General features: G+C 45.6%; 2 protein-coding genes across 9 annotated transcripts; one reads left to right on the top strand and one right to left on the bottom strand.

Annotated features, from left to right (window-relative positions):
* Window positions 1-16,219: 16,219 nt before the first annotated feature.
* Window positions 16,220-16,678, bottom strand: LOC146201913 (uncharacterized). The gene has a single exon (XM_084599699.1). It carries the CDS (start codon window positions 16,676-16,678, stop codon window positions 16,220-16,222), a length of 459 nt encoding a protein of 152 aa, XP_084455825.1.
* A 7,444-nt stretch (window positions 16,679-24,122) lies between these two features.
* Window positions 24,123-143,493, top strand: raskol (Ras GTPase-activating protein raskol). Of its 8 annotated transcripts, none has more exons than XM_084587844.1 (24): window positions 24,123-24,500; window positions 29,768-29,919; window positions 33,426-33,540; window positions 42,065-42,124; window positions 58,832-58,944; window positions 59,412-59,639; window positions 60,387-60,700; window positions 70,332-70,608; window positions 74,731-74,796; window positions 74,887-74,983; window positions 75,472-75,614; window positions 81,754-81,872; window positions 81,953-82,104; window positions 83,198-83,273; window positions 89,608-89,698; window positions 89,841-89,975; window positions 93,034-93,155; window positions 94,327-94,411; window positions 100,040-100,160; window positions 110,684-110,786; window positions 112,445-112,514; window positions 116,541-116,579; window positions 137,228-137,421; window positions 138,286-143,493. In XM_084587844.1, exons 1-24 carry the CDS (start codon window positions 24,434-24,436, stop codon window positions 138,533-138,535), a joined length of 3,189 nt encoding a protein of 1,062 aa, XP_084443970.1. In that variant the 5' UTR covers window positions 24,123-24,433; the 3' UTR covers window positions 138,536-143,493. The 8 variants fall into 8 exon arrangements, with proteins under 8 accessions (XP_084443970.1, XP_084443968.1, XP_084443971.1 ...); XM_084587842.1 differs by having other exon boundaries at window positions 110,663-110,786; XM_084587845.1 differs by lacking the exon at window positions 116,541-116,579 and having other exon boundaries at window positions 110,663-110,786.
* Window positions 143,494-144,179: the final 686 nt, after the last annotated feature.

The raw sequence follows: 144,179 nt of genomic DNA, 5'->3' as shown, positions 1-144,179 counted from the left end.
TTTAACTCCCCTATCTGGGTTGAGGCCTACTTTTGCAAGGATTACCCTGCCCGTCTCGGTCGTGCTTAGTCTCTCTAACTGGGAGACTCGCACTGCCTCCGCTAATTCTGCCCACGTGTTATGCACCCGAGTTCGAGAAGTCGTTCGCTCGAGGTACCCATGGGCAGTCCTAGCGACTTCTTGACGCATCTTCGAATCAGGCAGTCTAACTTCTCTTTTTCGCCGGCCTTGATGTCCAGGTAGGGCGTGGCGTAACTGATTCTGCTTATTACGTATGCCTGGATTAGTTTTAGTAAATTTCTCTCCTTGAGGCCTCTTCCTTTAGTGGCGACCCTCCTCAAGAGCCCGAGGGTTTGCCGCGTAACTTTCTAATATTTTCAGGACCTCTCCGTTATGGCCGTGGGATTGAATGACCATCCCCAAAATCTAGATCTGATCTACTTTTGGCACCGGTTTGCCCTCCACCTGAATATGAAACTCCCCGCTATTCTTGCAGCGGAGGTACTTTGGGTTATAAACGAACAACTCAGATTTATTCGGGGAGCACGAAAGTCCCCTTTTAGCCGCGTAATCGACAATGATGTCAGTCGCTGCTTGCAGGCGTTCCTCCGTACTCACATCGCTCCCATGGTTAATCCAGAGGTTAATATTGTCCGCATACATGCTAAAATTTAGCCCCTTGATTTGGTTAAGTTTACCCGGGAGGCCTCTCATTGCCACGTTGAATAGGAAAGGCGATAGCACTGAGCCCTGCGGTGTGCCTTTGCTTCTTAACTCTATCGTAGGAGATTCTAAATTTCGAAATATCATGCAGGCTTTTCTGCCCGATAAAAAGTCTTTTATGTAGTTGTACGTTCCCTCCCCTACTCCGAGCGCTTCGAGCCCTTCGAGGATGGCCTCGTGCCTGACATTGTCGAAGGCCTTGGTGAGGTCTAGGCCCAGGATCCCTTTGGCGTCTCTCGATCGCGAGTCTATGATATCATGCTTTAGTCGGAGCATTACGTCCTGCGTGCACAAGTGTGGTCGGAAACCGATCATTTCGTGCGGTCACAGGTTGTTTTGCTCCATGAAGCACGTTAATCTCGTCTGTATTACGTGCTCCAGCAACTTCCCTACGCATGAGGTTAGGGATATCGGTCTCAAATTTTCCAATTGCGGGGGTTTTCCCGGTTTGGGTATTAATATTATGTTTGCCGTTTTCCACTGATCTGGCAACTGGCTCGTTTCCCAAACTTTTCCAATGAATTCCGCTAGTAGACTAATGGAGTCATCGTCCAGATTCCTTAGCATTTTATTGGTGATCCCATCGGGGCCCGGGGCTGATTTAGTTTTTAGTCTTACAATTTCCGCCCTTACCTCTGCTTCCGTGATGGGGGCGTCAAGCGCCTCATTGGGCGTGCCACCGTAGCTCGGGAGTGGGGAACGCTGGTTGTCTGCAACATACGTTTTTACTAACTTATTCATAAACGCCGCATCGTCGCCTTCAAAGGCATGCCTGACTTTTGCCAATCTTATTCCCGATTGAGTTTTTGAATTTGTTGGGTCCAGCAGATGCCGGAGCATGCCCCACGTTTTGGAGAGATTCATGCCTCCCTCCATTTCGTCGGATCTGCTGAGCCAGTTTTGTTCGCACAATTTGATCGCGTAGCTTCCAATTTCCTTGTTATGCCTCGCGATTCGTCTTCTAAGATTCTTGTTCCACTTTTATTTCTTCAGCCTGCGTTCCATGCTTTGTTTAGCGTTCCACATGTGGAGCAGTCGGCTATCTGCTATACCAGGAGCGTCGTCTCCTACCAGCGTCTTTGTCGCCTCACCAACGTGGCGTTTGAGTGCCTCCGTCTATTCCTCAATGTTCTCAATCCGTTCTAATTGCGCGGTTGCCCTGATTTCTCTAAATTGATCCCATTCTGTAACGGCCGGTTGGCACGCCCTGTGCGTCTTGACGCCCTCTTTGAGGACCGAAACGACAATGAAATGGTCACTGCCAAAATTTTGCTCAGAATTTTGCCAGTCTAAACCCTGTAAGTTTTTTGAAAATGTCAGGTCTGGGGATGTGTCCGCGCATACGCTGTTACCCGTCCTCGTTGGATGATCGGGATCCGTATGGAGGGTGAGACCTAGCTCGTGCGTGTCCTCCCACAGCTGCCTACCTTTGGTGTCCTGTATAGCATAGCCCCATTCTTGATGTCTGGCGTTAAAGTCACCAACGATCAGCAAGGGATTATTCCCGGCCGCCTTGATGGCTTTGCGCATAAGGGCCCTAAATCTAATTTTCTTTTGCTTGGGTGAACTATAAATGTTAAGAATGAATAGACTGGGATCCTTCTTTCGTCCCGTTAATATCTCGAGAAATACGTTCTCGATATCTCTCGAATTCAAATCGTGTTCTATCACCGCTACATTGCGCTTGACAAAGGTCGCCACCGTCGACTTCACGCCTCTATCGCTGTTGAACACCTGGTATCCCATTAGTTTGGCTCCCTTCCCTGTTTCCTGAAGGGCGATTGCGAGGGGGGTCTCAGCTATGAGTGGAAGGTATTGCTGCAGTAGCGCTCTCTTGCGCTGGAAGCCGCGACAGTTCCACTGCCAAATTTGGTTTTCATTTACGCACCTGGCCATTTTGCAGCTGGTTTAGGGTTTGCTAGACATTCTGCTGCCACGTGTTGACGGCTATGAGCTCAGTTCGAACTCTTTGCACTTCCCCTGCAAGTGCCTGTACCTGGTTCTGAATTTGGTTCATGAATTGGGTCATTTGGCTCATGAATGAATTCAATTTTTTGGTCAAGCCTATTTTCGAGTGCTTGGAACGGGTCTGTTTCATTAATTTTGCGCTTCACCGGGGGCGGGCGAGACGCCTCAGTCGCCATTTGCTCGTCCCCTTTCGCCGGTGGCGCCGCTTGTGGCGGGGCGACTGACTGAGCAGGTGGCAGCTGCTTCGCGAGAGTGGGAGGCCCTTGCTTTTCCGTATGCTGTTTCGCATTTTGATTTTGCGTTAGCTTTTTAATCATCCCCTTAAGCTCCTCAATTTCTTTTTTAAGAATTTCGACTTCCTCGTCTTTCTTATCTTTCCCAGGTTCAGCCTGGGAGGCCCCGCTGTTGAAGCTTACATTTTTCCGGTCTCCGCTGGCGTTCCGCTTGGTCCATGGGTTGGCCGCGTCCCTCGAACTCGAGCGTCTCTTGGACCCAGACCTGGAGCGTCCCATGGAGCGAGAACTGGAACGCCCTCGCTGCTGCGGTGGCGTCTCGTTGGCGGTAGATTCCAACTTTGGGAAGGAGTCTTCTCTAACGCGGAAGTCTCCTCCTCCTTCTTGCTTGTCTTTCGGTCGCCCTCTGTTGTCGTCGTGCGCTGGCTTATCCTTGACTTTTCGCTCCCATTGCTTCTTCTTCACCTCGTACGGAGTCCTGTATATTTCCTTACATTTTCGGTCACCAAGCAGGTGGCCCTTGCCGCATAGCTGGCACTTTGCCTCGCACTGGTGACCTTGCAGTGGCCTCTCCATTCCGCAGCTTCTGCACTTGAGGAATTGCTCGGGTCCAGACAGACGTCCGCCCTGTGACCGAGTCTTCCGCAGGCATTGCATACCTCATATTTTTTGCGGTAAAGTTGACACCGCTGCGCCATCGGAGTCAGGTGAACCCATCGTGGTACTTCTCTCTCTTCAAAGAGAATTAGTACAGTTCTGGAATTTTTGCCGAGTCTCCGCACACCCAAAACTGGCGGGTTGTCGTGGATTCTCAGCCTCCCCTTGATGATCTCGTCGGTATAAGTAAGTGGCACGTCATGTACCACGCCCTTGCCGCAATCTTCCGGCGTCGCCACGTAGGCAGTCAATTCGATCTTCTCCCCCTCGAACACGAGGTGGGTTAGGCTCGCGTAGCGTCTCTTCCTTTCGGCGCTTGTAGTTGCCACGAGGATCGAGTGCTGCTTAATATTCGTCGAGATGACGTCCTCCCCGGCCTCGCCCGGGTGGATACCAGCTGCCACGATTATTGCGTCAGCCAAGATTGCGTTGCCAAACTTGAGCAGACGCACGAGGCCGCCACGTGGCCTCAAAATGATCTTCTCGGCGCCATCGGGTAGGCGAGCATGCTGCTTTTCCACCGATTTCGCAGCCATTTTTCTTCCATGCATGCTTCTCAGCAGCTCGCTGCTTCTCAACTTGTTGCACGGTCTTCTCGAGCGGCACATATCTTTTCTTCTTGGTGGTATACCATTGGCCAGGCACTTGAAATTCCTCCGGATCTACCGGCGTTCCTTCGACAATTTCCATTTATTTTTAGCTTTAGTCAGCTTCACGAGGCTAGGAGTGGGTCCCCGACGGGGCCGCCGTGATCCTGCAGGGTGCCGCGAGACGCTAGGCCACGTTAGGCCTAGCTTCAGCACGTAGTCCACCGAACAAAGTCCGAAAAAATCGGAAACAAAGTCCCACCTCGGAAAAACTGGTATTCCTGTGGTCCTCTTGATGCGATCCGTCGATTCGACACAAAATTCAAAAACGCCGAGCCGATGAATTGCCCAAAGTAACCGAAATTGGCGGAGCCCATGAAAGGCACGTCCGCTCGATTCAGAGGATCGGGCCCGATCGCGGGCCGCGGCGCACCACGTAGCCCATGCGGACCAATCGGTGGTGGAGCGGCGCGGGAAAAGAATCGCGGTATTCTGAAAATTATCGAGTGATTCTACTCGCTGCTAGTGTTCCTGTATATGCATATACAGGGACACTACTCGCTGCCGAACAACTCGCTGCCGAACAGCAGCGAGTAGTGTTCCTCCCTAACTTGGTGCTCTTCTCTTCTCTTCTCCTTAACTTGGTGCTACGCTCTTCGGCCCTCCGACGCGAATAGACCCCCCCCCCCCTCTCTACAAAGTCTATTGTTGTCATCGTAACAAAACTAGCAAGAATTTCTAGTGCCCTCTGAAGTTACGTTTATACTCACTGAAAGCTTGCGGCAGTCGCAGCGACGTTTTGCGTTGCGGACTAGGCATACCTGTTCATGATATGGGGTTAAAGAAGTATTGCATTAACGACCTCGTGTGCAGCGCGAAGTGAAATGTATTTTCTGGAACAAATGTTGCACATTTGAAGTGGAAAGAAAAAAAAACTTTATTTGAAGCCGAGCTTGAGCTTCACACATACGTGGGCTCATTGTTTTGTCTTTCGCTGGTGAAAGTAGCACACTCCGTCTGTAAAATCAGAATTCGTGAAAAAGAACGTACTGAATATATATATAAGCCTATTTTTCTGTGGTGAACAATCATGTTACCTTGTGCTTAGGCCAAACTGGAAATGATGTCTCCCCTTAAGACCGTCCGTTGGTGAAAAATTTCAACTGTATTATAGTATTGTTATGCCATTTCCCTGTGCCCATGTACTCTTTTCTTAGTCCCGCTTCAGGTACCCATTGTTTATCATCGTCTAGAGCGAATTAATGTTCTTTTTTTTTTTGTAACCAATTAATTGTACATAGTAAATAAACTTTTTCTAAACACGTACACATAAAGTCCGATAATCTTGAAATGCTGCTTGAATGGACTCCTTGAATGCCGCGAAATGCAGCAACAAAGAAGCAGACGATGCATCGAAAGCTGGCTCTTGATGTGTCTTGCACGACGTACACAGTCCCAATGGCTACTCATTCCTGGGAAATAATGACATATTGCCGCTATCCATTACCGCAAGAAAGTATACCTCTCCATTGTGCGAATGGAATATGGATTCGACAAATGTTTTTCGCCGCATTCAAGAGATGGTTTCACGTGAAGAGGACTGTCAGCGCCATGGAATATTGATATTTGTAGAAATTGAAGTACGTAAAGAGCCTGGAGCGAACTCCAAGACAATGACATACAGTGGTCTCGCGGACTTTGGCGACGAAATGCCAGCACCTGAGTATCTTGCAGACCATGACCTCGTGCTGAGTTTTCCCTCATTCGGAAAACACTGCGCTCAGCCTGTGGGCGTGATCGCGAGCAAAGGTCCCACTGAGGGAAAAATGCCAGCACAGGTCGTTCTGAAGGCAATCCTACTCCTGATAGAGGCCGGGGTTTTCGTAGAGGCAATAGTCCCGGCGGGGCTGCAACAAACAGGGCAATGTGGAAGCAGTTTTTCATTAGCGAGTTTCTTGAGAACACGAATAACTTTTTTATGCATCCTTTGAATGATCAGTGCAATATTTTGTACGTTTTCAGATGTGCCGCACCTTGTCAGATGTGTCAGGAATCGACCACACTCACAGAAGGTTCTGAAAGTCAGGGGCGAGTAAAATGATCCAACTACAAAAACTTATACGTTTTAGACTAGAAGCATCCCGGACCCACTTGACAGTCTATCCAAACAACTTCCGCGCATGTCAACCCTTGCAGCACAGAGAAGATGAAGATGCGCGTGAAGCTCGCTATACAAGTATTCAGCCGAAGTGTTGCCAAAGGCCTTGAATTTTACTCAAAGAACGGCGTTCAGAGCCTCGAGGGCGTAGAAGGAACAATTGACTTTACTTTGCGAATGAACAGCATGTTTGATGCGTTATATCGCAGCCATCCCACGATAGGCATCAGAACCGAGTCAAAATACCTTCACGTGCTCGCATCATTCCTTCATTGGCTGAATACTTAGGAAAAGGATCGTCAGTCTGGTAAAATTACGCCGGCCAGATTTCTATCTCCATCAACAGTCGAAAGCCTGAAGGTGACTCTATTTTCAAATCTAGAGCTCTCAAGGTACTTACTGAACTGCTGCGGTTTTAAGTACGTTTTGATCGCGAAGTTCAACCAGGACGACTTGGAGAGGTTCTTCAAAGTCATGCGCCCCGTATAGGCGGTCAAAATTATCATCCTCCAATGCCGACGTTTTTCCAACTGTACATCATGCTGTGTATATACAGTTTTATGAAGCCTCTGAAATTCCGCAGCCAACTACCAAGTTTACATGTACCAGGATTCACCACGGCTGATTTTGAACGATTTCATATCTCAAACCAAAGCAAAATTGCTGCACTGAAGGCAAAGCTCAATGGCCTCCAAGTGACATCAAGTGTGAAGACTCATTCGACCATGTTTATATCCGCTCTGAGGTCGTTGACTGAATAGTGTACTATGTGACGGGCTTGGCTACTTTTTAAAAAAGTACTCTCATGGGTGATCTCGACGATGAACGATGGAGTGGGGTTTTCGCTTGGCTCGTCAATCCAGCGACACGTTGCAGGAACCGGACTGGACAACTCTTCGGGCACTATAGGGACACTTTATTATATAGATCAAACTGGGAGCTTATATTCGGCCAGAGTGGTATACTGACGCCACTCTTGCCTCATAAACACTTCGCCTCACCGGTGCTCACCACGGCCAGGCCACCAGATCCCGAGTCAAGCAGCCGATCAGTCAAGCCCGCAGCCGAGTCCCGAGTCCCCCTTTCGCGCAAAAACACGTGTTTAAGGCACTTTCTTCACCATAAACAGTAACATGTTTTATCCAGTAAGAAAACGACATTCACGGAGTCAATAAAAAAATTAAAATTCAAACTAGCCAATGGCACGTCAAGCATCTGCGAGGAGATTGCCTCGCCGGCATCGCGTACCTTACACAAAGTCGTACGCACTTTCCCCTCGTAATGATGGCCCTCGAGCGCTCTCAAAATGAGAAGCGACAAAAAAAAAAAAAAAAAAAAAAACAGACACAGCTGTCGCCTTCACCCACGATACACAAAAAGGGTGGGGGATACACTTGAACCCTGGCTGCCGTAAGCAAAGTGGGGAACAAAAGAACCGTTTCCGCGCGCGCTTGTCTGCCAGAGTGCGGAAGCGGCCCTAAACGCCGACGTCGTCCTCCCGCTTCTGCAACCCTTTTCGGCGAACCCTTGGTGCCACCGCTCACAGCGGTCGTGGAACGGAACGACTCAGTCAAATGCGCAAAGCAGCGCACGGCGTCCGAGCGGCGCCCACGGGGCACAGAGCTTTTCGTCCCAAGTCGGCACCCGTCTCTGTCGGTACCCCTTTCTTCCCAACGACCACCGTTCGCACGTACTCCCGGTCCCTTCCGACGAGGTGTGCTTAAACAAACGACTCCCAACTATCTTGGCTACTTCTCCAAAACGGGTCCAAGCAGCGAGCGTACGAGGAAAGCTTCCCATTTAATGGGCCCGCGCCGGCTCCCCTTTACGGCCCTGCATTACACCTCGCCCGATCTCGTCCCTTTGCTGCGGGCTTTAGGCCCAGTCATTTCTCTTTTCTTTTTTTCCAAGCGAGACAACTCGACAAGCGACCAGACGCGTCCGTTCGAAAGCACCAAAAAAGAAGAAGAAGAAGAACGGCTAACAAACAAAGATCAGGGGGAGTGGGTAAGTACAGCTCTGGTGCGCCCTCGTCCCGAGCAGCGGCCCGCCCTGCTGCCCACCAAGAATGTTCGTGCACTTGCTGTCCGCTCAACAGTAATCCCGCTGCGTTAGGGTACATCTCAGAGCCTACTGGGGTACAGGGTATAGAGCATCCTGCATTCGAAATATCACGGCAACTCTTCACGACACTGTACCAATACATATAGAGCAAATCGACGGGTGTAGGGACAAAATTCAACTGAAAAAAATACATCTGACAACATGGCAAGAGAAATAGACCTGGTCCTGAATAATGTCGAACACTGATCACCACAACTCATGCACATGCCATACAGACTATGCGCCAACACAGAGCAAACGATAAAAAATAACAGTCACTCATGCACGCATGCGTTCAAGCGGTCCCAGTCACGCAAGCATCGATATATACCCATGACTAGTAACTTTCATAACTATCATGAAGAGCAACTCGCATCTAAACTACAAAACACAGCTACACACTCCATCTCAAAGTTATTACCACAATGTAAGTCACACTTTGAAAAAGAAAAAAAAAATTGTGAGGGTTTAAGCATGGATTCAAGCTAGTGATAGAGCGAAAGCTGTGAGCGTTGTGGTGATAGCCTCTTTAACACCCGCTTTTCAATCCGCGGTTTTTTAATTATTTTTATTTAACTTAGGTTTTGGGGAAAGAAAGGAGACATACTTTTTAGTGGACGCCACAGAATTGTGCACACCTACACCTAACCATGTCTAGATCATGTTTTCGTATTTTTTTCGTGTATATCCTACATTGGTTTACAAGAAAGGAAGGGCGCAGTATCTCTCAGATTGAGAGAAGGAGGATGGGAGTGGAACCGGCGAGAGAGAGTCCACGTAGTGGAAGGCTACGGGGTAATTTGGCCACCTCTGGACCTTTAACGTGCGCGCACATTGCACAACCCATTTAGGTGAACACCACGAAATCGGGGACACGCACACTTCCTTTGGTCAAGGTCACTTGAAGGTCGAATTTTGTGTCACACGAAGACCTGCTATACCTAGCGTAGTGAGGCTTTCGCTTCCATTTTAAATTTTTTTATAAGAAGGAAAGGCGCAGTATCTGCTAAGGTCACTTGAAGGTGAAAACTTCAAGGTCCGCGATGGCTGCCCGAGGTGTAGCGTATGAAGCTTTCGCTTTAAAAGGCTCAAAACGGAGTCGTTATTACTGTCCTAAGCAGTTCGTATATCCATCACGAACAGTTTCGCACGGGCGTTCCAAAAGTAATTGAAGGATAAACACTGAGACGACACAATATTCCGCACCACTCGCTCCGTTCTGTGCCAGAATAAAGCTTGAACACCATTCGTACATGCCCTCCCAATTCACACTTACTACATCTGCGCGTACTCGAGCCTCTTGTGCCACTTTCGGCACTTGCTGCACGTTCAAGTTTGGCGATAGAAAAATAACTGCGCAGGGCAATTTAACGATTTCCTTCTCATTTGAAGTGTACACGGTCAGTTTGTCCAACAAATTGGCGTGTCCACCAGGTTCAAATAAACGCGTCTCCTGAGAAAATCATCACGCGCGGCGCAATGGCGTCAGCACGGAATAAGCATCCCGGTCGCACCGTGCCGTCTCTGACTGCATGCCAGTTATTTGAGCACTCCGACCGCACAATGCCACAAGTGACACGAACCTCACATCAGCAAGCCATTCAGTGCGTGGCACAGCTACCTTGAACAGCTTAGTTGCTGCTAACCATTGGTGTGGCCGCTTTCCATTACATACGCATTGGGATCACAGAATGATTCGTAATGTGTCGTCAGCTGTGTCGGCGTTTTTTGCTACTTCTCGTTAGGACTAAATGGCGAAAGAACAGCGCGAAACAAACGAGGACGAAGAAACACGCAAACACAGGACGGGCGTTGTCCTGTGTTTCAGCGCCCGTCCTGTGTTTGCGTGTTTCTTCGTCCTCGTTTTTTTTTTTTTTTCGCGCTGTTCTTTCGCCATTTAGCTATGAACCAACCAGCCCATGCTAAAGTCTTGATTCAACGCATTTCTCGATAGGGCTACGGACCTGCCTTTCATTTGACACTCCAGCAGTGATGTCGCTGAAGGTCCCTGTGTTCTCAGCCTCAGCAACAAATCGCCCTGTAAGAGGTTATCGAGAACGATCCGCGATGCTGTTAGAGTGCTTGTCTGACCAAAGTCAAGCCTGTTTCCGCGCACGGTGAGCTTCGAGTGTTCGCGTGGGCCGCATTCGCCTACTGAACCACCATGTGTCTTCATGAGCATGTGCGATTCATTGCATCTCCCATGCTATCATGCGCGGCATCAATCTCTCTCTACCTGACAACGCCCTGAATTTCGTCTCATATGCTAGCGGGACTCATCGCTAGGGATTGCTCTTCCCTTTCTGCCACACTTGCGGTTATCAAGAAGAATAAACGGGGAAGCCCGAAGACTTGTCATCGCAGTCGAAAGACGCACGCTTCCTGCCTCTCCCCAGTTCTTCGAAGTGTTGGTCCTCCCATAAAACAGGCTGCAGGTTAAACCGACGGGTGCGAGTGCTCCGGTTGGGTAAAGCGTCTAATTATAGTGGAAGCAAAATAATGGTAAGTGCGAGAAAGGGGCAGCGTTAAAACGGAAACTGCTGCACACTGCCGGTGATCAACCATCCCCTGTTTGAGGTGTGAATACTAGTCATAAAAGATATACCTCGCTGGCCCGCCAGGTGAGGGGCGTGCGTCGCCGGCCGAGTCGGAATTTCGCCTTCTGCGCTGCTGCCACGGTGAGGCAGCGTGCATAACACGCATACAGTATACATCCTGCGCGCACATGCGCTTTGGTGGCTGTCGAGAATCGAAAAGGTGCATGGCGACTTACCACCAGATTTTTCTAGCTCCCTTTAACCAGATGCCGTGAACGCCTCAATTGCTGTCATTATACTATATCCTGATAATGTCACGACCGGTAAGGTATGATCATGCTGGAGAGATTAAAGAGCGGCAGTTCGAAAACGCTTGACTTTTGGGGACGTCAAGCACCATGCAGTTCCTGCTGGCACAATACATTGATTTTGCCACGAGTCCTATAAACTATGTCAACGCTGACAGGAGGTGATGTTGCAAGCTTTCGAATTCGCCGGCAGGAGAGCAAGAACGTCTACCAAAATTATCGGGATATCAGGCGTTCCACGGTAATCGGGGAGAAAAATCCCGCGTCTCCACGCTAGTTAAAAGACACATAGCGGTAGTCGAGCATGAGGTCAACTCACGAGACATCGAAGCTGTATTAATAGAAATTATCACTGGTCGCAAGGAAGAGGCTAGTCTCTTCATCTTAAATCTGTACAGCACCCCCCAGCAGAGAAAGGTACGTTTCCGCGCCCTCTTCCGCAAAGCGATCAAAACAGCAGGAAGCAATACTCTTATAATTCTAGGAGACTTCAATGCCGCCCACCAAGAATGGGGCTACAATAGACACGACCCCAAGGGTAGGCAACTGTGGGAGGACATACATGAGCTCGGCCTCACCCTGCTGACGGACCCTAGCTGTCCGTCCAGGATGGGAAACAGCGTCTGTGCAGACACCACCCCGGACCTTACCTTAGGAAAAAACACGGGAGACGCAGTCTGGAAAAACACAGCTCAAAATTTTGGCAGCGACCACTTTGTTCTGGCTCTCACCCTCAGCAAGGGCGTCAAAACGCGTCGCCTCAAAAAACCCAAGATCACCGATTGGGACAGGTTTAGGCAAATCAGAGAAAACTGCGAATCGGGAGATGAAATCCAAAACATAGAGCAATGGGCAGAGACGCTTAAGAAACAAGTAGAGAAAGCAACCACGACCCTACGGGAGGACGATGCGCCGGTGACGGTTGACAGCAAACTCCTTCATATGTGGGAAGCAAAATGCGGCATGGAGAGGCGTCTCCGGTCGCAAAGATGGAACAGGAACCTTAGGCGAAGGATAGCAAGATATAACAAAGAGATTGAAGATTACGCAGTAAAACTTTGCGAACAAAACTGGTGTAGTAGGTGTGACGAGATGGAAGGGAACATGAGCCTTGCTAATACGTGGAGCCTACTCAGACACCTACTTGATCCTGACAATTCGAAAACTCAATCGGGCATAAGACTGACGAAAGCCAGACACGCGTTCGAGGGCACGGACGGGGAACTCATGGCGAAACTAATTAACATGTACGTAGGCGACACGCAAACCTTACCCCTGCCGGATTACGAAGGACCCTTAAACGAGGCCCTAGACGCGCCGATCACGGAGGCGGAGGTTCGCGCCGAAATATTAGGCCTAAAAACAAAATCGGCTCCCGGCCCAGACGGAATCACAAACAAGGTTCTCCGAAATTTGGACGATAATTCCATCCGCGCGCTCACCAAGTACATGAGAATCGTATGGGACAGAGGCCGCCTCCCACAACAGTGGAAGACGGCAAACGTAATTTTGATACCGAAGCCAGGCAAACCCCCTAAACTAGAGAACTTACGACCAATCTCTCTAACATCCTGTATAGGGAAATTGATGGAGCGGGTAGTCCAAACGCGACTAACGCGTTTCATGGAGCTTAACGACCTGTGGCCACACGAAATGGTTGGGTTCCGGCCCGGCCTGTGCACACAGGACGTAATGCTCCGCTTGAGACACGATATCATAGAAAGCGAAACCAGGGACGCGAGGGTACTACTAGGTCTAGACCTGACAAAGGCGTTCGATAACGTAAAACACGCGGCAATTCTTTCTGGTCTCCAAGAATTGGGGGTCGGAAAGAAAACGTACGACTACGTAAAAGACTTCCTGTCGGGTAGAACGATAAAGATAAAGTTTCAGGACATTGAATCCTCCACCATCAAACTAGGAAGCAGGGGTACGCCACAGGGTTCGGTGCTGTCCCCGTTCCTCTTTAATGTTGCCATGCGAAACCTCCCGGCAGAACTGAGGAAAGTGGAAAACTTGAAATTCAGTATGTACGCGGACGACGTCAACCTGTGGGCTACCCAGGGGAGTGACGCGAGCATCGAGGAGCGCTTGCAAGCGGCGGCGGACACCGTCGTGTCCTACGCGGCCGAAAGGGGCCTCTCGTGCTCTCCACAAAAATCGGAACTGTTTATATACAACCCGAAGGCGCTCAGGTGTAAACGCCAGATAAACATCAGCGTAACAGTAGACGGCCAAATAGTGCCAAAAGTCGAACAAATTAGGATCTTGGGGCTGTTTCTACAAGCAGATGGGTACAACGATACAACGGTAAAGAAACTGAACGCGTACGCCACGCAAGTCACGGGTCTGTTCAGGAGAATCGCACTAAAGGGTCGGGGCCTTAAGGAACGAAGCCTCCTGAAACTAATGCAGGCTTACATCACTAGCCGCATATGTTACGCCACACCATTCCTAAACATTAGATCAGACGAAAGGCAGAGAATAGACGCACTCATCAGACGATGCGCGAAGAGGGCTCTGGGACTACCCATCTCGACCTCGACTGAACGCCTCCTCGAAATGGGGGTGCACAACAACTGGACGGAACTAGCGGAGGCTGTGCGCATGGCGCAACTAGAAAGATTAAGCAGAACCACCACGGGCAGAACCATCCTCGGCTGGGTGGGACTGCAGTCAGATAGAGGAACAAGCCACAAAGTAGACATTCCACGAGAGTGTCGCGAATATATAATAGTGCCCCCCCTACCTAAAAACATGCACCCTACGTACAACAAGGAGAGGAGACAAAAGAGGGCCGAGACGCTCGCAAAGAAAGCGGGGAAAATGAAGCCGGGGGAGGTCGCCTACGTGGACGCGGCTAGCGGGAAGTCGGGGGCGGCGGTGGCTGTGGTCGTCAACGGCCGCGGCGTGCCCGCCGCCGCCGCGTCCGTTAGAAGCCGAAATGTAGACACGGCTGAAGAAGTTGCAATAGCGCTCGCTTGCGTTGGAACGGAAGCCAGCATAGTTATTAGTGACAGCAAAACAGCTGTCTGGAACTTTGGAAAAGGGAGGGTCTCGACGGAGGCAGCCAAAATTTTAGAGAAAAGAAAACTTGAAAGAAAGATTCGAATTATTTGGACCCCCGCGCACGAGTCCGTCCCCGGCAACGAGGCGGCGCACGAGCTAGCCCGAGCTCTCTACTTCCGGGCAGCCGTAGAGCCGCCTGATTGCGATGGGATGGACGAGAGGCTGCAAACTTATAAGGAAATTTTAGAACACTACAGACTTAGCAGAAGGTCCCTGCCACCACCGGACCGAACGCTAACTAACAAGGAGGCCGTCGCTTGGCGGCGCCTGCAAGCTGGGAATTTCCCAAGTCCCGTCTGGCTTTTCCACACGCAAGTGGAGGAAAAGGCGGACGATAGATGCGAAACCTGCGGAGAAAGGGGTACTCTTGATCACATAATCTGGCAATGCCTTGATTCCCCTGGCGCCAAGGAAAACATAAGCAGTAGAGAAGCCTGGGAACTGCTACTGCGGAGCGAGTCCCCCGCCAACCAGCAGCAAGCTGTCCGCCTGGCGGCTGAAGCCGCGAAGAAACACTGTCACTTCGCATGTCTTTAGTCGCGGAGGCCCCGGCCTCCGTCCCATAGGCCTGCGTGCCGGGGGCGGGGAGTAGGGGGCCTCCTACATCGGTGGAAAAATAAAGTTCGTAACAACAACAACAACCCATAAGTGGCAACCTAGGGGCAGGTGGACAAAATTATCCTAGCTCGTCGACCCTACAAGTACAAGACTTTAGCAGCTCATATTCATATTCATTGGACAACCTTAGAAATTTGGTGACGCCGGAAGTAAGTCAATTTTTTTTTTCATTGTTTATGCACACATGTTTTTTTTTTTTTTTTTTTTTCAAACACTAGCCGGGTTAGAAAACTGAATCCTGACGAACCCAACAAGAAGCAAGAACCAATGGAAAGTAGCAATTATCGAACGTCCGATAGTCTATACGTATGTACGATAGAAAATTGGGTGCCATGAATACTAAACGAACTTCTAGAACATAAATTTGAGTGCTATCTCATACAAACGTTTAACGGAGTAGTTCATGTCGCACGCATAGCTCTTTTATTCTTGCTCTTATTTTATTTCTTGTCTCTCCTTATTATTATAAAGTACGCATCCGCTTTTCCTGCGAGCAAGTTGAGCTTAGTATGGTGCCTCTGCTAGCATGATTTTTATTATTAAAATTACGATTCTATCAAAACCAGAATGATGCCTACCATCTCTAATCCATGCTTTTCTTAGTGTTTTGTGGGTGTCATCAAACGTAAATTTTCCTACTACGTTGCGGTAGTAGACAGTTTTTTTTTTTTTCGTTTTTTTTTTTTGGGGGGGGGGGACGCAGTGGTCCTAATAAGCTAATTTAAAGCAAAACATGTTAGTGGGGAGGAGCTGAACCCTGCGCTTTGCTAAATGTCCTAACCCTTGCATGGCGCTGGTTTTTGTGGAATGTAGGCTGCATATTTCGCGGGAAGGGGGATACGGTGATATATGTGTCGTTAAATAAAAAAGCAAACAAATGAACAAACAACAACTGAATTCACTGGTTAATAAAAAGGGGAGCTCTTTCAAATGCGTCCGTTTCACACAAAGTTCGTTTAGCGACTGCTTCCCAACGAGTCCAACTGCCGCCTTCCCCGTTGTCGTCCCCGCTCCCCGCGTCCTCGCCCCGACCGAAGACCCTTTTCTCCCCAGGCTCCGGCGTCGAGCGGGGCTTTCCAGGAACGTCGAGAGGCGTCCTCCTAGAAGGGGCCAGGAGGTCATAAATTAGACCGCCCGAGTGCCTGAAAGAGCGGGTGCGGTAGTCCAAGCATCCTCCGCGCGGACAAACGTTTTCGCGAACAACGTTCGCAACGCATTCCCGCCCGAAATGGCACAGGCATTTCACAGACACACGCACTCACTGCACAAGCTCTACTGGGTAGAGCATTTGTAGTGGACGACGCAGTGTGGTTCCTCCGGGAAGCCGCACTGTGCACGATCGAATTCGCCCGTCGCGGCCCGGGAAGGTCGTGTCGACTATCGCCATCTTCCAGAGCTGTCTGGGCTGTAGAGTCACCTTGAGCAGCACAATATCGCCTGCCTGTATAGACTCCTGGTTGGGTTCTTTTGATGCAGCTGCGTGGTTTGCAACTGTTTCAAGTACTCGTTCATCTATTGCCACCAGAATCAGCGCAGGAGTCGTCCTCTGCTCGTGAGCATTTGCCGTAGGGTCGCTCCAGTAATGGCATTCAGTTCGATAGCGGAACATCTGGCAGTTGGGTGAGCCTCCTGCCGATAAGAAACGAGGCCGGGCAAAGAGGATGAGGCTCGTTCGCTTCGGTGTGCATAGTGGACGCGAATTGAGGATGGCTTCCATTTCCGCTAGAGTCGTGGTGAGCTGTTCAAAACTGAGACAGCTTCTTCTAAGCACCTTTTTCAAGATTTGCTTGATCAAGCCGACAAGTCGTTCGTAAAAGCCACCTCACCACGGTGCGCTCTCCACTATGAATTTCCACTTGGGTGTTCGCGAAGTAGTTTCTGAATCGCTTCTGATAATGTTCCAAAGGGTAGCCAAATTCTTGCTGGTCTTTTTGAAAGTGAGTGCATTATCGCTGTATACGATATGAGGTATACCCCGACGGGTGATAAATCGAGGGAAAGCCAAAGGGAAAGGCGGTGCTTACATGCACTCACCAATACAAGGTGGAGCGCTCGGGTGACGCCGCAAGTGAACAGAGCGATGTAACACTTGCAACCCCTTGACGCACCATTCTCTGTGATAAGCAAAGGATCGGCGAAGTCAACCCCGGTGACTTGGAACGGGTGGACCTGTGTTATTCTTTCTCGTGGAAGTTGGTTTGGTTTGGTTTGTGGGGTTTAACGTCCCAAAACGACTGAGGCTATGAGAGACGCCGTGGTGGAGGACTCCGGAAATTTCGACCACCTGGGGATCTTTAACGTGCGCTGACATCGCACAGCACACGGACGCCTCTTCGTTTCGCCTCCATCGAAACGCAGCGGCGCGCACAGCTCGTTAGCTGGCTGTGCGAGGTAGCGCTGACATACTATAACGCAATCCTTGACTACCTTCTTTACCAGCTTTCTTGCGCCAATCACCCAGAAGTTTTCTCTCAGTTGAGTCAGAGTATCGCGGATGCCTCATGCAGCACTTGTCGGTGGCACTGTTTAGCAAGGACCTTGGACAAATCGCTGTGCTTGGGCAGAATGATGGGGTGCTTACCGTCGTAATTCAGTTGGCTCTGTTGAAGCCTTCCTTGCACCCTGTCGAGCTGCAAGGACATATTCTTTAGTGGCGAGTCTGATGCCATTCTCCGGCTGTTCCATACGCACTCCACTTCGCTGGCAAATCTAGCGCCGTGCTCATGCAGAATTCAGTATTCTTCTGCCCTCTTCAATTCCTCTGATACCACAGGGCCGGATTCACTTTTCTGGCGTCTTGCTTTCGCGACAAATCGCAGCACCCAGGCGGTCACTCTAGTCAAGCGGGAGAAAGAACTGAAACTTTGTATTTCTGTCAAGGCATCTGTAGTCGGTGAAGCTGCGGCAGCAGCTAGTGCCTTCGTTCTCTTTTTTTTTTTTTTTCTCCAGCTCCGCCTCGGTGAATGTCGGCGCGATTCCGCCTTACGGCCATTGGCATTTGTCCATGCAGATCCATCGTGGGCCCGCCCACCAAAACCCTTTCTTCGCTAGCTTCTGTGCAAGTATGAAGACCGCGGGTAAAGAGATCTGCCGGATTTTCTTTTCCGAGGCAATGTCTTCACGCAATTCTCCGGTCAGTTTCTGAATTTCGACAACTCGGTGGCGTACGAACGGCTGCCAGCGATCCGCGTTCCCATGAATCCAGTGCAATGCAATGGTTGAATCCGTCCACAAATAGACCTTTTGGGGAGGGTCCTATAACTGGTCGAGAATGTAGCGGCCCAGTCGTGCAGCCAGCAGGCATGCCATCAACTCCAGTCTGGCAAGGGTAAGCTCTTAATTGGGGCAACTCTCGATTTGCTTATTAATACTGTCGCAGTACCATCCTCGCCATCTGTCGTCAGGTAAGCAACTGCTCCGTAAGACACTGGACTCAACAAGGTTGATGACTGGGCAAGTTGGTAAGGGTTCATTTTTAACCAGCCAAAGGACGAGACACTGGACTCGCATCTGCAAAAATGTTCAAACTGGCTGTCGCGTCTGTGCCTGCCTTTGCCCATATAGTATCGCGGCACCTTGACCTCGGGAAGGTAAGAGTTGTTGAAATAGCACCTTCGCTCGTACGATAAAAGGGAATAGCCACCCTAGGGGATCGCAAATTCGCGCAGTTGTCTGCAGGACGGATGATTTGGTGGGTGGTTCAGTCGTGGCGATTCGGTTGGTGCAAGGGAAGAAAGTCAACATGTCCGTACTTGGTTCCGAAGTGAGATCTAACAATTTCACACAGCTGTTAGCTGTTAGATGCCCATTTGCGTAACTGCATCGACGGCGCTCCAAAAATTGCGTTTCATTCGTTGTACCGATTCAGTGCGGCCTGTTCGTTTTCGGCTCCCATCAGTATGTCGTCGACATAAAGGCTGCGTTGTAGTCGGCTTGCAGTGATCGGGAACTGCTCCTCTGCGCTTTCTAGGTGATGTTGGAGAGTGGCAGAGAGCAAAAACATACTGGCATTCGTTCCGAATGGGACTCTCTTCATGCGCCATGTCATGATTGTTGGAAGTGGGCCACCTGGCTCAGGCTTCTTTTCGAACCACAAGAAACGCAGGGCGTCTCTCTCTTCCGGTCTCACTGCAGTTTGCAAAACGCCTGTTCGATGTCCGCTACTAGAGCTACCTTGTGCCTGCGGAAGTTTAGCAGCATGCCCACAAGGTCAGCCGTTAAATTTGGTCCACTTTCGAGATTGTCGTTTAGAGATTTTGCTGACCTATCGTGGGATGAGGCGTCGAAAACTACGCGCAGCTTGTGAGCATCGCGGCGCTTTAGGGCAACCTCCTTGTTATCTTCCAAAGCCGTCACAAGTTTCCATGGGAGGGCTACCTCATAACGCCCTTCCTTCATCTACACGGTGACCACAAAAAAAAAAAAAAGCCCCTCTACAACAGCATTTGTTACAGGCTTTTGTTCATTTTCATTTATCGATTCTAAGGTCCAAACTTTTGTGAGTATGTCATGTGTTGCGCCCCTTTTCATGACAGATGTTCTCAGGGCAACCATTTGCATGCAATAGGGTCCTTCGTCCATGCTCTGTACTGATCCTTAAATGGTCCAACCCACAACCGTTTTAACTGCTCTCAGTTTATCGCCAATCTGGGTGGATCGGCCAGTCGTTAGCTCTCAAATGTGATCAGATCCTATGAGAAGCCCAATATCTCCAGGCCCTCCGTCGTTGCCGAAATAGGTGGGCTCATAACCGAGCGTTCTCAGCCTGTCCGTCAATGTCACGGCTGGTTTTGGGATATACTGATCGCAAATGACGTCTGTCTCCAGAACATCTAGTTTGCGTGTTTTCCCCTTTTCCGCTTTGACTTCCACCATTACTCGCCTGTACGCTCTTTCTTCTTGGTGACCGCCAAAGTTTCCGACGGTTAGCACTTCTTTACCAAGAAATTTGCATCCGAGTCTTTTTGATGCTTCATATGTCAGGTACGAGCGTTGGCTTCCGCCGTCGAAAAGGACTCGCAATTGCGCCCAGGCCTTTAGGCCACCGCAATTAGCTGTCGCAGTTTGAAGCAAGACAGTTTTCGCGGGAGCGGATTCTGTTCCTGCTGCAACTTCACTTGTGCGATGGTGAATCGGCTAGTGGCTTCCTTTTTGCGCGCTACCGCATAAGACGGATCACAAATTGTTGTAGCGTGTTTCTTCCCGCACTTATGTATTTTAGGTGCACATTGCAACGCCTTGATCGATGCCCTCTTCGCGTGCGTTTGAAACATCTCCCTGCCGCTTGTGGAAGCCATTTCTTTTCCTCCATGCTTAGTTTGGCATCGCATTCCTCTGACGGATGCTCCTCGGCGTTACAAAAGAAACAACTTTTCTTACTAAGTTATTTATCTCAAAGACCCTAGTACCTTGGCTATCTCCGAAGCGTTGGTTTTTGTTTGTCACTTTTATGCTGTGTGTTGGACGTCGAGCTGCGCATGCCTTGCAAGGTTTCTTGGGAAATGTTATTATTTCAATAAAGCACAGTTGTTAGTTCCAGCTTCCGTGTGTACATCCTCTTCCTTCGTCCTCGTCCCTTGGCTGGTTTTTATTCTCTAAAACTTTCCTTGGTTGCGTTTTGATGAAGGTTGCTGCAGTTGGCAAGGGCTTATGCGATTTCCAAGGTGGCTCCGCTGATCTTTTCTGCTTTCTTTAGAGCTTTTGTTCAAATCCATGCTTTTTAAGGCAGCCCAATTTTCTCGACTCTTGACTTCGATTTTGAGGAAAGAAATGAGTCGCAGTACCTTTGTCATTTGCGTTAGAGCTTTCCAAAGTGTCGTCGGTCGATTCCTCGCTCCCGCCCATATGAGACTAGCAGTATCAATGACATTTACAGCTGTAGTTGAGTAGGATATCCGTTGGAAGTGCTCTGTACAAACGGCATGAGGAGCGTAGTGTAGGAGTCCTTCTTTTGGCCCATAGTATCTCCAAGCCTTTGATGTGTGCAGCCAGGTTGTCATAGAGGCTGCGAAGTCCGCGTACATCGTCTGAAGAGCGAACTGGCTGAACATCAACCAGCTTCTTCATGTGCTCTTAGATAAGGAGCTCTTCTTTTCCAAAGTGTTTCTTGAGGAGCTCTACGACGTCGCTGTAGCAACGCGCCGTCGATAGAAGTCCGGCTAGCGCAGCGGCAGCGTCTCCGGTGACAGATGCCTTCAGGTACGTAGTGGAACTTATCGACAGATGAAAGTTCTTCGTTTTTGTCGACAACTTGTTCGAACCCTTCCCAGAAGGGCTGCCAGTCATGTCCGGTGAATTTGTGAGCTCCAGCTTTGACAGCTTGACCCTACTCTTTGAGGTGATCGTTGTCTGGGCGGCGTTATTCTCCCGCTGAGTCAGTGAGCTTCCAGTCGGGTTTGAGATACAGTGTTGCAGCTGGGCCAAGGCGGTTACGATTCGATCGTTTTATTCAAAAAGTTGTTCTTACTCCGTCTCGGCCTGCTCATCATCCAGTGACTCCTCGAGCTGAGCGTTTAGCTCAGCACGAAGAGACGTTATAGTCGAGCGTGCACGACATTGGCATCGCTCTGCGTTAGCTATTCGAGTCGCTCAAGGCATTCCTTGATAACTTCGGTGACTTGAGTGCGCAGTACCTTTCGTTTTTTGAAGAGGTGATCCATCGTTGAACCAGCTGCGTCGCTGCGGATCACAGAAATTCAGATAACCAGGAGATATGACGATTCCATGCGCGTTGGGTAAACTTCTTGTCCGTTATTAATAATAATAATAATAATAATAATAATAATAATAATAATAATAATAATAATAATAATAATAATAATAATAATAATAATAATAATAATAATAATAATAATACTTTATTCACTTCAAAGAAACAATACAGGACGCGGACGCGCCAAAGCCGCAATTGGGCTTGTAGGGCGCCGTCCGGTAGCAGCAACAACCTCTGTTACCAAATCACAGAATTATTATTTTTTTTTTTGTGGACGAAAACAGCATGAAATAGAGCTGCTCAAGCTCGGCAATAGCACCCCGTAACTGCCTGCGAGTGTTCAAGTTGAAAACGTCATCAGGCAGCTCATTGAATATACATGGGATATAAAATGACCTCACAGACATACCAAAATGAGTTTGTACTGTAGGCACGAAATATCTAGAAATGTTCCGTAGTGGAATAGGTTTAACATTAGGCAACCTAAATTCGGTGTTCCAGAAATATCTAAGTACAGTGATTTGTTTGAAAACAGTGTCAGAGGATGGCAGACCTGAAGAAAGGAATACACTTTGCAGTTTATGGGGTGTTGAATAGATTACACTCTTAGCCATATTCTTGAGAATACGGTTTATCCTATTTTTCCATGTTTCAGAACAGTTAAAGAAACAGCACATGCCATATCTCAGCAAAGAATATCCCAAGGACTGTGCAATTAAACGTCTTATGGCAAACGGCAGGCAGGCCCTTAGAGCATAGAGCAAGCATGCGACGCCTCTAAGCTTCCTACTGAGGTGCGCCATATGTGTGTTCCAGGATAAATCGCTGTCCATGTAAATGCCAAGATATTTCACGGTCGGAACACATGTAATGGGGCAGCAAGAACATGCAGTGCACCTGGAGCTGTGCAAAACAACCGCTGCGTTTTTAGGGATTGGTTTGTGTGCATTGCGAAAGCACACTAGTTGAGTTTTTTGGGGATTTATTTCAATCAAGTTACATTGAAACCAATCATATAGCTTGGTGGCATCCTCTTGAAGTTGTCGGAGTGCGCACGAAAAATCTGCATTAGCTGAGATGAGGAGGGTGTCATCAGCATATTGATAAATCTGTGATGAAGTGATTGCGATGAAAGTCCATACTGAGGCGACTAGCCACGGTTCGCTGATCTAAATTTCTTCTCTTCGCTTTCTTCCCGAGTTTCGGCACCAACTTTTGTCGTTAAATAAGAAAAGCAAACGAGTGAACAAACAACAACTGAATTTACTGGTTAATAAAAAGGGGAGCTCTTTCAAATGCGTCCGTTACACACAAAGTTCGTTTAGCGACTGCTTCCCAACGAGTCCAACTGCCGTCTTCCTCGTTGTCGTCAACACTCCCCGCGTCCTCGCCCCGACCTACCCTTTTCTCCCCACTCGAAGCTCCGGCGTTGAGCGGGGCTTTCCAGGAACGTCAAGTGGCTGGCGCGACCCAGGGGGTCGAGCGGCGTCCTCCTCGAAGGGGCCAGGAGGTTATAAATTAGACCGCCCGAGTGTCCGAAAGAGCGGGGGCGATAGTACAATAATCCTTCGCGCGGACAACCTACGTTCTTTCGCGAACAACGTTCGCAACAATATGAGCTGATCGCATCCGGCATGCGATGCTTGGTGCACTTTGGTTCCACGCTTTCTCTGTATCACAATTTCTTGAGGGTAGCACGTCCTCTCTGTACACTTTGTGGGGTTCGGCAGGCTCCTTCCACGTGTTGTGAAAGCCAAGGTGGAAGTACAATACACTGTACGCATCATCCAGGCTGCATAACATTACGTAGCAACATATTTGGATCTAAAAAAAAAAAAAAAGTTGAAAAACTCAACAGCATCATCCATAAAGCCATCAGAATTGTCATTGGTATATCTGAACGCGCGAGAGTCACATTTCCTGTGACTTTAGTAGAACGGGCCTCCACACAATTTGAATCCTCCACTTGGCTATGGTAATTACCTTGGCCTTCTCTTGCATGGAGGAAGGAAAATTAAGGGACATCGGCTTAGCCGGTATCATAACAAAGCCGGTAGCCGGTAGTCCGACTTTTGAGTGAAAACAGCTTCAATATGCTACAATATGCCATCAATGCGTTTCAAAGCCTCGGAACTGAACGCTTTTACGTCACCGCACTATGGTAGACCGCACGTTCTGAGAGGCTTTGAGCGGAAGTGCTTCCAACCAATCATAGAGCGTTCCAAACTGAACGCAAACTGGCAGTTCAGTAATAGTACGGTACTACTGGTAATACCGCCCCTGTGCAGCGGAGACGGCGGCGACCGCTGCGACGGCGCTGATGCCACGATGCGCTAGTGGCGCTAGTCGACACGGCATCAATCCGAATCCAACACTTTCCACTCTCCATGGCGGATGAGCGATCGTAGCGCCACTTTTCCCTCTACGTAATTGCATGAAACTCTATGGTTATTTAGGTCGTCTTTCTATCTATTTCTCCTTCATTGCACTGTCAGCTTTCTGGTTTTGACCAGTTTCAGGTCTGGCCCCTCTGGCGCTGCCGACGACGCTGCGTGCGGTGCTTTGCAACGGTTGTTCGTTAGCGTGAGGGGCGCAGCTGATCCCGGTGCCGATCCAGTTACGCGATCTGCCGGCTGAATTGCCCAAAATCTTACGTTCACGCAGAAGAGTGCATTCGATCGCGATGTGTACAACCGGGACGAAGTGCATCGCTAGCGAGCGTTGGGTCTGAACGGCTGCGCGAACGCCCGTGTGGAAGGCATGCAGGACTCATCGTTGAGCAGCAAAGATCTTCAGGGCCGTCTTGAAGGATGGCTTTACGTTTGCGGTGCGTATTCAGTGTTCATTAAAATGAGCTGGCATGTCTGTAAGCGTCTACGATTCACCACTTATCTCAGTTCTCAAGGAAATATGCGCTCCTGGGAACATCGCGCTCAGGCGCTCTCGCGTGCAGCAAGATTGGTCAACTTCTTCCGCGAACGCGCGCAGATATGTTCGGAGGCAGAAAGAAAAAAAAAAAAAACAGTTTTGAGGGGTGAACCAGCACTGCATGTTTAAAGGTCGATATAGTGGGGAGTGGAGACAACGGAAAAGCTTTATGCGGACCCAGTTATTTCTGTGGAGCATTCATACGTTCCTTGCGGGAGGCAATGGAGATGAGATCACTGCGCTTAAATTGGGAAGACCGTTGGAAGGCGATTCTTTGCTGTTGTGTTTTAAAACATTGTTGTACCTTGGTGAGCCTATAGGCGTGCTATTTTTTTCTTTACCCTTGTATTTGTTTTCGGCTAACCCTTCAGCCGCGCCCTGTTTTAAGGATTTCGCCACTGAGAATAGCTTCGTTGACGTGCTGTCGTAAATGTTTTGCTTTTACCGATATAGAGGAGCAAGAGGCAACGCCTTACTCAAGATAGCTTTGTTACAAGATACCGGACGACGCTAATCGCGTGTGATAGCTTCGTTCATTTGGCATCTCAAGTGGAAACCTGACCTATGATATAACGGCAGCGAAGTGTTTAATGTTGCTAAGTTGGTCGGCTGGACAAGAACTGGGACATTTCATATCCACTACTTGAAGTGGTTTCAGTGCGTACAAAGTAACTAGCATCGTTTTCTCTGATTTTCTGTCATATTTATCAGTGAAAGTTGGTTCCTTTTATATGTCGGAGATTTGTCGTTTTGCGACCGATCACTGTCGAAGTTATATCACTGAAATGATATAAGAACTATTTAATTGACTCCTTATGCAATCGATGGCTTCTTAGCACATCACTGTCATGACAGATTGCAAATTATATTAGCTTTTCTAATTCATTTTTTGCTCTTTAGCTGTGCTTGAACACTTGTTAGGGTATTCCTTTGCCTTTCAGAGAGAGAGAGAAAAAAAAGGGGAGTGGTCAAAATTGGGAGCATTTCGTTACATGATGTCTCATTGACCATAGTACAGCTTTGACTCATTACAATCTATTTATGATAATCCTGCAATACAACATCAACTGTGCTGGGCTGAGCCAAAGTTCTTGCGTACCCAGCAAGTTTGGAGCTAGCATACAAGAGCTGTTACACTGAAATTTTTTATTCAAACTTTTTTTTTTATTTATTTAAATTTCATCACGTTTTTGGTTGTCTCACATGTTCCTAACATTACAGGCGTTTGTCACTGATAAAGGCATAAGGAGGCTGTCTCCAGCATCTGGGGTGACGGAAATACTTGGTAAATTTTAATGACTATCAGGACTCTGCATTTTCATACAATGGGAGTGATACATATAAGGGTGTGCTCGTTGTGTGCATATTGCACACAACGAGGCAAGAACGAGAAGGGAACGCAAGCGCAGACTCATTTGTTGGAGTGGTAGAGTCTTGATACTTGAAGGGATGCTGTATGACTTTAGTGTATAGCTTTTACTTTTTAGTGTATAGCTTTTACTGTTAGAGAATAATGACCACATGAATAGTTCTTGATTCATTGTTTCACTTTTACTTGTAATTCTTGCATTAAGTATTGGGCTTGTGCTTCCACACATCCACACATGAACATTTGTAAAAAATAGTTGATTTTTATTGTTTACACACGTGGCAATGCTTACTCCTCAGCCTTATTTACTTGCACACTTCACTGTCTTGCGGAGCATGGAACCCCTTTGGCATGGTTTGTGTGAGTAACATAGCTGCAAAGAAACTTCATTTTATTACACAGCTATCCAACGAAATTGGCGTGGCTCATATTAGTCAATGTGTATACTTTATCCTTTACGTCCCCGGTCGATTTGCAGCAATTTATTGTTGCACTTGAAAAAATAAAATGCCATTATTTGCAGATTTTTTTCTGGGAAAGGGAAGCACATTAATGAGGGCATGCAAGAAAAAAGGATAAAAAAAACATAGCTTGGTGATACATGGTTACTCGATTGCATTTGTTGCCTGTGCTGTGCAGGTCTTCCCCTGCAGCTTCCAACATCGTAATTGGAGTAGTGTTGAGAGGGAAAGCCTTGGACACAAAGGAATCGTGCTGTGAACAAAGGTTGTTTCAGGATCTCTTGAAACGCCTTAATCCCTTCACTCAAGGCATAATAGCGCAAGCTACACAGGGACAAGAAAGGATGACCCCCTTCTTGTCCCTGTGTAACTTGCACTGTTCTGCCTTGAGATAAACCAACTGGCCCGCAATGTGTTATTCAAGTTCTTGATCCCTTGCTAACGCCACTGGTTGATCTTTCTTTGCTGCCGAGAATGACGTTTTGTTCAAGGAAGCTATTGCTAATTGCCATGGGACTACTATCAAATGTAAGAATTTAGTACGCAAAGTATGTTAAAGCAGGTGGCTGTGTACTATCAGGACAGAAGTGGGCAAAACACGCAGTCAGATATTTTACTCTGTCGCTTAGTGTTCTGGGACTCGACATGGCACATCTGTTTCGCCTCATATGGGTGCTAATAGAAGTGTCTGCTTTGCTTCCTTTGGACGTGGAGCTAGAAGCAGTCTTTGCAGTGTGTTGACAAACAGGTGTATTCTTGGTAGCACACTGCTGCAGGCTGCCAGTGCTGCTTGGCTTTTCAAGCTGAAAGATTGGCACATCGTTCCAGAAACATTTTTGGACGACCATTTTCTTTTGGCACAAGTGGACATGCCTTCGGCAGTTTCAAAAGCAAAGTGCTAAACCACGAGATATAGCAGTGACACATTTTGGTGTGCGTTTTTGCATCCTGGGGGGGGGGGGGCACTTTTGTCCCCAATAATTCGGCTTGTATTACTTTGGTTCCCATTTCGAATGCACATCATAGTATCAGGACATATAAAATGGCTGCTATTTGTGGCCAAAGTCAGTGTCAAATACCCACCATGATCCGTTTTCTGCATATAGTTCCTATGGCGATAAATGTCTGGAAGTATCTTAAGCTAATGTTACTAAGTTAGTACCTTTAAACTAATGGAGAAGTACTAGAGTTGTGGTTGGGGCTTGTTGGTCTGGTTGCATGGCTAGAGGAAGTAGCGCGAAACGACACGGCCGAACACAGAAGCTGGCTGGACTAACAAAGAGTATGGCTTCCTAGAATGACGTTAACTATGACATAGCTTTTGCGTTTATGTGACAACTTTGCCTGTATTATTCCTTTTCATGTTGTTGGTTGAAACTTCTCTGAGTTATTTTGGTATTGCAGTTCTGACTCACTGACAAGGAGCATGGTTTCCTAGAATGATGTTAACTTTGACATAGCATTTGCGTTTATGTGACAAACTTTTCCAATGCGTTATTGCTTTTGCTTAAGACTTCTTTGTGCTCGTTTGATTGTGTAGTTCTGAATCAGCTTTTGCTCTGTTTATTATTCTTGTTAGAAATTTTTTTGTTTTGATTATCTTTTACCTTTGACTTTACATTACGTTTTTGACGCTTCTGTGGCTCCCACTTTTAATTTTTCCATTTATCACTGTTTTTTAGTTATCGGCTGGTCTTAGTTTCTGCTCACTGGGTCTGCTGCGTTTTGATATCTCGCTGTGTACATGCCAAATGTTTGATAGGGCTACTGATGGATGATGTTTTGATATGAGGATTTCTTTGCTTCCTTTGTTTTTATTGTTTTTAGTGTGTCACGTGGGTCCTGGCTGGCATTTAAAAAGGTGCTCGTTGCTCTCAATTAATTGTTGATAGCTCAGCTTTTGTGTTGATGCTTGTCTTTCTGTACCGCTTCCTGTAGCCATGTTGTCCGGAAGGTTCGCAGTAGGTATCACTTGTTTGAAGGTTAAAAATTTTGTTAAAAGAGCTGTACAAAGAGTTCTTGCATCGTGGGCTGTAGCATTTTTGTCGGGTGATAGAATAAAAGGGTGTTGCTTGGGCTGTCTACTTTCCGTGGAGCACACCTTTTTGAGACCCCACAAAGAGTGTGCTTTTCTGCCACCAGTGACCAAATATTTTCATGGTGTTGCTGGAGAATGAAAGCAGCTTCCTCACCCACGTCGCTGCCCAGAACCCATGCGATTGGACCTATGGCTGTTTTCCATGATGAAAGAACATGCGGAGGTCATGTACTTCGCACTCTACTGAGTGCTCACTGATATAATGTAATGTTGGTGTCATCACCAGCTGCCTTTATTATTAATGTCCTTTGTGGACCTTTGAGGAGAAATAAATGCGGCACCATGCAGAGAGTAATATGGTGGTGTCATTACTGAACCGGTACTGGTAGGCACTGTTTGGCAAACTGGTGTACTCCTGAGAAAGAGGACATCCCGAATTTCATTTGAATAGAACATCTTTTGTTGATCAGAATTTGTTGATCAGAACACTTGATCAGAAAATTACAGCCTAGGAGGCAAAAGTTTTCAAACACCCCTCATGCTGGCTTTTTATTTACTTAATATTTAAAAGGCATAGGAGAGCACAAGGGAATGTGATGTTTTCATTTTTATATCGTATTGTCAATTGAAATGGGGACCTAGTTGTGCAATTAATTTAGATAGAAGATAATCTCACAGTACGAAAAAAAAAAAGGCAACTCCATGCTACCTTTATAATCTAAATGCACAACCTCCACTTGTCGCGGGCAGTGCTCTAACAAATTGGCTATAACTACAGCTGTCTTCCCTGCTATACTTTCATTATATCCGCATTAAACGTAACCGATGCTTTAAAGTGGTTTCCAATGCTGCTCTCAACCACTGCTGTAGACACAAAATGTCCTATTATACCGCTTGAACCACACAGAATGTGATCAAATGGCAAGGGCAGCAGCTGTGCAAGTTCTTGTGCACAATTTTATGTCATCAGAGCTACAAGAACTCTGATTTTCGTTATGCTAATGAGCTGACGGTATCAAACAAGGGTCCTGATATTTCAAGCAGTTTCTTTGAGACCTTTCTTTGTCATAACAGGAATTAGGGCATCTTAAATGTTTTACACCGTAATTGACTGATTCTGCTGAGCACTTATTTCTACCTTATTTTCACTCACTTTGATGTTTATCCGTGCATCAAAACTGACAAGTGAGTTTTTGCGATTCAAAACTATTTGCTCGTCTGATGTGAAGTGGTTGCACTTTCGTATGTTGCGCTTGTATGCCTGCCGACTGAAGCACGAATTTCCATTGGCTATGCAGAGCTGGAAGCAGGGCCAGAACCTAGGGCACCAGCTCTGAAGCGTGCCCGCCACCAGGGGCGCTGTTGGCAGCAGCGGTTTTGCGTGCTGCTTCCCAATAAGAAGACATTTACACATTTCCCAAGTGAAGACATCGCAAGACGTTGCCTACACGTAAGTCCTTGGCCTGTTCCCAGAGAGCGTGCATGGGGGGTGAAGCATTCTTCACAAGGGATTCTGTGTGTACAGAAAGCTTCATTCTTGCAGAAGTCTTGTTCTGTGCTGCTTAGTTTTGAGAGCACCAATGAAAGCATACCTTTTTGCTTGTGTGAATGTCACTTTTTCTGCTTTCCTCAAGATCATTTTTGTCCCTTTTTTTTTGCTTTGAGATTACACTAGATGCAGCACTAGACATACAAGATTCCTAGCCATTACTAGCCAAAGGTAGTGAAACTCTGGCTTCCAATGGCTCTGGTTATTTTTAACAGTTGGTTGGGAGTGGTGTGTAAATGCCCTGTGTTGTACAGTTATTTGGTTCCCATTACATTATGTGTACATTGTGCTTGTTGTATTTAGTTGCTGGTGTTTGTGGAGTGGTTTCCAGTTCCTCAGGTTCCTTTTTTTGTATGTGATGGTACTGCGTCGGGAAGAATTCGAAATTCTTCAACTGATTGAATTATCAGGCTGATTCTAGATAGCGATGGCAGAAGTGAAAACTGCGCTAGCACCATGGTTTACTTTAATCAACAGAAAGCATAGAAATAACTGTAGCTGGACTGATGTTGAAGGCAGATGTGTACATAGAAAAATAGGCAAGGAATGCCTTTCACTCCAGGAAGATTTCCAGATGATTTTTTTTTTCTGTGGAAGCCACGAGCAGGATGCACCTTAGCAGCTTGTACAGTAGGTAGTATTATTGAGTTTGTTATAGCCCATAATTACACTTCAACAGATGGCACACAGAAAAAAAAGGGCGCAACACAGCGCTGTTATGCCACCACTTACTTCAGTCAAGCAAGAAATTTACAGTTGTGGGCAAAAGTGGTACACAACACTCAGCTGGTGGCGGAGTTCGGGAAAACTGCATTGCGACTTCATCTAACAACAGCTATCTGGGATCGACACAATAGTGGCGGTGCATCATTTTATCCACATGCATATGTCACGGTCGCTGTCCCTGTCGCTACCGCTATATGGCATTTTCATGCCGTTTTCCCGAGCTCCGTCATCGGCCGAGTGTTGTATACCACTTTTGCTCACGACTACTTGAAACATTGTAGTTTATTAGCATTGCTTTAGCAAACTCTTAACAAATTATGTTCAACTATGTTGTAATGGCCAGATTAATTCTGAAAGAGTAAGCACAATTTTTCAGTCATCTTCTGCAAATATTCCAAATACGGTAGTTTTTGCTCCAAAGTTTGAACAGGAGGTTTATAACTTTTATCTTTTCCAAATTTCACTTCAGATAAATGTTGTTCGAAGTTTTCTAATAACAGCTCTTTCTTGAACAGATGTAGGGAACAGCCACAAAAGGCTAAATTTTAATATAAAAAGTACCAATATCCATTATCTGAATAAAAGAAGAAAAACGTTTTACAACTTACAACTGCGTAGTGTTAGTGCCATTGCAACAGGTTTGCTTAGCGCATAACTGCCTGTTTGCTTACATTTATGCATTCCATCCAATGAAACGTTCGTAGAAATCTGAGGTTGCAGCGAAGTGAGACTTCTCTAATGGTGTCATTTCTGCGAGTGCACTCCATGCATCCCCCCCTCACGTATTTATCAATATATAGTGTCTCCTTCTTTGTGAGGACTATGGAAGAGTGGTTCGTCACTTCACTCTTTCTTTTCAAGTTAAAAATACCAGAAAATCTTTGTCAGTCATTTTGCTGAGCTGCGTGAGCACTGCTGTGCTATCAAAAGGTGGGGGGCATTTTTTTTTTTTTTTTAATTCATCCGTTCTTGCGGCAGTACTTGCAGCAGTGCGGCAGGCACAGGCCACCTACCATCACTGCTTAACGTTCGCTTTATGCTTGCACAACTTCTCGTTTAAACACCAGGCTGCCTAGCCGATGATATAGCACTTGCTACTAGACTGTGCAATTAAATAAACTGTTGGACCCTGCAGTTGACAAAACGGTCTGGCGTGCTTTTTTTCCGCTAACTTCATTTTTCTTTGCGTTGTTAGCCATGCAACTCAACTTTGAGAATTTCCTTTCTTTTTTTTCTGTAGTGAGGAAACTGTGAATGTCTCACTTTCCCACTGCCCTACAAGCTATGCATACAAGCTGTTCATATAAGCTGCCATCATGGGCCACACTTGGGGCTTGTCATTGCGACAGCCCCAGTCTTAGAGTCACGCGAAATCTCTGTCATGAGGCTTTCAGTAAAAGATGTAGCTAAGCTGCCTGAGAATCCGGTACTATGCAGTTGGCATAGCTACTATTTGACAGTCAGTGTCGCTTTGTGCTCGTAAGATTTCTGAAGAGTGGCCTTTGTGCAGCTCACGGTTAACACTCTCTTTCAGTAAAAGATGTAGCTAAGCTGCCTGAGAATCTGGTACTATGCAGTTGGCATAGCTACTATTTGACAGTCAGTGTCGCTTTGTGCTCATAAGATTTCTGAAGAGTGGCCTTTGTGCAGCTCATTGTTAACACTCTCTTAGCTGCTTTAAAATATGCCAAATCGGAGCTTAGAATGGATAAAGTTGTTGCAGAGGTAGAGATATTGGTAGCTACCATCGTCTGGGACCGTGCAGCATTCTTGGCATTTTGAGAACACTCCTTGTTACTTCTTTCCACCCCTTGGTCGCATTAATTTTTTCAGTAATACTCTCTGCAGTGGCTTTGGCGTTCAACTGCCGGTCCTGACTTGCCAAGTTTTATTCCGGTCTTGGCGACAGCATATTAATGTAGGCAAGAGGGAGAACACCTATGTGCAGTGTGATGTCAGCACACATAAAAGACACACATGTGTTTCTAGATTAGCCTGGAGCGGCATTCCTCGTCTTGCTTCTTGTTAGAGGAGTAGAAATGTCAAACTTTTGTTCTCTGTTCTGTTGTTGTAGATGAGTTCAGGTCAGGTGAGGAGTGCAGTGGGGTCGCTGCTTTGTTTCTTTTAATTTGCGTCAATTCTCATACAAGCCTGCCCTAAAGCTACAATTTAAAAAAAACTATAAAAAGCAGCTGTTATATATTAATCTTTTCATGTCTTGTGTGACCAAAGTGCACCTACGACATCACAGTCATTGTTGGGCAGCTGAAACTGAAACTGCATGAGAAAAAAAATTCAATTATGAATTATTTAGTTGATGCATGTGAATTTCGTGTCGTGATCCATGTACACTTGCCTTGCATACTGTTTCAGAGGAAAAAAGGGTGCATCAAAAATTGTGATGTGTCTACTCTTTCAAATCCCACTACTTTGATTTTAGGATTCTTTCAGCAAAATAAGGAAATCGTCAATATATCTAAAGATCTTAGTGTCGGAAGCATTGTCAAGGCGCAGAGAAATTTCTTAATCAATATGGGATCTCTGACCTTCAAGAGACTGGCAAGTGCCGCCTGAATCAATGGTTCTAAAGTCTTAAGTCTGCCTCTCTGAGCACGTTTAAAAGCCTCTGTTTCTGGCAGGAGCAAGTATTTCACAGTGTTGCCATTCTGGCTGTCTCTCAGGGCCGGCCTTGGGGTCCAGAGTGGGACAGAGTTCTTCCTGAAGAAGATGAGGGTCCACTCTCGGAAACCGGCTCTCTACGTGATGACCGTTTGTTAGGCTGCTGTTCTCCGCCAGGTAATCATGCCTTAATTGCACCATACAGTTGCTTCTGCTCGTGGATTTGACTGTTCTTCGTGTAAGCACTGGGTTTCAGCACCAAAAGGAAATGTGACTGTGTGATAACCTATGAAAAGACTGCTAAGAAAATGAACTTGTGTAGGGTATGCTGCTGGGCTAGTTGGTGGTGGTTGTCAAGCATTATGGTGTCGCAGCACTGGCAGACAAGGACAAAAGGACTAGGGACAGTCCTAGTCCTTTTGTCTTTGTCTGCCAGCGCCGCAACACCATAATACTAAGAAAAGTTTGGTGTATTAAATTTATCATTAACATCCCAGCGCATTAGTAAACCTGTTTTGACATATATGAGAGCTGCTTATGCAATCTTCATCAGAATTTAATACAGTGGCTCCTATATTGCAGGGAAAATATGTTTAAAAATTTAAAGAAATTTTGTTTGGTCAATAAGTGCAAAGCAGTTCATTATACATTGTGGTACCAGGTGCACAGGGTGCTAATATATATATATATATATATTTATATATATATATATATATATTTTTTTTTTGGGGGGGGGGGGGGGGAGGTGGGAGGCTTGCTTTAATGTATGTCTAGTGTAAAAAAAAAATTGGAGACCAAAGATGCCTTTCCCTCAACATTATGTCATAGAAGATATCTTGTGCTGCTGCTATCCTTAAATGAGATATATGTAGGATAAAGCCCCTTTCCATTTTGTCAATAGTAGTCTCCTCTGTCCATTGCCATTTCATCAAAAGAACTTTGCACTTACTTTTATTTGCCCTTTCTTCCAATGGGAAATACACACGGGTTGGTATTTACGTAATGGTGTAAAAACTGAGAGCGTCATTATGTCAAATATGCCGTGTCCTGTTGGTCCTGACTGCTTTATAGTTTATGATTTGTGTGAATTGTAATCATTTTCTTGCTTTTTGTTTTTCATTAGGCAATACTATGCGCCTTCATAGAGCTGATGCAGCTTCTTACTTTACTTGAAGTACCCTTGCTTTGCCTTCGTGTGCTCAGGACCGTTCACATTGTTCTTGTACAGAGCAGAGCATTGCACTGTGGTAGTGCCTTTGTTCGTTTCCTTTGTTATATTTTGTTTGAAGGGCCAGAGTTGTGCCTTAAAAATGCTTGGGCTGGGCAGGACCCTCGCTTCAAAAGTGGGACCCTGTTTATTGTATGAACAATGTATGAAGTTCTGTTGTCATGGATTACAGGCAAAAGCACTTGGGAAAACTGCTAAACCATATGCAGCAATTGGCAAGGCTTGTCTGATAGTTTCTTGTTACTGGACTCGTGAGGTGTGTCATTGAGAAGTGGGGATATTGCAGGCTACCAAGATGGCGGCTTTCTTGGAATTGTGTTGAGCAGCTCGTCTTTGCCACATGCAGACTTGGAAAAGTGGTCCTTGTGAACTTCATAGACAGATTTTTCTTCTCGAACTATCAACTGTTGGCCGGTTGCGACGTGAAAAAAATTGACAACGCTTATGCTATGCTGCGTAATGCGATAAACTCAGTAATAGCTGCTTGTTTCGTGGCGCTTTGCTTCAGGTTCACATGAGCCGCACTATTGCGCTTCGGTCGTGCTCGTGACATCATTATGTAGTGGCATCATGCTGTTCATTTTCATCCATACCACATGATGACAACGGGTGGTGCACTCGTGATTATATAACCAATGTTGGTGTATTATTTTCAAGACTCCAATCAGCGTGTGCCATCTCTGCAAAATAATCGAAAATCTCCCCTAGGAGCTGTGGTCTAGAAGCAGGCAAGTTGTACTGGCAACTTCAAGTCAATCCGGGATTGTTCTGGTGAGCTTCGCAGTGATCTTGGAAGAGGATAAAGCTGTTAACACAAGCAATGTCAATACGGCAAAGAAATCACATTTTCCACTGCTGCACGCAGCTTATTAACACATTTTAGTAACTGATTGGCTAGCCCAACTTATCAACAGCCAGCGTTGTAGTCTTGGATCAGATGAGGTTTCGGTAATTATCTTCGTTGACTTGTGACCCTTTGTCACTCTCCAGAGAGTGCTGACATTCTCATTGGTGGAGTGCATCGTACTCATCATGTTGACCTCACAGCAGTCCTTGCATTGCATCTATAGAATGTTCTTATTGCATGGGCAATAGATGTTACCCATCATGCTCTATATCTTTTTTTTTTTCTCGATTTGCATTTTTGACTTCTTGCGGAAATACATGACTTTTTCTTGCTACCCCACGTGCCAAAGTTTTGTGATTGAGCAAGCAAGTGAAAAGCTGTACAGAGGTGCAAAGGTTGTCCCTAAAAGCTGTGTACCCTTGGTCCAAGTAGTCAAAACAGAGTTTGCTTGCCAAACAGAGTTTGCTTGCAAATGCCAAGCCTTTGTTGACCAGAAACTGCATAATGTACCTGGTGTCCGAGCTGGCCTGCACCTTCCCTGAGCTCATAGTCCCACTAGCACTTCCGATTTTACCCTGCATTTGTTTGGAAGAAATGTGCTGGTTTATCATTGATGCTCACAAGCAGCTACAACACTTTTCCAAAGCTTTCCTTCCAAGCCTGCATTCAGAGGCAAAGAGAAGGCCAAGTAGGTAGTGCTAAGAAACGTAGTCATGGTATTATGCAGGGGTGGGGGGGGGGAAAGACCCTCACCGATGTTTCCTACTTTTTAATATTTTGAATGGAGGTGCAAGCAAGGAACTTTCAGGATGCTCATGTAAATAAAGAGTCCACTCAACTCTATCAATTATCCAGGGTGATTGTCCAAGAGCCATATAGCTTGGTCTCTCCAAAATAAGCAACCATGCATATTTGTGCAGGCACAAACAGCTTTCACTTCTTCAGTTATGAAAAAAAAAAGAAAACGAAGCCTAGTGTTTTCAGGTACCTCCATAAGGTGGTGCTCCCGAGAGCTACGCCTGTCACCTCTTCTAGGTGGACACCTGAGCTTGGCTCTGTGCTGGTGGCAGCTGGTCACGTCAGTAAGTTGTTTAAACTCTGAGAAACAATAACAAAGCGCTGTCAGTGCATTTGAAGTAACAACAGCTTTCAGAAACTGCATTTATAAAATAGGAATGAGGCTCACCTGTGAGCTCCTGTTGATGGATCTGGTTGATTTAGCGAAGGCTTCCTGTCCGATGCAAAATCGAAGCTCTCTGCATCTTCTCTAGACTCTTCATTATCAAAAGTTTCATTGTTACTCGTTCGGCGGCATCACTTTTCTGTTGTCAGCAACACATTTTGCAGAATGTGAACTCATCCTGGTGTTTACGTCGGATGGCTTGTGAGCGTGATGACAAAAGAGTTACAATTTAAGTTAACCAGCTTCAACTATGTATGGCACTTCTGTTTGTTAAGAATTAGCATAGACAATGCATAAAAAGAAGTTTCTACTGAAGCATGCAACAGGCTTGAGTTTCTGCAGAAATTAATGCAAAAATTGGTTACAGAAGAGAAACACTGCAAGCTATCCAGATGTGGAGCATATTGGTGCGTTAATTTTATGCCGAGCAAAAATTGCGGATGATCTTTATGGTATTGATTAGAGTGATGAATTCAATAACCTACCCACATTTAGAAAAATGAAGGCATTACATGTGTTGTAGTAGTCCACATTTTGTTGTCTTTACTAGGAATGCCTGCAGAAATGCGAGTAGTCTTGATAGAACAGTGAAACAGTTTGACTGGAAAATTCTGTCTTCCTAGAAGCAAGGCCAAATTACATACTACGAATGATGACCATTAGCTACTGCATGCATTGCATCTTTCACTTTTCACGATTCAGAATTAGGTTCGAAAGTCAGGTTATACATACACCACAATACTACTGTTTCGTAATTTTATTTTGTTTATTTTTTTTTTTTTTTTACAACACAGAAGCACTATAAAATTCTTCTCTTAGGCTTTTGGGGCGGCTGCATTCTCTTAGCTATATTTTTTTCTAGCTGGCCCCCGTCTACGGCTTTTGTAGAATACATGCTCGACTGTTTCATCGCATTTTTGGCATTATTCTTGCATGGTAAGTTGCGAATGTCACCTCGTGATAGTGCTTCTGCCTCGTATGATAGGCGGGTTCCGGTGCTGTTTGCTGACACCATGCCTGCTCACAGGTGGTGGTCGTTTTATTGCAGCTGTATGTACATTTATGTTGTTGCTGCAGTGCAAGTGCACATTATCCCAAGGTGCGAGATCGAAAGTGTGTCGAGACAGACGGTAGCACTGTGTGAGATGTGCTATTACGGAATTACTCTGAAGCTTTTGTTTCCGGCTTCTGCTTTTATTTTTTATTGCCTGCAGCTTGAAAAATCTAGTTTCTACCTGTATGAGATGAGAACTTTGTGTGATAATAACTGCGGGCGCAAGAACAGCACAGAAGTGTGTGCTAACTGCTGCTTCCTTCCACAAAGCCATCACAGGTTATTTCAGATGCTCTGTGTATGCTTTGTAAGTGCCATGAAGGCTCGCTAATTCCCGAGATGCATGCCTAGCTTAAAAGAAAATAAAGAAGCGGTGGACAGTGATGTATAGCTTTTTCTGTGCTCTGTATTCAGCTGCTACGTTTCCCGGCTGGTATAATTTGTTCTCTTTGCGTCATGAAAAATGTGACCGAGGTTCTTCTGTGATAGCACTCTGTATGTATACTTCACCTCTTCCTTAGTACTGATTTTCTGTGCAGAAAGATACTCTTAATTATGATAAAATTCATGCATAAAAGGGGTAGCTGTTATGTGTTGTTTTAACATATGTAATGTACCTTGAGAAGCCTCATAGAGTAGCATCAGATGCATTGGAATGAACGACGGTGTATAAGCATTCTGAGAGGGTTGAGCTAAAGCTTTGCTAATGCTGACTAACCTCAAATGAGCAGTCTTTCCCTCCCCATCCAACTGCTTCCCCTTGTATCTGGCACGAACAGGAGTTGTAGAAAATGCCATGTTTGCTGCGTCTCATGGGAAACTAGGGGTCTTAACTCTTTCATTAGCAGGGAAAAAGTGGCTGTTTTTCATAGGTTTCTGACAATCGTTTAGAACGCAGCTCTTTGGCGCTCGTTCCTGGGTTTCGCGTCATTGTCGGCATTGTCCCTCGTAACCAGCTCCACTTTCACTACCACCTTCCTTTCTTCCCTTACGGTGCGATTCAGGTGTCCACAGAAACAAGTGTGACCGATACTGCGCTTTTCCATTCCTGTGAACCAGTTATGAAAGGCACGCTTCAGAGCTCAAGTGGAAGACGTTACCACTCATGACAAAGATAATAATTCATGGATAATGCGAGCGCCCACACCAAACTGCAGGGTAACATGTGCAGTAACCGAGAATTCACACACAGAGAAAAGCATCATATTTTGATGTAGTTTGCGTATTAGAGCTTGTTCACCATGGTAAAAAAAAAACCTTTGTTTTTCAAAAAACGTCTTGAATGGCATCGTTTAAGCATTAAGCTCTTTGGTGCCCGTTCATGGGTTTTGCGTTGCCGTCACTGTTGTCCCTCATAACCAGTTGTCTGTAATTGTACATACATGTCTTGCTCGAATTCTTTGCCTCAATCTACCGAAAAGCTAAAACGGCTGATGAGCTGCACTCAGATTTCGCTTTAGGAAGTACCGTAATCTTCACCAATTTTTTTGTTGCAAATTTAATGAGAGATAAAAATAGGTAAAATACATTCTAATGACTGAAATAGAATGCACATTTGAAAATAATATCTTTTAACAGAAATACTTGTTGCAAAAATTCAAAAAAGAAAATTCGGGAAGTACAAGATTAGTTGGATGAGAATAAAAAATTTGAATGTAGAAGATAACTCTTGAAGAAAATCAGTAAAAGGAATTATAGAACATGCAAGATATTTTAAATGTTTATTAAAACTTGCTAGCAAAATCTTAAAATTATAACGCGCATGCATTTTGAGGTAGAAAGTTTTTTGCATACTACCTGTAAAAGGCTAATTTTAGCCTTTGATTTGAAATAAATTTTTCTCACAAAAAAAAATTAAAGCACCTTTTTTTTACTCAAGTAAAGTTTAATAACAGTAACTTAAACCATTCTCTGTATCAACTGATATCGCTTTCGCGAACGGCGGAAAAAATGACAGAAAAAGTATAGCCATTAACATTTGCAACGAACTCTTGATATGAAAATTAGACAAAAGCGCCATGAAATTGAATGAAATACGCACAACTTTTCGTTTACCAAAACCATATTCACAAAGCATTCAATGGCTTTACAGCCGCCGACACGATGCGGATGAATGCGCGAGCTTCGATGATGTACAGACGCGAAAGCGAACCTGCCACTGCGAGTTCATTGAACCGCTGCATTTCGTGGATACTTCACCGCATAGTCCTCCCATTCCCTGCAGTGAAGCATCCCCAAATAGTGGTGGGGTGAGTAAAGTCCGAAAAGTCAAGCAGTCAGTCACATTGCATCCGAAATTTTAGGTGGTCATATACCATAAGCTCTATGAAGCATATCGCGGTACCGTAAAAAAGTCCGACTAATCGAGTGTATTCGAAAAATGAGCAATCAGTATTTTCATTCGCTGACTGTAAATGCATACCTGTTGGCATTCAGGCATGTGGCATTTAGAACTACCGCGGTAAAAAACAGTTTGAAGAAGTCTGCTGCTTTGGCAAACCTTATACTGATGCTCTGCAGCAGCCAGAAGGCCTGCTACGGAGTGCCAATCTAAGGTCGATGCCTGGAGCCACAAAACAAAATTGTTCTTTGCGGTTGTGGAATGAAGCCTCTCCATTTGTTGTTGAGGCACTACAGATGACAAAAATGTCAATCATGACATATCTTCATCGAGTGAACGAGCTCCAAGGAAGAACAAACAAAGGATAGGCAGAAACCGAAACGTACACGCGTGGACCCGCCAACATTCCAGGCTGTTGTTCCCGAGTTTTAATATTGCAATCAAAATCCAAGGTTGTAGCATCATTTTCTGGGTCGCTGCTGATAATAGTATCCAACAACTCTGCACCAGGGGCAACAAATTTGTGTCAGTTTTTTTGCGAGCGAGCACAGTTCCTGAGGTTGATGCTATGTTTGAAACGTTCTACGCCACAGCCTGAACTTCAAAGGCGTTTTAAAATAACCACTTGCGAAAAAAAAATACAAAACAGGCTGAAAACAAAGATAATATAGTACCTAAAATACAAACTAGACGGCGCAGCAAGTCTTTTACATTGCTGGGGGCGTGAAAAGTGAACTTCGAGTTTCTCGATCACCGGTGATCAAATCTTAGTGACAAGGTAACGAAAGGGTTAACAATGTGATTAGTGTATGGGTGTTATTTTGTAAAGCTGGTAAAACACTGCTCGTGCATGACAGTTTACTAGAATTATTCTTTCTTACAGAGATTCTGATTTCAGGACATTTTCATTTTTGAAAAACCGAATAGCAACATACTTTTGTGTTTAGTTTTTCTGTTTTATCATTTTTCTGTCTTTCTTTTTGGTCTTTTAACTTCAACTGTAATTATGGTCCACAAAACAGTCTAGTCGCAACAGTGAGTGTCACTGGGGCTCTATTAAGTTGCAAGCTTTGCTTGCCTCATGAGTGCCGTGTGCAGTAAGTGTGGATAGGAAGGGATGACAAAAATATAACATGATTTTGTATTAGATTTGCGACGCAATTGCTCTTTGCTGCCTGTTTGCATACCAGTTTGCTTCCCATTTAGCATCCATCTGCTTGTCAAGTTGGAGGCTAGTTTCCGTTACGGATTCGAAACAACATACATACCTCTAATTGTATGTTATTAATTGTAAGTATAGGTTTCCGTGGAGAAGTGAGATAAATACTGCGCCTTTCCTTTCCCGAAAACCAAAGCAACTAAAGACGTTTAACACTTTGCCAAACTCTGGGCCTGACTCTCAGTGCTATACCACCTAACAGAACCAAACCATGCCAAACAGTTCTTTTGAACATATTAACATGCCAAACAGTTCTTTCGAACATATTAATCGGTTTTGAAGCAGCGTTAAACCTCGGCTATTTTTTTACATACATAGTTTTTTTGTCTTAACGGTTTCTGCAGTTTCAACAATATTTTATGGATCATTAAGTAAGAAAGTTCATGCTAATATTTTGCATTATGTATCACACTTTACCATGCATTTTTGTTTTATGCTTATAGAAAATGGTTGTATAATGTCACATGCATATAAGTATTAAAGCAATATTTATGCAATGGCAGCCTTTATTGGTTAGCTGTCATCAAATCAACTACTGTTGGAGGTGCTCCGATATTTAATGTCATAAAAGGAGTGGAAATAAGGGCAGTCATAGCAGGAAGAGTAGTGTGAGACACCACACCTGTTATGGTCATCTTTATTTGGACTACTTCTATGTGGTTCTAGTGTAAACAACTGTCTAGGCCAAAATTTTTAGCCGTCTCCGACTGTCATCCATTAAGCTTGATATTCTGTGCAGGCAGAGGTGTTGGAGATTGTGCGGCTTTTATATGTCTGCATCTACTTAGACTATATATCGTCTGAGCATAGCAACCACCTTCAATTACAGAGTTCTGTGCCACTGTGGCGCATCTCAAAGGCTTTCGCCACATCATGCGCTGTCAGCGAAGTAAGTTGCTTCATTTATTTTCTGTGCGATTAGTATCACTTAGCAGTTGCACGTTTTGCATTGGCAGCCTTCAAAATACCAATCTCAGCTTCACTGTCAGGGCAGCTTTCTGCTGTGTTTAGTGTAGAATGCAGGAAAAGTAATAGAAGTTTATGACGGATTCATTGTTATAAAGTGAAGTTCTATGATATAGAATTGTAAATTTCAGGCCTTGTTACATTCGCAGCAATTCAGTTCAATTATTTTATTTTTTCAGACACATGCAAATTCTAGGATTTTGTGCCTGCGTAGAAAGCTACTTAAATGCTATTAGATGACTAGCAGTAGTTAAGAGCAGTTTTGGAGTTTAAAGTCAAAAAAGGAGCTGTGTTAGGTTTCCAGCTGTAGATAGTAGTCATTAAACAAATACAAACCATCTTATGTAACTTATAATGCAGTTTGATTCAGATTTTTTTTCCAGGTGTAAAAAAAGCAGTTGAAATAATATAAATTGATTACTAAGATTTGTGACACAGTGTGAACTTTCATCCGTGACAGATGTCATCCCTTATTTTGTTACAGGCACAGATATCAGTACAAATATTATTACTTGAATATTTTTTGTGTACACCTGAAGAGAAACATTTTTTATAGAACCATGAGGGAGAAAGAGGCTATATTAAACTTCGTTAACTCATACTCTTACATCTCAAAGTAGCGATGGAGTCAATTTCAGATCGCGCAATTAAAAAATATATGCTATGCATTTGCAACCATTGCAAGGTTTTGTGACAGACTTAAACTGGCTCGATCAGAAACTGGGTGACAAGGGATACACATCGCCTCTCACCACTGCTTTGTACTTCACACAAGTCCTTTGTCTCTTAGGTCAGCTATGGCCTGGCAGTCTGAAAGAGGAGACTTGTGGGGTGTTGGATGGAGTGGTGAAATGTCAACCGTCGTCATGTTAATGTGACCTCACAGTTTTTTCTTTTCTGCTTGTTCTAAGTGGGGTTAAACAAGTGCTCGGTATGCGCGGTGTAGTGAGTGTATTTTAGCATGCATGGTCAGTCCACTGAAAATTTTTGTATGCACTTTTTTTTTTTTTCAACTCGAAGCTTCCTTTACCTCGAAATATTTCTCCTGTTTTTATTGCTTGTGGGTAACAAAGGCTAGCCATGTCTAATAAATAACGAACAGGTTTACCTAACAGCCACCATGTCAAGCTATTCCAGGTGATGGCCATGAGGTTTGGCGTAAAAACATGTGCATTTTAGTGCGGGCTTAATAGTAATAAAAGAATGCAACCAAATCTCATGTCACATGTTTGGCTTTTTCAGTTGTCTACAAATTTCAGTGATTTTCTAGGTGTTAGACATCTCAAAGAAATTAAATTTTCTTGGCAGATAAAAGTATCATTAGGTGTCTAAATTGTAGTTAGTGACATACTTTGATAATACAGTGAATGATATTATGCTTGATACCAGGAATATGAAAGACATTTTTAGTGTGCTATCTTCAAAACATTTTAGCAATTAACCCTTTAACCGCCAACCTTGAACTGTACTCGTCATGGCATATCGTACCAAAATCGCCAATGACGAGTTACACACGTCCGGCCCGATATTGCGGTGCTGCCATCTCGAAAGGTGAGTTACAGTCGTCAATTGCATTGGTTGTGATTTTGAACACTAGAGGGTGTTAGTCGACCATAAAAAACGCATTTTGCGCCTTTGGCGCCTAATTGAAGGCTCCAAAGAGTCATTTTACAATGCACATGCACTGTGGAAAAGCCACCCTCGTGAACAGTTTTTTTTTTAAGTTTTAGTGTCGATTTTAACCACAAACCACTGAAGTAATATATTTTCAGAACCATAATTACATGAAAAAAAAATTATGGTCACAAAAAAAAATTGCCGGCTTTGAAATAAATACGCCCTATTTCAGTGCATTCTACCCATTGCTATGGTATGCACTGTGGGAAAGCCACCCTCGTGAACAGTTTTATTTTAGCTTTTAGTGTTAATTTTATCCACAAACCGTAGAAGTAATCATTTTCAGAACCATAATTACAAGGAGAAAATTATGGTCACTTAAAAAAAATTGGTGATTTTGGTACGTTTTTCGGAAAATAAATTGGTGGTTAAAGGGTTAATCGATAAATCCCCATTTCTCTGTTGTTTTTTTTTAATTTTATGAGTGCTACCAAGACTAGAGAACGGTAGTTTATCTTTCATTCAGGCAATACATAACATGTTTTTGATGATAGCACTTTGCCCATCTTAGTTTCATATGAGTTGAGTACCACATTAAGCAGTGAAACAATGTCACATACAGTGTGTAGTACAGTTTTTACGTTTCAGCAATTTGGCTTTTTCAGATAATCATGATTTTGGTTTCCATTTATTCAATCCTGTTTTCACCACAAAAAAAAAAGAAAATCTTGTTAATTGCACTTTCTTGCGAAGGTACTAATTTTAGGATTGGGAGATAGTTAAATCTAATGAACTTATTTGTATTAGCAGCATTGTTGATGCATGTATTAAATAAGGACCAGTTCATAGCAGTGCCTTGACACTGCCTTGAGGTACCTGCTACGAGTTGTGACAGAGATGATTAAATATTACATGCTATCTGGCTTCTGCTTGATTAATAACTTAAATACAGTCGAACCCGGATATATCGAATTTTGGTTATATCGAACTCACGGAATATCCCCTTGAAAATCATATGTAAAAGTATAGGAAAGCCGCGTCATATATCGAACTCAATTTCACCGGTTGTTCGATATATCGAACTCCGCACCACGCACTGGAAAGTGTGTCTTCCCCAAAGACTATCGCATCACCCTCGGCCGTTTGCCGCGTGATGTTTTCAAGACGCGCGGAAGGAATGAGAGGGGACAGTTCGGCGACGACTGGTCTAGGGCAGCGTCGCGCCCATTCCCCAAAAGCGCATCTCCGGTTATCGTTTCTCGCGTGCCAACACGTGACGTTTTCAAGCCATGTGCGTGAATGAACCAGAGAGAACCGGTAGGAACGAGAGGGGAAAAACGTGATAGAGCGAAGCATTCTTTTGTCGAGCTATCTCTCTCCTTCAGCACGCGCTGCGCATGCGCCAAGCCAGCTCAGCCCGTTTTCAGACAGAACGTCGGACGCTTTCTCCAGCGTGTGTTGGGAACCCTCTGCGCGCGGTTGCGGCGACTGATGTGGCTATGGTACCTCTCTCTCTCTCTCTTTTTGCGAGAGTCGTCCATTCTTATCGCTGTGCTGTATGCGCGGCGTAGCGTAAGATATGGCGGCTGCGAACGTTAAAAAGCGGCTTTTATTTTTTTTTTATTTTTATTATTATTATTTTTTTTTTTTCTGCGGGAGGAGTCATTTATCCTTGCATGTATGAATCAACGAAAGCACGCGGTCAGCTGCGATCATGACACCGGCTTTTAGCATTTTTCGCTTCAAACAGCATTTGCAGCTACTTTATCGTGGCAGTAGACCGCCCGTCCCAAGCGCGGCGTGATAAATCGAACCAGGCATGTGCAATCGAGCCATCACGGGCAGTCTGCCAAGTTCGCTCCCCGCCGCAGCAGGAGCTATCAAAAGATAAACACGCCGCGACGTTATCGCTGCGCAGCATCTTGGCACGCTGCCAAGAAATGAGCTGTGGATGAGACGACCGAAACGGAGTGACGCTCGCCATCCACATGCAAGCAAAAACGCTCGCGATTTTGCCGCGTTGTTTTGAGCTGCCGCGCTGGCTCGAGTGGCGATAGGGACGCAGTTCAAACAAGTTGGAAATTTTTCGCTCTGTCGCTGCCGCTCGTCGCTGAGCTCGCTCAATCGCTTGCATGTGAGCAAGCTGGCCTTAACACTTTTTTTTTTTTTTTTTCAAATTCTCGGGTGCAAAAGTGGAGGGTGGGTTTATTATGGCAGTGGGTTGATTACGCGACAAATACCGTATCGTTTTTTCACATCGTAAGTGCCGTCACAAGACATTTCTGTATATCGAATTATCGATATATAAAACTATTTCGCGATCCCTTTCGAGTTCGATATATCCGGGTTCGACTGTACTTAGTCTTGTTTCATTACCACATATGCCACACAGTAGACGTTTATGCATTAGAGTATGATGCTTATGGAAATTAAATGCTTCGTTGAGCCAAGGAAAAAGAAATACTTGAGTATATTCTTTTATTTTTTTATTCAAGTAATGCAGTTTTGGTGTAGCTGATGTCTGCGAACTCGTGCTAAGCTGCTGCATATATATTATGCTTGTCGAGGAATTCTGTTACCTTCAAAAAGAATCATTACTCGTAATAGTTTGGAAAAGCAGAAATGACAATAACTGGCTTGCAGTTATACCGCTGTCACACGGGCATATCGAAGGCCCTCGAACCGACTGCCTATCAACTCGAAGGCCTTCGAAAGCTGCCAGACGGGCGTTTTCAATGACCATTGAGTCTATAGTCTATCGAGTCAGCGGAGCAGCTCAGAACTCTATCGAGATCTCGAAGGCCCTCGAACATCCGCAAGGTTGCTAGCGCTGACCCGAGGAGCGTCACGCACACATGTGCACAGCGCGTTTACGATGCAAAAACGTGAACAAGCATTATTTTATATCTTTAATTTACGCGGTAAAATATTAATATCCATAATAATTTTAAAAAGCATCGCTCTTTTTAAAGCAAATAATTTATGCACTCTCTACCCCTGTAACATGCGCCAACAAGAAATGCAAACACAATGAAAAGCACAGACGTATAAACGCTAGCGAGTTAAAAAAAAAAAAAATCAAAGTTGACTTTTCATAACTAAACACCTGCAGTTACTAAAAAAAAAGGTAACAGTTACATTTTATTTTACATTTATAGAGAGATTTTAGTTCTTTAAGCAAAACCGAAAGCAACGATAGTGGCGCCACAAAAGTTTGTCGCCAAACACCATAACTATTTCAATAGACTTCAAGTTTTGCCGTGTAGCAGCGGCACAACTCCTTCGAGTTCGATCGCGATTGAAAATCTCGAAGGCTATCGGCTCAATCGCCTTTGAAAATGACCGTGTGACTAGGGTATTAGTTGCTTCGTTCTTGTCACTACTTGTGCATAGTGCCACTACTTTACTTTCGTTTTTCATTCTGCTAGGCGAGAAATATGGACCAAATAAAATATAGCGTTAGGGGCAGAAGCAAGAGATTTTAATTAGGGGTGTGCAAAATTGAAATTTTAGAATATGAATCAAATATAAATATGGGGAAAAAATGCCTTTGAGTATAGAATCGAATATTGAATATCTGTTTAGTGATAAAAAAAGAAATTGAAAAACACTGTTCATCTTGTTTATTTCAGAATTCACATGGTATTTGCAAACAAAATTAAAGTAGACTTGCCCTATGGCATCCTACTGAAAAATCCAGTATAAATTTTATACAGGATTCCGTACACCAGTTTTTTGTACAGGAAGGACCCGCATGGAACCAGGTGCAGTGTCACATCGCTGCTGAATACAGTTAACTGTGTTAACTGTCATTAATTGGGCTTTCAATGAACCAGAAAAAATGTCCGAACTGGTTGAAAGCTTAATATATATCGAATGGGCCTGAAAAAACTGCTACAATCCATTTGCATCACAGTAATTTACAAACACCCGCATGACGGATGTCTGCGTTTGAGAAGAAACCAAAGTGAGAACGGCTTTTTTGTTTTTTTAATGGTTTCGTCGAATGCTTCGCTTTGCACACACTGTCCCTTTTCACAAAATTGCCCCGTCGCGTTTTGAGGATGCTTCTCTGCACAGCGTCAAGCATTGCGGTGAACTTGCAGTATGGGGAAACTGTGGTGAACCCGACGCCGCTCCTCATCGCCTTTATGCCGTGTGTCCCCACTTCGACCGCTCTCCTAATCGTTCCTTCCTAGCGTGGAAAACTAACAGAAGCAGTTTTTCTCTCTTCACAAACGAACTCTGGAATTCCTCCCTGACACCCGTCTAACATGCTGAAAGTACTGATCGAAGGAGTATACATTGAAGCCCTCATCGATACGGGTGCCGCTTATTCCGTCAATAATAGCAACTTGTGTTGTCATCTCTGCAAAGTAATAACTCCGTACATCGGTCCCCCTCTCCGTGGAGGCAACGGTACTACCATCGCACCCATAGGGCAGTGCGCGGCGTGCGTTTTCATCGATGACCAGCGGCATCATATTGAGTTTGTGGTGATTCCGTCATGCGTTCATGAACTAATTTTAGGCTGGGACTTTTTATCGTCGGTGTCTGCCCTTATCTCCTGTCGTGACCGCGCTCACAATATTTTCGGTGTGTCCGGTAATTTTCGAATATTGGGGGATTTGGAATAGGTATACATTTGAAATTTCAAGTATTCTCACACCCCTAGTTTTAATGTATGCTTGCCTAATTCCTCTACATTACTTATACCAGAGGACTTTGCCTGTACTGAGCACTTTATTGCTTCTCAAGTTCATGATGGCTCGGTTGACATCTGATTCACTTGGGTTTTGCAAAGAAATTTTTATTAATTTATTACAACTGTGATACAAAACTTAGTGGTCCGAAGCTTTAGTAATACCTTGTTGATAGATCTCTAAAAATGTTGTGAGGGGAAAGTGCATTATATAGGATAACGTTTGAACTAAAACCACCAACAGCAAAATGTGACAGAATCAATCAAGAAAACATTTTATCGACAAACTCTCTATAGAGTCAAGTTTGTACTGTTAGCATTTGCATTATCCAATGCACAAAAGAAGCTTTGCACCTTGTCCTGTCTGGCTACAGCGAGGGTGAAAGCTGCTGCGACTTTTTCATTGTCGCCATCATCTTTATATGCTTTGCCTCATTGCACTCTTGCACTGCAAAGAAGCCACTGCTGTTGTGGCTGTAGCTGCTCTGCTCTTGATGTCTCGTGGTCCTAAGCTTAGCCCGTCTCTAAAGGAAACACCAAATCATGTTCTGTGGGATATCCGCACGTGCTCAAGAATAACTCCAGGGCCCGTATTCTGACTTTGCACCGTTTTCAGAAATGTTATCTTCATGACCTCAAATGATCTGATTGGTGGAAATGCCGGAACCAGAATTAGTAGTGACATCTGGCGCTGATGTTTCTATCTCTTACATGACTTGTGGTCAGGGAGATAATGACACTTCTGAAAATGACATAAACTCGTAATATGGACTCAGGTGGTCTCAGTTGACCCGAAGGCCTCCACTGTGGCGTCCTTCATAGGCCATAGGTAGCTTTGGGATGTCAAGCCCCAAAATTTGCGGTATCATTCTTTAATTATGAACGTGAATGTTCTTTTGAATTGTGTATTCTTACTCTTCATTGATATGCTCGGTGTTTTATGTTGAAAGTCATTGTAATGCCTCAAGTTTTTAATCAAGCTTGGGCTGGAAAAGCCTGTTAACTTTTATTTATTTATTTTTTTTAGAATGATTCTGGCTATCCTTTTACTATGGGGGTATAACAGGGCACCTTTTTTTTGGCTATCTTCTTTTTCTCATTTTTTGTGCCCTGACAGGATTTTATCAGGATTGTGTTAAACATGATTTCTACTTGAAAAAGTTCCTTCTCGGAAATGTAGTTTCTAGCATGAACTGCGGAAAGTGCTATATAGAAAGCAGCGAATACTAGAGATTGATTCTAGCACATTCTCTTAGTTAAATGTTCACAGATGTAAACATCATTTCCCTTGTTATCGGTGGTATGACTTCACGCCGAGATAAATTTTTATCGTACCTGCTAAAAGAAATCCTGCGGAACCCAGGTGCTAGCTTGGTATGTTATTGTCATTGTTGACTGAATTGCGGACTCTAGGAATGCTGTCCTGTTTTAACACATTTTCACATTTTAAGTAGCAGCTCTAACTTATAAAACTTAGCTATAGCGAATGCACAAAGCATTAGTAGGTCTAGTAGGTATGCAAAAATTTCAACATGAATAAAGATGTGCGTGAAGGCATGTTTGCAATGATTTAAAAAGAAAAACAACCGAGGAAAGTGTGATCCAATGAATATCTTTGAAGGAAAGAAGCCAACGGTCGGCGAGGCCAAGGAAAGCGTTGGGGATGGTACTTTAGGTCTTTTTTTTTTTTTTTTTTAATGTTTACTTGGATAATCACAGAAATTAGTAATGTAATCTGTTAAGGGGAAAGATATTTAGACACAAAGTAGAAGAAAAAACAACGTGCCGATGGTGGGATCCGAACCCACGACCTCTTTCCTTCATGTGTTATAACGAGCACCCTCATTTCCCCTTGATTGATCTGCTTGTAGCTTACGGGGGTCTCGGTTCTGGCAGTCTTGAAGCCATAGGTAGCGTAAGAGGGTTCTAGCACAGCTTTCGCCCTCGCTCTTGATCACGTTCTACGTGACGCAGGCGGTAACAAAGGACGTACCACGTCCGCCGCTATGGCTGAGGGTGGCGCTGGTGAACACTCTCAAGGTTTGTATACAGACAACATAAATACCCAAGAAAGTAGCAGGGGGGACAGCGGCCGATGTAGCTCAGTTGGAAGAGCACCGGACGCGTTATTCGGAGGTCGTGGGTTCGGATCCCACCATCGGCACGTTGTTTTTTCTTCTACTTTGTGTCTAATTATCTTTCCCCTTAACAGATTACATTACTAATTTCTGTGATTATCCAAGTAAACATTAAAAAAAAAAAAAAAGACCTAAAGTACCATCCCCAACGCTTTCCTTGGCCTCGCCGACTGTTGGCTTCTTTCCTTCATGTATTATAACGAGCACCCTCATTTTCCCATGAATATCTTTGTGGTGCAAGCTGCCATGTGTAACTTTTTGTATAAATAATAATCTGAAAATAAGGCATCTTTGTCTCACAACAAAATCAGTGATCATGGTTCATTTCATTTTTTAGTATATATATAACCCAAAGAGCACAAATTATTGAAGTTCCTTGGAGAACCTGATTTGTAGCTAATTTTAAATGTGAAAAGGCCTCCTGATTTCATCTGTGCCTAATTTTAAGGCAAATATGAAACACTGAAGTAGTGAAGAATGGCGAGTTCGACGGGTTGGATGTAGTAAAATCTTGTTAATTGTACCCCCATCAATTTGAAAATTTGGATAACTAGAACTAGAAGAACGGTCCTGGCTAACGCCCATGTAAGTTTATGGCATAGGGCACTCATTGATTCAGACATGGGTGAGCTCGCACCAGTTAATTCGGATGGGAATTCGAGTCGAGGTACAGCCCACGAAGTTGGCGATCTTTCAAATGGACCTCCCCAAGCCTGAATTGCAGAGAACAGTGGTGCATATCCACCTTGGGCATGCTCGCTATGGCAGACGCGCCAAAGTGCCGAAACACATGCAGCCCAGCAGCATTGTTTTGATTTCGCCTCCCTCAAATTCACACCATCCCACCGCTACCATCTGGCACGCGCATCGATCAGTCATGCTGTTTCGGGCGCCGCGTTGTGGGCCACCAGTTTTTTAGCTTTATTTTGAAATGGCGTCGTGCCATTCTAGTACCTACGTATATTTCTCTCTCTTGCATCCCTGTGCTTCCTCCACTCTTCAAGTACACTGAACCATTGTTCTTTGAGGACGCTTCATTGCACATTGAGCATGTGCAGTAAATTATCCTAAAAACATGATGGGTCTGTTTGTGAAGAGGCACCACTGCTACTGCATTACACTGCGGAAAAAGCCGCGAAGGCTCTTATGGTTTGGTGCTGTTCTTCAGCACTCCCGGCAGCATGCACAAGGCAAAGAACTTGGCTAAAACACCGAATGTAGTCGTCGCTTAGTTTTTAATTCAGATGTATAGACAACCATATACCGAGCTTTCATTAGACAAAATTTCAGTGATGCAAACTGTTTTTAGCAGTTCTATTTTAGGGCTGTTTGGTGATTCGGACTTTCAGATAATGAGAACATTTTTCCTGGTCCCTCGAACGCCGCATTAAGCGAGATTTTACTACAGGTCATCCTGTAAGCAAAAATTTCAGCGCACATGGATGAAGGACAAAGGACAAAAGATGTCCTCTTAGTGTCTACTCTTATTTTGTCCTTTAAAAAGAAACGGTGAACCCTAGTTGTATCATAAAAGCAAGACTGCAGCTACTGATTCCTAAGTATTAGACTTAACACAAATAAAGTAGACCATGTGTCTTGAGCTAGTGTTTCAATTATACTTCAAAAAGTGTTAGAATGAAAATCTGAAACGCTATTATCAATGTCTCGGGTGTTGAAGAGTCGTTATCGCAGTTAAGTATCTGTAAGCATGTGTTCCAGAAAATGTTCGCGAATCCTAAACATACCAAAGTCATTCCATAAATTTCACTTGTTAATTTTTGATTGTTTGTTAGCATCAAGATTTTATCAGGGCACAGAATTGATTGACAGGCCTGTACTTCCTGGCCCTTCTGTAAAACTGTATCATCTCGGAATTTTCCACCAGGATTTGACCACAAAATCGCCTCGCTTTGCCCGTTTTTCGTTGCCTGTTTCTTAGACTATGCTTTAGTTCCTTGCGACCTTTTGGACCAATTAACCTGCACATTGTGATGCTTATTGAGCTCTCACAGCATGCAGCGCTTGCATACAGCACTTGCAGAGCACTAACAAAGGAGCAGGTGACAAGGGTTAGGAAGGGAAGGAGAAGACTTTTTAAAAACATTTATGAATGCAGGGTGAAGTGGGGTCCAGGAGGAGCAGGGAGGATGAGAATACTGATGTGCATACCACGTGCGAAATTCAGATTACATTGGCTGCTCTCTTTTGAGCAATTTTAATGATTGTCAAGTGGTTTCTGTATTAGTGTTTTGTTTAAGGGCTGCCATTAGCTTACAGAAATATGAACAAAGTCAGCTCAAAAGTTGTTCTTGACAGCTACAGATTTCTACTGGAGCTGTTAGTGAGAATTCTGCTTTTGCTTAGCCACTGCAGCCTTAAGCACTTTACTGTTTCGGTTATGCATTAAAGGAATAACATTGCTAAGCTAACACGTCTGCAAACGCTCGTCTTGGAAACAGATATAGGAAACATTCTGGCATTTTGGTGTTAGTTCACTGCATGTTTGTGTTACATCAGCACGTTAAACTACAATATTCGACACATTCGTACAACATGTTTGCTGGGCTGCATCATATTCCGTTAGGTCTCTGCATGAGAATGTCCAAAGAGAGAGAGAGAGAGAGAGAGAGAGAGAGAGCAGAACTTTTTATTGGAACTAGATGATGGAGCTGTATAGGCTCATTTTCTAGAAAATCATTATGAATTCATTCACTTTGAATTAATCATCGCTTCTCAGCAAGCATCCTGTTGTCATTAATAAACACAGCTGTTAGCGTTAGCTCTTCCATGGAACATATGCTGGCAGTGGTGGATCCTATTAGCTGCGCCAGTTAGTCGTTTTAGTCGTTGCTAGTGGCGCCTTATGTTTTCAGATGCCCTCTTGCATGGTTTATGCGACGTGCGTTTATTGTACTCGAAAAAGCGAAAATTTGTGTCACATTGGTAGAGTTGGCGATTCATCGGTAATCGCCGCACTTCTTCCGTCGTGCGCTCTGTGCGAGCTAGAGTGCTGAGTGTCGAGGCCTTTATTTCGTTTGCGCCGGCACCGTTATCATGTCCTGTATCATGCCTTCTCTCGGGCAACCGATAACGCTGAGAAGTCGAAGCGTGCGGCCGCATTCGCACCTGCCGTTAAACTTTGCGCGGAAGAAGAAAGAAACCAAGAAAAGCGGAGAAAAAGTTGCAGAACAAAAAGTAGGGCAGGCAACCAGTGCACCCCTTCCCATGCTTCCTTCCCCCTCTGTTCTCCCGGCAAAAATGGCGGCGTCTAGCATTGGAAAGTAGATGGAGGTCGCCCGGACCATCTCGTCGGCAGCCGCAGCTGGTTTTCGCTCTAGGGCATTGGGAGTGTAAACGGGATCCCCGAATAACCACTCCGTTGATGGCGCTCGACTGCCTCGCCTCTCCTGAACAAGGTGAAAGCATAACCTAGGGCGGTTTTGTCAGAGGCGTAGCCGCTCACTTCCGCTCGTCGTCTGCCAACGCTCACGCGTTGCATCTGACGGTCGCCTCCGCATGCCAACAAAAACAACGCTCTCCGCTCTTGTGTTATGACATCGTAGCTAATTGTAAATTAGCGAGCGGGGGAGAGCGGACCTATTGTTGGCGACGTTAAGGTACATGGGCTATCGCCGGATAACGCGAGAGACGGTTCGTTGGTGTTTCTGCGTTTTTGTTTTTCCTTCGCGACGATCGCGGGCACGATGAGATTGCGCGACAAAGCCAACGAAGCGCGCTCGCTCGCTCATGACCTCCCTCGACCGACGCGCTCGGTCGGTCGCGCTGCGCCGTTTTCTCTTGCTTCTTTCCTCAAACCGAATATAGACGCCGCCGCCTACTCTGCTGACATCCCGTTTTCCGAGCCAACGCACTGCCGTCGGTTCTCGAAGAGACTCCAGTGTGATGCAGAAAGAAGGCGGGATTGTGTTTTGTGCGTGCGATTGTTGGAGAAAAGCATTATCCTAGGTGTTTAGTTTCAAGAGACCCCGCAACTGTCTAGGCCTGCAGCCACTGGATGGTTTCGTCGCTGCTACCCGCTCATCGCGTCAAGTGGTCTCCATCACGCACGCATTTGGGCCTGTCGCTCCAACGTAGCAATTCTTCTGATGGACGTAGTGAGGTCAGTGAGGTCTCCGCACCCTAACGGCCCTCAGCGGATATCTACCACTGTTCGCAACTGTGCTTTGAACCGGCTGCTAGCGGTTTCCGGACCTGTAAGCAAGTGTAGAAATCATCACCAACGCCTTGCTCGCTGTAGATGAATGCGTGAGTGGAAGATAAGTTTTCTCATTCGTTTTCCTTGACCGCATTTACAACAACATGGCGCAGCGAATTAATATCTTCGACACTAATCGAAGGTTATTTGGTTATTGAAGTTCTTAGTTTCTCTTCTTGTAACTAGTGCTTAGTGTATTTTGTTGTCACACTGTTCCATGCACACTAGCAAACTTTGCTGGACCTTATAAGTATGTCATTTGATTTACACAGCCCTGTTTGTTGCTTTGCTGGTAGTAATGTTGCTAGACTCATAAACTGTAAATGGATTTCATCATGTGAATTGGGATTGGGGGGGGGGGGGGGGGGGGGGGACTGCTTTTGCTTAGATTTTTTTCTTAAAATTTAAATGGCCATATTTACGTCTTGTGTTACCATGGGCCTGCTTTATCATTTTGGAAGGAACATGTAGAGGAAATACTCGTGAAAAGAAGTTTGAAGAGCTGACTTCTTGAGGGGCGCAGCACAAAGTACACTACATTGTTTTATGTGACATGTGACAGCTTGCTGAATCTTAGCAGCTTGTTCAAGTGCTGTAGCATGTCCTTGTGCAGCTGAAAAAATGTCCCAGAGTCAAAGCTGTCATAGTTGTGTGTGCTAGACATTATTTGATTGATTTGGTACATTTTAGGTTTTTGTTACAAATTATCAGTGTGCTACAAAATGTTTTGGAAAGCTTTAATAGAGGTATGATTGAGTATGTATAGTTGAGGGTATGATAAAAACCTATGTAGTAAGGAGGAATCATTGCCTTAAGACGAGCAGCTGTCTCGAGAACAGAAAGTAAAACAGTAAAGTAAAAGCAGCACTGTGCAAATAGTGTAAAGACAGTAGACTATAAGCAAACACCACTGGCACCCATTACTGAAAGAGAACTAATCTTTTTTGGCACTGGTTCAGTGGTCACGTACAGTGCAGTGAATGTTCTTGCATGTTGACAGGGTGCCGAGGTGGACATCTGTGTTAACAAATTTGATTACTGTGTTGTAACTTAGTAGGCGGGGCATCAAAGAGGATTTTCCTGCCAAGGTAGCATGTGCATGGTCTCATTTGGTGTATCCTCGCTTTACATGTTGCTCAGGTAGCAAAATTCATGCAGAGAATCTTTAGCTACATGTTCACTGATTTTAAGGGGAAAGCCTTTAATGGCTCATACAGCATCGGGCGTCCTGTCCCACTATAGCTGTCAATTAAATGATGTTATAAACCAAAATAAATAAATAAATCCTGTCTCCGCCGGGGATCGAACCTCCATTTCTTGGATTCCCAGCCGAGTGCTTTAACCATCTGCGCCACGCCCGGGATCGTGAAACGCGCATCATAATTCTCCTTGTCTACCGTGAGGATGATAGTAGCGATGACAGTGACGCTGCAGCTAGTGATAATGACAATGATGACATTAGCCATGATAATGATGGTGCATTTAGTCGATAATGAGAGTAAACAATATGCACCGTGTGCACCAGCAACGCCCTGCAGTGTAGATTCTACAGTGCTCTCGGAATTTTTTTGTTTCTACTTGTTATTGAAATTGCCCTATTCACTGACAAGGCATTGTCAGAGTTTTATTTTTATGATTTCTTGTATAAATTACCGCAAAAGGCTAGATGATAATAGTTCAGTTTTTACACATCTGACAATACTGCTTTGTGTACCATTGTGAATGCATGTACTTGTCTGGAAGGTTGCCTGAACGAACTTTACAAAGTGGCTGCTGTATGGGGTATGCCGTGTTGTTACAGCTATTGTGCTTTGACCTATATGGCCTCCATTCTCTTCCTTTTTTCTTTGGATTGGAGAAAAATACAGCGGTGTAAACCTGTACCCACAATGTGCTGGTTTTGCTTGTACTTGCTCATATACAGCTGCTACTTATTGCCAATATTTTTGCAGTAAGCATGTCTGTTACCAGAAATAATGCTATTTCTTAAATGTGCACTATAGGAGCATTTCTTGATTGCAGCTCAACCATTTTTCATTGGCAGTGGCCAAACATACTGTTATTATCTGTGCCAGCCAGATTGCTCATTTCACAGTGAAGACCATTTGGATGCCTCGTTTCATTCACTTTTCACAATATAGCACCACTTCTGCAGAGCAGTTGCTTAAGTCATAGTTCAAGATGCTTGCGTTACTGCCTAGTGCTTCTGTAATGCTTACTCGGTGAAAAAAATAAAGAAAAATTGGCTTTGCGCGTTTTCCTCAGCACACCACTGTGTGTCGGGGTGCTCTCTCTCACTGTACATGCTTAGCAGGCACTAAGTCAGTGAATTTCCGGAAAAGTGGAAGGTAACAGGAGAAAGCTTGATTCGCTGAAGCCAGCTGATCTAGTTGATGTTGAAATCGAGGGGGCATTGCAGTGGCTTAGTGGCCTTGGCTCTAAATGTTTGATTCAGTCTTGAAAAACAGTGCTTACGCGAACAATGTAGGGTGGAGACATGACACGTGAAAAATAGTGCTTACACGAGCAGAGTAGAGCGAGGCCCTGATGCCATCCTGTCCCTACTCTACTCTGTGTAAGTGCTATTTTTCCCTGCAGGTATGCACCAACCTGCCCTACTTATCACCTCGTTGAAGTTTTCATGTTGGTTCATAAACAGACGTTACAGCTGTTGTGTCCTTGCTTTGCATCAAGTGTTCTCAAGTCTGCACTTTTTTCTTAGTCAAGGCGGCTAAAAAAAGGGTGTGGAGCTTGATTTGTTTGGCATATTAACAAGTTTGCTGCATCACGGCTCATCAGTGGGGCATGTTTTGTATTAATACTGTGCGGTCACCAATACTGGGTCACGCTGAAGCTGTGGCACGGCTCATATTTTTCAAAAACTCAAAAAGAGCTTACGATATGCACACATACCAGCGTGGTTTTGACATCTGCGGATGGTTCAGAGATGCTGGCTTCACCATGACTCTCTGATGGTTCCCAAGAAGATTTAAGGGTGGCCCACCTTATGGCTCTAAAAGTTGCTGCTGCAGTGCATTTGTTAAAATTCCAGTGAAGTTTTAGTTTGCATATTCTATGATTACAGCGTTGTTCACCTTGGGTTTGTCGATTGTGTAGTCTTTTAAAAAGATGAAGAGCCATTCCATTGATGTAGTAGTGTTTGCTAAGATGCACAGAAAATGTGTCGTTTGAGCAAGCGCGAAATAAAGGGGTGAAGATTTCGATCATCTCTTTATGCTTTCCTTGTTAGGGCATGTGCCAGTCACAAATTCAATACAATGAAAAGAAAAAAAGAAGGGTGGCCTTTGCTGGCAATATATGTTTTTGTTTTTCTGCTCCTGGAACGCCTTACGGAGCTTTTCTTAGTTGAGTGGACTAAAAAGGAATTTCACAAAAAAAAACAATTGTAGCACACGATTTGTTTTACATATTTTCATTCATTGTTCATAGGCATGGGCTGTTTTGCCCCCAATCACCTATAGTAACATTATAGCATCTAAGGCAACCTGTTGCTCATCGTTTTAATCATTTTGATGAGGCAACTTTACATGCTAAAGTGACATGAAGAGAATTGACCAATGGATATCTTATTTTGTTGCACTTTGGCAAGTTGTGTTAACTGTATTAGTCTGTAATCAGTGCAGTCGTCTAGAATGCGACTTTAACTTGGAGAATGAGATAGCATCACCGTTAGACTTGAAAAGAAATACCTTGCCACACTCCCTGGAGTAAGTTTGCGTATTTGGCTCAGCTGTGTGGGATGTCACCAATTGTTAAGACTTGTTGCATTGGGTAGTGCTTCCAGGGAATAAAGAAGTTAATAAATGCCCTCTCCCTGGCCTTATTTCTTAATTTGACCTTTTTTTCTATTGAAGATTAACAGCTGTGTGCACTCGCTCTGCTGTTGTGACACATGTTCTTTTCACTGTTGTCCTAAATCTCATGTGTCCATCGCAGAGGCAGCCCAGGAGCGCAGCAGTGACGAGGTTCGGCAGGGGGGCAGTGCCACCAGCACCCCTGTCCTGGGGGGTCGGGTGCCCGATGCTACTGCCACACCATCACGCATAGTGGTGAGGGGCCTCGGCATTTTCCTGAACTGGCAGAAAACTGAGTGCCTGTCCTAAGGTTTCATATGCTGTTCTGGAGTTCCGTAGCTTGCAGTCGCCCTCGCTCATTGTGTGTACAGAATCCTAGCCTTTATTTTCTGCGAAACAGACAAATTATTGCTTATATGTTACCCTTAAGTAGCCCTTTTCAACAGGAACGGGCAAAGAAAGAAAAAAACAGTAATGGCAAAAAAACTAAAAGGGTCTGTCAAATATTATTGTAACAACAGCAATTAAAATCGGCCTGGCCATTGTTATGTTGCACATTTATTTGAACTTTACAGTATCAAGTAGGTTTATAGACATTGCAGGTGGGCACAGGATTTCTCCAGAACAAATCTAATAGCACGCAGTGAAGCCCTTCATTTCACTTTGGAGCATTTCTGTGATGGTGTCCTCACTCAGTTTCTTTGGGGCCTCTCTCGTTTCAGAGCTTCTTCTCTAAGCGGTCCCTGAAGCAGAACCCTTTGAAACGCACAAAGAGTGTGAGCAAGCTGGAGCGGGCGCGACGGGCTGAGGCGCCTCAACCGCGGCTTCGTGGTTCGCGCTCGCACGAGTCGCTGTTGCAGTCACCTGGTGGCCCCTGGGGCCTGGAGGGGGCCAGGCTGGGTCCTCTGCATCCAAGCCTCCGAAACCACCCCACACAGGGACAGGCCTGGGTAGGCTTCTCTCTCTGCTCCGCCTGTTGTTGTGTCCTTTAGTGAACTGGACTGTCAGCTGTGTTTCATTCCTTTCAGTCTGTGCTTTCTGTCGGTGCTTCATTCCATGGCACATCAGTCTTAACAAGGGTCGATATCTCAAAATGTTTACTGCTAGAACTGAACCCAACTGCAGCGCTGCAACTGCTAATTGGTAATGTTTATATGGTCCATTTAGGTAGGTGTGTCTGAAGTAGCAGAGAAATAAAGCACTACAGAATGCAGAAGATGGAATGGGCACATTTTCCTGCATGTTCTGCTCTACTCGTAGTACTGGATTTCTGTGTTTCAAAAGGATGGCGGTTAATGTTATTGTACCAAAGGTAGTTCTTCCGAAGGGCATCCAGAAGGTCTACATAGAATATGCAGTCCTGCAAAGTAGAGTTCCCCTAAAAAGCATTTGCTAGTGTGGTCAAATAGGAGGTCCAAGCCTGCCATAGTACTTTAATGGTTACGTCATTCAGCTGTTAAACCAAAGTTCGTGTTAGCAAGTCCTGGACATGGCAGCCACATTCCGATGACAAAATTCGAAAGCGCTCCTGTACTTTGTGGTGTCTGCGCTCGGTAAAGGACCCCAGGGTGCTCGAATTGGCCCTTCACTTCTGTGCAGCACCCCTCGTAGCCTATGTGCTTCAGATTTGGGACATTTAAAACTTGGAAGGGATGCTACATGGTTTGCGAGTTGTTTTTGTTCCTTCAATTGTGCAGGGCCCTGCTCCACGGGGTGCTGGCGAACATTGGTTTGAGCTGGCACCCCGAGATGGCCCTGCCTGTGTGTATGCCTGCCGGTCGCGACAGCAGTGCCTGCACTGGTTGGCTCGGTTGCGACAAGCTGCGCAGCCACAGCGGGATGCGGTCCGGCGCACCGAGAACGGTCTCCGCCTTTGGGTTCTCGAGGCCAAGGGCTTGGCACCCAAGAAGCGGTACTACTGTGAGCTGCGTCTGGACGGCACATTGTACGCTCGCACCTCAGCCAAGCTCAAGGCGCAGCTCTGTTTCTGGGGAGAACACTTCGAGTTCAGGTGGGTTCGCAGCCCGTACACTTTGTGGGAAAATGTTGTAAAAATCGTGTTTAGTTCGCTCTTCAGGGCACTAGGGGAAATGTTAGAATTAATTTAATGTTTGAATTATATAATGGGTGTGTAAAAGCTGCCGAAAACTGTTTGCGTCCTAGCAGCTTTTTTTTCTAAGGATCACTTGTTTTTCTGCGTTGAGATGAAACTCAAGTGAAAGTGACAGTTATTTGGGGTTTAGTCAGAAGCTCTGCTTTACGTGCAATGTCGGCAGCATTGAAGAAAAATGTGCTTCAATATCATAAGGGCTGCAGCGGCCCGTTTCATAGTGAGACGCAGTAGCTGTCGTGCCCCTTTACAAAACAGCTCCTTCGCATTTTGAGGATGCTTCACCGCACAGTTCACGCAGAAAAACATTGCGGTGAAGTGTGCAGTGCAGTGAAACAACACGCGCAGTTTCTGCATACCAGAAGTATAGCATGTGGATGTACTTGAGGGATATATGCGTCGGCGTTAGGAGAACAGCCTGCAAATTAAAAATAAAGGAACAGTGACACACCTAGCAGAATCCGAAACACCGAGACTGGCTGACACGTACCCAATCGCAGCCGCAGGGTGGTGTGAAGTTAAAGCGAGACAAACTACAGTACAACCTCGATAATTCGAACTCTGTTAATTCGAAATCCTGGATAATTCGAAGGTTTTCTGCGGTCCCGTATTTTCCAATGTAAATTTGGCCGGATAATTCGAACAGGCGGCCTGCGCCAGCCCGGTTAATTCGAAAATTTGGACTGCTATGCGGCAATGCCTGATCCATGTTTCGCCGCAAACCCGGCGAAACGACGGTCCTTCGGAGCCGCGAGGAAAAGCCACATAGTAATGGTGATGATTTATAGGCGAAGCGCCCCAGCCGGAGCACTCTCTGCACAAAAATCGGTCCACAGTGCGCCTCGCGCACCGCCGAAACACGCGCCTGCAGAGGAGAAGACGTGCTTCACTGCAACACGGCGGGCATACCGGTTTTTATCACGTGACCTCGCCCCCACTCCATCCCTTGGTGTGCTTCGCCCACTCTTCCCCCGTGCCTCCGACGCTGCAAGTACGCCACCACCACCGCCGCGCCGGCCTCGCCTGCGCCATTTCTTTGTGTTGTGCGCTGTGGTTGGGGGTCGGCTACTGTGCCGTTTTTTTTTGGGCGGGACTGTGCAGAAGTGCTAGCTTTGTGACCGTAGCAGTGCAGAAATGTCAAAGTACAAGACTTTAACGCTGCAGCAGAAGTTCTGCTTGATTCAGGAAGCAGGCAAGAGCGCTTGTTCGAAGACCGAGTTGGCCAAAAGGCATGGCGTGCCCCTCTCGACGTTGTCCACAATATTGAGCAACAAGTCAAAAATACTAGAGGCTTACGGCAAGACCTATTCTTCGAAGCGGTCACGAGTGCGGGCTCCCACGTATCAAGATGTGGAAGCTGCTCTGCTTCGCTGGCTGCAGAAAGCAAACGCTGCCCACCTTCCCGTCAATGGAACACTACTGCGGGAGAAGGGCAACGACCTAGCTCTACAACTTGGGCACGAGGAATTTAAGTGCAGCAATGGAAGTTATCGAATCCCTGAACGTTATCCGCAGTTTTGTTGAGTGCCGCGGTGGAAGTTCAGAGATGTTTCGTCTATTTGACCAACTCGAGAGCATGACCTTAGGAGCCGCAAACTACCGGACGCGGCAAACCAGCATCTCTGATTACTTTCAGTAGTAATTTAAAATATGCCGAATAAAGGTAAAACGTTCCTGCAACGAATTTTTTTGCCTAAGTCTTATTTCTTGGTGTGTTCGGTTAATTCGAAAACCCGCTTAATTCGAAGATTTCTCGCGGTCCTGATGACTTCGAATTAACGAGGTTGTACTGTATGTGAGTGAGCTATGTTTCGCTCATGGGTAACTTTTCTGATCATCGTTGCTGCCATAGCACGCACGAAGTGCACGGCCACCACTTTTCCATGCAGCTGAGGTTTGGGGAAGTCTATTTCACGCACTACGTGGGTCGTACCTTGGCACAATCTCCCATATGATTCAACCAGAGCAAGCTGCCCATTGTTCGAATTAATGAGCGTTTGGCGGGGACCGCACCCTTAGTTCGAATTATCAAAATTTTTTATTTAACCGAGGGTGTAATAAACACGATTTTACTGTAGAGCAAGGAATCTGAATACGTTGTCTCATCTTGTGGGAGGTGAAGTTAAATTCCATGTCTCTGGTACAGTTGTTATGTGTAGCACAATAATTGCAATAAATTGTGGATTGCAGACAAGGTTTCATCTAAAACATTGCTTTTACTTTGACAGTTGCTTTCAGTAAAATACTACAGTGAAACCTCGTTATAACGAACAGTTAAAAAAATCGGAAAATAGTTCACTCTATCCATAATTCGTAATATAAAATTTCGTTGAAAATACATGCAAGAGCAGCAAAATTCAATCAGAGAAGGCACAGCAACTCGGAGGGTGCCTACTTGGGTCACGTCCATTTATTTACGTGCAAAGAACTGCATTATCGTGGCCTGCTTTTTTGTGTTAATCGCGTTCCATATCACGCCCTGTTCCATAGTTTGCAAACACTCAACAAGGGCGAACCCACTGCTCTCAATAGCACTGCAGTGGCGGCGCAGTAAATCCAATGCAGCAAGCGCTTCTTGTGAAGTCGGAATGTTCTCATCGTCTGCAGGGTCAGCCTGAGCTTTGTCTGCGGGATGTTCAAAAACTTCCACAGCAATTTCGGCGTCCATCAGTACAGCCGTGGTCGGCGCGATGTCGTCTCATCGAGCTCGCGGAGCTCTGCTTCTGCTTCGTTGGGATCTTCCCCATCGTCATTTGATGCACGGGCCTCTGCTGGAACAAAACCTGCATGCCGAAAGCAGTTGGCAGTCGTTTCGCCTTTCAAGCTGTCCCATGCCGCTTTAATGCTCCCAGCAAGTCGATCAAGTCCTGCTTCACGAGAAGAGTGTCAATCAGTCTCCTCTTGTAAACTGCTCCCGCAGGGGGCACCTGTTAAAGCAGGTGTTTGTGTGTACTGTGCGACACCATGGACCCCAGCACCCACGCTTAGCCGTGCGTGGCATCGCCGTGTCTGGGGAAAAGGGGATCCTAGTGGTTGAGCCGATGCCGAGTGTTTGGACCCTTAAGGCCCCTCGGCGGAGGCAACACACCACTTTGGCCCACGCTTCCCACAGACGGCACCTCCGGGCTGACCCACCCAGGGGAAATCGGCAGTCGCCTTTTCCTGTCCTCCTCTTTTCTTGTTTTTCCTTTTTCCTGGCGGCGAGGGTTAACCTTGTGTGGAGTAGCTACCCTGAGTTACCCATATTCGGTTATAGTAGAGGTGTACAGCTGGCGTCGGCAGGGCTTGTTGCAAGTTTCCTGTCTCGCCCCCTTGTTGGGCTCCGTGGTGGGTGGCTGGCACAACTACCGAAAAAGCAAACCCTTTCATGGACTCTCTATCTTCAACACATGATTGCCCTCCAAACAAAAGAGGGCGGAACGATGTAACAGGCCAGTTCGTGCAAAAACAAAAAGAAACCTTTCCGAAATACCGCATTGTTCATAGTGAACAGTCAGAAAGCCCAGCTAGAAAAATCTCTCCATTTACGGTATCAAAATGTCTCACAGGAAGCCTAGGCCCCGGTTACAAGGTAACCAAACTAGCAAATGGTGACCTGTTGCTTGAAGTCAGGACCAAACACCAGTTCTCTAATCTGAAAAATATTGTGGCACTTGGGGACATACCCATCTCCATCACACCCCACCGATCTCTCAATACTGTCCGAGGTGTTATATCAGAAAGTGACTTCTTGTCCCTGACTGAGGAAGAAATGGCAGAAGGACTTGCTGACCAAAATGTCATAGGTGTCTATAGAATCAAGATCCGAAAGGATGACAAGGAAATTCCTATCAAACATCTTGTTTTGACTTTCAACAGCAGCACGCTCCCAGAATCAATTGAAGTGGGATACATAAAAGTAAATGTCAGGCCATATATACCAAATCTAAGAAGATGTTTCAAATGTCAGAGGTATGGTCACGGATCGCAGAGCTGCCGCGGCCGTATCACATGTGCCAAATGTGCCTCAAACGAACATAATTCAGACAACTGTGCTGCAGCACCGCACTGTGCAAACTGTGACGGGGAGCACCCCGCTTACTCAAGAGCTTGTCCAACTTGGAAAGATGAAAAGCAAATCATTACCATCAAAACAACTGAGAACATAACTTACAAAGATGACAAAACGCACAGCATTCCAGTTCACGGCAAAACCAAATCTCGCCGAAGTGGTGCAACGGGGCGGGGCACCACACCGGCCTTCAACACCTGCCCAGGCCACACAAAGTGAGCTTGAGGTAGGGCCTTCTGCGCCCCTGGTGGAAGTGGTTAGTACCACTCCACCCCAAAAACAGGCTACCCGTTCCTCAGGGGCGGTGGCCCACAAGACCTCTGCCCTTGAGGCGAGGTCTAAAAACATGAACACGTGCTTCCGGCACAATTGTCCGCCTCCTCTGAAGAGGTGATGGACACATCCAGCCAAGATGGCCATGTGCCTTCGTCGTCACACAGACAGCGAAGCTCCTTGGAACGATCCAAGAAAGACAAGACCCGCATCACGGGCCCTGAAAAATCATAACTCTGCTTCTAAACTCACAAAAGAATAAGATGGTGTTCCTAGTGCAATGGAACTGCAGGGGACTTTTAACCAACATAAACGACATAAAAGATATCCTAACCACACTCTCACCTGTTGCGCTTTGCTTGCAAGAAACAAATCTAGGTCCCAAGCACACAAAAATACTAAAGAAATATCAAGTCTTCCGCCGAGACCGACAGCAAGCCAGCAGACTTTCCGGTGGAGTGGCCATTATAGTGCAAAATGGTATTGCAGCCCGAGAACACCAATTTAACACCAGATTAGAAGCTGTGGCAGCCACATTACTTACATATAAAACCATTACTGTGTGTTGTGTGTATATTCAACCTCACCTAAAAATAACTCTCCATGATTTAGAACATCTTTTTAGCCAGCTTCCAGAGCCATACGTGGTAGTAGGGGATTTTAATGGGCACTCACCCCTGTGGGGAAGTGAGAAAACTGACGCGCGAGGCCAAGTTTTAGAGAACCTTATTCTTTGCAATAATACATGTTTGTTAAACTCCGGAAAACCTACTTTCTGTTCTCCAAACACAGGAAAGATGAGCGTTTTAGATTTGTCCTTTTGCTCGCCCTCTTTTTTTATCGATTTTAAATAGAATGTTTTAAATAATCCATATGGGAGTGATCACCTACCTGCACTAATCAGTTTATCATCTTCAACATCTCTCATACCGACCAAACCACGATGTTGGAAACTCATTTAGCAGACTGGGATTTTTTTAGAGCGGAAGCAGACTTGGAAGCAATTTTTTCAGAGGAGCATAGCATAGATCAAATTAATGAACTCATCACAGATTGCATCATAAATGCCGCGCGCCTTGCCATTCCACAATCCTCAGCAGTGGTACAACAAAATAGCAAAATCTGGTGGACACGGGAATGTAGGGAGGCAAAAAAACAACAAAATAAAGCCTGGGGTAAGTTTCGAAGATACCCAACATATGAAAATTTGACAGCTTATAAAAAAGCTAAAGCTAAAGCTCGTTATATTCGTCGCAACGCCGAAAAACAATCATGGCAGAAATTCGTGACATCTATAAACAGCTCAACACCATCTAAAAGAATGTGGGAACAAGTCCACAAACTAAATGGCAGCTTCTCCCCATATACGATTCCGATTCTCACAGCACCTGGTATGCAAACGAGCATCGAAGAGCCGGCGAATATATTAGGGGAACATTTTCATAAGGTTTCAAATTCTACACACTACACAGAAACATTCCTAAAATATAAGAGCACAGCTGAAAAACAAAAGCTTCCAACAAGTGGCAGCGCAAACAAACCATACAATAGTTTAATTACACTGCAAGAATTGAAGAAAGTCCTAGCTAGAGGTAAAAAAACTGCGCCAGGTCCTGATCAAATTCATTACGAGATGCTTGCTCATCTATCCGAAGCCTCTGTAGAGGCACTCCTGAAATTTTTTAACAAAATTTGGGTTCTAGGGAAATTGCCGGAAGCTTGGAAAAGGGCCATTATTGTACCATTCTTAAAACCAGGAAAACTGCCAACTTCTCCTAACAGTTATAGACCTATTGCTCTCACCAGTTGTCTAGCGAAATCTTTTGAAACTATTTTAAATACTAGATTAACCTTTTTGTTTTAGAATCTCATGAACTTATTAATATTCATCAGTGCGGTTTTAAGAAAGGGTGCTCAACAACTGACCACACAGTATGCCTTGAAAACACTGTCCGAGAGGCTTTTATACATAAACAGCATTGCCTCGCAGTTTTCTTCGATCTAGAGAAAGCCTACGATACAACTTGGAGGTACGGGATCCTACGGGATTTAGCAGATCTAGGCATCCGAGGCCGAATGCTAAATGTCTTAAATAACTTTCTCTCACACTGTTTTTTCCAAGTCCGCCTCGGCGCCACCCTGTCTAGAAGCTTTGTTCAGGAAAACGGGGTGCCACAAGGGTGCATTCTAAGCACAACCCTTTTCGTTGTAAAAATGAATTCCATTTGCAGAGAAATCACAAATTCCATTATGTTTTCGCTTATGTAGATGACCTTCAGATAGCCTGCACATCCTCAAACATACAAACATGTGAGAGGCAAATACAAATAACAATTAATAAACTAGCGAAATGGGCCGACAAAAATGGATTTCAGTTTTCCCCACAGAAGACGGTGGCAGTTATGTTTTCGCTCAAGCGAGGCATCCAGAACAGCCCTGTCCTCCACTTAAATAAAAAAGAATTACCGGTGAAAACTGAACACAAATTTCTAGGCATTATGTTCGGTAAAAGACTTACATTTCTACCACACATAAATATACTGAAAAAGAAAGCTTCCAAATCTCTTAACATACTGAAAGTTCTTTCGCGGAAACGTTGGGGATCCGACAGGGCATGTCTTCTACATATATACCGCTCTGTTATACGCTCACGCTTAGACTATGGGAGCATAATATATGGTTCAGGTAGACCTTCATACCTTAAAAAATTAGACCCGGTACATAACTTAGGCCTTCGCCTTGCGTGCAGAGCGTACAGAACATCCCCAATAAATAGTCTTTATGTGGAAACGAACGAGCCTTCACTGAAAGACAGACGAAATGCACTCACATGCGCTTATGTTCTCAAAATAAGGACACGAAAAAAACTCATCTGTTACCCGATTGTCACAACTTGCCCCTCCCGAACAATATTCACAAATAAGCCTCAGACAACAAGACCATTGATAATGCGATTTGAAGACATTTGCCGTGAGCTCCATATTCTGGACACCTTGCCTGATGTCGCTCAAGAAAATAGGCCCCTGGCCCCATGGTACAACTTTCCAACAGTCTGTGACCTCACTTTTACACGGTTCAGAAAGAGCGAAACTCCTACAGAACATATATTACAAGAATATCGCGCACTAAAAGAGAAATACAGCAAATGCACAGAGTTTTACACGGACGGATCAAAAACTGCCTCCTATGTGGGCTGCGCTGTAGTGGATCGGAACTCCGAAAAAATTATTCGACTTCCTCAATGTGCATCAGTATTTGCAGCCGAGTGTTATGCTGTCCTGGTAGCTGTAGCAAAAATTGTGTACGAGGGCACCGAGAACAGTGTTATCTATACAGATTCACTGAGTGTACTCACAGCTCTAAACTCCAGAAATGCAGTCATGCCATTACACGGCAACATAATACACGATGTAATAAAGATCTCAACCCAAGGACATAACATAATATTCTGTTGGGTTCCAAGCCACATGGTCATTGAAGGAAATGAGAGAGCGAACGTGTGGGCTGCTCAAGCAGGCAGGAAAGAAATAGAGAAAGTAAACATACCTTATAAGGATTGCATAAAGTTAATAAAACGAAAACAAAAGGATATATGGCAGTCTATATGGAATAACCAAGAAAGTAATAAATTGCACCTCGTAAAGCCCATAATAGAAGAATGGGAAACAAGCACTCATCAGGAACGCTTCATGGAGGTTACAGTATGCCGTCTGCGTATAGGGCACACACTTCTCACACATAACTTTTTATTAATGAAACAAGATAAGCCTACGTGTGGAGAATGCGGAGAAGTGCTCACCATCAACCACATCCTGATTACATGCCCAAAACTAGAGACACTACGGAGAAAGCATTTCACTATTTTTTGTGATCGTGCCATCCCTTTCCATCCCAAATTACTTTTAGGAGAAAGAGCAATAATAAACTTAACATGTGTTCTTAGTTTTTTAAAAGAAGCAGACGTTCTGAATAAACTGTAAACTTTAACGAACCTCTTTCCCCTTTTGATTTTAAGAACAGATTTTAACCTTGCTCTTGGCACATGATAGCCTCAGTTGCTTATGCGCCAAAAGACCCCAATCCAATCCAATCTTGTAAACTGCCTTGAAGGCCCTGATTTTATCTTGAGCTTGGTCTTTAACGTCAGTGCTGCTCTTTTTTTCACGTTCACCGCCATCACAGCACTATGAACACCCGCGCACCACACTCAACACGACGACTGACGCAGCCTCCGCCGAACGCTACGACGGCCACGCCGCGACGCCACACCGCTGCTAACACTAAAACCAAAAAACTCGAAAGACTCAAAAACCAAAAAGGCAAAAGCAACATTCGATCGTGCCGCTGCCGCCGCTGCTGAAGCGACGCTGTCAGCGATTGCGAGATGCAAACGATTTCTCATGGCCTCCGAGATCACCTGATCTCTGAGGCCATAGATTTTTTTGGTTGTCAACTCCCAATGCCGTCGTGGCATCTGTGGCGCTGTCAGCGCCTGCGAGGCAGTCCTGAACGTTTGCTGCGCCGCACAACACACATGTAGTGCAACGAAGCCTGCCTCCTGCGTCGCGAAGTTCGTAATATCCGTTTTATGCCGAACCGCGTTCGCTATGGGAAGTTAAAAATATATCTGTTTGACAAAAATATTTAGGAAGAGTTCGATATATTCAATAATTTGTTGTGCGTGTTTGTTATATCGAGGTTTGACTGTAGTTCACATTGTGTTTGTGTCATGGTTAGTCTTGGTGTTTGTTTATTTATTTCAACTTGGCAGACTGCTTTTAATGCAGAGATGCCAAGCCTGTTGGTAAGGCCCCAGGGGATATTTGGCTGATTTTTTCTTAAACATTCATTTGACACTATGAGAGAAAGTGCAGAGAACATTGTTTCAACATTATTCTCGCTTATTTCACAAAGAATTGCATTAGTCATTTTATTTGAATTCTCACTAAACAGAATCCCCCTCAGCTTTGCAGAAGTGTTTTCACATCATACTGGGACCTTCACATATTAGAACTTTGTTATTGCACTCGGAGGTAACGGAAACCTGTGTCTAGGGAACAGCGTGTAGATTGTTTGTCGCCTACGAGCAAGCTTGACCTGACTACCGTGAGGAGAGGGCAGTGTCATCGTTACATTTTAGCTACCGTCAGCTGTTGGCAGTATTGGCTCACAGAAGGCATGAGCATGTTGTACATTATTATGCCGCAGCCACCTGCCTGCAGTGGGTTCCCTCACGGTGACAGTGTTTCGGGAGGCTGACAGGCGCAAGCGGCGGGACAAGAGCACGGCTCTAGGAATGGTGACAGTTCCTCTGGTGCCTGCACGTGCACACCACGTGACTGAGAAGTGGTACCCCCTGGCGCCCGAACTCAAGGGGCCGCCCACACCGGGCGCAAAAGAGAGCACACCTCCTTCAGTTCGGCTCAAGTGGCGCTATCAGTCACTGGACGTGCAACCCTTAGCCTCCTACCAACCTTTCCTTCAGGTACCATGCTCTTCTTGCCTCGACTACCAGGGATTCGCCGAGCCCTGAAAGAAAAAAAAGTCTACTGTTGCTTCTTCTGGTTCTCCTTCTGGTTCTTGTGCTTATGCACGCTTTGTAAACAGTTTCACTTTTAAGTGTGAGGGTTACGGGCTCAAGTCATGAAAAAGAAAATGCATTCCTTTGCAGTCCAAATACAGTCGAACCCGGATATATCGAACTTGAAGGGGATCGCGAAATAGTTCGATATACAGAAATCGGCTTGAGACGCCACTTGTGATCGTGAAAAACGATACTGTATTTGTTGCGTAATCAACTCACTCGTATAATGAACCCACCCCTCACTTTTGCCCTCGAGAATTTAAAAAAAAATAATAATAATAAAAGCGTTCGGTGGCATGTCCTTCCGTTTCGACCGTCACATCCACAGCTCATTTATTTGCAGCTTGCCAAGATGCTACGCAGAGATAATGTCACGGCGTGTTTATCTTTTGACTATACTTTTGATAGATCCTGCGGTGGCAGGGAGCAAACTTGGCAGAGTGGCTGTGATGGCTTGATTGCTCAAGCCTGGTTCGATTTATCACGCCGCACTTGGGGCGGGCGTAGTCCACTATAGTTGCCACGAGATGATTGGAAAGAGGGATAGCTGCAAATCCAGTTTGAAGCGAACAATGCTAAAAGTTGGTGTCATGATCGCAGCTGACCGCATGCTTTCGTTGATTCATAGATGTAAGAATGAATGACTTGCAAAAAAAAGAAGAAAAAAACCTGCCGTCGCAGCCGCCATATAGCTTGCGCTGCGTCGCACGCTCAGCATGACAAGTAAGGGCGACTCTTGCAAAAAAAATTGCAGCTTCTTAATGTCCACAGCCGCCATAGCATACGCTACGCCGCACATTCAGCATGACGGCAAGGATAAACGACTCCCGCAAAAAAAACAGAACTGCCTCTTAGCGTCTGTAGCTGCCGTAGCTTACGCGCGTTCAGCATGACGACACGAGACTCACATCGCACGTCAGCCGTCGCGCGCAGGGCGTTCACAACACACACTGGAAAAAGAGTCTACCACGGGCTGAGCTGGCTTGTCCGTGCATGTGTAGTATGTGCTGCTGCGAACGCAGACCGCGAAAGAGAGAGGAAGGGGAGAGATCGGTAGAAGAATGGGCACATCCTTGCGCTTCGCTTTATCGCGTTTTATTCCTTTCCCTAACACCACGGCGGCATTGGTTCCCTCTCGTTTCTTCACGCACATGGCTTGCAAACGTCGCGTGCTGGCGCGCGGTAGCGATCATCGCAGATGCGCCGAAGAGGATGCAATCATATTTGGGGAAGGCGCACCGTCCAATGCGAGGTGCGGAGTTTGATATATCAAACGACCAGTGAAATTGAGTTCGATATATGAAGCAGCTTTGCTATACTTTTACATGGGATTTTCAAGGGGACATTCCGTGAGTGCGATATAACTAAAATTTGAATTATCCTGGTTCGACTGTATGGTACCTCTTTCTTTACATGCCACCGAAGCTGCCCTTGCACTCACTCGTGTTAACATTGGAACCCTCATGTTGGAAAACATTGACCATTCACCGGAAGCCTCTGTTGGCATGTAACGGATGGCAGGCAAAGGGTGGCAGATCGGGGAGAGGGGTGGGAGCCTGGGGCATCATACTGTGATTGCTGCACTGGGAAAGTGTATCGGGGAACAGCGTGTCACGTGGTGATCGACGGACTTGATCACTCCACCCGCTCACATGGTCTGAATCTGTCAGCCGCAGTAGCTTAAAAAGTTGGCAGGGGGGGGGGAGTAATGCTAATCCATATTTTGTCTTGTCAATTGCATTGAGTGTCTGTACTTGTTAATCTTTTCTTTAGGATACTCTTGCATTTTATGCTTCGACCACTGCAGCATTTATACATTGTTCCCGAAATTGACCCAGCATCGTTTACTTTTTATTCTCCTTCAATTTTTATTTGAAACTGTATCAAGAACACAATGAAGTTTGTCAGAAAGGCATTGTCCTAAAAAGCCGAGTTGCACTTGGGGAAGGGGGAAGATGCTCAGCTTTTCATGTTGGATCTTCTTAGGGGCCACTTTTTGTGCTGGAGAAAAAAAAAGCCTTTCTGCCAGGTTTTGTTGTTAAGTAGTTGGTGCTTAGTTTTCTTATAATTTGTGTCATGTTTAAGTTACTGGGTTAATTGGAGAAATATGGGGGAGGCCTTTGCCCTGCAGTGAGTATAGTCAGGCTGATGATGATGAAGTTACCTTTGTTACAGAAGTTCATGTGTACCACCAAAATACCTTGCCGTGCACTTCAGTCAGTTCTCTCATTACTTGCAATAAAATTAAATGGCTCAACGAATTGATGGTCACTGACCTTGTCAAAGTGAAATATCTTGATATGTCTCGTAATCAAACTTTTCATATGTCTCGTAGCTGAAAAACTTCTCATATGTCTTGTAGCTGAAAAATTTTTGGTATGTCTTGTAGCTAAAAAAGCTTTCGTATGTCTCATAGCTGAAAAACTTTTCAGAAATGTTTCGCTACTGCAGTGATCCTGTTAGCAGCCTCAATGATGGACTGCTAATCCTAGACTATACTAGACTGAATGGCTGCTTGTATATTCGCGGTGGCGCTGTAGATAGAGCAAATGAAGATCATAAAACGAAGCATTTTGTTGAAGCCTGTTTGAAATTTCAATTTCCTTTGCACATTGACTTGATGGGGCCCGTGGTGGTGCCATGAAACAGTTTCAACTAAATCAAGCCCATCTGAAAATTGGGGGGTCATAATTATAGCTCATTGGCTGTACCTGCTACACATACACCCTCTTTTGACAGTCACTGGCATCATCAATAGACACCTTTAGCATAGCGCTACTGCTTACCGCTACCATCTACTGCTGCCGCATGTCATTGTGCAGGCGCTTTAACCCCAGCATGCCGGACGTGATGGCTTATGACGTGCACGTGGCGCCATCTGTTGTACTCAACATATGTATGTGCATACTGACAGCACGCCGGTAGCCATAGGCGGTAGCACTATGCTAAAAGTCCCTAATAAAGTTACCCACATGTGCAGCCTGAGCTGGAAGAGAGCAACAAGGTGCTGATCGTGCTTCCATCTCTTGTGGAACACGATGCACAAACTGTACTCCTCTGCCTTGAAGTGGAAGCAGGTGTCAGATTGAAATGTGTGGGGCCAGTGATAGCTGCGAAGCGGGGCTTTGAACCACGCTGTCGCTTCATTTAGTCGTCTGACCAGGCTGGTGGCGTTTTAATTCCAATGGCCACTCATTTTCTTTTCCTTGACATTTCCTTCCACTGTGGAAATGAAGAAGCGTAGCTTGAGCATCATGTCCATTAAATGTAGAAGGCATGTGTGCCTTGTCGCTGCTGCCTAGCTCAAACTATGCTTGTGTGTAACCTTGCCAAGAGCACTGTAGCGGCCATCTCAACACGCTACTGCCAACACTGCTGGTTCCATGCATGCGTTTCTTGTAGTTTGATGCCCTGCTTTTGCCAGCCATGTAGGGAACAAGCTCCCAGTACATAAATTTTGTTGGTGTTGTCTACCTGTTTTACTTCATGCCACGTGAGATCCTTGCAAAAGTGAACTTTCTTTACAGTCTAGCTGTGTCCACCCAGCAGGTCTGACTTTGACTCCCTGTTTAAGCTGGAAAGGGCATTAAGGCTCAAAGTGTTTAGATAAAATTCCTGTGGTGCAAATGGCTTTTGGAAGATTCAATAATTGCAAACTTCGGTAAATTCAGATATTTTTTTTCTGGTCTCGAAAGCTGAATTAATGAGAGGTTCCGGTAGCAGCAGAGTTTGTGTTATGCTTCTATGGGAGCTAGTTTGGGGTTGGTTCACAAAAACATCGGAGCCAGGAATATGATGTCAGGGCTCTACAGTATTTGAGCTACATTATGGAAAGCTTCAGAAATGAGCAGAGAAGCATATGGTACTAGTACCTATTGGAGTTCATAAATGCCAGTGAGAGTTAACGAGAGTTTACAGCGCAGTTAGTGTATGTTGAGGCTGCAATTTCGCCCTCGAACCAAGTGTTGTTTGTTCTTGTGCCTTCCTCCGTGCATTTTTCTTTTTTGGCTGTGATTCATGCAGTACCTGAAGCGGGATTATGGGCCCTTGTGCCGGCTTCTGGAGCCTGTACTGGGAGTGCGCCTTAAGGTAGGAAAATTCAGCTTTCAGGTTTTCCTCCTGTTTGCTTTGGTAAGTGGCACGTGCAGTGTACTGCATGTCGTCCTGCTTCTGTTACAGGAGGAGATAGCGACTGGTTTGGTGAGCATAATGCACCGAGAGGAAATGGCCCAAGAGTTCCTTACTCAACTTGTCATGGCTGACCTTCAAGACATAGGTAAGTCATGTTAGCTCCTTTTTATGCGACTAACCTTGCTGCACAACTGTCCTGTAGTGTAAAAAAATTCTAGAAGGCACTTTGGACCCCTAAATTGTGATGAGGCGAAAGCCATTATAGCTCGGTGGATCATAGCCTTCCACTACGGCACTTCTATCTCCTTCTCTTCTTTTACTCCCACCTTCCTCCTTTCTTTTACGGCGTGGTACATGTGTCTGCGGAGAATTGTGACAGATACTGTGCCTTTTCTATCCTCATATTTATTCCGGGTGGTCTTTTACACAATGTGGTAGCTAGGGATATGTATGAGTTGATAGAGACACAAATTAAAGGGTTAGCGGTTGAGCAAGTGGCAAAGTGCATGACGCAAACTGCTCATGATTGTAATAGTAATGGCTGTGCAGGAGTCATATTTCTTGGTCAGCACTAGTGCGCAGTTGCATTGACGCATGCATTGTGCTCACTGTGCATTTTGTGTGTTTGCATAGGGGACCAGCACCTTACATTTCGGGGCAACTCTCTAGCAACGAAAGCAACGGAAGCGTATTTGAAGCTTCTTGGGGATGGATACCTACAGGAAACCCTTGGGCCCTTTATTAGGGATGTTCTGGCATCGAACTTGGACTGTGAGGTAAGATCAAGTTTCAGGCTGGTTTGAGTAGCGAGTGTTGATGACATAGTGAATTCAGAATATATAGATGAAGTCGGAAAAAGTGGCTGTGCCTGTGTCGCTGAGAGGACTGCAGCAATGGCTATGCCAATCATATTGACATTTGGAATATTGAGAGCTTGTGTGGATAATACTGAGCTGAAATAAAAGGAAGCCCTTGTGAACATGTTATCGGCATGGGGGCTCACACTCCCATAGCTCATTACTTACTGCTGCTTCATGTATGCATAGGTTTTCTTCAGATTTCTTTTTTTTTAATTTGTATTCGCATAATATTGAGTAATAAAGAAAAAGGGTAGAAATGCCACTTGTTTTATGCTTTCTACAGTAAAAGGTCATTGATATGAATCTCGCAAGGTTGCAAAAACTTTGTGAACGCGTGTGCATCAAGTGCTGCTGTCTCGCTTCTCTTTGCGTGTTTTTTGGAACCGAGTTAGATGAGTGTTAGCTCAGTTAACACTCGGTTTTGCACGGCTTTTTAGTAGTTTACAATTTGATTTTGGATTCTACTCTTCGAAACCTTTTCAGTGATATATATGATTTGAACTTATAGCCTGAAGTTTAGTTGTTAATCATATTTAATTAGTGTACCACATTCATGCACGATATAAGCTATCCAAAGATACACTATGACTTGGTGCTATAGCATGAAGCTAAATTTTTAATCACCATTACTTTAACACTTCAATTTTCACTACTAGTAAATTTACGCCATACTGCTGCTGCCATTGGGTGCTCTGAACCACCAGTGGTGCCATTTCGGATTGTCTTTCGGGCACTACTTTGTGAGACTAGGCTTTTAGTTCAATTTGAGGCGCCGTCTCGTCATGCTGATGCCTACGCATATTGCTCTCTCTTGCATCCATGTGCTTCTTTCACTCTTTGGGTGCGCTGAACTGCGCATTTTGAGGCATCCTAAAAATGCGATGGGTACCATCTGTGAAGAGGCACTATTATCGCACTACGAAGGAAGCCACGCAAGCACTCGATTTTGGAGCATTTCGTTGACATTCCCAACAGTGCACGCAAAGCAAGAACTCTGTTGTACAGTTAAACCTCAATATAACGAAGTCGGTAAAACCGGCACTTGAATTTATACATTGAAATTTCGTTACGTCGAAATTAGGCTCATAACATGCAAATAAAATTCTCAAATGGTGTTGCTGGTGCGAAGCACACACGGAAGAACTTTTATTTGTGGGTAAAGTAGTCTGTCACTTTCTTTTGAGTCTTCTTTGCATTCAACAACGGCATTACACACCGTTCATAGGCCCACAACGACCGCATAACCTCTTCCTCTCCTGTAGAGCCCGCGAAGCGCCTCAGTACGTCAATCGCATCGACTACTTCACGGGAGGTGGGGACGTCGTCACACTCGTCCCAATTGTCTGTTTCGTCGTCACTCTCACCTTGCAATTCCTGAACCACATCGTTCAGGATTGATTCCGTGGTCCCCTCTTCTGTCGCGAGGACACATGAATCACCAAGAACGAAATCGTCGATCTCGACGCCCTCTGGCACAGCACCACAGCTGCGAAGGCGCTCCCAAGACTCCTGAAGTGCCTGCGCTTCTGTTGTTTCAAGCGTAGACAAACCACCTTCAGGTATAGAGCTGTTGCGGAAGTGTCTGCTCCAAGGCCTGCTTTTTGAAAACAGTTTTCAATGATTTTCTTTGGCATTACTTTCCAGGATGCGGACAGCATCTCGAGCGCTTGAAACAAATCAACTTTCGTTGAACAGTTTTCAATGATTTTCTTTGGCATTACTTTCCAGGATGCGGACAGCATCTCGAGCGCTTGAAACAAATCAACTTTCGTTGAACAGTTTTCAATGATTTTCTTTGGCATTACTTTCCAGGATGCGGACAGCATCTCGAGCGCTTGAAACAAATCAACTTTCGTTGAACAGTTTTCAATGATTTTCTTTGGCATTACTTTCCAGGATGCGGACAGCATCTCGAGCGCTTGAAACAAATCAACTTTCGTTGAACAGTTTTCAATGATTTTCTTTGGCATTACTTTCCAGGATGCGGACAGCATCTCGAGCGCTTGAAACAAATCAACTTTCGTTGAACAGTTTTCAATGATTTTCTTTGGCATTACTTTCCAGGATGCGGACAGTATCTCGAGCGCTTGAAACAAATCAACTTTCGTTGAACAGTTTTCAATGATTTTCTTTGGCATTACTTTCCAGGATGCGGACAGCATCTCGAGCGCTTGAAACAAATCAACTTTCGTTGAACAGTTTTCAATGATTTTCTTTGGCATTACTTTCCAGGATGCGGACAGCATCTCGAGCGCTTGAAACAAATCAACTTTCGTTGAACAGTTTTCAATGATTTTCTTTGGCATTACTTTCCAGGATGCGGACAGCATCTCGAGCGCTTGAAACAAATCAACTTTCGTTGACCGTTCCAGCTGAATGTCGAGGAGCAGCTTGTCAACTATTCTTCGGCGATAGGCACATTTCAAACTGTTAATTATGCCCTGATCGAGCGGTTGGATGAGTGATGTGCAGTTGGGTGGGAGAAACTGCAGTTCCACATGTGCAAGCTCCAAGTCGTCAACGTGATGCGCGGAGCAGTTGTCGAGGATGAGGCATACGTGGCGTTCGGATTCTTTCATGTCCTCTTCAAGATCTTGCAGCCAACTGCGGAAAATACTGCGGGTCATCCATGCTTTTTTTGTTCGATGTATAGGCAATCTCGAGTTGCCACGAATTCTTAAAGCAGTGTGGTTTTTTTTTGCTGCGCCCGATAACAAGCGGCAAGCGCTCGGTCACTTCCATCCACGTTGGCGCACAGGAGGACTGTGATCCGTAGCTTGCTATGCTTGCCGCCATGGCAACGATCACTTTTCAAAGCCAGTGTGCGATTAGGCAGCGTCTGGTAGAACAATGCCATCTCGTCGGGGTTATATATGTCTGCCGGGTCGTAGCGCTCGAGGATATCTGGCACTGCGTTCGTAATCCAGGCAGCTGATTCTGTTGCATCAGCTGATGATGACTCACCGTTCAAGCTTTTGCCAACGATCGAGTGTCTAGCCTTAAACCTATGCAGCCAGCCGCTGCTGGCCTGGAAGCCATCGCGACCAAGCAGGCATGCGAAATCCTTTGCTCTTTGTTGTAGACCGCACCACCGATGGGAATTCTTTGCGCCCGGGTTGGCATGAACCACTTGAAAACGGCTTTATCCACGTCTTCATAGGTTGCTGCCTTCAACCTTTTCCACTGGCTGCTTGCCCCCTTTTTTAAGGAGTCGATGATGGACTCCTTGGAGCTCAAAATCGTGGAGAGTGAACTTTGCGGTATCTCGAACTTTGCGGCGACATCTTTCTTCTTTTCGCCCTTCGCGACGGCATCCAGTATGTCTACTGTCGTCATGGTGAAATGCGCAACAAACACGACACAAAAGTAAGAGGAACACGTATCACGTAGCATGAACGGTCATTAGGCGATAAACATATTAGCACAAATTTGTCTGAGCATTGCGGAACCTGCAAATGTCAGCCAAGGCTTCATGAGATAAAGATTCTTGGCAGGGGCAGTAGTGCCAATGCACGTGAGATTTTGGAAGCGTTTTTTATAAAGAACGATAGTAACTGCGTTAGTGACGCGTCAGTCGTCCTGTACAGAAATGAAGTAGCCTTTTTGAAAACGGCATTTAGAGTATGAAAATTAGGCACGTGTGACTTGACCGCTTGGACTGCACGCTTGAGTTGTTTTTAAATCGCGAGACCCAGGGTCAACTGATTTTTACTTGCCTTGACGACCTGTCCTAGGTGATAAAGTAATGTTTTATTTTACATTGTCTAAAGTTTTAGGTTTTGACTGCTTTGCTTCGCATAGATGACACGGCCGTTGCCACGAGAGATTGACTGTTATTGATACAGGTTGTTCGTTAACTTTTGCCCTGTTCGTTCTTGTTGTTAAGTTTTGTTTGTTTGTTTGTTTGTTTTTACTTCTTTTGCTTTGCATACTTGACTCTGCTTTTGCTACGAGCGATTGACTGCCTTTGCTTCACATACTTGACTTTGTTTTCTTTGACTGCTTTTTGCTTCGAGTACTTGAGACTGACTGCGTTTGCTAAGGTTCTTATCAGTTATTTTTAGTTAACCTTGTTTTAAGGTGTTTGTCATACGTGCTGAGCCATGTCATCCATGAATTCTGATAGCGGAGGGGTGGAAAACGATTGAGCTATGAACGCTTGAGTTGCCGAGAGTATAAATTTGTTCCCTTTTTCCTTCAATAAAGAGTTGGTAGTTTGCGCTCGTCCCGTGATACGTGTTCCTCTTACTTTTGTGTCGTGTTTGTTGCGCATTTCACCATGACGACAGTAGACATTCACCAACTAGCCCGCCAACAGCTCCTGTTAAGGCATCCAGTATGCTGACCTTCACTTCTAGAGAGAGCACTTTTCGTTTGCCACTCATGCTGCTGGAACGGAGCCGCCAGACAAGCGTCACGACTACAACGACGACGAGGGACAGGTCACCAGTCACGTGACGATGTGACAACAAACAAATGCACACACGCTGCACGCCGACATGCGCTGCACAAAAAATAGGCATAAAATTGGTTAGGGAGCCTGCATGCTGCGCTGCGGCGCCTAAACTGGGTGACTTTAAAACTGGGCCGATGCTCGTGTCGCCTAGTGGAGTTGCTCAACACCATGTTTGCGTCTCCCGCGTAGTACATCAGATGGCGCAGCGTATGCCACGTATCATCGTCATATTTTTAAGTGCGCTCGGCTCTGCTGCGCCGCCGCGCCAAGGTCGACCCATCTTGGCCGCACTGAGGTTATTTTCAGGCTGCGTGCGCTTTGATGGGTGCTGCTCTCAACCACTCAGAATTGTGGTACACCTTTGTTCAGGCATTGAGTCTTCAACTAACTAAATTTCGTTAAATTGAAAGTTCGCCGAAATTTACTTCGTTATAGGGGGACTAAAAATACATTGTGTTCTATGCGCCCAAAGTTACCAAAACTGAACTACTTCGTTACATCGGGGATTTCGTTAAATTGAAGTTCGTTACATCGAGGTTGTACTGTATCACAAAAAATTGTCGTCACTTAGTTTTTATCTTAATGTATAGACAGCCTTATTCCAGGCATTTGGTAGATATTATTATTGGAATACAGCTTTCAGCAGTTTTTTTTTTTCAGGATCATTCCTGCGCAGTGCAGCATTTTCAAACTGCGATGGAGTTTGTAAGGGAGGGCCTTTCCTTTTGTGGAGAGGGCTTTCGGGACAGTGCACGGCAAAGCGAAGCACGAAACTGAGAAAGAAACGCCGTTGTTTCTTTGGTTCCATATCGAATGCAGACATCCATTGTGTAGGCGTTCATCATATAGAATTATTGTGATGTAAATGGTTTTTGGCAGTTTTTCTAGGTCCATTCGTCAATTTGAGCTTAGTTAATTTGAGCTTTTTTTTCTAGTTCTTTGGAAGCCAAATTAGGAAGAGTTTACTTTAGTCATCTACGACAGTTCCACGCGGTTCCATGCAGGTCCTTCCTGTACAGAAAGCTGGTATACAGAATCCCGTGTAAAATTTATACTGAATGCTTCAGTACGGTGTACACTTCTCTGAAGTTGTAATTTATTTTTCTTTGCAAATGCCATGTGAATTCGGAAATAAACAAGATGAACAGTTTGATATTTTTTAGTTTTCAGTTTTTTTCACTGGTCAGATATTCGATATTCGAAGGCATTTTTTTTTTTGTCATATTCAAATTCAAAAATTTCAATATTTGCACACTCCTAAGTTTTTATAATTGAATACGAACCAAGTATCAAACATATGCACCCCTAATCGCATTTGAGATTTCGAATATTCGCAGGTCTGTACTGGTCACCTTTAAGTTGTCGCCAGCTTCACTGGTATACATAGGTAGCACACTTCGGCAATAGAAATTTTATAACCACCTCTCATTATTTTGTTGCACTCAGTCAATTAAAACATTTTTAACTGTCCCAGGGACCTTGAATTGAGGAGGTTCTGCTGCACTTTTGATGTGTTTTGATCCTGTTTGGCTTGCTGCAAGGATTGGAGCAGACATTTATAGTGGCCGTCAGTTTGAATTCATACTTTTGTTTTTCCAGGTTGATCCTGCCAAAGTGAGTGGTGGCAGCGGAGCTTTGCAACGACAGCAGAGTTTGTTGCGACAGAGGGTCCAGCAGGCTTGGCAGCGCATCACACAATCTGCGCATTCATTTCCAAAGTGAGCAGTTGGCTGAATTCATAACATGCAGTTTGATGGCGAACGGGGCCCATATAAGCAATGCCTATTTCTTTGTGAAGGGATCTTCGCATGCTGTTTCATGGCTACCGGCAACGACTTGGAGGAAATGCCCATGAAGAGGAACTCTGTGACAATCTCATCAGTGGTTCCATCTTCCTGCGGTGCCTCTGTCCGGCTATTTTGTCACCGAGTCTCTTTGGCCTTGCACCAGGTTAGCTGCACATTGTCACTGCTGTTACTGGCAGCCAGAGAACATCAATTTAACGTGCTTGAATGTGGATAAGGTTTTGGTGAGGGCTTTCCGTTAACCTTTTTGTTGCCAACTGTGAGTATGCGAATATTTGTAATTTTTAATAACAGTTGCATATGTTTGTTATTTGGTTCATATTTGGTTGTTGCTTAGAGAAACCAAGCGTGGTGGATCTATTGCAATGTGACGTCCAAAACTCACTCGGGAGGGATTCTACAATGAAATCATCGGTGAGCATACTAGTTGCTCGATAGGATGGGAAATCTTGGTCTCATTTGATTGTTTCTTGTGAAATTATGGCCTAAAGACCTTGAATTCGTTGCAAGCAATATGTGTCATCTTTTGTGACTTTTTACTTTTACTCTTCCATGTGCAAGAGGTAGGAGTTGATGCGAAGCAGCAGACTTTGAGAACAGAGTGCATGATGTATTCACTGGATTTAATATGGAAAACAAAAAAAAGAAAAAATACGCTGAAGCCATGTTTTCTTCACTCGCTACTTTTTTCTGAAGGAATTGTCTGTCCTTTTCTTGCCCCTGTCAGTTTCGGGCATGTTAGGCTTCCATAATGCATAGAAGTGTCGTTTTGCCTAGAAGTTTAACTTTTAAGGATTGTGTGTGTGTAAGAGGTGGACAACACAGGTAATGTGTTCATGGTTTTTACTCGTAACAGTGGTTACTTTTTGGAGTTGATTTAATTTAAACGGTTATGAAATGGCTTGATGGGAATACGTGCTTCTTCTAAAATGCTTTGCAGCATAGTCCGTGTGATCTTTTACTCACTATTTTATGCCTCTAGGCTGATTTTAACCGTGTGGGCACACTTCACATAGTCAACGCTAGAAGAAGCAATTTTGTTCTTAAATATTGCAGTCACTTCACAATCAATTGACTGTATTTGACATCTCATGCTGTCAAGATGAGGGGCTGGCAGAACGCATACTGCGTACCCTTATAGTTCCTCTGCTGCTGCTGACATTTTAGCTAAAACACCCAAGCGCAGCAGCTAATCAGGTCACGCCCAAATGGTATAAATCCTTCTTTGTGTGTTGCAGAGTACCCAGATGAACGGGCTGCCCGGAGCCTGACGTTGATAGCAAAGACAATCCAAACCCTGGCAAACTTCACAAGGTAACATCTTTCTTTTGAGGTTATGCGCTGACACGAACTTGGGAAGAGGCAGACTAATGTTATTAGTTTGGTTTTTAACATCAGTGCCAAGAACTGTGTGGAACACAGCTTTACTGATGTCAGCAGCTAACATTCAAGCTGTTTGTTCTCATTCAGGCGGATCCACAATTGCTGCTCTTCGCTTTTTGTCTTTTGAGGTTAACGCGTAGCATTTGGAGGGCATAGAACAAGTGAACAATGAGTGTAGGACAGCTGTGACAGCCATTGAGGCGTATTACTGTGCTTTCAGATTTTCCATGTGTGACTTTCTTGCTTGAGCCCATTGTTATGCTTGTATAACATTGTTACAGAAAAATGGGCCTATGTTTTTTATTTCTGTGGGTGTATTGTGCTGTTTGCTTTTGGCATTTCAAGCAAGTGGTGACTGTGTATTGGCGCCATGAGCGTCGTGCTTGTTCATGGCCTCAGAAGAAGCACAACCGCTCAGCCAGATACTCTTATGTCTGTTGCAAGCTGGCCTTTCCCTAACAAAGTTTCTAAAGCGTGTTTGAGATGCAACAGGTAACACCTGTCTTTAAAATGGACTGTCATCATGATTTAAACATAGATTTTTTGAATAACTCTGATGTTAAGTGGGAGGCTTAGCGCGGAACAAACAAGGACAAGAGAGGCACACAGGACGAGCGCTAACTTACAACTGAAAATTGGAAGGGAAAAAAAGTACGAACTCGAGGAAAAAATATGTGCGCATGCTCTATAAAGCCCTGAATTTTTTCCTCGAGTTCGTACTTTTTTTCCCTTCCAATTTTCAGTTGTAAGTTAGCGCTCGTCCTGTGTGCCTCTCTTGTCCTTGTTTGTTCCGCGCTAAGCCTCCCACTTATCATGTATTACCAACTAGCCCAGAACTCTACTTTGCTCAACTCTGATGTTCCTTTTGCAGCGATTATAAGGGGATAGGTGTAGTAGTAAAACCTCGTTACAAGAGACACTCAAGGGACCCAAAAAAGATGTCTCTTGTAAGCAAGGTCTCTTGTAACCCAAAATTCTAAAAGCACTGTGTTGATCAGTTTACTGCACACCAGCACATAAATGCATTTACATGCATTAACAGGAAATTGTTTAGGAAAGCTTAAAGAAGTTATTCATACTACAGTCGAATCCGGATATGTCGAACTTGAAGGGGATCGCAAAATAGTTAGATATATCGATAATTCGATATACAGAAATCTGCTTGTGACGGCACTTACGATGCGAAAAAAACGATACCATATTTGTCGCGTAATCAACCCACTCGCATAATGAACCCACCCTCCACTATTGCACCCGAGAATTTGAAAAAAAAAAGCGTTAAGGCCATCTCGCTCACATGCAAGCGATTGAGCGATCTCAACGACGAGCGGCAGCGACAGAGTGAAAAATTTTCAACTTGTTGGAACTGTATCCCTCTCGCCGCTCAAGCCACCGCGGCAGCTCAAAATAAGGTTTCTGTGTCGCCGCGGTAGAAATCGGGAGCGTTTTCACTTGCATGTCGATGGCGCGCGCCACTCCATTTCGGTCGTCTCATCCGCAGCTCATCTCTTGGCAGCGTGCCAAGATGCTGCACAGCGATAACATCATGGTGTATATCTTTTGATAGCTCCTGTGGGTGGCGGGGAGCAAACTTGGTAAGAGTGCCCGTGATGGCTGGTTCGATTTATCACGCCGTGCTTGGGGCAGCCGTAGTCCACTCCCACAAAATCATTGGAAAGCGTGATAGCTAAATGCTATTTGAAGTGAAAAATGCCAGAAGCCAGTGTCATGATCGCAGCTGACCGCATACTTTCGTTGCTTCATACATGCAAGAATAAACAGACTCCCGCAAAAAAACAAAAAACAAAACAAAAACGCTTCTCAACGTGCACAGCCGCCATATCTTACGCTACACCGCACTTACAGCACAACGATAAGAATGGACGACTCCCGCAAAAAAAAAAATAATAAATTAAAACTGCCGCTTCTTAACGTGCGCAGCCGCCACATCTTACACTACGCCATGCGTACAGCACAACAATAAGAATGAACGACTCTCGCAAAAAAAAAAAAAAAAATAATAATCTGCCGCTTCTTAACGTCCGCAGGCGCCATAGCACGTCAGCTGCCGCGCACAGAGGGTTCGCAACACACGCTGGAGAAAGCATCAGACGTTTTGTCTGAAAACAGGCTGAGCTGGCTTGGCGCATGCGTAGCGAGTGCTACTCCGAACGAAGGCCGGGAAAGAGAAAGGAGAGAGATAGCTCGGCAAAAGAATGGGCACACCCTTGCGTTTCGATTCCCCTATCATTCCCACCGGTTCTCCGTGGTTCATTCGCGCACATGGCTTGCAAACGTCACGTGCTGGCGCGCGGGAAACGATAACCGCGGATGCGCGTGCCTTTGGGGAAAGGGCGTGGCGCTGCCCTAGACCAGCCGTCGCCTAACTGTCCCCTCTCATTCCTTTCGCGCGTGGCTTGCAAACATCACGCAGCAAACGGCCGAGGGTGATGCGATCGTCTTTGGGGAAGGCACACTTTCCAGTACGTGGTGCGGAGTTCGATATATCGAACAACCAGTGAAATTGAGTTCGATATATGGCACGGTTTTCCTATACTTTTACATGGGATTTTCAAGGGGATATTCCGTGAGTTTGATATAACCAAAATTCAATATATCCGGGTTCAACTGTATCTCGTTACTGGTGGATTGACACCAACTGCTGGTTAGCAGTGACGCAAGGCACTGACGAAATGCGACAAGACTGCTCGCGAAACGGACAGGCGAACAGCAGCCAGAATGACTAGGCTATAGTTGGACCATTCCTTCCATGCTCCCTCAAGATGCCTGAAGACCTATTTGAAAAGTATTCAAACTTTCAAGGTATTCGCAGACCCCTAATTTTTGTGAATGTTTGCTCAGAGTCCCTCTTATTTTGCCGGAAACCAGTATGTATTCAAAATATCTTTTATATAATTAAATAGAACGTTTTATTGTCTACATTGTAATTTTCTGCAATAATGTAGTGGTTAAAAAAAAATTGTTTACCACCCGAAAATTGCCTGTCTATCCAGGTTAAGCTGGGCTCATTACAGTAAAAGCTCGTTAATTCAAATTCCACGGGGCCGCCAGGCCAGTTCGAATTAACCAAAATTCGAACTAATGAAAGTGAGCAAAAATGAAGGCGTTTGATGCCCGGAGGGCACGAAAAACATTTATTTAGCAAAAAAGTCTGTTATCATCTTCTGCTTCTTCTCTCTGAGGGCTACCGTACTCACTCGGTCTTCTAGCATGCGAATGCGACGCAGGGAGTCTTCTTCCCCCTCTTCAAAGCTGAAAAGGCGCGCGACATTCAGCGCTCCCATAACTTCTGCCGCGGATGGACGCACGGGCTCTTGCTCCTCGTCGTCGTCCTCGTCTTCTGCCTCTTCTGGGACAGACTGCTCCCCAACAATTTCAGCGACAATGTCCTCATCACTTAGGGCACTGCACACTGCTGCATCGCTGTCTACTCCGTAATCATCAAAATTGACGTCCTGCAGCACAGCACGCACAGCCGCAGGCAGAGGCTCCGGACTCCCATCGTCACCACTTTCTTTCATACTTCCGGCAGCAAAGCCACAGTGGTGGAAGCAGTTTGCAGTTGTGGACGGCGTGACCTGCTCCCATGCACGCACCAACATGTGCATTGCTGTGAGCAATGTGATGGTGCTGGTCTTCTGGTTTCCAGTGCACAAAGTCATGCGCTCGATCATGTGGCGCCTATAGAAACATTTGATGTTTCTGATCACCCCCTGATCCATCGGCTGCAAGGCCGCAGTCGTGTTGGCGGGCAAAAAGACGAGCCTTGTGGCTTTCAGCTCGGCGTCGACTTTGTGTGCCGAGCAGTTATCCACAATGAGGAGAACTTGACGCTTCCCTAGCTCCATCCTCCGATCGAATTTCAAGAGCCATTTTTTAAACAATTCGCCCGTCATCCACGCCTTGCTGTTGGCGGAGTATTCCGTCGGCAGCGTCCTAATGTTCTTGAAACATCTAGGCTTATGTGCCTTGCCGACAACAAAAAGAGGGACCTTCTCCGTCCCGGTCATATTAGCAGCAACCAGAACAGTAATCCGCTCTTTGCTTCGCTTGCCGCCAGCGCAGCTGTCCCCTTTAAATGTTACTGTTCTGTCGGGCTGGAGCTTATAAAACAAAGCCGTCTCATCAGCATTGAATATATCATGTGCCGAGTAGCTTTCTAAGTACTGCTGCAGAGCACCGCTTCGCCACGTGGCACAAGTTTCTGCATCCACTTCTTTGGCTTCTCCAGACAACACCCGGAAGACAAGATTATGTCTGTCTCTAAAGCGGTGAAACCATCCTTCGGAGGCGACAAAATCTTCCACATTCAAGCGCAGGGCGAAATCGGCCGCCTTCGCCATGATAATTGGGCCGCTCAGTGGAATGTCAGCGCTTCTCATTTCTTTCACCCACGTGATCACAGCGGTCTCAATTTCCGGATACTTGGCTAACCGAAGCCTTTTTCTGTTGCTGGCGAAATCTTCGGCTTCATAGGCATCCTCGATGGCCTTCCTATTTCGGACGTACGTCGACAATGTGCTTGGTGGAATCCCGTGCTTTTTCACGATTTCCACTTTGCTGGCCTTCCGTTCATCCACCTCGCGTAAAATAGCCACTTTCTCCTTCACCGTCTTGGCACAGTATTTCCCACGCGAACACATCTCGCGGACACAAGCTCACAACAAGCGGCGTGCAAAACGAGGGCTCACGAAATGCAACACGAAACCGTGGTCGATAACACTAAAACGTCGTTCCTCGAAGGAGTCGCGGCAGGAAAGACTGTTTAGTACTTGTTCCAGCACCCTAGCGGCGCCCCGATGGTTGTGCCATCTATCGTTCTGCTGTGAAAGCTTCCAACGATGGTTTTTAACAGCGCCGCTTGGCGGCGCGCAGTTCGAATTATGGGTGGCGGCGCCAATTTTTGAGTGAATTAACGAGCTGTTACGCGCATAGACTTCTATGCACTGCGGACCGGACCACGATGACTTTTTCGGATTATCCAAAATTTCGAATTAACGAGTTGTGAATTAACGAGCTTTCACTGTACTATCAATAGTTGGTTTGTGGGGTTTAACGTCCCAATGCGACTCAGGCTCTGAGAGACGCCGTAGTGGAGGGCTTCGGAAATTTTGACCTCCTCGAACATGCAGTGACATCGCACAGCACATGGGCGCCTTGCTTTTCGCCTCCATCAAAAGCGGCCACTGAGGCCGGGATTCGATCCTGCATCCTTGGGAACAGTAGTGGAGCACCGTAACCACTGCGCCACCCCGGCGGATATAGTGATGTTAAGAATGAAAGCTTGGGCTGCTGCCAAGCACTGACAATTTTTTTTTAAGAAAGTTTTTTTAAGTTTCTTTTATCTGTTTTTCAAGGGCTGTGAGAGTTTATTATTTTCAGCATCTAGGATTTGATATTCCTTATTTCTTTTTTCCATTGCTCTTTCTTACTTGTCGTAAAGCAGCGAGCAAATGACACTCTGAATTGCACAATCGTGTCATGTGCATGACTGCGACAGCTGTGTGTTCCTTGCACAGTCATTGCAGAAGTTGTGAAATGCAGTGGTGCCATGCTATTGAGGATGTTTTGCAGTATTTTTGTGCTAACGAAATGGTGTTGGTGTGTGTGTGTGTGTGGGGGGGGGTATGGAGGAGGGAAGGTGCAGAATTTATTCCATGCACATTTTTATGTAAGGATCAAAGCGTTACATCAAAGAGTACACACACAAGGCAGTTCTAAGTAGCTGTTTATTCTTGTAGCTTGTTGCTTTCTTAAGGATTGTGAGTCTCCTTCAGCAACTGTTTTGAGGTTCTCCTCACCGTGCCACTGCCACCACTTTCACCGGCAACAGCTAAAATGGCAGTCTCTCAGCAACAGTTAGAGCGCAAAGGGAAAAAAGTGAGAGGGAGAGCAAGATTTCTGTGGAAAGTGCCACCCTATGGAACAGTGAATAAAAAGATACAGCAGGACCGTGTTTTATTCTTTATGTGGCCGTGTGCGTGTCTTGTCATTAGGAATGTACCCTCTTGTTCGAATCCTTTTTTTTTTTTCTCTTCGAATCTCTTTATCCAGTGGTTATTTTACGTACGATGCTTACAAATCAATGTGTGGGCTTCTTAGAAACTTTGCAGAGTGCTTGCAGTGCACTGTTTAAAGATTGCAGGCAAATTAGAAGTGATGCTACTTATTCATTATTTGCTAGTTTGCCTTGTTGTTATTTTTTTCGATGGCACTTAAGGAGTGAGTGACATGTTTTGTGCAGGTTTGGTGGTAAAGAAAGCTTTATGGAGTTTATGAATGACTTTGTGGAGAAAGAGTGGAGCACCATGAAGACCTTCCTCAAGGTTATTTCGGTGAGTGCACTGGCTGATAACTCGTACAGTAGCCCACCCTGGCGCATTAAATGCTTTTTAGTTGAACCTTGGTACACTCGGGAAGTGCCTGCATCAGACGTGGCCATGAGACGATGCCTTTTATGTGGTATGCGATTTGCAGAGCCCGGTGAGCACTGAGACCAATTCGTCTGGATCGGAGGCAGGCATTGAGGTTCCCTGTGTCGTGGACCTGGGTCTAGAGCTTGCCCAACTGCAGATGATGCTCAGGGAGTGCCTACCACAGCTGGAGGGCAAGGTGCTGTGCATAGCCTACCTCTTCATTTCGTCAAGCTTGCTCGTTTTGACCTTTCAGCTGTTAGCTGGCCGAGCCTGCCCGGTTGGCGTGAGTGTATCACAAGAACAGCAGAATCGAGCATACACCTATTAGTTACAGCTGTGAACTTTTACAGTCGACGACCAATTTTTTCGGACTCTCGAAAGACCCTGAAAACGTCCGAAAATTCTGGCATTCAGAAAAATCAAATTTTGTATTAAAAAATCGTTTTACGTAAACTTCTAATTGCCACCATGGTGGAGGAAGGGGTCAGTACACCAGTCTGATGCTTGACGGTCTCGCCGCGCACTGTTGGGCGGCAATTGACGTTTGATGGCTCTACTGCCTTTGGCACCTCGCGGGCGAATGCGCTGGTTTAGACAAAAATCCAGATGCGAAAGCGAGCCTGCCGTCACGAGTTTGCTGAACTGCCACTTTTTTTTGAGGATGCTTCACTGCATAGTCCTCAAGGCCTCATCTGCCGTGCGGTGCAGCATCCTCAAAACGTGGCGGGGCCGTATGTGCAGCTACTGCGCCACACTGTGTGAAGGGCCCTGTATTTCTGGCTTAAAATTTGCTTTATATAATCACATTCTTGACCCCCTTGAACCCTGCATACCACAATACATGTTAGATGGAGGCTTGGAGGCAGTCGTGCCGCGACGAATGTGAATGAAGTCGAAAAAATTGAGCAATCAGTCGCAATGCGTCCAAAATTTCAGCAGTTCATATACATTAGTTTTATGGAGCATGTCACAGTGCTGCGAAAAAGTTCATAATCATTCATGTCTGAAAAATCGGATGTCTGAATTTTCAGTCGACTGTATAGTGTTCGTAATCTCTCACTATAACATTTGCCCGCTTGCTGTTTTCAGTTATTGAGAGGACATCGACATCCCAAGTTTATCAAGAAGTTTGCTTTTCCTCGCAACACTCAACCCTGGTGGTTGAGCTCATGGGCATCTCAAAGAAAGCACAAGAAAATTTGTGCTGCATTTGCTGCTTGGTTGCAAATATGGTGCAAATCCAGCAGATTTTTAAGGGAAAAATTCGCGCATTACATTTATGCAGATGCGTTGATAATGCTTTCAACATCCACCAGCATTGTTATTATCACATCACATCACATCACTTTATTTTCCTTAAAGACCCTTTGCGGGGTGTTACATAAGGGGTGGGTTTTTATGAAGTACAGATGTTCAATGCAGTCATGAATGTTCCAGGGCAGGTGATGGCAGCGATATCGTGGGGAAGGCCGTTCCAGTCAGCTGCTACTCGGCAAAAAAATGAATTAGAGAAAACAGTGGTACGGGCACGTGGGCGCAAAACTTGAAGAGGGTGACTGATGCGATGGGATCTGCGCGGCGGGGGTGCGCAGATGTAGGGTTCTTGTCTGAGAGGCGAATAAAAAAACTTGTGAAATAAGACGAGACTGGCAGTGCGACGGCGAGCAGAAAGATTAGATAGACCTGATTGCAATTTTAGAGATGATATGCTAACGTCGTATGAATACGAGGAATGAATGAATCTGGTGGCCCTGTTCTGCACAGCTTCGAGGGCGTTTGTTAGATATGCTTGGTGAGGGTTCCAGATGGCCGATGCGAATTCCAGTTTAGTTCTGATGAGTGAAATGTATGCTTGTAGTCTTACATGTTGAGGGACATCCCGCAGGTGACGTTTCAAGAAGCCAAGTGTTTTATTAGCTGATGATATCAGGTTAGTCACATGCAGACGCCAGGATAAATCGTTAGAAATGGTGATACCTAAGTATTTGTACGATTGGACGAGGTCGACAGAGGAGTTAGAAATTGTGTACTGGAAAACAAAAGGATTTCGGCGGCGGTGAAAAGACATATACTTACATTTGTTAGGGTTGAGTGTCATCAGCCGCTGCAAACACCAGTTTTGCACATGGTTTAGGTCAGCCTGTAGGGATTCTTGGTCAGAAGGGTTAGTGACTGAACGATAAATAACGCAGTCATCAGCAAACAGACGGATTTGACAAGATACATGCTGGGGTAGGTCGTTAATGTAAATAAGGAATAACAAAGGACCGAGAACGGAACCCTGCGGGACGCCGGAGGTTACTGGAAGCGGGTGGGAGGGCTGATTATTAATGAAGACACTGAGAACGATGCGTGAGGAATTCTTTAATCCGTGCGATGATGTTTGGATCTAGGTTCAGCTGAGAGAGTTTGAGAAGCAAGCGTTGATGAGGTGCTTTATCGAAAGCCTTAGCGAAGTCTAGGAATATGGCATCAGTTTGTAGGTTAGTGTCAAGGTTGGCGTGAATGCCATGAAGAAAAATGGCTAGCTGAGTTTCGCAGGAAAATCCTTTCCGAAATCCATGCTGGGACGGATGGAAGAAGTGATTGGAATCTAGGAATTGTATGATTTGGCTGTAAATGACATGTTTCATTAATTTGCAGGGTACACTTGTTAATGAAATAGGGCGATAATTAAGAGGTGAATCAGTAGTACCTGCATCCCCGTGCATGTCAGCACATTGCTGCCAGAACCTCGGCACTTAATGGGCTAGCTTGCATGAGTGGATGGAGGAGCAGGTGGGTCAAGCCATCAGCAAAATCTTGCCACATTCTGCCTCTCGGGAGGATTCAGATGATCAAAAGTCACACGCCCACCTTTCTATCATTCCTACTATCATTGTGCTGGCAAGGTAATGTTTCTGGTCATGTGCGATTGCACAGGGACTTCTAAAATGTGTGATTATTCATGGAATAGCAGAAAACTAGGGGCCTTAAACATAGCACGGTGCATTAATGGCTTCAATTACCATTCGTGCCACTAAAATCCTCCAAGATTCTAATCATCATCCTTCAGCCTTGGAGAAGTTTCCTTCATGCATTTGTTTACATAGTTTCTGTTAACTAGCCTTCGAATGAACAGGCAGTACGCAATGCTTGTGACAGCTAAGAAAACTGTCATTACATGGCCGGTCGCAAGTGTGGAAGCAGAGAGACAACTCCGTGTGTAGTCTGTGGTTGGATTGTGTTTCGCCACGGTGGACCTTGGTTTGCAGGAAGGAGAAGCAGCCTTGCGGGCTGCTTTGGATGGTCGGCCACGCAGCCGAGGTCAGGTGCTGTCCTGCCTGGAAGCGAACTCAGCACCGGCTCCCCAGCCTCGCTCCTCTACTCTACCCCGGTCAGTGTGCAACACTCTTTGGTGCAGTGCGTCAGCTGGGCATTGGAAGTCGTTTGAAGTGACAATGTCTGTTCAAAGTCACGCAGCCAGCAGGCCTGTCGTGCGTGCCTTGTCAAAAATGGAGCTTGGCAGCTTCGTGTTACACATTTCATGCTGATCTCTCTTTCTCCTTATACTTGTCCATTGCACAGGGGAAGTGTAAGCCTCTCTTGGCCTAGAGCAAAGCTGGGCTGAGCTACTACAATAAACTGCACTGTGAGATGGTAGTGTTGTATATTATATGAAAATGCGGACTTACACACTGAGCATTTGCTGTTATGGGACTCTAGTGTAATTAAGGTTTGATTACTGTAGTTCGTTAGCCACATTTTTTTTATGTCTACACATATGCGTTGTGACTTTATATTGGTGTTCGTGCTTGCATCACCTCCTGTCAAATTTGCAGCCTATTTTAGCTATCTTGGTGCGACTGGCGTCATGACTAATTTTTCTTTTTTTGCTTGCCCCACCTTGGGGGGGCATGGCTGGCTTGGTTGTGCCACCTAATGTGTTTGGCCGTTTGAGGATTTTGTGGCAGTTCCTGCACAACTAGCCAAAACCAAAAGCCCCATGTCTTTGAAATTTATACTAAACAAAAGCAGGAATGGTGCCCCACCGTGGTGGCTGATTACTAGTTTGAGTGCTCAACTGTTGAACCCATGGATGTGAATACGGTCCCAGCACGATGACCACTTTTCGATGGAGGCGAAAAGCAAGGCACCCGTGTACTGTGCGATGTCGGTACACGCTAAGGAACCCCAGGTGATCGAAATTTTCAGAGCCCTCCACTACGGCATCCCTCACAGCTTCAGCTGTTTTGGGATGTTAAATCCTCTAAACCAAGCCAAATGAAATTGGGGACCCTTAGCACCTGTTTGTAAAGTTTTCCGTCACTATCTTTCATTTTCTTTTTCATTTTGTTTTTCTTGTCTGGTGATAAGATTTATCTGTGAAAAGTTTCAATTCTGTAGTCACTGTTAAACCTACCCGGCCATCAGCACCGCCATAATGAAATGGCACAAATGCTATTAATCGGCAGCTCTTCTCTTTTTATGTTATTGATGTATTTTTGTGTTTTATTGTAGATAAGTAGTCATAGTTGTCGGGCATACCTGTTGCCATACTTATGCAGGAGCGCCCTGGCCCCAAGTGTCAATATGCTGAGAGAAGTACCTAGAGCCCTTCCTGATTTGCTTACCACCATGCCTTCTGGTCAGGTAGGTCATTGTACCTAATACAGTCGAACCCGGATATATCGAACTCGAAGGGGATCGCGAAATAGTTCGATATAACGATAATTCGATATACAGAAATCAGCTTGTGACGGCACTTTCGATGCGAAAAAATACCGTATTTGTCGCGTAATCAACTCACTCGCATAATGAACCCACCCTCAACATTTGCACCGAGAATTTGAAAAAAAAAAAAAAATGCGTTAAGGCCAACTCGCTCACATGCAAGCGATTGAGCGATCTCAGCGACGAGCGGCAGCGACAGAGCAAAAATTTTCCATCTTGTTGGAACTGTGCGAGCACACCGCAGCAGCTCAAAACAAGGTTTCTGTGTCGCCGCGGCAGAAATCGCCAGCGTTTTCGCTTGCATGTCGATGGCGCGCGTCACTCCATTTCGGGTCTCATCCACAGCTCATTTCTTGGCAGCGTGCTAAGATGCTGCGCAGCGATAACGTCGGGGCGCGTTTACCTTTCGATAGCTCCTGCAGTGGCGGGGAGCGAACTTGGCAGAGTGCCCGTGATGGCTTGATTGCACAAGCCTGGTTCGATTTATCACGCCGCGCTTGGGGCGGGCGTCATGATCGCAGCAGCTGACCGCGTGCTTTCGTCGATTCATACATGCAAGAATAAACGACTCCCGCAAAAAAAAAATAAAAAAAAAATAAAACCCTGTCGCTTCTTAATGTCCGAACAGCACAATGATAAGAAATGATAACTCGCAAAAAAAAAAAAAACCAAAAAAAAAAACCCCCAGAGAGCTGCCGCATTTTAACGTCCGCAGGCGCCATAGTCACGTCAGCCGCCGCGCGCAGAGGGTTCGGAAAACACGCTGGAGAAAGTGTTCGACGCCTGTCTGAAAACGGGCTGAGCTGGCTTGGCGCATGCATAGCGCGTGGTGAAGGAGGGGAGAGAGCTCAGCAAAAGGATGGGCACAACCACGCACATGGCTTGCAAACGTCATGTGTTGGCGCGAGGTAAACGATAATTGCAGATGCGCGCGCCTTTGGGGAATGTGCGCGGCGCTGCCCAGACCAGCCGTCGCCGAACTGTCCCTCTCATTCCTTCCGCGCGTGGCTTGAAAACGTCACGCGGCAAACCGCCAAGGGTGATACGATCGTCTTTGGGGAAGGCGCACTTTCCAGTGCTTGGTGCGTAGTTCGATATATCGAACGACCGGTGAAGTTAAGTTCGATATATGACGCGGCTTTCCTATACTTTAACATGGGATTTTCAAGGGGATATTCCGTGAGTTCGATATAACCAAAATTCAATATATCCGGATTCGATATAACCGGGTTCGACTGTAACACTATCTTTTTCCTCCGCTGTGTTGCCTGCACGTTTGCGTTTAGTCATAATTTAGTTGTTGTAGAAAGGGAAAAGCTTTGCGGCTGAAGAGGCTACAAAGATAAAACGTGCTTGCATAGCACTCTGCCAGGGCTAAATTTGTGTTTTGGATCTTTAGTCATGCTTCTAACGCATGTTCTTTGTTTATCTGTTCGAGTGTAAAAAATTGACGGACTACTGGACTGTTCGAGCTGAAACACCGGCCGCAAAGTAGCTTATGATGGTCCACGTTCTTCGATCAGTAGTTTAGCATTCGAACGTGCCTACATTTTTTGGAATCTGCAAAAAAAACTGCTGTCTGCCATGGAAGCACCTTTCGTCGAAGTGAGCAGAGCAGCTGAACAGGCTGCACCATTTGGTGAGCAGCAAGGTAACCAGTGTTCCAGTAAAAGTAGAGACGGGCTTTGCGGGTTCACCTCGTTTCTCTACCGCAGCCTGTGAGCCAGGCTGTTCTAAAGCTGTCTCGATTAAAAGAGGTATCGGCTTCTGCTACTTGTATCTGGAGACTTTTGTCCTTTATACAGTAGAAACCCTACACAGTAAACTTGGATATAGTAGTAAATTGAAACTGGCCCACTTTTGCACTCCATGGTGGCTATATGTGTAGTACATATATGCTTAGACATACAAAAGAGGATAATAGCCACCGACGCCAAGGAAAACTTAGGAAATCTTTTTGTGTTGGTGAATATGGAGTAATAATGTAATCATGAATATAATTGATGAGAAAGTAGAAGAAAAAACTACCACATGCAGCCGGTGGGCATGTTGTTATACAATGAGGGCTCGTTAATTCGAATTTTTCTTAAATTTGGACCATACTACATATACATACTGGGTGTCCGAGCTAACTTTAGCCAAAGGTCGACAAATAAAACATTCGAGATAATTTTTCTAATTTACTAAATATTCCTTTTAGGCAGTAAATGGGATTTGCAAGCTGAAGAGCAATTTCGTAAACCCCCACTCTATTTATACTCCGTTTCGTACATCAGGTGCAACGCTGCGAAAGCTACACAAGTAGTCCGCAAGAAAGAAAAGGATGCATATCACTCCGCGATCATTTTGTGGCCGAGCGGTTTCTGCGGAAACGGGTTCTATTCCGAGCATACACGTTGGCAATAACTAGCTTCACGTGCCTGTACATCTTCACAATGCGGATCTTATAGAAAAAATGCACTCCGAAGAAGCAGTCGAGGTGACTGTGTTGAGCAGTGCGGAGGGCACAGCTGGCAGGGTTGCAGGGCAGCGAAAATGCGACACGAAAGAAAACGACGAACAAAACATACAGTTGAATCCCGCTATAACGAAATTCACGGTGCACGAAAAAAAATTCGTTCTCGCGGAACTTCGTTATCGCAAAAATTTGACGTGAAACGCAGAAAGAATTGCCCAAGCAGCAGCAAAGGCGTTTAATGCCAAAAATCTGTAAGCTTGGTTTGCTTACGCTTCACGGCGAGCAACGCCGTCACGCGATTTTCGCACTCGGTCAGCAAACCCATTGCAACATCGTCGTCTCGGACAGCAACGAAATTCCTGATGACATCAAAAGCGTCCATCACCTGTACGGCGGTTGCCGCAGCCGGCGCTTCCTGTACGTCGTCGTCTTCTTCATCGGAAGAGTCCTTATCATTCCGGGCGGCTTTTATGATCTGCTCATCACTCACATCTTCGTGAACAACAACACAAGCGTCAGCGCCGATGTATTCGTCGAGCTCGAGATTAGGCGGCACGGTTCCTATTTCTCCCAGCGTTTTCCAGGCGGCCGCGATCCCCGGAGCCGGTGACGCCTCTTCGTCGTCGTCTGTAACGCCTGGTGTTAGGCCAGCAGAGTGTACGGGTCGACCTTCGGCAAATCCGGCGTGCCTGAAACAGTTCACAATTACTGAGCGCCCCAGTGTGCTCCAGGCAGCAGACATAATCTGCAGTGCCACGTACAAGTCCACCTTCGTGTCTCGGCCGGTTTCAGTGTTAAAAAGCAGCCGCTGAATTAACCTCCCACGGTAAGCGCGCTTCAGGCTAAGAATCACGCCCTGATCGAGAGGCTGTAAGACAGACGTGTAATTGGGAGGGAAAAACCTCAGCTCCGTGTTAGTGAGCTTGACTTCGTCGGAGTGATGCGCTGAACAATTGTCCAAAAGCAAGCAAACTTTACGGCCCTGCCGCTTCATGTCGCGGTCGAATGCCATCATTCACTCGGTGAAAATAGCGCGGGTCATCCATGACTTGTTGTTCGCCTTGTACTGCACAGGTAGGCTACGAGTTCCCTTAAAACAGCGCGGCTTGGCACTTTTGCCTATGACTAACGGCGGACGCTTGTCCGAGCCATCCATGTTTGTGCAAAGCAGCACTGTGATTCGTTTTTTGCTGTGTTTGCCGCCGTGACAGCGCTGCCCCTTGAAGTCTAGCGTCCTAGCCGGCAACATCTCGTAGAATAGCCCGGTCTCGTCGGCGTTGTAAATGTCTGCAGGCGCGAAGTTGCTTAAAATTCCGGCCATGTTACTCGCCTTCCAAGCAGCTGCTCCGTCCACGTCTGCTGACATTGACTCGCCGCACAACACTTTTCCAACGATGTTATGGCGGGCTTTGAAACGGTTTAGCCAGCCAATGCTGGCTTTAAAATCATCAATGCCAAGTAGGCATGCATAGTTCAAGGCTTTCTGCTGGACGATGCTTCCGGACAGGGGGACGTTGCTGGCTCGTGCTTCCACAAACCACGCATGCACTGCTTTGTCCAACTCTTCATGGAGGGGCCGCATCACCTTTTTGTGCTTCGAGGATGTGCCTGAAGCAAGTGCCATTCTCACGCTGTCCTTATTGCCTAGAATCGTTGACAGCGAACTTGCAGGAATTCCGAAGTCTTCAGCAATTGCCGCTTTCTTCCTTCCGCTTTCTGCTTGGGCGATTATTTGAGCTTTTTGCTCAAGGGAAAGAGTTTTGCGTTTTTTCACTTGCGTTGCCATCGTGTCCTGCGGATGAAAACTCGTCGTTGTCGAAGAGAAAGGCAGCGAGTGAACAACGCGACCACGACACAAAGCCAAAATGGCGGAACTGCAATCACGTGATTTCATGCTTAATGTGGCTTTGGATTTGACTTGGACTTCTCGCCAATAAAACTAGTTTCGGTTTCGATTTTGAACGCGAAAATTTCGTTGAAGCGGAAACGCTCTGCAAAAATGGTTCGTTGTGCAGAGAAATTTAGGCCATTAATTCTTATAGGATACTCGCGGGGAATAAAAAATTATTCGTTGTCGCGGAAATTTCGTTGTGGCGGTATTCGTTGTGGCGAGATTCAACTGTATAAATTCAGCGAATCCGATCCTTTTTCCCTAAAAAAGGTGCTTTTTATGAAGTTGATGGCAAATGTAAGATGTATCAGGCCTGCAGACAAAGCAACTATTATTTCCTCTCGTCAAGAGCAGGCACTATTTTTCATCGCGGATGCAGGGAGCGCAAACAAGAGCTCTAGCTTTGGCAGTGTTGCACTTGATGTATGAAACTGAGTATAGTTGCGATGAACAAAGCCTCGCGTCTTTTTTTTTTTTTGAGCTCTAAAGAAAGCCTGCGAAATGCAAAAACTATCACGTGTCTGGCGCACCATGATTGTGTAGCTCCAAATTGTGATTTGAGTAAACGAAATTAGCTGTGGCCGTGAAACTTCTGTAAATTTCAGTAGGCACGCTGCGCTCGCTGCAGCTTGCACCGTCACATGCGCCGACTGGCTGACACGGGCAAAGAAACAATCGCAGAAATATCGGCCTGCCACTGCAACGGGGTAGTGGAGCCATGGCTCCAGCTGATTTCGTTCATTCAAAGCACGATTGAGAGCAGCTCAATTGTGGCGCACAAATGCGCCAGTTATGTGATTTTTTTTTCTTTTGTATTTTGCGGGATTTCTTTCAAGATTTGAAAAAAGATACACGTTAGGCTTTCCTAATTGGAAATAAATGGAATGGGGGTTTCTGAAGGTGCTTTCAAACTTTGCAATCTTCTCAAGTCTGTATTTAGTAATTTAGCAAAATTATCTTAATGTAGCAGCTTTCATTGTTGTGGGGTCTGACTGTGATAAGGATCAGCAAGTATAGGTTGCAGGGAGACATATATTTGGGAAAGGAGCAAAGGTCATTGATATCTTGTCATTGATATAGCTGAAAGGGCTATACTGTAAGACTGAAAAGGTGCACCACTCTGTCCCAGTATTTCATGTCTCCGACAGACTTGTGACTTCATGAACCGATACTAACTCAGCTATTTCGTGTAATGCAGGGACCTACAGCAGTGGGCCGTGTGCTACCTCCACAGCCAGGCGGGTGCCCTCCACTCGCATTCAGCAACCCGGTGTACCGCTGGGGGGGCCTTCAGGAGCCCCAGCCAGAGTCTCTCACTGGTAAGTGGGGAGCCAATGTTAACAGCCAAGGCTTCAAAGCTGCTTGAGTCATTCCGTAGAAACAGACATAGTCAAGTCAGTGGCAGTTACGGTGTGTAAAGGCTGTTTCACGCTTGGAGGGAAACTGGGAGCGCACTCTATTGGATGTGAGGACACACAGTGGCGCCACCTCTTGGAAACGCCGGCGTGACGAACTAAGTGGGATAACGTGCGTTGAACTGCTGTAGGATACTTTTCGAGGCAGTTTAGTGGCGCATTAGTATTTAATTTATTTATTTAGAATTTATTTTTCATTTATTTAGAATTATCAGACTCATTCATTCGGCAAGAAAGCACTTCATGAAATCAGTGAGATGTTGAAGTTGCGAGTTTTAACTACTGCGATGACGACGCACACCGGCTGCACAGCATTGCTGTTGCTGCTATGAAAAAAAAACTGAAGCTGCCACACAACCAGTCGGAGGTAAGTGGTCATTGAATCCAGGTATTAATATTCCTCTGCAAGAGCAGCGGAGCTGTCAGGTGCTTGACAGATGCTAAGCGCCTTCGAATGTCGCCGGCGGAAGCGGCACTGGTCACCTGCTCCCTTGAACGTAGTAGAGCATACAAATTGGATGGTGGGGAAGACTTGGATTGATTTTTATAGCAAGTGTGAAGAAGGGCATTCCACGCAGCGAATTATTGTGCATTGACTACCATAATTCTCTTCGTAAGGGGGATATTCGTTTTTCCGTGCAAAGCAGTTTTGTTGACGCATACCTCAGCACATCACAGCATGTAATGCTCTATATCTCGTTTATTTTCATACTCTGTTATTTTAAATTACTACATCGCTGCAGATGCTGCCTGAGACAACTCATCATGCATGCCGGCCACTGCCCGTGATGGCAGAATCTTCTAGTTCACTTCAGTGAAACTTCCGTGTCGACGCCTCCAGTCATAAAAATGAGGCCTTTTGGCATATGCACGATGCTTCCTTGCTCTGTGAGTGTGCTGCTTCGTGAAGAAGAAGCCAGTGATCTTTCCATCCAGCCAGCAATAGATCTTCGTTAGCTGCACAATTGATATGCGCGAATTAGGATGCGTGCCGTTCCTTCTGCCGCTCACCTAATAAGTTGAACCCCTCTATAACGAAAGCCCTCGAGAACGAAATTCTCGCGACAACGAAAAATTCTGGCGCCCCCGGCGAACTCCCATAGGGTTCAATGCATTTGTCCCCTCTCAACAGCGAAGGGTCTTTAAAAAGCAGTCCCGCATTAACGAAAGTTTGAGGTAGTGATCTGCAACATTTTTTCGGCACATCAGCCAGTCGGGAACATAGAATGGGCGAAACTGCAGCAGCACACTCATCCGACAAGTCGAGCCCGTTCATTTCACTTGCCAACAAGCACCGGCGCAGCCATTTTTGTTTACTTTCGGTTGGTTCGGTAATGATGATGATAGCAAAGCATTTTTTTTTTTTTGCCCGCTGAAAGCGGCTTTTTGCTAGCCTGTCTGTTGGCCACTACGCATGTATGTGACGTTTCACGCCACGTGACGACACCGCCGGCCAACCGGGGAAGAGCAAGGAACCTCCTTTTTTTTTTCTTTTCGCTAGTGCGCCGACCACGCGACCACACTATCTCGCCGATCTCGCCATCCGCCTTGTGCCGCTCGCGACTTGCCTGTGTACAGTGTTTTTTGTTGTTTTTTTTTTACTGTCGGAAACATGCCGCCTCCTGTAAAGAAGCGCAAGTTTTTGACGCTGCAGGAAAAGGCTGCAATTATCGCCGAAGCTGAAAAAGGCAGGAAGAAGACTGATATTGCGGAGGAGTTCGGTATCCCGTGCAGCTCGCTTTCTACGATTCTGAAATCAAGGAATGGCATCATGGCGGCACTCCAGAACGGCGCGCGCGGTCAGAACAAGACTTTGGCAGCGCCGGTCTACGAAGATGTGGACAAAGCCGTATTTCAGTGGTTCCTGGACAAGAGAGCGAACAAGGTGCCTTTGTCCGGAAGCCTCCTGCAGCAAAAGGCGATTGACTACGCGTGCATTCTGGGGCACGACAACTTTAAGGCGAGTGCCGGATGGCTAAGTCGATTTAAAGCGCGGCACTGCATCGTCGCCAAAGTGTTGTCGGGGGAGTGTGCGAGCGTAGACGCTGAAGCAGCATCTTCCTGGATGGAGAAAAGTTACGAAGGCATAATGGACGAGTACGAGCCCTCCGAAATTTATAATGCGGACGAAACGGGCTTCTTCTATGAAATGTTGCCTTCAAAAACGCTAGACCTGAAAGGAAAAAAATGCCATGGCGGCAAGCTGAGCAAAAAGCGGGTCACCATTCTTTTATGCTCAAACATGGATGGATCTGACAAGCGTCCCCTCCTCGTGATCGGCCGGAGCAAGACTCCACGGTGTTTTAAACGTAACCGAAAGCTTCCGGTCCAGTACACTGCAAACCAAAAAGCGTGGATGACGCGCGCAATATTCACAAGCTGGCTGGAAGCCTTTGATACGGACATGCGAAAACGGCAGATCTGTCTGCCTTTTTTTGGACAACTGCAGTGCGCACCACATTGAAGACGTTGCCCTGACGAGCATCCGCTTGATTTTTTTCCCCGCGAACTGCACATCCGTTATCCAGCCTCTTGATCAGGGGGTTATCAAAAGTGTGAAGTCTGCGTACCGAAGAAGGCTCATACAGCGGATGTTGCTAAACATCGAAATGAAGCGACCGACGGAAATTGACCTCTTCATGGCTCTGGAGATGCTTGCCGGTGCGTGGATTGCTACTTCGGCCACGCTTGTCCAGAACTGCTTCAGGCACGCCGGTTTCGCAGCTGGTCAGCACGCCTTGGCAGAACCGGAAGCTGCAAGCGGTGACGATCTGCAGCCACTAACCGAAGCATGGAATGCGCTTCGCAGTGTAGATACAATGGTGCCAGAGGCTGTTGAACTGGAGGACTTTTTGTGTGCGGACGCCGACTTGATCGTGCACGAGGAATTCAGCGACGACGCTATTATCGACAGTGTGCGCAAAGGAAATGAGGCGAGTGATGACGAAGATAGCGAAAACCAAGCACAAGGTAAGCAAGTAAGCTCGCGTGATGTGCTTGATGCATTCGATGTGATCCGGACTTTTCTCGGCGACCACGACGACGACAACGAAGCTCTGCATAGCTTATCAAGCTGCGAAGCCAGAGTCGTCAAGCTCCTGCACAGCAATGTCAAGCAGAGCAAAATAAGCGACTTTTTTAATTAAATCTTGGTTCTGGAAGGTAATGGGTGTGCTTATTTGTCCATTTTCGCGACAGCGAAATTCTCGCGACAACGAAAAGGTTTTCCTTCCCCGGCGGTTTCGTTATTGCGAGGTTCGACTGTAGATCTCTCCTGGCCTAGGTCACGAATGACGTATCGGAGGAGGGGCAAAAGGGGCGGCCGCCACGTGGCTTAGCCTGTGGGCAAAACATTCCACTGCTGGTGGCATGGTGCGCAGGATTTGGTCTCGTCTGGTGACAACCTGCTGTGCTTTTCGCAACGCCGTCAACCTCCCGCGTGGTGCGATGGGATATTCGATCGCAGATGACCAACTGCATGTTTCTTCCGTTCTATACGTGGTCCAAATGTGTTATTCAGCTCTGCAAAGAGCGAAGCGACAAACGTCGCGCGCCGGCAGGCCTCGATATTGTTCTTGAGAGTAAGCACATTTTTCTGGTACACAAGTGCGTTCGCATAATTCTGGGAAAAAAAAAACAAGCATTTATTCGTTTGCTTTATTGCCCTTCCGAACGAATCGTGCTGAATGCTGACCAATCATGCTCTAAAAGGCCCAGGCGGCATGCGATCAGTTGCAGCACTTTTAGAGATTCTTGCTCGGCATTGAATTTATTCCAGTTCAGTAGGCCATGTGGAAGGAACTAGCTCTCTCACCAAATGGCTCCCAAGGTCATGCCAGCGGCATGATTGCAGAACAGCATACCTGCCAGGTCTCCCGAATTATCCGGGATCTTGATGCTTTTGCACGATTGTACAACCAAAACAGAAATCTCCTGGAAATGCTCCCACGTTTGGCCAAATCCTTTTTCTAGTCTGTCACATAGGTCCAAGGCTATCTGCCGCTTGACATTGATTGACATCGTGATCAGTGAAAGGTCTAAAAAGCATAGTCGGCCAAGCGCAGTAGTTAAAACTGCCAGAACTACTTTCACTTTGCTATTTGAGACTGTAGCGCCGCCACTGCTTGGGGAGGTTCAGGCGTGGCGCTAAGGTCGGGTTTTGTCTAAAGTTCCAATGGATGTTTCTACACTAACATCGGTTTTTGTTTAGGCAACTTTCGTGTTTACTTGCGTTCTTTGTTACCTTCGGCAGCTCACTTGCATGGTCTAGTGCAGTTTCCAAGAGGTGTGCGTTGTGTGTTGTTTAGTGCCGCATTAACGTAGTCTTCGGCCATGTGCGCTAAGCAAGGAGCGCAAGAAATACTTCAGGTCTTCCTAAGGCAGTATACTGCTGAGTTTGGATTTATTGTGCCTTCTCAGAAAGGCGAGCATCATGCGTTTTGCACAGTTTCCAATTGTGACATCAGCGTCTCGCACGGCAGCAGAACATACTTGGCTACGCACATTTTGTCGAAGAATCACTCAAGCAACCTTGAGTGCCAAGACAAGCAACAGCGTCTCCAAGATTTCATCGGTGCACAAGACGACAGCGATGTCATCCGTGCGGAGTGCTTGTTTACAGATTTCTTGTTGGAGCATAACATCCCGCGGAGCGCCTCTGAGCACGTGGGACCTCTGTTGCGCAAAATGTTCCCAAAGTGTGACGTTGCGAAGCGCTACGCATGTTCTATAACCAAGACGACAGCTAGTGTCGGTGAAATGGCGCGTCACGCACAAGAGAGCACGGTGAGTGCCCTGAAAAAGAGTGTTTTCAGTTGCCGTGGATGGCAGTAACGACAGCCAAGCGCAGCTGTACCCGATCGTGGTTACATATTTTGTTGAAGAATTGGGCGGGGTCGATAGCAAACTTCTTGCGCTGAACACCCTAGAGGGCCAGTCAACTGGGCGCAATATCGCCAGATTGCTGATAGATACTCTGAATTCCTTGGACATACCATTGTCTAACTGCATAGCTTTTGGCTCTGACAACGCCAATGTCATGCTGGTAAAGAGGAATGGCGTAGTGGCAGCGCTGACTGAAGCCCATGACAACGTTATTATAATTGGCTGTTCGTGCCATTTAATCAACATTGCAGCAGAAAAAGCGGCGTGTTGTCTCTCAGCGAAGGATTGTAGATATTTTTTTTTATTTGGAAAAAAGTGCAAAAAAAAAAAGCTGCCCTTAAGCATTTCTAAGAAATGCATAACGTTGAGTACCGAAAAATTCTGAAGCACGCGCAAACTCGATGGCTGTCGCTTGGGAAATGCCTGGAAAGGTTAATGAATCAATGGGGACCTCTGTTGAGTTTTCCTTCATGAGGGGAAAAAAGAAGCCCAAGTGCGCAATTTCTGTCATACAGTCGAACCCAGATATATCGAACTCTAAGGGAATCGCGAAATAGTTCGATATATTGATAATTCGATATACAGAAATCGGCTTGAGACGCCACTTGCGATCGTGAAAAATGACATGGTATTTGTCGCGTAGTCAACCCACTCGCATAATGAATCTACTCCCCGTTTTTGCCCCCGAGAATTTGAAGAAAAAAAAAAAAAAAGCGTACGGTGGCATGTTCCTTCGTTTTGACCGTCGCATCCACAGCTCATTTATTGGCAGTGCGTCAAGATGCTGCGCAGAGATAACGCCACGACTTGTTTATCTTTTAACTACACTTTTCATAGATCCTGCGGTGGCAGGGAGCGAACTTGACAGAGTGCCCGCGTGATGTCCTGATTGCACAAGCCTGGTTCGATTTGTTGTGCCGTGCTTGGGGTGGGGCGGACGTAGTCCACTGCTACAAAATCATTGGCAAGCGTGATAGTTGCAAATGCCGTTTGGAGCGAACAATGCTAAAAGCCGGTGGCATGACCGCAGCGGACAGCGTGCTTTCGTTGATTCATAGATGCAAGAACAAACGACTCTCGCAAAAAAAAGAAGATAACTGCCACTTTTGAATGTCCGCAGCCGCCATAGCTTAAGCTGCGCCGCGCCGCATGTTCAGCTCGACAAGAGCAACTCTCGCAAAATAAAAAAAAAATGCCGCTTCTTAACCTCCGCAGCCGCCATAGCATACATTCAGCCCGACGTCAAGAATAAACGACTCTCGCAAAAAAAAAAAAAAAAAATTCTGCCGTTTTTTAGCGGCCGTCGTAGCTTACGTGCATTCAGCACGACACAAGATGCTCATCGCACGCCAGCCGAGCCGCCGCACGCAGAGCATTCACAACACACACTGAAGAAGCGTCTGCCACGGGCTGAGCTGGCTTGTCCGCGCATGTGTAGTGCGTGCTGCTGCGAACGAGACCGAGAAAGAGGAAGGGGAGAGATAAAGCTCAGCAGAAGAGTGGGCACACCCTTGCGCTTCGCTCTATCGCGTTTTTCCCCTTTCCCGAACACCATGGCTGCATTGGTTCCCTCTCGTTCCTTCACCTTTGACTTGCAAACGTCACGTGCTAGCGTGGCAGCAATCACCGCAGATGCCCGCGCCTTTGGGGGAAGGGCGCGGCGCTGCCCTAGACCAGCCGTCGCCGAACTGTGCCCTCTCATTCCTTCGTCGCATGGCTTGAAAACGTCTCGCGGCAAACGGCCGAGGGTGATGCGATCGTCTTTGGGGGAGGCACACCGTCCATTGCGTGGTGCCGAGTTCGATATATCGAACGACTGGTGAAATTGAGTTCGATATACGACGCAGCTTTCCTATACTTTTACATGGGATTTTCAAGGGGATATTCGGCAAGTTCGATATAACCAAAATTCTAAATATCCGGGTTCGACTGTACTACCAAATTCCAAAGACTTCAGTGACGTCGGCGCAAAGTACAGAACTGGAACACATGCCATGCAAATTGAAGAGAGAAAGAAGGCAGCAGGTGCTGCACCAGTGGCAGTGAAAATTGTTCAGTATTGTTCAGAGGCAGTTCAGTATTGTAAAAAAAAATTGCACCCAGTTCAGATCATCCATGTCCAACACAACCCTCGGTCACATTTTTTAGGCTAAATGTCGCAGGGGCAAACACTTACTCTCGGCAGTACTCAAAGGAATTTCTGAAAAGGGCAGCATCTGCCACATCGAAGATTCCCGAACAGTGAGTAGTGATGTGGCACGTCAGTGGTTTTCAAACAAAAACCACCCATCTTTTTCAAGGTAAAAATTGGCAATAGGTACGTGTACTAAGGAGTGCCGCATATTGTGCCGGATCCGAATATGGCTATCGCAAGATTTGAAGCAAAAAGTGCACAGCGGCGGGCGGCTTCCTGCCGCTCCTTGCAGCAGGGAGACCCGGCTGAAAGGGGCTCTTTTGCCCACCAAGCCGGGTTTCCTTTCGCGCATCCCCATCGTTACGTGCCTCCCTGATGTCACATTGTTTGCAAACAGGGAGAGGTCTATTGTATAGCACCAACTCGAAGGACGAAATGTTCTTTGCTAAAATGTGTGCTGAACACATGAGAACGACCACTCGCTTGTTTGCCCATTCAAGTATTGAATAAGGAAGATTTCATGAGCTTATTTTTCGGTATAGGAATTGGAGCTTGCGCCTGGTTTCGTTGTGTACATCCGGGTACAGAGCAATAACAGACCGTGGCAACAGCTTAAATAAACTTCAGCAACGATGCAAATCAAAAAGTGCAATGCTGGCACTCGTTATCAAGCAAAACTATAGAAATAAATGCGACTATTAGCTTTTAAAACGCATAAATTCAATAGAGTGTCTGCTCCAGCAGCAGTTAGAGGAGTCAGTTGATCACGCTTGCTCCCCCTAGACCGACACTAGCTCCGTTCACTCCAGTTTTGGTGCTCACACCCGATATTAGCATCGCTGACCACTGGCTGTCTGTTCTCAGCGTGAGCTCGTCTTTTTTCTTACCCTGTGTTGGCCTTCCAAGCCTACCAGCAAAGAAATATCAGGGAGCTTCTTTTGTTGAGTTGGTCACCCCTACAATCTCTGCTGTGTATGTAGAGGAATGATTCCCTTAAAGTGAGCAGCTATGGGCTGTCGTCCAGCAAGGCAACTGTTGCGTACGTGCTTCCACTGCACGTGTGCGGTGCGCAGTTCTGATTGGCAGCACCAAATCTCAGAATTCTGTGGGGGAAATAGGCAAGCGAAGTGAATTTTCGCCTGATCCTTTATTTTGCATTGCGGAGTTGGAATGACATTCTTTTGCGTGCTCCTGTTGGAATACAGTCGAACCCGGATATATCAAACTCGAAGGGGATTGAAAAATACAGTAAAATCTCTGTGATACGAACTCGTTTGATACGAATTTCGGGATGATACGAATTCGCAAAATTCCCCGGCCAGAGTGCATTATGTACAATGTGCAAAATTTCGGATGGTCCGAGCACTCTCCCGCGCCACTACGGATAATACGAATATGCGAATTGCGACCGCAACCTTGAGCACTACGCACTGCCTGCATATCGTTGATTCCACGAACGCCAGCCGCGCTGTATGTACACATCAAGAGCAGTTTGCGGTGACGCGTGGTTCCTACCCCGCCGACGTCGCGATTTTCTGTCGGGCTCATGCTGCGAAAAACTTTCAGCGGTGCGCGAGCCACGAACCACGTACGTGACAACCGCCGTAGCTGGCGGCGGCGTACGCAGTGGGTGCGCATGGACCAGACATCGCTGGCTCCGCGATCGCAATCCGCGAGCAGTTTGCGGCGCTGTGCGGCCCACATGTCGCCATCTCCGCGCCACGAGAAGTACGTGGAGGCGGGCGGACCACACATCGCCGGCATCGTGATCGCTTTCTGCGCCGCAAAAGGTTTGCAGTGGCACGCGGCCATGAGTAGTAGTCGGTGGCGCATGCGGCAGCGGGCGCGCGCGGGTCGCACATTGTAGACTTCGCGACCGCTAGTCGCGCTGTACGCATCGTGGGTCTGCGGTGCCGCGCAGTTGGCACGTCGCCATTGCTTGTCGTGCTGTACGCGCCATGAGAAGTTTGAGGAGGCACGCGGCCCCGTGCGTCTCCCACGTCGCAATTGCCTGTCGCGCTGCGTGTGCCGCGAGTGGCGAGCTGGGTCTGTGTGACCGTAATTAACTTTCTCGGACGTAAATAGATCTGCATAACTGCCTTTCCCATGCTTCTGCATACTTAATTTCGTTCATTTTGATGATACGAGTGTTCGGATGATACGAATTTTTTCGCGACCCCATGAGATTCGTATCAGTGAGGTTCTACTGTAATTCGATATATTGATAATTCACTATACAAAAATTGGCTTGAGGCGCCACTTGTGATCGTGAAAAATGATACTGTAACTCGCATGAAGAACACCCACTCCCCACTTTTGCCCCCGAGAATTTGAAAAAAAAAAAAAAAACGTTCGCTGGCGCGTTCCTCTATTTCGACCCTTGCATCCACAGCTCATTTATTGGCAGTGCGCCAAGATGCTGCGCAGCGATAACGTCATGGCGTGTTTGTTTTTTACTATACTTTTCATAGATCCTGCAGTGGCAGGGAGCGAACTTGGCAGAATGTCTGTGATGGCTTGATTGGATTGCACAAGCTTGGTTCAATTTATCGCACCGCGCTTGGGGCGGGCGTAGTCCACTGCCACAAAATCATTGGAAAGCGTGATAGCTGCGAATGCCGTTTTAAGTGAACAACGCTAAAAGCCAGTGTCAGGATCGCAGCTGACCACATGCTTTCGTTGATACATAAATGCAAGAATGAACGACTGTCGCAAAAAAAAAATATCTGTGCGCGTCGTGCGCCTGCAAGGGGCGCTTCTCCTAATAGTGCCACACGGTCGCTTTTCACGCGCAGAGCCAAGTCTCCTGCACAGCCTTGGCCACCTGCTGCCAGTCAGTGTTGATGCTGTAAAACCGCTGGACAACGTTAACGTGGAGTCAAATTGAAAGTGGTCTTCGGTCTGGCATGATAGTTATGATGCCATGGCTGCCATGCGACACGACTGCCATGCGAGGAAGCCAAGATTCAGTACATCGGTTGTTGTGTGGTGAAGCTAGCCTTGATGACCGAAGGCTTGTGGCAGCTCTCGCTTAGCCTGCTTCGCTTCTGAAGGAGAAGTTATTGTTGCATTTATAGTGTACCAGTAACTGCATTCTGATTGATGCTGATGATAGCATGCATGCAATAAATTGCCGCGCAGTCCTCGTTCCAAGAGCCAATGGCCGTTGCCCGGTTTTGCCAAATAAATTTGCCATAAAGCAATTGGTTCTTATTAGCTTTTCTAGGGTCATGAAATGATTTGAAATTTCTCATAATTCAAGCATTTTTTTTCTTACTCCTCTGAAGTTCGAATTAATGAGCTTTTACTGAACTCGTAGATCTGCCCGGGAAATATAAAGCCTGTAAAGTTTGTAAACTTTTTTCATTCTCTGCATACTTTTTCACAGAGCCATGTGACACCCTTGCAGGAGGAGAGAGTGGCAGCAGTGGACACAGCAGTGCAGCAGAAAGTGAAGCCAGCGGTACCTCGAGTCCATCCTCACCTCACCTCTGGGAAGATAATTTTTTGGGGTACGACACGTCCTCGCTAATATATTAAGGCCACAGCAGAACTATGCATCAAGTACTACTGTATAAACCGGAATATTGGTCAAGATGTTTTCTCAAATAAAGCGAGCTAAAGTCTCCCCTCGTCTTCTATAGCGGTCTTTAGCAGAATTGAGGTACAGTATGGCAACAGGTGACGGGCCTGCTCGTGAACGAACAGCCAAAACCTATCGACATCTTGCAGTTGCTGGCATTTTTGTTTTTTTTCCTTCCCAAGCGCATTTATCTTCACATGCGCCCTTTCATTCGACCTAATGAGAGTTGCCTCTTTAGCAGTGAATAATGGCATAGGGAGACAGTTTGCAGTGGCTTTCCAGAAAAAGTGGTGTTCACCGAAGTGAACGGCAACATGGCCGCTTTATCAGCGACAGGTTAGTGGCTTGGCGTTCGGTGCCGCGGACAAGACCAGGGGTTCGCATGCAGCCTTTCAAGGAATGCTGTGTAAGCAACAAGCTTGATGGAATTGGATGACACACCCTGGGAGGTGGCGAGCAGCAGAGAGTTGTCTTCCAACGACACTGCTGACAGTTTGCAGTGAGATCGTAGCTCTGGTGATGCAGGGACACAGCCGATGTAAATGTATGCTCTTCTCCACTTTGTTTTTCCTTGTTTTAATTTTCTTTTTCTTTTTTTTTCTTTTTTTTCTTTTTAACTTCTAGGTAAGGGGGTCGACCTATATTCCCACTCGACCTATAATACGGTTTATACAGTACTACTGTATGTGTTCATTGGCATAGTCCAAAACTAAACATCAATCCAAATTCCTTGGGAGTGTTGTGTTTTCTTTAAATATGTGAAATTTATGTTTTAAGCTGGAACCATGCACAAGAATATGGATGCTTACATATAAGAAGCCTGCTTTTGACAGCTCTTTGCTTTCTTATTCTCTCGTACTAGTGTACGAGGGGAGATCAAAATATTTTGGTACTCGAGTATGTGGGGGGGGGGGACCAAACTAATCTCTCTTCTTGTTTGTGTCATCTTTCGAGCCAAGCACAATCTTGTTATAAGTTTTAGCCTTCCGGTTCCCTCTCGCTCTGCACCAATCACTTATGGTGTCCTTTTGTGATTTCAGCTTGAGTACTGGAGCTTGATCAATTTTTTCAAAAGAAGGAATCTATAAGGTAGTGAATGCCCTTCATGTGCTGCATTAATAACAATCTGGTTCAAAGAGCCTAAAGGCAGCCTTGTGGGTATGCAACCATTGTCAGAATGACTCGGCACGAACCAATTCATATTATTTAATCTTAGCCGAGAGTCTCATCACGTCTCATCACTCATCAAGTGTCGCCAAATTGAAGTGTCTGAAGTTGCCACAGAATTTTAACATTTTGTACGACAGCGGTTTGAGAATAGTGCATTAAATTTTTGTTATCCTGAAGGTCTTGTCTCGGTAGGCATCAGAATGCCGAATCGACACCATCACATTTATTCGTCAAGGGAGCTTTTTCAGTTTTCATGGGCATTGGCTGGCGGGACAGGGCCCCTAGTTTTAATTATCGAAATTTCTGAATTGACGGGGCATTAATGAGATTTTACTGAAGTGCTGTTTCAATTTAGCAATGCTTGCTTAGAACAAACAAAAGTGTGAATATGACATGAAGCAGTGCATTCTGTTTCAGGGCCACTGGCGAATTGGCTGGAAGGAATCGAGAAAGCGATGAGAGGCTTGCTTGCTGTAGCCTCCGTGAAGTAAGTATTGGCGCAGCTGGCTCTTAATCTTAGATGTGACCTTCTCTACTCTTTTATGGGCATGAGTATGCGAATATTTGGGATGGCATCATTTTGTATTGCATTAACCTAGTGCGACGTCAATCAGTAGCAAAGCATATCTGTGACGTCCTTTAATGTATTCTAAATATTTAAAGTGCGAATGCTTGAGAGCTTCTGTATGAACAGTTCGAGGAACTAAATTCGTCGTATGGTTAGGGTAATGCAGCAGGGGACAGCAGAAAGTCAAAAATTTAGGAGACACTTTGGCTCACTAAAATGCTTCAAGGTGGAAGCTGTAATTAGAGATGGGTGCAGTACTACATTAAGACGTAATTACTGGCTACCCAAAGTACCAATTCTGTAAGCATAAAGTTTCACTAATTGCCCATAACCAATTGCCTAATTAGCATAAGCACTCTAATTAGCTAATTAGTTTATTGCACTTCAGTCAGTTGCCAGTAGAAGCCATACAAACCTTAGTTCTTGTTCAGCAAGTGAAAATTTGTGCTAATTGCCTAAGTAGCACTACTACGCTAATTAGTGTAATTGACTGTCATTTCACTCAATTGTAAGTACACCCTTCCTTGACTATGTCCAGAGCTAGGAAACTATTTGTTAATTAACCTAGTTAGGCTAACTGGTTATTAACTAATTAACTAAACTCAGTCCCATTTACTTTGAGCATCATTATACCACCCTTTTAATTTGTTGCATTTTTACTAGCCAAAGTACAATTGGCCCCGTTTGAAGTTTGTGCACTTTGAAGTCACGACTATTTCGACCAATTGAAAAGCGTGACATTTCTGTCGACAATTCCTGCTTGCAACGATAAAGCATTAAAGCCTTAATAAAATTCAGCACGCACACACTTAGGATGGCCTACTATGTGTATGAATGTGAAAGCTCGCTCGCTTGATAAGCTGCTACGACGCCTGCTTCCTCTTGTTTTGCGCGCCACCACGTGACTGGTAGTGCTGTGCCCTCTCCACTCCTCTTCCTCTGATGATTCCCGTGGCGCTAAGTCTCATGGTGTGGGGGTGACATTTTTCTAGCCACATTTTCTGCATGGACGCTGCTGGCTTTTGATGTAACGGGACTAATGAGGCCTTCGCCTTAACATTTCAAAGCCGTTAGAACATCATACATTGCACCCTGTTACCAAATAAGGCACAGAACTTTGCTTAGCTGTTGTGCATTTGAGTCTCTCTCATTGTGTGCAGATATATTATGAGCTAGGATCTAGAGACGTGTGAATATCGTGTTGTGGAGTTTCAGAGCAGGTATAAGTGATGAAAATTGATTTTGAATCAAATGGGATGTTTTCAGAGGGTTTGAATTTAACAAGGCACAAAAGCATGGCCATGAAATGAGTCTGATTAATACAGTCGACTCCCGATAATTCGAAGCCGCTTAATTGGAATTTTCGGTTAATTAGAAGAGATGTGGTGGTCCCGACTGTTTTATATGTAATTCTATGGAAATATCACTCAATAATTCGAAGTTGAAAAGCTTAGAGTATCGTTTAATTAGAAGTTATTTTTCAATCGAGAATCACGACGACCGCCATTTTGATATTATCATGGTTGTCAGCACCGCCGCTTTGAAACGAACAAGATACACCGATGCCATCGTAAGCGCCCGCAGCGCCGCTAAACTCGAAGTGGTGAGATTAGGCTTAGCGCGTGCTGACAAGTCGCGTCGCGACAGCGTCACTAGGCTCATTTCTTAGCTGCGACCAGTCTCTCTCTCGTTCGTTCCGCGGTTGGTTCCACGCCAAGGAGGATCTCGTCGAGTGCAATTTGGACTGTTGTTTTGACTTCGCACGCAGCGGTTCTACCAGTCATGACGACTCGTGGAAATTATCGCACGCTTGACTTGGCGACGAAAGTCGAGATTTTGAGAGAAGTTGAAAAGGGAGGCACCGCCAAGCAAGACATCGCTCGGAAGTATGGCATTAAGCCTAACACCCTTTCCAACTTTATCAAGAACAAACGTTCAATCCTGGATGCGTTTGAGCACGACACATTCAAGATGTCGCGGAAACGAATGCGCACAGGCGCCCATCCAGAGCTTGAAAAGGCCCTGCTGGTATGGATTAGGGAAGCGCGAAATAACAAACCTCCTCTCAGCGGTGAGATCGTCGCAGCGAAAGCCCAATCACTCGCAACAATGTTGGGGATTGAAGAGTTTGCCTCGTCTGATGGATGGCTCACACGATTTAAGGATCGCCACGACCTGGTGTTTAAGAGCGTCTGCGGTGAGAGGGCGTCTGTAAACGCGGAAACATGCTCGACCTGGAAAGAGGAGAAGCTCCCCGAGTACTTGGCCGAGTACGAACCGGAGAACATATTTAATGCAGACGAGACTGCTCTCTTTTACCGGCTTCTGCCCGAGAAGACATTGACCTTTAAAGCCGACGACTGTGCCGGGGGCAAACGGAGCAAGGAGAGGGTGTCTGTGCTTCTCGCGGCCAATATGACTGGCACAGAAAAATGTCGCCTGCTTGTGGTGGGGAAGGCTGCCAAACCAAGGTGCTTCAAAGGTGTGAAGACACTTCCTGTCGACTACGCGTCGAATAGAAAGGCCTGGATGACCTCAGAGTTATTCAAAGATTGGCTGATGAAGCTGGATCGAAAATTTGCGTCGTCCAACCGGAAAGTGCTCTTTCTTGTGGACCAGTGTAGTGCGCACATGAATGTGCCGACCTTGAGCGCTATACGCCTTGCTTTCTTGCCTGCGAATACAACGTCTGTCCTGCAGCCCATGGACCAGGGCATAATAAAAAATGTGAAGGTCCTCTACAGGAAGCACCTGCTTGAGCGCATGATTTTGTGCATGGACAACTCCTCACAGTACGAGGTGAGTTTGCTTAGCACCATTCACATGCTAGCTCGAGCGTGGGATCGCGTCAGAAAAGAGACGGTTGCGAACTGCTTCAGGGTTTGCGGCTTTGTGGCAGCTGCTTCGGAAGATGCCTCTCCTTGTACTGCATCGGGGGAAGAACAAACAGGCAAGCTCGACGGCGCCGATTTTGGTGCTGCTCTGGGTGACGTTCCCTTCGAAGACTTCGTCGCTGCGGACAGTGAAGTCGAAACGTGCGGAGCCCTTACGGACGGCGAAATTCTGCAGATTGTGCGGCCCAGCGAATCTCTTGATGAGAGTGACGTGGACGACGACATCGAAGATGAGCCGCAACCAAGGGCTGCCGATGCAGCGGCGGGCCTCGGTGTTGTGGAGCGCTTTTTCGCTGCAGAAAGTAACTCGGCGGAAGCTTTTAAGCATATCTATAGTCTGCAAAACATGCTCTCTGCTGCACGATTCACTAAGCAGAAGCAGCGAAAGGTTACGGACTATTTCTCGTGAGCTGACGCGATTTCACTGCAAATAAAGAGAATTTTTTTGGTGCCTCCTGCTTAATTGGAAGTTTGTTTAATTGGAAGTTTTTTGGGGTCCCCGTGAACTTCGTATTAACGGGAGTCGACTGTACTGTCTTTACTCAGCTGTGAAACGGCCACGAATGTAGCACAAGGGCTCACCTAGCAGGAATGAAACAAAAAGAAAAAGCATGTAAGTATAATGCGAGAAGTGTGGCTGAAGCATATCGAAGTTTGGTAGAAGTATTATGAACAGAAGTATTTCGAGAAAGCAGTAAGGGCACTTTTTTTTGCGTGCAATAGCATTGTCATTCTTTCCGTGTACCTGGAGTGGATCGCTGCTGTTACTGTGCGACATTGGCGGCACAGGAGACATGGAAGGTGTCTGGTGAACTTTATTCGAACCAAAACAAGGGCCTTTACATTACACGTCTCCCCAGCACGGTGCGTCAAATTCACGCTTGGTGCACCATCTCCAATGAATGCTTGTCACTGCTCTGCCATAGCTTCGATGTGTGGTGCCCCTTGCTGGTTGCTTCGTCTAAATATTTGTGGTTCGGAACTTCTATTGTGGTTGGCTAATGCAACATTCTGACCCTTTTCGTTTGTTTCTTTTTCTGTTTCCCTAAAGTTGGGGGCCGACCTGCACGATGCATCAACCAATATGCAAGTAAATACGGCATAGTGTGCCTTTGTCTCTGCTTAAATTTGATTGTAATTCGAGGGTGACTTCTCACTTCTATTCCTTTTTCTAAAAGTCTCATTACATTAAGTAAATTGCGCGCAAGTATCTCACTTGTTATCATTATTTATTACACCTTTTGCTGGAATGCAAGAAAAACTGAACATGATCTAGCTGTATTAAAGGCTTTATTTAGTCTAATAAGGAACATTTCTTTAACTGAAAACAGCTTTATAAACTAGGAAAGAACAAAAAATGAAATATGAGTATCCCTGTCATATGCCATTTCTGAGACTAAACTGGAATGATGACTGGTGCAGTCTTAAGTGGGTCTCGGGGACTGAGAAGAGTTTCTTATAAGAATACCTTGGCACCATGAAAGGTGGCACTCAAAAATATTTTCTTCATTTGCCCACTCTCACACTCGCCAGCACTCTTATTTAAAGCGGGTGATGGATGTTTTTCTCATGTGCCAGCATGTGGACGATATCTCTGAAGATATTTTTTTTTTCTGCATTACTAGCAGGGGGGATGAGAACTTTTTGTTTTTATTTCGGCACACAGCTACTGTCGTTAATGGGGGAGTCTGCCCTTGTTCCAGCTGCCCTGTTCTAGCAGTGCCTCGTGCGTGTGCAAACAGTTGAGAGATGCGATGATGAGCACCAATTTTCGTTGTTCTTTCGTCCTTTTTTATGTTCAAGGCTGCTTATCGCAACTTTCTGTCCTTCGTATCTATGGGTTTTCGAATAAACTACCAGTTATTAGTTAGAGCTCATGTCTGTTCTTTATGTCCGTCGTCCTCTGTCACGCTGAATTTCTTGAGCCTCTGGGAGTTGTAATTTCTCATAGCATCGCTTCCAGGTTCTTTTGTACCAGCTCCACTACGTCACAAGAAAAAAAATTAAAGCAGTGCTAGAACCAGAAGCGTGCTGAGCCAGTGGTATCTTTGGAAGTGAAAACCATGGTTGTTAATTTCGGAGGACTGATCCGCGACCTCAGACACGCAATCCTAGATCCGGAGGCTCCACTCGCTAGCTATAAATGCTATCGGCTCGGCCATTAAGCTATGGCGCTGTCTGCTCGCACTTTTCACCAGCTTAGGGTGGTTGCTTGGCCATGTGTAGGCCTTTCCACTGCGTGTGAGGACGCACAGCTTTTGGAACTGCAACTGACAGCTGTCAAAGCGCCCGTCCCCACATTCAGTTCCGAGTTGCATACAGAACATGACAACAGCGTTCTTGGAATTTGTTTTGACTTTTTATTACAACTGCTCATATTCCTTTTGCTGGAACTCCTTTTAAAGGGACACTGAACAGAAAAGTGAAGTGTCCTTGCATCGATAGAATACCAGTTCCTGATCACAAAGAGACCATTCTTGTTCTTACTGAAACCAAAGTTCTAGTAAGGTAGAAAAGACCAAGAATAGAGATACAAGTATCGCCAGCACTACCGAAACGGCCGAAGCTCGCAACTCCGAGTCGCGTGACACGCAATAAATCTCGAAGGCTGACAAATTTTAATTACGCTGCATGTTTGAATTGTGTGGTAGGTTTTGTCTCCAGCAAAATAACATGCTTTTATCACGTGGAGACGAAGGCGAAAAGGCAACCTGAATGAGACAAGACAAAGAGAAACATACTGGCGGCACCACTGGCGGCCTTGTTTTTAAATTCGGTGATGTTCCGGCGCAGGCATGCTTGCATAGTTTTGTTTTCGACGTGCAGCTGAAAGGGCTAAGTGCTCTTCGGAAGATCATGTTTCGCCGCCAACCTGCGCCGCTTCAGCCTGCAAAAGCCATTGCATGATCTGTGGGGTTGAGGCCGTATGTGCAGGCCAGCGGTCACTGCGAGAACTTCAATCGTTGTCTGATACAGAAACTGGATCCATGGCTGGTGCAAGCGAAACTATGTTGACCACGACACGACGCAAAGGCTGGCGATAGCTTTCATGCTTTCATTTCGGCTGCTGTTAGACCACACCGCTCGCCGTGGGCAGCAATCACGAAATCTGTATTACAGCATGGATGGCACCATTTTATCCAACTACAGTAGAATCTCGGTGATACGAAATTCAAAGGGAGACGAAAATTTTCGTATCACCCGAAATTTCGTATCACCAAAAAACGAGCAAAATTCGTTTTCAAGCCTTCCAACAGGTACGAAATATTTATTTTCGTTGAAAGAAATCGCGTATATCCTTCTGCACCTTTTTTTCCGCGAGATCTGATAACAGAGAATTTTGAAAACTGAAAAATTGGGCCGCTGTCTTCTCCCGCACAGACTCGGAGGTCACGGCGCGCCGCAGAACATCGATGGCGTGCATCGTTTCTGCTGCCGTCGGCGGTGGGTCATCAACGCTTTGGTCGTCGTCATCTTCGTCACTGCATGGAATGCCAGGCTGTGATGACGTTTCCTCCGCAATATCTTCAACCGTGCGGAGACCACAGGTGGCGAGGTCGTCGTCCGCGGTGACGAAATCGTCGACGCAACAGTCGACGTCAAGTTGATTCCAGACATCGATGGGAATCGGGTCTGGCACTTGCGAGGCAGTAGCCACAGCAGATTTGAAAACCCCACACTTCGCGAAACAATTGGCGATGGTCGTAGGAACGACGCGATCCCAGGCAATTGCAAGAAAATGCACAGCGTCCAGAAGAGTGATCTGGAGATTCGCGTCCTTCCTTTCAATCTTCGCGAGGAGGCGGCGCACCAACAAAGCTTTAAAATGGTGCTTAACATTCCTTATAATCCCAGCATCCAGTGGTTGCAAATGACTTGTTGCGTTCGGGGGCAGGAACACCACCTTAACACTCTGTAGTGTCATTTGTTTTGGATGGGCGGTGCACTGGTCCAGCAGCAAAACTATTTTTCTGTTGAGGCAAGACATCTTGCGGTCGAGGTACGTGACGAATTCCATAAACAAAGAAGACGTCATCCATGCTTTTTTGTTCGCCTTGTAGACGCAGGGCAATCGACCGGCTGCCTTAAAGCATCGGGGCTTTTGATATTTGCCAATGACTGTCAGCGGCATCTTTTCCGATCCGTCGGCGTTGCAACAAAACAAAACTGTGATACGTTGTTTGCTCTTTTGTCCGCCCCGGCAGGCATCGCCTTTAAAGCACAAACTTTTTTCGGGCTGGAGATTGTAAAACAGCCCTGCTTCATCTACATTAAAAACATCACGTGCCTCATATCCCGCTATGTAAGACGGCAGTGTGGTTGTCATCCAGTCTTCCACGGCGGAGGCGTCGACCTTTTTTCCTTCGCCACAAACGGTCTTGTATGAAAGATTATGACGCACCTTGAACCGGTGAATCCATCCACCGGAGGCCTGAAAATCATCAATTCCAAGTGTGAGTGCGATGTCCGCTGCCTTCTCACGAAGCACTTTTCCGTCGATGTTGACGCCGGCCGCCGTGACCTCTCTGAACCACGTTAGAAGAACCTCTTCCAACTTCACATGGTGGGCAGTTTTGGCTTCTTTAGAATTCATCGCGAAGTGCTGCACATTCTGCATAATTTGGTCGCGCTGACCAACGATCGTTGACAACGTTGACAGCGGCAGGCCTAGCTCCTTGGCCATGTCAGTGCGCCTTTTCTTGGGCTCTTTGTCCACCTTATTTAAAATTTCCAATTTGTCTTTAAAGGTCAGCGCCTTTCTCTTCCGTGACATTGCAGTATGATGTACCTTTTCGCGTTGCTGAGATGATCACAAAACGACGCGCTATCAACGCGTTGTCAGCCTCAACAAACGAGAAAACGAAGCAACGTGTTGCCGTTGCAGCGGAGACTCCGGAAAGCGGAAGAGCGTGGCCTGCGGGGCGGCGGAGAAATGTGGAGAGGGCCGCAAGGCCGTGCGCACAACACCAGTAGCAGAAAGCAACAACGAGATAAAAAAAAAAAAATGCGGGGGGGGGGAGGGGAGAGAAAGAGAGAGGGGGAGGGGGGGGGGGGCAAGTTATCGCTGCCTTCTTCGCCAACTTCGCTGCTGCCGCGGGTTGCCAAGCCGGTTTTTTCTCGCTGTATTTTTTTTTCTTCTTTCGCGCGCGTGTGCGTGATCCGTGCTATCAGTGCTGCGCCGCTGCGCACGCTTTTCTCGCTGTGCGTGTGTGCGTGGGCCTCGACCGGTCGGGATACTGAAGTTCGTATCACCCGTAGCGAAAAGAAAAAGTGTTCGGAACATCCGATTTTTTGCCCACTGAACGCAATGCAATTCGGCCGGGGAATTTTATGAATTCGTATCACACCGAATTTCGTATCAGCCGAGTTCGTATCACCGAGATTCTACTGTATGAAGTTGGGTTGAACTGTTTGAATTCAACCGGCGGGGGAAAAAAAAAACTGCTCAACTTCTTTATCTCATCAATAAATGCATATTTTGCTGCCGGACAAGTGACGGCAATGTCACGAAGTATCGTACTACAGTCAAACCTCGTTATAACGAAGTCTCATTTTGCGCAGAAATTCGTTCGTTATATCCGATATTCGTTGTAAAAGTACACACAAATTCCTACAAAAAAAAAATTCTATTCATAAACCCAAGTAAAGGCTACCCTAAAATGGAAAGCGCAGAGCTGAAAAAAAAAATGCATTTTTTTTTTTCTTTAAAGCGTGGTATAAGCACACGAAACCTTACCTTTCATTTTGCACTGCCAAGCAAAAATGAGCACACAAATCAGGATTTAGGCTATGCAGAACTGATTTATTTAAAAAATGATGTAATCTTCATTTGGCGGCACTTCACACTATTCAACAGAATAATTCTCTCAACGTAATCGACACTGTGCAGCGCTTTCCCAATGTCAGCTGATTTGGCCACAGGTAGGTTCTCAAGGTACCTTCTCAATTTCCTCGCCATATCGGCGGCCTCGGTGCTGCTGAGAGCTCGCTCTTCGCCTTCTTCTTCACTCTCATCGCTGCTCGTAGCATCATCTGTAGGAAGCAGCTGATCGACAATTTCTTGGTCGGTCAATTCGGGTGCCACAGCCAAGTTGTCATCGGCAGCAATAAAGTCCTGGAACGTAACATTCGGAACCGCCAGTTGATGCCATGTCGTCTCGTCAAAATTGTCCGCTTCACCTTCAGAATCGTGGGCGTCGTTGGGCTCAGTCTCGCTGGAGGATGGGGCTAGGCCAGCATCAACAAAGCAATTTCTTATTGTCGACTGTGCCACTTTGTTCCATGCACCGTACAGCATGTCCAGCGTAGTTTTGAGGTTTATGGCCGTTGATATGCCCCTGTCTATGTCAAATACGAGCTGCGTAACCAATCGCTTTCGGTAGCAGCATTTTAGTGAGCGAATGATGCCCCTGTCTAATGGCTGCAGCACTGAGGTCGAGTTTGGAGGCAAAAAAACTAGGCGGACCGCTTCAAGTGGTACAGACACCTTATGGGCAGAGCAGTTGTCCAATATAAGGAGCACTTTCCTGCGCTGCTCTGCCATGTCTTTGTCGAAGGCCTTCAGCCATGCTTCAAAGAGTGACTACGTCATCCACGCCTTTTTGTTCGAGCGATAGTCCGCTTGGACATTCCGGGCGTTGCGCAGGCACCTGGGGCGAGCAGATTTACCAATAACAGTTAGCCGCCTTTTATCTGACCCATTCATGTTGACACAAACAACAACGGTGATGCGGTCTTTGCTTTTCTTGCCTCCTCGGCACAGTTCGTTCTTCGCAACGAGTGACCTTTCCGGGAGCAGCTTAAAAAAAAACCGCAGTCTCGTCCACGTTGTAGACATCGCGCATCTCGTAGCCATCCAGTTGCATGCGGAAGCTTCCTGCCCACTTCTCGCAGTTCTCTACATCGACGGCTGCTTCTTCGCCCGACAAGGTGTGGCAAACAATCTGGTGGCGGTCGTTAAATCGCTGCAGCCAGCCACTGCTTGCATAGAAGTCATCGTGGCCTAAGACGCAAGCGAGACTTCTTGCCTTCATTTGAAGCACGGCATCAGACACGGGCAGGTTGCGCGCTCTAACGTCCTTGAACCACGCGAACAAGGCATCAATATCCTGGTGGTGACTATACCTGACACGCTTCCTGTCGTTCTTCACGGCGCCTGCAGAGTGCACGTTTTCTATCTTCTGCCTTGCGCTCAGTATGGTTGACAGAGTGCTAGGCGCAACGCCGAAGTCTGCGGCAATCTCTTTCTTCTTGCGCCCACTGTCGACCGCCCTAAATATTTTTATCTTTGTTTCAAGAAAAACTGCTTTGCGTTTCGGCGCCGCCATGCTGCAAGACGACGGCACGACCTCTAGGAAAGTGAGCACACGCGCGGGTCGGCAAAAAGTAGGGGCAGGGCCACGCGGGCGGTGGTTCGATCACGTGCAGGTCACATGCCAGGCAGCCGTTGAATCTAGATTCACTCCCGGTGCCTAGATGGCGTGGCGTGCGAAAGCGCGGGTGATTCAAAGACATTTTAGGTGGAGGCGACGCGGGCGGTGGTTCGATCACGTGCCGGTCACATGCCAGGCAGCCGTTGATGCTAGATTCATTCACGGTCCCTAGATGGTGTGGCGTGCGAAAGCGCGGGTGATTCAAACACATTTTAGGTGGAGGCGATTGATAAAACCGAAATTTAGCGTTTTGAAAAATTTTTTTTTTTGCTTCTTTGCGGATTTTGAGTCGTGTAAATACGAAATATGCTTCGTTATAACCGATTTAGTGTCAAATTTTCAGTTTTTCATTTCGTTATACAGATAGAACTCCCATAGAAATAAAGCACAGCCAACCAAACTTTGCTTTTACTTCGTTATATCCGATAATTCGCTGTATCCGTGTTCGTTATAACGAGGTTAGACTGTACAGTGCATGCTCGTTAATTCAAACCTCGATAATTTGAATTTTCGGATAATTTGAACTACAATACTTGGTCCGGCCAAGCTCCATAGAGGTCTGTGTACAAAAAAGCCCGCTAATTCGAATGCAAGTCTGTTCCGCAATGGATAATTCGAACTACGCGCCGCCGCATATGGGCGGCTTAGCGCACAGCACGTGGAAAAAAAAAAAAACCCTCAGCAAAAGAGCGGCGCAGTTAGAAGGTGCGTGCGTCCAAACTGGGGACAGAAGGTGAAACCAGATAGAACCATGGCAGAGTGGGTAAAGCCTAAATGGCGCCATGACCGGCTTGGTGGCCGCGGTTGCTTGCTCTCTCTTCCTCACAACCTTCGAAACTCTCAAATACTTGTTAATTCGAGCCCTGCTAAGTAGGAAATATGGATAAGCACTATCGGCGCGGTCACGGCAAACACCCATGAAAGGCTATGACATCGGATGGGTGCCATACGGGTTACGCAGGGTTTGTTTTTTGCAAGAGTTGTTCACTTTCCATTCATCTGCCGTCAAAGAGAGAGCACGCGGTCGGCCGCGGTCATGATGCTGGCTTTTAGCATCGTCCACTTCAAAAGGTGGTTGCTGCTATCGCGCGTGGCAGTAGAAGGGCGCGCCCGCACCAATCACCTATTGCATGATAAAGCGAACGTACTGAAAACGAGGCTTGCACAACCAGGCAGGCGCCGGCACTCTGCCAAGTTCGCTTTCCCCTTTGCTGGAGCCAGCGTAACACATTGCTATGTTATCGCTGCGCAGCATCTTGGCGCATTGCCAAAAAATGTGTTGTGGACCGTCGCGGCGCGAAATGGAGGGACGTACTAACTGCTGACGCCTTTTTCCTTTTTTTTTTTCAAGTTCAGGTAAAAATTCTGGGTAGGTGGGTCTATTATGCGAGTGGGTTCTTCACGCGAGTAAATACGGTAAATTTATCGTAATGCAGATGGTTCTTGTCGTTTTTTTCGAGGCCATTCGGTAATTCGAACATGGGATAATTCGAACTTTTCCCCTGGTCTCGTGAAGTTCGAATTAACGAGCTTTTATTGTATATGAAAAATCCCATTAATTTGAACGGGAGTCTGTTCCACTGCGGATAATTCGAACTATGCGTCATCGTGTCTGTGCGGCTTGGCACACAGCGTGTGGCCAAAACAAGACACCTCTGCGAAAGAGTGGCACGGTTAGAGATTGCGCATGTCCGAAACGGGATTAGAAGATGGGACCAGGTAAAGCCATAGAAGAGTTGGTAAAGCCTAAATGGCGCCATGACAGGCGCAGCGGCTGGCAGTGCCGGAAGGTAGGGGTTGGCAGCTGCCTACTCTGTCTTCTGCGCAACCTCCAAAACTCGTAAATACTTGTTATTTCTAGCCCTGTTAAATCGCAAATACGGATAAGTACTGTCTGCGTGGTCCCAGCCAACGCTCATGAAAGGCTATGACGGGTGCTACGAATTTTGCGGGGGAAATTTTTTTATTACTATTCTTTTTTTCAAGAGGCTTTTATCCTTCCACCTATCAGTCGTCAATGGAAGCAGCACGCGGTCAGCTGCGATCATAATGCCAGAGCATCAGAGCATTGTTCGCTGTTTGCTGTTATTGCGCGTTTCAATGATTGAGTGGCAGTAGACGGCCATGAACACATGAACGAGGCTGGCACAACCGGACAAGCGCTGGCACTCTGCCAAGTTCGCTTCCCCCTCTTGCTAGAGCTAACATCAAAGGGTAAACACACCAGGTAAACACACCGTGATGCTATCCTATCGCTGCTCAGCATCTTGGCGCACTGCCAAGAAATGCATTGTGAACTGTGATGGCGCGAAATAGAGGAAAGCACTTACGAATGACGCCTTTTCTTTTTCTTTTTCAAATTCTTTGGCAGAAATTGGGGGTGGGTTGGTTGATTATGCGAGTGAGTTCCTTACGCGAGTAAATACCGTAAATTTATCGTAATGCAAATGGCTCTTGTCAGATTTTCGAGGCCATTTGATTATTTTAACTTTTCTCCTGGCCCCGTGAAGTCCGAATTAACGAGCTTTTACTGTATTGGGTTCTGCTAACATATTGTTGTCAGTGTCCCTTTAAAGGTTCGCCATGATGTTCGCCAGACCGCTAATTCCAGCCGGCCTCTAGGTTCCTTACACCATCCCGATGCTCCAAAGCCCAATCATAATGGTGAAATTGTAGCTTCTAATATTTTATTCCGTTTCAATAATCAGTGTTTTAGCACCGATGTGAGCAACACACGACTGCAAAGTTTGTTAACGGATATGATGTTTCCTTCTTGCTTGGGTACTGCTTCGCTGATTGGTCGCACACGCACATTGATTTTACAACCGATTGTTCTTCTAGTTACTATGCAGAAAATTAATAAAAGATGTTTTAGTTCCGCGTGTGTCCTTGAAGTGCTTGTAAAGATGGGGACTGTAAACGCGGGTAAATGCGGTGTTGTCAACAAGCGCGGAGGTATAGCGAAGGAGCATCTGCCTGCTGTGATGATGATAATGGTGGCTTTGCCCTTTGAGTGGGTCGCTGCTGCTTTCTGGTGTGGTGGAGCCAAAAATAATTAAAAAAGACAAAAAAAACAAGTTTAAAAAAAAATTACAAGGGTTCAATACTGCTGAACCAAATATTGAACGAAAGCATTAGCTGCAGGTGACCGAGCGTTCTTTTCTTTTTCTTCTTCCTCAGCCCACTTACAAAGCCCCGCTTTAACCAACCCGTATAAACGTGCCTTAGTGGCCTATAGGGGGTAACGTGAATGCCAGGTTCCTAGCAGGCCGATTCTTTTATTTATTTATTTATTTATTTATTACAGAGTCCCGCAGCGCCCGAAGGCATTATTGCAGGGGGGGGAGATGACAGTAACATTGCTAGAAATGCCAGTAGTACAATAAAAATACATAAAAATGATGAAAATAACTTGACACAAGTGATAATGCAGAATGAGAAACATGCATCTAAAGGGGGCAACTGCGCGACGAATAAAGTGATGAAAACACTAAAAAACAAAGTGATAAAGAAAATACACGCAAGAGAACTGGGCGCCGCCACGTCACCTATCTGATAAAAAAGCCTGAAATAAATTTTCCATGCAGCACTCAGGGATGCCAGCTGGCAGTCGGTTCCACTCATTGATCGTCAGTGGCAAGAACGAGGTTTTATATACATCTGGCCGCCATTTTATTTCTCGGATCTTCCACTGATGATCAAGTCGTCTAGATAAAAAGGGAGGTTGAATGCTGAGCTTTCCAAAATAAATGTGATACATGATCTGCAATCTGAAATGTTTTCTGCGGTGAGCTAAAGATTCCCAACCAAGATGATGTTTAATAGACGTGACACTAGATAAAAAGTTGTAATTGTTAGACACAAATCTGGCAGCATTATTTTGGACGCGTTCGAGCATGTCAGATAAGTAAATAAACTGGGGATCTGATCCCATACAGGGCATGCATATTCAAGAATTGGCCTTAGTAAGTGAAATACAGGCGCTGCTTGACATTTGACTGCGCTTTGTTGAAATTACGCTTTAAAAAATTAACATTCTGCAGGCTTTCGATGTAATATGTTCAACTTGTCTCGTCCACGTAAGGTTAGATGTGAAATATACGCTGAGATAGTTATATTCAGAAACTTTTTGCAGGGGAACATTATTTAATGAGTATTAGGTCTGTAGAGGGGAACGCTTACGAGTGAACGAGACAAGTTTGCATTTCGAAATGTTCAAAAACATTTGCCATTTTGAGCACCAGTACTGGATAAAATTTAAGTCTCGCTGAAGTTTTAATGCGTCAGAAGAACTTTCCACAACATGGTAAAGCACACAGTCGTCAGCATATACAGTCGAGCCCACTTATAACAATACTCAAGTGCCAAGAAAATGTCATTGTTATAACCAATAATCGGGTTTGCCAAAAAATGCAGTCAACATAAGGTTCAAAAATTTTAAGCAGAAAAAAAGTTGTCCACTACTTAACAAAAAAAGCATAGTCCGTGAGCTTCGCTTGCTTCACAGAAAGCTTATTAGCATTGGTCTCGAGAGTATCTAATTGTTCGACGTGCTCAAGTGGAAGGCCCCTTGAAAAAATGAAGTCCCGGAGGGAATAAATCATATGCAGGGCCTCCTGTGAGGACATTACTTGGAGGCTGATCTGCAGTGTCGTCGTCGTCATCGCTGTCGTTGCCCGCCGCTCGCACATTTTCCACGATTGCCTTGTCAGTGAGGATTTCGGAAGTTTCCACATCATCATCTGCATGCAGAAACTCATCCAGTCCCGATGCATCATTGCTGAGCGCAGACCACAGTTCTGGCATCCCTTCATTGGTCGGAGCTACGCAAGCATCAGCCGCGGCAGTCGTGCGATCCCGAACGAAGCCTGCTTCCCTGAAACAATTCTGCACCGTCGAAGCATTGAGTTCCGACCATGCACCGAAGATGAACTGAACTGCTATCAGTAGGCTAATCTTAAAATCAGGCTGCTCATCACTTCTCCGCGCAGCCATGTCCATGGCAAGCACTAACCTGTTCAGGACGCAGCGGCGGTACAGGGCCTTAAAATTAGCGATAATGCCGGCATCCATAGGCTGCAAACCTGAAGTGGTGTTCGGCGGAAGGAAGAAGATTTCCACGCTGGAAAGCTCTGGCATGGAATGATGCGCACTGCAATTATCCAATACCAATGCAACCTTCCTCTTTTGGCATTCAATGCGGTCATTGAATTCCACGAGCCACTCATGAAAAAGCGCTCGTATCATCCACGCCTTACCATTGTGGCGGTAGCGTACGGGGATTCTGGCGGCACCTCGAAAGCTGCGGGGATTCCTGGATTTTCCGGTGACAAATGCTGGACATTTATCGTTTCCGTCCATACTTGCGCACAGAAATACGGTCACACGCACCTTACTGTTCTTTCCACCCTTGCATGGATCTCCTTGAAGCGCATGGGTTTTCGCAGGAAGCATTTGAAAAAAGTCCAGTTTCATCACCGTTGTAGATATCGCTGTCGGCGTACTTCTCGAAGATACGTGGCAGGGTTTCTTCTTCCCACCGGTGTCTCGCTTCCACGTCGAGTGAAGCTCCCTCGCCGGTGACTGCTTTATATACAATCCCGTGCCTATCCTTAAAGCGTTGCAGCCAACCATTTCCCGGACGAAAGTCCTTCTCGTGAAGAAAGGCAAAATGACTCGCCTTCGCCGTTAGGATCGGCCCACTAATGGGCAGGTTCTGTGCACGGGCGCTAAGAAACCATTGGAACAAGGCTTCCTCCTCTTCCTTGTAGGCGCCCTGCCGGACCCTTTTCCGTTCGTTGTTCTTCGAACCAGAGCATTCTTCTTGAAGCAGCTTATCTGCGGAGTGGGTGATTGTAGAAACTGTCGGTTGAAGCAGTCCGTACTTCAGCACCAGGGCCGACACCTTCTGTCCATTCTTGTGGTCCTCAACTATGCTGCGCTTTGTCTCTAATGAAATCGCTGTACGTTTTCTTTTTGCTGGCAATAGCGCCGTGCAGTCCGGTGAAGGGCGTACGGCAGACTGATCTGCCATTGTACGACGAGAAAGCAAAACGCCACAGGCGTTTCACACACACCACGTGCACCCCACACTTATAAGCACTACGACGCCCGCCCGCACGCAGCCGCCGCTATCGCCACACAGAGAGTCGGTCGGGACGGCGGCGGGGACGCGACCATGTGACGGAGCGCGGAAATGGGGGGGGGGGGGGGGGGGGAGGGGCAAGGGTAGAGAAACGGAGTGCTCTCCTCTCTTCGTATCGTGGGCGCAGTCCACTCGTCTCGAGGGGTGGAAGGGTGACATGCGGAGCGAAATGCGCTCGCTTTGCGCGATTGCGGACGCTCGCGTTGTCGTCGGAATCACGCGTATTTTATTTTGAAGCTGGGTCACAGTAGCCGGTTTTAATCGTTATAACCGTTAGTGCGGCAACCCATCATTGTTGGTTGATTGGTTCACGGGAAGGGAAAGGCGCAGTATCTGTCACACTTGCTCTGTGGACACCTGAACCGCGCCCTAAGGGAAGGGAGGAAGGTGGGAGCGAAAGTGGAAAGAGAGAAAGGGGAGCCGTAGTGGAGGGCTACGGAGTAATTTCGACCACCTGGGGATCTTTAACGTGCGCTGACATCGCACAGCACACGGACGCCACTTCGTTTCGCCTCCATCGAAACGCAGCCGCCGAGGTCGGGTTCGAACCCGGGAACTCCGGCACAGTAGTCGGGCGTCTTACCACTGCGCCACCCCGGCGGGGCGCCCGTCATTGTAGTAAATGGATTTTTTTTACTATTGGATAAATAGTAAATTTGACGGTGACATGTCTGTTCATTGTTATAGCAGATATATTGTAATAACCGGTATCGCTATAAGTGGGCTCGACTGTAGCCGAACTTGGCAGGTGAGGTCAAGAACAATATCATTAATAAAAATGAGAAAAAGAAGGGGTCCAAGGACAGACCCCTGGGGCACACCTGAGGAGACGTTTACGGAATCAGAGTGACAACCATTAATTACAACAAGCTGCATGCGGTCCTGGAGATATGAATGAAGCCAGTCGATGATATTGGGATGCAGACCAAAGCAACGTAACTTATGTAATAATAGCACATGAGGTACAGAATTAAAGGCTTTTTTAAAATCCAGAAATATGCAATCAATTTGATGTCCGTGGTCAAAAGAGGAAAACAGATCATTACTGAACTCAAGTAACTGGGTGGTACAGGAAAAACCCATTCTAAAGCCATGCTGAACTGGTGTAAAGAAGTCATGAGAGTCGTGACTTTTCGTTGCTTTGTGGCGCGCATGTCACTGTAGCATTTTGCACAGACTATCTCCGGCACCTGATCGAAACGCTGGGCTCCTTCGCCTAAAAAGTTCTTCCCTGGACAGTGGCCCTTTAAGCGATGACAATAACGGTCCCATGTGAAACGAGAGACCCAAGTTGGCAACGCCTGCCAGCCCACATATGAAGCCCTGCTTTAACCAAGCCGTATGAACGTGCCCAGCTCTAGCCCTAGTGTCACGCGGCCGTGCCACGCTGAAGGCTCGAAACCTAGAGTAGTATTGCTTTCGCAATAAAAAGTCCGTCAATTCGCTGTCCAGGCTCTGCGGTTACAAACACCAAGGTCATACAGCCGTCTCCAACCGCTGCTGAGGTCGCAGGGCTCCCCGTTGCCACCAGAATTCGAGATGCGACTTTGTGGTCTGCACTCTATGAGGCTTTTCAAATTCCAAGGTGGCTGACAACGTTCGGATCTCGGAGGTCAGCAAAACCGCTGGACAGTCAAAAATCATGTGGTTGATCGTTTCTGCCGACGCTCCACTGATGGAACAGGTTGTGTTGAGATCGCTGACATTGATCGCGAAGCCCGCTTGCCACACCCGAACCTGCAGCACTCCACAGCGGGCTTCCGCCAGCAGCTGCTGGCCCTGTACAAGTACAGGGTAGGCTTCGCCTTAGCTTCTGTACGCCACTCCTCCGTCTTTACCTTTCGCACAAGTAGCACTGGAGTGATCCGCAGCAGCAGCAGCGATGGATGCCAGTGGAACACCAAAACAGCGACGTAGATTTGTTGACCGTCGGGCCCGGGCTAGGCTAGCTTTGGGCAGACGGAGGAGCTGGTCCTCACAGCACAGCTTTGCAACTGCTTCTCGCACCGCAAACGAGGACCAGCACAGGTCTCCCTGCACTCCTTCCACTGGAGTGTTCTTGTGTACACACAGCGCTGTCCTGCCCGCGTTTCTTCAGAAATGCTCGCTTCCCAGCCGAAAGGCATAGCGTGGCGTTGGCGTATGTCAGTCTTCCACAAGGCGCGCATGGCTTCAAAGCGATTGAACACCCAGAGTGCATGCCGACCCAGGATGCCCTTGTTTCTAGAGGCTTGCACTCTTACGTACCATTCGTGAAGCGCGAGGTAGTCCGGTTCTTTGCTGAGGTGCATGCCAAAGTAATTCGCGGCTCCCACTATGCGCACCGCGCACCATGGTGGATAACTTCCTACACATCAACAGAAAGCTGCGTTTCTCATTGGTTCCGCCCATGTAGGGCAGTGGGCGAACGAAATGGGAGAGGGGCTCCCCCTCACACCATCTCAGACGCGCTGTTCTTTTTTTCTTGTATTTAGAATTTTAGAAGCCGCATAACTCTTGTTTCCACACACCGGTTTTTGTCATTCTTTTTTTTAACTAACCTTGGCACGGTGCAAAGAACCTAGAGGTTGGCTGTAATTAGCGCCCTGACGAACGTCACTGTGCCCCTTTAATGGTACATACTATGAAAAGGTGTTTCACCATGCTCCGCCCACCTTCATCGCTCGGCACGCTCAATGAGAGGGAGCACCCACAAGGCCCACTTGTCTTGATACACAGTCGTGAGTGGCTGCACAGAGCAATTTTTAAGAATAATTTTGCAAATTATTTGACCCACACAGAGCTGTAACTTTGACTCCAAAAACGAGAAATATAAACTGTGTGTTCAGATAAGAACGGTAATCGAGGTCCCATGACTATTTTTGTTTTCGATGAATTGGTATATGTGGTGGGCAAATGTCTCTGCACCAAGGAATGCACCTCAAGGTACGCCATACGTCTCTCGGGAAAACATCGTATATCACTAGAAGTAGAAGGAAACGCTCTTTTTGCAATTTCTTAAAGTTGCAGGTTTGAAGCTCTGCTGCTTGTGCCAATTTTGTCGTGCATAATTTCTTAGTGAATTTGTGCAACTTTTATACTTTGAGAAGAGCTATTGCAGTCAAATCTCGTTACTAGGAATACCACATCAATGAATTTTAAAATTAACGCATTTTTTCAAAATCCCCAACAGATTTTCTATGTTTTCGATATTGAAATGCTTCAGAATTGTGAATTTCAATATAGCGTGTATTTCAGAATAACGCGCATTTTAATTTTTTCTTGTATAATCTAGGAACATCAGTATTACGAATTCGGCTAAAGTTAACAGCGCCGCAGCTTGCAACTCTCGCTTAAAACTGCTGTTTTCTAGTGTATGGTTTGTGGACTGTAGCTATAATCATCAGCACATCTAGTGCCAGCACAAATCTCTGGTTTAATATGCAGTAGCCAGCAGGCCTAGCCGGTTGCCTTTTTTCTGTCGCAGTTTGTGTTGTGTGTCATTCGCCGGTTGGTCGTTTGTGCCATTGGCGTGCGGGAAGGTATATTTTTCTCGCGGATGATATCATTCCAAAGTCTGTGTGAGATCTGATGACGATTGAAGCCGGCGAAGGTACCAAGAAGATAGGAAAGTAGCTTTCATTGTAAGAAATCAACTCGGGGAAAAACTGCCGTGATCATTTTGAAAGACTGAGGCAACTTTTCGAACTTCAGGGAACACTGAAGATGAGATTATATTGTAGTGTTTTTTTTTGCACATGGACAAAACCCATACTTTCATCGCGCGGTGCAATCACGTTCCCGAAAAGGTGTTGCGTAAAGTAGGTGTATGTGCTGTAGTGGTGTAATGTAGTGTGTGGTCGTGTGCGCTGCACATGGTAGAAGAAAACTGATTTCTTCAAATAAATCAACTTTGATGTTAGTGCAGCATTTTCATTTCAGATTTTGCTTCTCTACATCTGTACTGCCAAGATACGTTATTTTCATACCTAAGTTTGACCTTTGGCTTATAATCACAGATTTTTCACTACAATATTTCAAAATAACTGAAAATTTTTTTCGGTCCCGCGGGATTCGTTATATCGAGATTTGACTGTAGTAACATTCTTTGTTGCCAGAGTTGCTTTAGTAACAAATTTCAAACATTGCTCCAGGAGTGACGCGCTGCAAAAAAAGCGAATTTTCAATCCTACATTCTAGCGTGAAGCATTAAGTTGTTGTCGCTAAAACTTTTTCTCATTATTATGCAGCTTATGTTTTTAATTTCAGGCAAAATGTGGATCTGTAGAGCGTCGGGTGTTTTCTCCACAAGGCATCAAGATCAGCCAGAATTTGTGGACAAGAAAAAAAAGACAACTTTGATTTTGATTAAACAAAAAACATCTTCAATTTTTAATAAAATCGCCCTCAACAAACCTCAGTACCTCTGAAATATAAGTCTAGAAAAGTTTTCCATAATATTGTTTAAAATCAGAAAAATAAATATAAAACTCTGTGCTCGTACTGAAAATTGCCAGTTTTCAACCCTACATTCTGGCACTATGAAATAAGGTGTTGCCACTGGAACGTTTTGTCTGTATTATGCTGGGCTTATTCTTTATTCCGGGTAAAATTTGTAGCTCTTGAATTGTTCTTTCTTTTTCGGCATTATTTCGAAAATTCAAAATATAAAAAGTTGGACAACTTTGATTCGAATGATAAAAACAACAGCATCTTCGATTTTTATTCAAATCTTTAAAAACAATCCTCAGTTCTTCGTAAGCATCAGACACTAAAATATATTGCATTATGTAGATTAAAATACAAAAATAGATATTAAATAAATGCATGTTTTTATTTTATTGAATTGCTTGGGGCTTCCCCTTAAGGAGTAGACATCAGAAATTTGATGTAGATTTGCTGCATTTAGTTGCTTTTTATTTTCTACAATATCCAATGCCTTCTCAGTGCATATTTACTTATTTATTTATTTATTTATTCAGGTGTATTACATAGGGGGGGGACACGAAGTAATTTGATAACACTTAGTTCAAAAACAGACGAGAGAAACAAAATACAAACACCATTTTAGAAGTACAGTAGAACAACAAAGTAGAATATAAAGTTATTTTCTGCTTGTTGGCAGGGTTGATGATAAATGGAAAAAAATTTGATAGTCAAATCTCTATATAACGAATCCCGCGGGGTCACGAAAAAATTGTTATTTTGAAATATCGTAATGAAAAATCTGCAATTATAAGCCAGGGGTGAAACCTAGATATGAAAATTACGTACCTTGACAGCAGGCACATGTGTAGACAAGCAAAACCTCGAATGAGAATGTTGCATTTACTTCAAAACTGATTTGGTTGAAGAAATCAGTTTTCTTGCGCTGCATACAGCAAACGACCAATCACATTACATTACATCGCTACAGCACGTAACACTTTCCACTTTGCACTACACCTCATCGGGTGCGTGATTGCACCGAGGGATGAAAGTATGAACTTTGTCCATGTGCAAAATAACATCAGAGTGCGATATGACCTTATCTTCAGTGTTCCCTGAAGTTTGAAAATCTTGTTTTGATCTTTCAAAATGATTGAGGCTGTCAATGGGGCAATGCTAGCTGCCTGCAGAGGCAGATTCGCTTTTTCTCTGCGTCGATTTCTTGCAGTGAAAGCTGCTTTTCTATCTTCTTGGCACCTTCACTGGCTGCAGTCATAGTCATATCTCGCACAAACATTGCATTAAGATAATTAAATCACAGCTTTGTGGTGGCGCTAGAAGCTGGCACTAGATATGCTGGGGATGATAGCTACAGCCCAAGAACTAAGCACACAGAGACAGCGGTTTCTGTTTCACGCAAGAGTTTACGAGCTGTGGCGCTATTCATTTTAGCCGAATTCGTAATACTGATGTTCCTACATTATAAAAATATATATAGATATGTGTACTTTATTCTGAAATACACGCTATATTGAAATTCGTAACTGAAATAGTTTTACATTGAAAACAGGAAATCTGCTCGGGATTCTTAAAACGTTTGTTAATTTGAAAAATTCGTTAATGTGGTGTTTGTAGCAAAGAGATTTGACTATTTCTTAATTTCATGGGAAAGTGGAAGTGATGTTTTATTATTTTTTTCTCTCTATCCTGTAATTATTTTATTGTGAGGTGCAGTGGGTATTCAATCCAGCTCTTAATTTCATCGTATCTGGCCTCTGAACAGAAACAAACGGTCGCCGACCGAATATTCTGACCCCTGATTTCCTGAGTGAGCTTGATTTTATTCATTACTCTGACATGCCCCATAGTAGAAATGAAGTACATGAGTGCCTGAAATTGCCAGTAGCCAAACCTCCTCTATATACTCATTTATCATCAGCCAGGCTACATCTACTGCAGTACGAAGGCCTCTCCCATATTTCGCCAATTAGCCCGGTCCTGTGCTAGCTGCATCCACTTGATCCTTGCGGACTTGTTAACGTCATCCGCCCACCTAACTTTGTCTCCCCCTACTACGCTTTCCTTCCCTTGAAATCCAATATACTAATATATACTATAGGGGAACGTCAATAATTCAGACTTCAAGGGGGTCGAAACTGGGAGCGATTAAAGCAAAATTCAAGCTATAAAGCAGCCTATTAGAAGCAGGGCTCATATTCTCTACGTGTTCGTTTGACGCGTGGTTGCGAACTCGTACCATTCTTGGACGTTGTCCGCTGCCCAATGCCTGTTGCTGCTTGTCATCTGTGTAAACTGTATGGGGAGTCACTCATCAGAATAGGCACAAAATTGCTGACCCCCTTCCTCCACCATGTGCCAATCGAACGTTCATGTAAAGTTTCTTTCTATAACTTTTTTTTTTTTTTTTTTCACATTTTCGCGGTCCCTAGCGAATCCGAAAAATCGGTCGTTGACAATGGGCAAATTCGTTTATTGGCACTGGAAGAAGTTAGTTCAGTGTTCCCGAACACGTTTCGTGTGCGTGGACTTCATGATCGTGGCCTTCGTGTCGAATTGTGAAAACCAAGTTTTGCTCCGAACCCCCGGGATTATCTGTGTATCGTCATCCGCTATGGTGGCCACCAGCTTGTGAGCCTCGACTTATCCGAGAAATAGAGGCTCAATAGAGGCAACGAGCCAAGCTTTGCAGTTAAGCAACCTTTCGCTTAGCTGGAGTGCAGACGACGCATGCGGCTGTCAGTCAAGTTTTGCTCATATTTTCGAACAGCAATTTGTCTGAAAGGCATAAAAATGTTCCAATTGGTAGATTATTTTTCATTTGTTACAGTAGTTCTTTTCTATATCCGCTGAGACGCTTTTATTCTTTAAAACCAGACCCAAATGGTGTTAAAAATGCAAAAAATGGGAGTGGGAAATCGAAATTCCTTTATTATGACCTCTATTGTGCCAGCGCTGTGATCAATAGCACTTAGTAGGAAAATTTGGAAATGATTTTACTGATGGCATCATGGAAAATATATTAATGTGATAAGCCATCCAGCAGTCGCTTTGCACCGACCTGGTTTCTCATGTAATCAAGATGGGTAGCTTTGTTAGAGCTCATACCAAACAATTTTTATTTTTGCTTTTCAAGGCTTGGTGCTTGCTTTTCACTATTAATAATATTTTAAAATTTTGGGGATACATCGTTAACGACTCCCATCTGCAGCTCCGCTTGCAGATTCTTGTTCGCGTGCATGCACTTCGTTTGCTACTTGCTTAATCGCTAATCTTTTAATTTGTGCTCCTATTAGCTTGCATATACTCGTAGCATACACTAAGCTACTACATTATGTGCAAGACCACTTAAGGCCCTTCTTTAACTAAGTTGTACGAACGTGCCTGCGCGGCCTAGGAGTAGCGTGTCTAGCTCTGGATGCGAGGGTTCCGGAGAGTTCAGTTTTCGTCTCACCCTCCCATCTCGAAGATGTTGCTCATGTTAGCAGCTCCTTCCTAATTAGCCGTGTCACGTGGCCTTTTGACGTCACACAGCTCACCAACCAAGCGGTTTCCTGGCCACATCACCTTCAGCTCCCACCTGCCAGAGACGTGCTCACAATTTTTTGCTCACAACACCAATGATGGATTTTTGGGCTAACAGAGGACGTAGGCGTCAGCAGCAAGGGTTCAGTTGTTCAGCCACTATAAAAAAAGATGTGAGCTGAAGTGGTGGTGGTGCGCTCTTCTGTGCAGTATGAACGGGAGGTTGCCCAGCTGAAGCGGCTCATGGGCCAGTTGCAACGCAAGCTCAGTCTGGCCGAGACGCAGCTGCAGCAACAACAGCAGCAACAGCACCCACTGACTGCCTCGCTCAGCACTGAAAGCACTGAGGAGCAGCAGCAACGGCGCCAAGAAAAGGACCTTCAGATGAAGAGTATCATTACCAGGTACACTCGACCCTTGTGCATTTCTTGTGAGTCACTCTGATAATGAAGCATGCTTGCGGGTGGAGCCAAGTACCTGTGTGTCCTTCGCACAGATGAGGTCAGTGCAAGTGCACAATATGCCGGTTTCTCATTCCTACAAACTCCGTTTCTCTGCTACAAAAAAAAAAAAAAAAACAGTTTTCAATATATTGAGTATATTCAATATTCAATTTTAATATATTGGGCAAAGAGATAAAACCGAAAGTAGATTTCAGGCAACGCTTGACCTCACGTTAACAGCCTCAAAAACGATCATGCGTACATTAATTAGCTAAACTGCCGATTGTAAGCAACAGGCAGAAATGACCGAAAGCGTGATCAAAATTTTGTCCTGCAGCAAGTACAGAGTGAACATAGACTGCCGTGCATCTGGTTACATCACGTCGCGCCTAAGGTTGCTCGTAGAAATCCTCCTAATTGGTGCGATGAGTTTGGAACTTTTTAAATTCATTTGCGCTGCAGAAAAACATTGCAACGCTGCGAAATTTGGTAAAAAATGACCGGAAAACTCTGAAGAATGTGCCGTGAAATTTTCAGTAAAATCCGGGGAGGTTGAAAGAAAAAAAGCGCCTCATCTCCCATTTTTGCAGGTTAATGAAAGTTTGTCTTCATGCTCAACGCACATTGATTTGAACGGTATGAAAGAACAGCCTCCTACTTGGCATTGGAGCACATATTGCACGAGGGCGTCTTCTAAAGCTAGGTCATGCTCTAAATGTGTAGCTTTAAGGGTCCAAATAACTCTGGACTAGGTGGTGTTCATATACCATATCAATGCCCGTGGCATTTAATGCTGAAACCAGCAGAAATTCTTGTGTGGTGCAGGCTGATCACCGTAGAAGATGAGTTGCGGCGGGAGCAGCGGGAGATGCAGGGCATGATTCGAGCCAAGCAGCAGTTGATTGATGCTCAAGAGCGCAAGATCCAGACATTGGATGCAGCCAACCAACGGTTGTTGGGCGCCCTCGCCCAGCTGCGCCAGCACTACCAAGACCAAGTGCAGCTGGAGCCACGGCTGCTGTCCAATGGTGCCTCCTCACCACCTCCACCCACGTACAGGAGCAGCTCCTGCTGATGACCACCATCGCCTTCCATACCATCAGAACAAGCTCATCAGGGTCGCGGAGGACAAGTGCCTAACCTGCATAGCACCCTGGAACACCTTAGGGATGGCCACATCTTTGTTGGCTTGTGACTTATGCAATTTTGAAGAAGCCATTTAGTTAGCACATTGCAAAGGGAGCATGTGCACAGTACAGCAGAAGCTCCTTCTAGCAAAGCCTCGATAGTGGCTCAGTGATGGGAGAGAAGCTGTGGTAGTAGTATCACACCATATGTGGCACCAAGCAGAGACTGGAGGTCTGTGGCGTATCTTTCACACTTCCTCGCACTTGGGTCTCCTTTAACATAGCACATTCAAGCAAGGGGTTGGGAGTTGTTTTGATGGAACTATGGCATGTTTTGTTTTACCTTCTCTTCACATTTTTGTGCGATGCTTTGCTCTCTGTGGAATCCGCCGTTTTCACATGGCTGCTCTACGCATGCGTGCCTCTTTCCTGGTCGAAAACAAACCACTAACCCCAGCTGCACATGCGCAGTTCTTAGCCTCCGCGATCGGCGCAGCCGTAGCTGATCTCTGAGGCCATGTGCAGTTAATATTCATGGCAGGCGTATAGGATAGATTGCATTAGCTGTCAAGAATACATGGTCATTTTGCAGTAGCAGACGAATTTTCAACCACTCCCAGAGAGCGCCACATTTTGTGAAAAAGGCGGATTGAAATAGCGCATTGTTCCTGAACAGGAACTGGGCAAGCACAGGATTTTATGCAGCCATTTCAGGGTTGGTTCGCTTGCGTTGATGCAGTTAAGGAAAATTTGCATATTGCCTCAGTAAACTTGTGGCCTGGTGTACTGTTGTAGAAGCGCTACAGTGCCTGCCATTTTATTTTAAGCCCGTTCAACGTTCCATCTTTCGCACCTTCAAGAATATGCTAATAAAAATTAGCAAATGCCTAAGCAATGCCTAGCCTGGTTGGCAATAGCGCAAGGAGCTCAATGTGGCATTTTGGCTGTGGCTTAGTGGTCAAACGCACAGCCCAGTGGAACAGATCTGTTCGCTTTGGCAAGGGGCTCAAATCCCTCTCCTTCTAGTGAAGTTTATTATTTAATTTCTTCTACAGGGTGTAATTGTAAGGCCAGATGCCGGAAGATGCCTCGGCGGGCTTCTTATGCTATCGCATAGTGACAATATGCTTTTTAAGGGTTAGGGTTTTTACAAGGGTTAGGGTAGTATTCACAGTTAAAAGCTGTGTTAGTGGGTACATGCCGCAATTTTTGTGCTGTATACCAAGCAAAGATTCATTAAGGAAGGTAATTCTTGGCTTCTCAAATTCAGGGCTTGAAAAGAAAGACCTTTGAATGTACTTTGAGCCAGTATTGGAAATGGTACAGATAAAGTTGCCCTCCAAAATGTACTTGTAACGTAAGCCAAGTCTTTTCTTCTATACTATTTTGTGAGGCAAGACGCTAAAAGAGCTTATTAATAAAGGAAGTATTGTATGAAGTTTAAATACATCTAATATTGCACTGTAGTATGTCATTTACAAGATGTCACAACTTTACTGTTTAAACGAATTGGAGTAAGTAGTCATTCTCGATGCATTGGCCCATTAAGGCATTCAGAGGCAAAAATCGCTTGATATTTACTACTGCCGCTGTTTATTACTCACGCACAGTTAAAAGGCCACACGGATTCTGCTCTGGTGTGATTGTTGTCTTTTCACAATTTCTAAGCTTTAAGGGGAACTGCTTGGTTTCATGCCCACACTGCAGATGGCTGTAGTACTTGTCTTACCAATGGTGTCCAACTGTGAAAACTTAAAATTTATTCAGCACTTGTGAATTTCATAATTGGTTACCGAAGCCAGTGTCACACTGTATAAGGTTAAGCTGTGAAAAAAAAAATTTTTTTTTGTCAAAATGCAGTTGTGAAGTATGTTCCCGATGCAAACAGAGGCTGGCCGAGTGTATATTGCTGAAGTTACCATAATGATACACTCCTTGAAAATATCTGCACCACTGATCTGTTGGAGATCTTTGTCTAATTTGGTTTACCCTGAGTGAGAATTCACAAAATGTTGTATTAGATTGAACGTTAATGTAAACTTGAGTTATATGCGCTATTTTGCTAGTTTAGCTACTCTTGCGCAAGCTAAAATCACATTGCCAACAGGACGACAGGCTTCGATGCAGGCCGTCTCTCTTTGGAGCCAACTTGTCGTCGTTACTGGGTTTTTTGTTATGTTTATTGGCCATAAACAATGAATTGGGCATTTATCTCGCCTATAGGAAAATCCGTGAGCTTTAAATTCTCCTTATTTTTTATTTTGGGTGATGATTTTGCCTTTCCCAGGCTTAATGAAGAAAGTCAGTTTAATGACAAAATGGTTTCAATCCAAGAAACCATATGGCGCCACTAGGTTTGCTAGTGGTGGTGGGGGTGTTGCCGACTTTGCAACGTTGCCTGGGAAACATCAGTACAAACTGAATGATGCGAACTGAAGGATAGTGATTCACGCGTCTAAAACTTGCTATGTTCTTTCAAGGTTTCGTACATAGACAGCATCTGTTTATACTCCCTTGCAACCATGTGGTCATGTGCCGCTGGTCGACGTGCAGATGATGCAGGGGAGCACGCTTAACGCACACTCATGATTGGTTGAAGAGGTCTCCTAGCTTCCGCACCACTGCAAGGAAGGGATGAGATGGAGTACAAGCTCTGTATTTTCCCTCAATTGTGGGAAACATTGCTGATGTAACGATTTTTTGCAGAACTGTGCTAGCAGTCACATTCTCTTTTTCTTCATGCTGTTATTACGGGCATCAATAGGAATGACGGTACAGCAGGAAAATGTCTTAATTTAGCTGATTTGCACAAATATAATGCAATGGGGGAGTTTGTGGGCTGGTGAAAATTTTAAAAGAAATGTTACGATTATAATGTTCAGGCCAGTCATAGTTGAGCTCCTTTCAAAGGGACACTTGACAGCATGCAATTAAAAGGGGATGCTTCAGATACGCACACCACAATATAGTGAAGCCAAGCCCCTGAACTGCATGCGTGCAGCCACCGTCAATGTGGCAGGAACGACAAAAGCAGGTTTTGTGGCCTTTGCTGCAGTATCCAATTGAATGCTACTTGTTTTCTTGTATGAGATGATTGAGACTTCTGTATTGTGCTGACACAAAACACATCATCCATAATAATGTCGGTTCTTGTTTTATATTTTACTGTGTAGTAGTTCTTTTAAGGAGGATTCTAAAGCATTTATGGTTAACTTCATCAGGCCACTTGAAGCTATATGGGAAAACATGGTCTGTGTACTAGCTGATAAGTTTGAATTGTGCACATCCCATGTTTCCCTTGCGGGGGTGCCTTTTAACGATGTAAGGAAAAACAAGCAGCAGATGCAAGGTTTGAGGTATGGTGCTTACGTTTGCGTAGCTTGCATGTCTATTTGGCTGCGTATCGGACAGAGACGTATCTGAACCTCAACGCCAATGCTCTGATGTTACTTGGCCATTATTTGTTTACAGATAATGGTCTTGTATAGGTGCCTCAGAGTGAAGCTGGTTGCAGGGGCTCGCTTTGAACACTTTTTCCAAGTTAATCTTTAGCTTTCTGTTTGTGTTTTGTTCTACATATATACACATCTGTTTTGCATTTAAATTTCATTATTTACTGTTGCATGAATGAGGCAATGCTTATTTGCTATATAGCAAAACAATTACTTGTACATATAAGACTTTACGGGAAAAAAAAAAATGAATGTATAGCTTCGCAATTAAAACTGCAGTGACATCTTGTGTTTTGTACAAATTGCAGCTTTTGCCCGGCTACTACATTTCAGGGATTGCTAGTGATTAATTCAAGCTGTGAGTTACATTGAGCTGTATAAATAAAGTCTGTATTGTTTTGTTTCCACTTTGGCACAAAGTTTGATTTGCAGTGGCATATTTGAACCCTGCAAATTTTCGCTGATATGTTGTACCCATTTATTCTTGTGGTCTGGACGTCGACGTCATCCTTGGCTTGAGGATACAAAAGCTTGTTATACTCTACCACATTTGTGACTGGTGGCCGCTTTGTCACTTCAAGATCCATTACCAAAGAGCACCACTTTTTCTTGAGTGAAAAAGCTTTTTGTTTGTTGATTTTTCATGTGCACCCGAGGACATGTCGTTGGCAGTGAGAGCACCATGGCTCAGGCAGTGTGATGCTCGGTGCTGTTGATGCACACATGTGCATTGTGACATGCAATACTGTCCAGAGGAGCTTATAGAGAACACTATACATGTTAAATACATACAGATATATATGTATACACGTATATACATACATATATGCTATTCATATTTGAAGGGTTGTTGACTGCTTTTTTTGTTTGGTTTGTGATGCCTGAACTGAGTGGACCTATGTTGTCTGTCATTAAGGCGGCAGAGAAATTATATCATGCCACATGAATTGAACTTTACGCAAAATGTTTCAGTTCAGTCTGCGGGATGCTTTTTGTATTGCGCAACTTCAGTGCTTTGTTTTCAATTCACAAATGCGGTTTAAAAAAAAAAAAAAAGGCTTCATTAAAAAGTATGCAAAGTGTGTGTGAAAAACGCAATGAGAATGTGCTATCCTGTGCTTGGAACGGTGTTCTTGCTTTAATGTTAATTTCAGAATTTTCTGTCAGCATTGAGCTTGAGGGAAGAAAAGGATGTTGTGTGTTCACTTTCTTACCAGTACTTTTGAATGGAATGTATTTGTCAGGGTGTGATGCTTCTTTCTGAGTCATGAAACCAGTGTGTCGAGTCGGCACTACCAGAAGGCTGACATTGGGTGCCACAAGGGCTTTCCTCTCCTTTTTTTTCTGCATCCTAGGTGCAGCAAGCATACTGTTTTTTTCCCAGAGGCTCTTGCTCACTTGGAAAAGAAGGGTGGCAGTTTGTAAGCAGTAGCAGGTGCATACGATTGGCTGGCTATTACTTTTAGGCAAGACCTACTCATCCTCTGTACTCAGTTCAGCCTCTCTGGTGTTGCACTGCTCATGGCAATGTACTGAAGCGTAACTAATGTGTTCGTCCGAGTGCTTCGTTTGGAAGTATGCTTTGGGTGAGATTTCATAAGTCTGGACAACAGGTGACCTCTGAAATGCAGTGTGGCTTGTGGAGCAATCCAGGAACCTGCGTTTGATAAAGGGGGGTTGGGGGGGGGGGCTTTTTACTATGCTTGTATTAAGTTGAGCTGTTTTTTTTTTTGCCACACACAACTCATTTTTGTAATAGGTGGCACTTAGCATTGTATCGTACCAATCAAATATATTTATATCTAGTACTGTGCAAAGTTTTTGTAAATAAATTGTCTATATTTTATGCTGTCTGTGTCATTGTACTGTTTCTTTGCATGCTTGTTCTAAATTTGTCAGTGTACTAGTTGCCACTGAGCTGAAGGAACATTTTCACTGGAACATACTACTAAGAGTGCATGCATTTGAACCTCTCAGTGGTGACCCCAGTTTTAGTTTGCTGCACCAAATGAATGAATGAAGCACGATAGCAACTGTATTGCATTTGAGGTGAATCGCAATTTTCCTGGTGCTGTATGATTATTTGTGTCAACCAGTTAATGCTATATTGTTCAAATTCGGTGATGTTTTCAAGTGAGCT

The sequence above is a fragment of the Amblyomma maculatum genome, chromosome 1 (genome assembly GCF_055883805.1).
Source record: "Amblyomma maculatum isolate TAMU_Amacu chromosome 1, ASM5588380v1, whole genome shotgun sequence".
NCBI classification, from domain to species: Eukaryota; Metazoa; Arthropoda; class Arachnida; order Ixodida; family Ixodidae; genus Amblyomma; species Amblyomma maculatum.
This window is presented reverse-complemented; position numbering and strand designations above follow the sequence as displayed.

Bases quoted from the DNA above. Each gene is read 5' to 3' on its own strand.
- LOC146201913 (XM_084599699.1), bottom strand. From the start codon at position 16,678: ATGGAAGCCATCCTCAATTCGCGTCCACTATGCACACCGAAGCGAACG.
- raskol (XM_084587842.1), top strand. From the start codon at position 24,434: ATGCAGGACTCATCGTTGAGCAGCAAAGATCTTCAGGGCCGTCTTGAA. The intron at 29,920-33,425 runs GTAAGTCCTTGG...GCTGTCTCTCAG, and splicing joins TCGCAAGACGTTGCCTACAC to GGCCGGCCTTGGGGTCCAGA. The intron at 94,412-100,039 runs GTAGGTCATTGT...CGTGTAATGCAG, and splicing joins CCACCATGCCTTCTGGTCAG to GGACCTACAGCAGTGGGCCG.